At 46.5% G+C, this 113,936-nt stretch overlaps 3 protein-coding genes and 1 pseudogene across 11 annotated transcripts; 2 read left to right on the top strand and 2 right to left on the bottom strand.

Moving 5' to 3' along the window:
- Nucleotides 1-4,205: 4,205 nt before the first annotated feature.
- RIIAD1 (regulatory subunit of type II PKA R-subunit domain containing 1) lies at nt 4,206-12,061 on the bottom strand. Of its 2 annotated transcripts, XR_013959437.1 has the most exons (5): nt 11,938-12,061; nt 11,388-11,464; nt 6,183-6,229; nt 4,915-5,042; nt 4,206-4,338 (listed from the first exon to the last, which is right to left on the bottom strand). XR_013959437.1 is itself a non-coding variant. In XM_080648295.1 (4 exons), exons 1-4 carry the CDS (start codon nt 12,019-12,021, stop codon nt 4,972-4,974), a joined length of 279 nt encoding a protein of 92 aa, XP_080504421.1. In that variant the 5' UTR covers nt 12,022-12,061; the 3' UTR covers nt 4,906-4,971. The 2 variants fall into 2 exon arrangements, 1 of the variants encoding a protein (XP_080504421.1); XM_080648295.1 differs by lacking the exon at nt 4,206-4,338 and having other exon boundaries at nt 4,906-5,042.
- A 5,546-nt stretch (nt 12,062-17,607) lies between these two features.
- CELF3 (CUGBP Elav-like family member 3) lies at nt 17,608-31,481 on the top strand. 6 transcript variants are annotated; one of them, XM_080647997.1, is made up of 14 exons: nt 17,608-17,666; nt 18,430-18,832; nt 19,685-19,767; nt 24,661-24,709; nt 25,135-25,263; nt 25,401-25,480; nt 26,464-26,607; nt 26,743-26,884; nt 27,065-27,214; nt 27,507-27,572; nt 27,774-27,935; nt 28,173-28,316; nt 28,948-29,084; nt 30,538-31,471. In XM_080647997.1, the coding sequence occupies exons 4-13, from the start codon at nt 24,661-24,663 to the stop codon at nt 29,073-29,075; spliced, it is 1,194 nt and encodes a 397-aa protein (XP_080504123.1). In that variant the 5' UTR covers nt 17,608-17,666; nt 18,430-18,832; nt 19,685-19,767; the 3' UTR covers nt 29,076-29,084; nt 30,538-31,471. The 6 variants fall into 6 exon arrangements, with proteins under 6 accessions (XP_080504123.1, XP_080504122.1, XP_080504120.1 ...); XM_080647996.1 differs by having other exon boundaries at nt 17,618-17,666; nt 18,430-18,535; nt 30,538-31,481; XM_080647994.1 differs by lacking the exon at nt 17,608-17,666 and having other exon boundaries at nt 18,259-18,535; nt 25,138-25,263.
- A 3,609-nt stretch (nt 31,482-35,090) lies between these two features.
- SNX27 (sorting nexin 27) lies at nt 35,091-91,809 on the bottom strand. Of its 2 annotated transcripts, none has more exons than XM_080647563.1 (12): nt 91,316-91,809; nt 68,975-69,206; nt 61,236-61,428; nt 59,644-59,708; nt 58,044-58,148; nt 56,383-56,461; nt 53,882-54,045; nt 48,624-48,713; nt 40,773-40,922; nt 40,343-40,471; nt 39,892-39,951; nt 35,091-38,817 (listed from the first exon to the last, which is right to left on the bottom strand). In XM_080647563.1, the coding sequence occupies exons 1-12, from the start codon at nt 91,618-91,620 to the stop codon at nt 38,770-38,772; spliced, it is 1,620 nt and encodes a 539-aa protein (XP_080503689.1). In that variant the 5' UTR covers nt 91,621-91,809; the 3' UTR covers nt 35,091-38,769. The 2 variants fall into 2 exon arrangements, with proteins under 2 accessions (XP_080503689.1, XP_080503690.1); XM_080647564.1 differs by having other exon boundaries at nt 91,387-91,629.
- Nucleotides 87,435-88,242, top strand: LOC308237202 (cytochrome c oxidase subunit 6B1-like; annotated as a pseudogene). Its single transcript has 2 exons — nt 87,435-87,501; nt 87,990-88,242. The product of its transcript is annotated as a cytochrome c oxidase subunit 6B1-like (transcript).
- Nucleotides 91,810-113,936: the final 22,127 nt, after the last annotated feature.

Here is a 113,936-nt window from a genome sequence, read left to right as displayed (position 1 = left end):
CAACACTGACCAGGCCTGCTTTCGCTGGAGCCACAGACAATAATGAGAAAATAAGCAAACCAGACAATATGAGACAAGGGTAGGTGCTGTGTAAAACAAAGCAGTGACATGATAGAGAATGGTGGGGGGAGTTTAATTAAGTGTTTTTTAAGTGCCTGGGGAGGCTCTTCAGCTAGATCCAGGACTCTCAGAGAACGTGACAAGAAGCTACATGGGATACTGTTGGCTGCTAAATACTCAGCCTCCCTTAAACAGTCCTGGCCAATGACATGTTAGTGGAAGTGGGCGGAGGGAAGCCTTTGCTTTCCAGAAAAGAAAGACAAGTCTCTCTGCAGAGTCCCTGCCTGGTCCTCCAGCTCCTCCCTGACCATAAGGAGAAGAGGAAACTGCTGAGAGGCAGGCGCTGAACCAACAGCAGCAGCCACCACCTCCACACTTGCCATGTGAGAAAAGCAAGCCCTATTTGCTTAGCAGGGTTACTCTTAGCAGAGTTCTCTCTGCCTTTCCCTGTAGAGCACCCCAACTTGGACCACCAGCCCCGTGAAGATCTGGGCAAGAGAAATGCAGGCAGAGTCCAAAGACCCTAAAGTGGGGACGACCTTGGCATGTTTGGAGGAAGAAGAGGAAAGGGGGGGCGTGACGGGAGCGAGGCGAGGGGAGTAAAGTCGGAGAGGTGCAGGTCTGGCAAAGCTTTGTAGCCCCTGGGTTTTATTCTAAGTGCATGGAAGACTGCCAAAGGGCTTTAGGCAGAAGAATGACACACTCTGACTTAGGTTTCTTAAAAGAGCATTCTGGCTGTGACATGGAAATGAGTCAGGGATGCAGGTGGGCCGACACTGCTCTGCAGCTGACTTAGCCGCTCCCACTCTTCTCTTGCCACCTTTTGCTCTAAAAAGCTAGAGGAGTTAAAGTTCCCTTTCCAAGTCTCTGTTGCATTTGGGATGAACCACAGGACCCCATGAGACGGTGGGGGAGGATTTTCAGAAACTTTTTCTTTCCTGATTTAAAGGGATGGACTCAGCTGGTCTGGCTCTCCTCCCTTCTCGCCTCTTGGAGCACAGGAATGGCCGCTGGGAGTGCAGGGCCCTCTCAAACTGGACGGTCACAGGCCAAGGCCAGCAGCGGAAAGTTGGAAGCCTGGCCTGGGTGCCTGTCAGCATCATTAAACCTTACTGCCAGCTGCCAGCCTTAGTAGGTGAGAAAAATAACCCCTTATCTGCATAAGACAATCTCCACCTGATTCTGACATGCAGCCTGCGTGGAAAATTATGGCTAGACTGTCAAGGATCTCCTGGGAAAATGTGGGGGTGGGTGAGGGTGGACCCCACCAACACACTGCTCTTCACCTACATCACTCCCACCCCCAGGGACCAGGTCCTTCCCTGACCTCAGTCCCCTGTTGTTCTCAGTGACCACAGGTGGGCAAGAGAGCAGAGGAAAGGGGGCAGCATGGGCAATAATGGCATCAGGGCCTAAAAGGGACCAGGTGTGATGTCAGCCCAAACTCTCATATTTTTTACCTCCTCTTAAGCCAGCCTTACTGCCAGCCTCCGTAGGTGAGAAAAATAACCCCCTATCTGCATAAGACACTATGACTTGGGCTTTCTGCTACATTAAACTAAATACATTCTCAGCTTACTTAGTGGACATGCGAGTCAGCAAAGAGACGGCTAAGCCTGGGTGCAGGTGAGAGACGACGGTGACTGGACTACGGCGCTTGTCTCCCTACCGGTCTTTCCAGCTAGTCTCAGCTTCCTCTCATTTGTCTTCCACAGTATGACACTTTCTAAATACAAATCTCGTCATGGACTCCTCTTGGCTTAAAATTCTCTGCTGGCTCTCCATCGCCTACGGGATAGAAAACGAACCTCCTTTTCTAATGCACGGTGTCCTTTGCGATTTGTCCCCCCTTTCACACTGCTCCACCCTTGCATTTTACACTCTTCCAACAGGACACACCCCTAGTGAACACCTCCCACATGCCAGGCACCATCCATTCTTTATCCTTAATCCGACAGCCGAGAGGTGGGTATTCACAGTCGAGGTTTACAGATGGGAAACTCAATGCTCAAACAAGTGGCACGGCCAAGGCCACACATCTAGTAAGTGGTGTGTCAGGATTTAAACCCTGGTCTTCACTTCGTAACGAATTAGATGTTTATTTTCCTCACTTACCCAGTCTGGAGGCAGGCGAGTGCTGGGCTGTCCGGGTGCTCCCCGATGCTGTCGGGGTCTCAGAGTCTTCTGCAGAGACTGGCTCTCACCCTCCTGCTTGTTGTTTCAAGGCCTTACGATGCCTGCTCAGCTCGACATCACATTCAGGTTCGAATCGGAGAAAAGGGCAGGCTACACCAGCTTAATCTGTCACACCCCCTCCTGTATTTTTGTTATGAAAGCAAAAGCTTTCCTAGAAACCCCCAGCACACACATGTACCTGGAGCTAGCTCATGGACACGTGGCTGCCCCTAGCTGCAAGGGAGCCTGGGAAATTGGGGAATATAATTACTGTGGTTGGCTGAGATAAATACAGTCCACCGCTTGGGGTCCAGCCCCCTGCTGCCCTCAACAAAACTGGTGTTCTGTTAGCAAGGAAGAAAGGGGTGATGAGGAGCAGGTGACAAACGGGGTCTGCCACCACCATCTGCTCAGCAGAATGGAAGCACCTGTGGGACTCTGGCTGCCCCACGCCTCTCCCCACATCTGCAAATCCTTTCTTACCCATCACAGGCCAGTTCCTGTGAGCCCTGATGTTCTCTCTTTTATCTTTTACTATATTATTTTTTTAAATGTGTTTTATTGATTTTCTACAGAGAGGAAGGGAGAGGGACAGAGAGTTAGAAACACCGATGAGAGAGAAACATGAATCAGCTGCCTCCTGCACATCTCCTACTGGGGATGTGCCCGCAACCAAGGTACATGCCCTTGACTGGAATCGAACCTGGGACCCTTGAGTCACAGGCCGACACTCTATCCACTGAGCCAAACCGGTTAGGGTTCTTTTCCTATATTATTGCTGGGTCACTTCTCCCAAGAAGGGTTCCAAGAGTGTCTAATACAACACTTCACATCAGAGGCCCTCAGTGGATGTGTTTTTTTGCTGAAGACTTCATTAGGATTGTCTAAACAGAGCCATAGGTGTGTGATTCTGAGAGCACTTAAGATAATACATCCGGCCCTAACTGGTTTGGCTTAGTGGATAGAGTGTCGGCCTGTGAACTGAAAGGTCCCAGGTTCGATTCCAGTCAAGGGCATGTACCTTGGTTGCGGGCACATCCCCAGTAGGAGGTGTGCAGGAGGCAGCTGATGAATGTTTCTCTCTCATCGATGTTTCTAACTCTCTATCTCTCTCCCTTCCTCTCTGTAAAAAATCAATAAAATATATTTTTTTTAAAAAAAGATAATGCATCAGGTTCCTATTCCATAGCTCACTATGCGTGGTTTTTAAAAGTTATCTAAATGCTGTGTTTTGTTGCCCTTTCTACTACTGCAGCTGAGAACAAGACAGGCAGGGACAGAGAAATGCAGTCTCTGCTTTGGGCTGTGCTTCTGTTGCCATGGTGATGTTGACAAGTGACACTCAGGTGACAGGTGCTTCATACAGTGGAGCCAGTTGGGTGATGGAGGCCAGGCAAGACATAAACAGGCAACACCCAGGCCTCCCGGCCTGGAACGGACTTCCTAACACCAACAGGTCCATGCCCCCGGCCCCTGCCTTTTTAGCCGAAAACCAAATGGACGGAGGTCTCGTTTCTAAAAATCCTCAAGAACAAGGTCTACCACCCCTGAGTCACCTGGTAGGCTCACACTTACCAGTATTCACTGACCCTGAATGGGTTTGCTATGTCTAGCCTCATTCTCCCTTGCTGTCCTTCCAGCCCACTTCCTCTCATGGTCTCTCTGGAGATAAAAGTTAACCACCTGCCCACTCCGGACAGTAACCCAGGCGGTAAGGTCAAGAGAAAACAAAAGCCGCCTCAGAAGGGTGGCCTGGTTCAGCACCACCAGCCGTGGAGCTCAGGGCCCCAGCCCTGCTCTTGCATCCACTCTTGGCTCTGGGAGTGGGTGGCCTGGAGGGGTGGGGGGCCCACCTAGTGGGGCACATATGGAAACAGCTGGCTGACCCGAGAGGCCCAGGGGCTGCCCCCAAAAGAGAGACCGGCCCACTGCCTACCAGGTCAAAGCAGGGGCAGCGCAGCCCTCCTCCTGAGTGCAATGCAGCAGAGACAGCAGGAAGGTCTGTTTTTAATGAGTATCTTTAAAAGCCTTTGCAAAGTAGACAGAGCCCACGGCAGCTTGGAAACCCACACTGATGACAACAGACTCTCACTTCCAGATGCCCTGCAAGACAGAAATGGCTCTGCTAAATCAGGACTGTGGCTTTCTCCCACCTCCCATTAAAAAAAGAAAAAACCCCAACCTTGAAAATCACTTCAGATCATCCTGCCTGGGAAATGTGTGGGGCCCTAATGGCCTCGCCTGGTGTGAAGGGGAGGGGAGTAGGAAAGCGCCCGATCCCAGATGCAGAGGGCAAGTGCCCCCACCTTTCCCAGGGCCCCTTGGCCCCCACCACCAAGGACTTGGGGAGAAGACCTCTGCAGAGCACACTGCCATTCTGCAATCAGGGAGCAAGAACTGGATACCAGCAGGTCCCACCCCCACCCCCTGTCACTCTCTTTACCCCTCACTACTCCCACTTCCTCTCTCTCCATCTCACCACAGTCCGTAAGAAGACATGCTAGACACACCCTGCGCCTCTCTTCAGTCCCTAATCCCCAAAATAGTGCCAAGAAAACGAAACACTTGCATGAAACTTCTGCTTCTCCGTTTGCTTTCTCTCACACTCTGGGCCCAGAAGCCAGTGCTTCTGTTCACAAGAGGGAGGGAGCCTCTGTCTACAAGGAGGTTGACACCCACCCCCGGGCTGGATCCTTCCTGGTGGCTCTCAGCAGCTGAGCATCGTGATTCTGCTAATTAAGCCCCTTTCTTCTCCTTAATTAGCTGCGTGTGAATCTTGTTGGGAAGTCTTGGATCCGTGAAATAGTCTGGGATAAGAATCAAAGAGAAGAAATCATCTAAGCCCAAGAGACAAAGGCTGGGGGGCAGCTTACTCTGCTGAAAAGTTAGGCTGGCTCGGTCCTAGCAGGCTGTGACTAGTGGCCCCGCTTTGCCACTATGAGATGTCACAGCAAATCCTGAAATCACTGCCCCCTTTACCACCACCCCACCCCCCGCAGTCCTGCCTCCCACCCCCCGCAGTCCTGGGCCCCCAGCGCCAGCCAGTGTTCCCCAGAGGAGCTTCCACAGGGCGGCCCCCTCCCTCCACACCGCCCTCCTAGGCTTGCTGACGCACAGGGGGCCATCAGAGGGCTGAGCTCTGGCTTTTCTGTCCCCCCCTCCCCGCCCATCTTGGGGCCCAAATAAATGCCAAGTGTTATTCTTGTCGCCACTGGGCCTGCCAGCCCCTGTCTGCGCGATCGCGCCCTCTCTGGGAAGATGCTCTCAGAGGAGACAGGCTCTGGGAGAATGACGACAGAAGAGGGTTTTAGACTCATGGCATAACGTGAACCAGAGGCAGCATCTGCGGTGGCAGCCAAGACGTACTTCGGTTCAGTTGGAAACGGTTGGAGGATGTAACCAACTCTCAGGGCTCACGGCCCAAGAACCCGCCGGCCCAGCCCCTCCCCTCCAAATACCACTGACCGTAAGCCATCTGGGGCAGCGGAGCCCATTAGAGTCACCTGGGGAGCCTTTACAACTGTGGAGGCCAAGCCCCACCCCAGACTAATTAAATCCAAACCTCCGGGTGGGCCCGGCCTCCGTGTGATATTTAAAAGCTCCCAGGTGGTTCTCATGCGCAGGCAGGCAGGCAGCCGGGGGGGGGGGGGGGGGGGGGGGGGGGGAGGGGGGGAGTGGAGGGAGCCCTGCTTCCAGATTCCCAGGGAAGGAGCTGCCACTAGGCTCCTTAGGGAATCTCCAAGTCCTCAACTCTCCCCGCAAGCAAGTTCTGCTCATTTCCTACCTGTCCCCATTTTGAGGAAACGACCAAGCTCCCTTGGGGGGCATCGGGTGAAGACATAGCCCAGACTTACAGGGAGAGCCCTGGGCTTGTCCGAGTCTAAATTCACAAGAATGTTCCTTGGGCTGGTTTATCGAACACTCGCAATGGGCCCCGCCTCACTCACCTGCAGCAAATTCTCGGATGTTTTCTGGCCTTTTCAGAAACATTTCTCTGGAAAACACGAAGGGACGGGTGGGGAGGGAAAGCAGGCTTTATGGCAGGCGGCCATGGCCGGGTGAGGTTGTGCTGCAGCCAGAGGGAGCTTGTCACATGTTCAGCAACCGTGTTCACAGAACCAGAGACCGAGGCAGGGCGGGCAGCAAAGACGAAGGGCATGCTGCCCGTCCGGAGGGGCGCAGCCAGCGGGGCAGACTGCAACCCCACCACCTCCTGAGTAGGTTTCACCATGAAGTCCCAAGCCTTCCAAAGGTTAATCATTTGCCCGAGTTCAGAAAGCCAGTAACGAAAGGGAGAGAGGGCCCGGGTTTTGTGGTTCCCAGCCGGCGCTCTCGCCGGTCCTCATGGCTGTGGCTGCCCAGCCTCCCCGGCCTGGAGGGCCTGGGCCTCAAGCACTAAGGATTTTGCTTCCCTTCTCTTCCAGTTCAGCTTGCGAACTGGTGAGCACAGACTACGGGTAAATAACTGTACTAGATGAGAGAGGTTGGGATATTTTTAAAGATAAAATGTAGCTGTAACCAGTTTGGCTCAGTGGAGAGTGTCGGCCTGCGATTCCGGTCAAGGGCGTGTACCTTGGTTGCGGGCACATCCCCAGTAGGGAGTGTGCAGGAGGCAGCTGATCGATATTTCTCTCTCATCGATGTTTCTAACTCTCTATCCCTCTCCCTTCCTCTCTGTAAAAAATCAATAAAATATATTTTAAAATAAATAAAAATAAAATGTAGCCCCACCTGAAAGAAATTACGGTCAAGTAAAAGGCAATGGGTAAGTTCCCGAGTGTCCAAAAGGCCACCTCCAGGCAGTGCTAAGAGGGTATCAGTGTGCTGGGAGTCAGACAGAGGAGGCTACTGAGAGCAGGACCCCGAGATCTCCACAGAGCTGGCACTTGCGAAGACCCTTGAGGTGCACATGGGGTTTCAGAGCAGGACAAGGGCTGAGAGACAAGGGCATTCCAGACCCAGGCAAGCCCCAAGCACAGGGACTGGGAAATGAAAACCCTGTGCTCTATAGATGGTGAACTCCTTGAGGGCAGGTCTGGGTTGTATCCCCCGTTGTACCCCCAGGATCCAGAAGAGCACTCAAGGCGTGTCAGTGCCCCTCCATGAGGTCAGTGGGATGACCGGGGAGGTGCGGTCTGGCCGGAGTTAGGGGGGCACAAGAAGGGAGTAGTGGAAAGCTAAGGAGGCTCTATTATGGGGTTCATGAAGGTCCGGGAGAGACGTTTACACTCAACTGAAAAGACAGCGGCAATGTGTGGCCTAGTCCCACGGTGGAATACGAGACAGAAAAGGGAACGGGGGTCTACGAGACACTGTTGGGCAGAAGCAGCCAGGCATGAGTACAGATCACGGAAACCGTTTAGGTACAGGCAGACCAGACCTGTGCTCTCAGGTCAGGGTGCTAGCGACCTTTGGGGAAGTGACTGGAAGGGCCTGAGGTGCCAGCCGGGTTCTGGTCCTTCATGTGGATGCTGGTGCCTTGTGCGCCTCCGCTTGTGAGATTTACCAGGTTAGGATATGCCACTTTTCTGTACTCTGTATTTCAATAAAACGTTTTTGTTTTTTTTAAAAAGCAGTGGTATGGCCGAAACCGGTTTGGCTCAGTAGATAGAGCGTCGGCCTGCGGACTGAAGGGTCCCGGGTTCGGTTCCGGTCAGGGGCATGTACCTTGGTTGCGGGCACATCCTCAGTAGGGGGTGTGCAGGAGGCAGCTGATCGATGTTTCTCTCTCATCGATGTTTCTAACTCTCTATCCCTCTCCCTTCCTCTCTGTAAAAAATCAATAAAATATATTTTTTTAAAAAAAGCAGTGGTATGGATCCATGGACAGTTTTTCCAGCCAAGGAATGATATGATCAGTGCTGTATTGGGGAAGAGTCGTCTGCCTGGGTATTTACAAAAACATTTAATAAAGCCTTTCTCAAGTTTCACTCTTTGCTATCCTGTCTCCAGCCTAAAACCTGAACTCTCTGGGTGCCTAAATCCCTACTCTTTCCATTTTTTCAGGTTCAAAATTCAAGGTCAAAATGTAAGCGTTCTGGCCTAGCCCATGTGGCCCAGCGGTCGACCCAGGAACCAAGAGGTCACGGGTGCCATTCCTGGTCAGGGCACATGCCCAGGCTGCAGGCTCAACCCCCAGCAGGGGGAGTGCAGGAGGCAGCCCATCGATGATGCTCCTTTCTCATCAATGTTTCTATCTCTCTACCCCTCTCCCTTCCTCTCTCTCTAAAAATCAATTTTTAAAAACCATACTTTTTAAAAAAAGAGTTCTTACACTGTGTGTATCCGTATAGACTAGAGAGCTGTGGCTGAATGGCCATGAGTCACTAGGATCAGAAAACCCACGTGGGGAGCTTGCTTCCCAACAAAAACAGCTCAGAGCTTCTATGGCTTGGCGTGCGCCCAGAGCAGAGGCCTGCACCACAGGTGAAGACAGGTGTGCCGCCCAGGGTTCTGCCCCCTCTCCTCCCTTCCTCTCTTTCACTGGAAGGACCGTCTGAAGCATCCAGTACAGATGAGGGCCTGGTTCTGGTTCATCCTGGCACCACCCAAAGGAAATAACAAGAGCATCAACAGCAGCCCAAACTTCAAACACTTCCTCTCCCCTCCCGCCTCCACCCCAGAAAGAGCAAGGCCTAAAAGGAGCTGAGAGGGTTGCCGGTAGGGGAGTTCGGGAACAGCAAATGGGAAAGCCTGGTGGCCCTCCCTGGCCTGGGGAAGGGGATGAGGAGGAAGGAAAGGGAAGGTGCCTGGGGCTGCCCTAAGCAGCTAGGCACGGCGCTCCAGCTCCTGGAAGCTTCCTGGAAGAGAAGCAGGGCCATCCCTGACAGGTGACTAAATCAACGCCCACTTCATTCACCCCCCAAGGATTCTAATCCTTTCATTTGTGAACAACACAGACAGACGGTGATTTGATTCAAGCTTTTATCATCTACCTCCTGATGGAATTACTCCTAACTTGGATTCCACACTCCCCACGATAGGAAGGCTATGATTCTTATTTCCCTTTAGAAAAAAAGGTACAGCCCCGCCAGCATGGCTCAGTGGTTGAGTATCCACCTGTGACAAGAGGTCAAGGTTCGATTCCCAGTCAGGACACATGCCGGGGTGGTGGGCTCGATCCTACTGTGGGGCATGCAGGAGGCGGCCCATCCATGATTCATCGTTGATGTTTCTCTCTCTCCCTCTCCCTTCCTCTCTGAAATCAATAAAAATATATTTAAGAAAAAAAAAGATACAAAAAGTGATGGCCTGACCCCCAGGGCTGACATTGACAGAGGACTCCCTAAACCCGTGGTCGGCAAACTGCGGCTCGCGAGCCACACGCGGCTCTTTGGCCCCTTGAGTGTGGCTCTTCCACAAAATACCACGGCCTGGGCGAGTCTATTTTGAAGAAGTGGCGTTAGAAGAAGTTTAAGTTAAAAAAATTTGGCTCTCAAAAGAAATTTCAATCGTTGTACTGTTGATATTTGGCTCTGTGGACTAATGAGTTTGCCGACCACTGCCCTACACCATCTTTTGCCCAGGCCTTACCCCAGACCCAACGAAAACCAGCCTTCACAGACAGGTTTCCGTTTTCCCTTGCTCTTTCCCTTCCTGCCCTCTGAGAATCTGCCACCCCTGGGAGAAACGGCTAAAATGTGAAGAACAGTGGAATCCAGGAGAGACAGGGGCCTGGGAAGGAAAGGGCACGCTCTCCAGGTCTTTTGAAAAGTGAGGGGGAGCCCCACCAGCTTCCCAGCTCCCACGTGCAAGGCAACGAAGTGGGAATTGGGAAAACCCGGGGTTTGGGTCCTAGTCCAGCAGCTTGGAGGCGGCACTTCACCTCTCAGAACTTAGGCTGAAAACCTGTAAAATGGAAGTGATGATAAGCTATCTGCTGTAGAGTCGCTGGGCGGATCCGCAAGCGTGTACCAATGCCGTCACAGTGTGGGCACTGGGAACACCAAACATGGCTCCACCAGCTTAGAGCTTAGGTCCAGGGACAGAAACCGAAGATCGACAATGCAGTTACAATACAGTGTGATAACTGCTAATGTCGGACACCAACACAGTGCCTGCAAACGGAAGCCATTATTTGTAGGGAGCGGCTATAGGGTTAAGCCTCGGACTGACCTGCTGGCAAAGCCGCAAACAAGTCCCAGCTTAGAGGGCACAGCCCTCTTAGCATAATTAAGCTTGATCTTGTGACTGCTCCCTAGATCCTTCCTGGGTAGCTAATGGGCTGTGGGAGGTGCAGCAAGTGCTGCCAAAATAAGTGAAACTCACAAGAACATTGTAACTATGGTGACCACTACCTTGTTTACCTCTGACTATAAAATAAAGCATCAGCTTGCAGTCTGGATCTGTTCTGTGGCCTCAGCCAACCACAGGAGATCCACTAAGCCCCAGCTTATTCTCTGTCTTTTCTTCATCCTTCGTGGGCCCTCCCTCAGGCTCCCCGAGCCCTTGGCTGTGCTGGCCCGGCACAATTATTATTATTATTTAAACCTTGCCTATGTGTCTATAGCTGAACAGTAGTTGAGATCGTTCTATTATTTTCACCCCTTGCTGCTCCCCCTCGGTTCTTTGTTTTTCATCCCATTAGGAGACTTTTCTATTCAAAAAGTGGCATGCTGAACGGCAGTGTGGGGGAAGAAGAGAGCATGCCCCAGGATACAAAGGAAAATGGCCTTTCCCCCAAGACTTACAAGGAGTGACTCAACTCTCAGTCTTTCTGCAACTATGCTCTCAGGTAGGGCAGGGCCAGACACCTGAGTGTTTTCAAGTTCTAATGATTTCATTAAGAGTCTCTGAGGAGAATGATGTTCTAGGCCCAGTGGCTGCCCGTTGAGTTTCACCATGCCCGTTCCTTCTTCCAAGTGTCACAAGGTACAGTATATAGTTACCCTGACAGTTACAGTGCATGAATATTAATATTTTTGAGACTTTAGAGGTAACTGAAGGAAACCTCTAGAGATAACTCAAGAAAACCCTGATGCCACAAATCCCAGAGTTGGGAAAAATTAAACCTTATGATATTTTGTAACGTTCAGGCCCTACAGGAAGCAATAGGGGGTGCTTAAAGAAGAGAGTCACTCACGCTCATCGATCCCCAGGTCGGATACAATTTCGCCACTCGTTGCTCCATGCCAGCCTGGAATATCACCTACCTGAAGAAACCACTTAGCAGCAACTCCACTTCTTTGTGGGATCTTAGGTACTTTTCGTTAGCAATCCGCGTCTGAATCTGGGGACAAGAGCAAAGTGTCACCCGCTCCGTGAGGAGGCAGATGCCGGGGTTCAAGCCCTGGTGGTGTGAAGGGCTGGGGAGCAAGGCGCGCTTTTACCCGGTCCTTTCGCAGGACAGCTGAACCGGTCAGCCCTGTTGTCTGGCAGATCAGCAGCTCCCTGCTGCCTCCTACTCGGCCTTAAGCGCCTGAACTACAGTCGCGTCTCCATTGCCGGGAACACCTGGTTTGTATCTAAGGTAACGTATCGGTCAGTCATTTCGGTCCATTTCTTGGTCCAGGTCCCTATTTTAGTTCTTCCTGCACTTGGAGGCGCACGCCAGAGCTCCGTCCAGGGATCCGCCGGGGTTCTCCCGGGCCTTCCCCCCTTTATCGGGAACAGGCTCCCCTCTCTCGGGGTTCTCCTCCCTGTCTGGGCCCTCATCCTGGGGGAGCCGCGCTTGGGTGGAGGCGAAGGCGGAAGCGCACCCACCTTGTAGTCGCGCAGCTTCTCCAGCTGCTCGGGGCTCAGCGCCCCGGGGTCAGGCCCCAGCTGCCCGTCCTCCAGCGTCTGCATCTTGTCGTGGTCGTCAAGGCGACGGGCGCGCGGAGGAGGCCCCGCCCCTACAGGCCCCGCCCCCAAGCCCGCCCCTCTCCGGCCGCGGGGAGGAGGCTGAGCGAAGCAATTTGGAGCGGCTATGGAGCTGGGGCCTGAGCTCAGGAGGGTCTCTAAAGGACTTCCTGCCCTGACCGGTTTGGCTCAGTGGATAGAGCGTCGGCCTGCGGACTGAAGGGTCCCGGGTTCGATTCCGGTCAAGGGCATGTACCTGGGTTGCGGGCACATCCCCAGTGGGGGGCGTGCAGGAGGCAGCTGATCGATGTCTCTCTCATCGATGTTTCTAACTTTCCCTCTCTCTTCCTCTCTATAAAAAATCAATAAAATATATTTAAAAAAAAATAAAATAAAATAAAAAAAGGACTTCCTTCCCCAGATTGGGGGACTTATTTCCCGACTTGATTGTATATGCAATGAGCCCTTCTTCTCGGCATCCCCCAAATTCAAATAGTTTATTTCCTATTTCTAGAGCAAAACTGGAAAGGCAGTCTCCCAGAATCTGGTTCCTGGCCCTCTCTTGGGCAGAAGCTGGATGAAGCCTGGTAGCAGGGGAAGAGGATCCAGGCTTTTTCCCTTTCCGCCCGCCGGGAAGCCGAACCCTTCCTTCTGTCCTGTACACCCTCGACATTGAACTATTGGATTCTCAACACGAAAGCACCCCGCAGGATGGAGTGAGATGAGCCGAGTTCTGCAAAGGAAGAAACAGTCTCAGACTAAAGATGCTGGGAAGGACCTGGGGGAACATCCTGCCCAAAGTTTCCCCTCCTGGACTCACTTTCTTGTGTAGGTTAACCTGATCCTCATAAATTCTAAATTATTTCTTCCATTCCAATCGAGTAGAAGCGGGGAAAGGCAGTGGGCCTTCCGGATGCGTCCTTCTAGTATCTAATGAAGAAGGGAAGTGACACATAAAGCCGGAGAGCTGCGAATAGCAGCCTGGGAAGGGCAGGGGCCTGGCTCTCGGGGCGCACTTTTCTACGCCCCAGGGAGCTGCCCAGCAGCGGTCTTCTGGGAGCCAGAGCAGAGAGCCCCACAGGGGCATCTGTGAGCAGCTGCCCAATGAGCAAGGACAGAGCCCGGAAAACAAGCCCTGCATTAGGCCTTGGCCTTGGGGTCTCTCGGTGGTCTGCCCCTATCCTCTGGGCAAAGACTGAGGAAGAGTGAAAACGTTGCCCTGGCGGATATGGCTCTGTTGGTTGAGCATCATTCCATGCACCAAGAGGTTGCGGGTTTGATTCCAGGTCAGGGCGCAGGCCTGGGTTTGGGGGCTCCATCCTCAGTGGGGAGCCTGCAGGAGGCAGCCTTTCATCCACCTCTCCCTCTCCCCCTCTCCCTCCCCCTCTCCCTCCCCCTCTCCCTCCCCCTCTCCCTCTCCCTCTCCCTCTCCCCCTCTCCCCCTCCCCCCTTCCCCTCCCCTCCCCCTCCCTCTCTCTCTCCCTCTCTCCCCCTCCCCCTCTCTCCCTCCCCCTCTCCCTCCCCCTCTCCCTCTCCCTCTCCCTCTCTCCCTCTCCCCCTCTCCCCCTCCCCCCTTTCCCTCCCCTCCCCCTCCCCCTCTCGCTCCCTCCCTCTCTAAAATCAATAAAAACATATTTTAAAAGGAGAAGTGAAAATGTTGGCAGTTCCCAAGCCAAGAAAAACCTGGAAGAAGCAGATTAGGTCGTGGCTACAGGCCTCTTCCCAAGAACCCCGTCCAGGTGAGCAGTCCTTTTGGTTGGTTGAGTTCTTAGGGAGAGAGAGTCAATAGAGTGAGAGGCAGATAAGCTGCCATCTGTCAGAAGTGATTTTTTTCAGGCAGGAGCAGAGATTAATCAGACGTGATGGTTCCTGTTGGCCACGACCTGCCTCTCTCCACCCTCTGCCCCCCAGAGTAGTTAATGGTGGAACCTCTAGAGCTGCACCATTCAGTGTGGTCACCACAAGCCACCTGTGCCCACTGAGCATGTGCAATGTTGCTGTAAGTGTCAGATGTGCTGTAAGTGTAAAATACACACTAGATTTGAAGACTTAATAAAAAAAATGTATCTCATTAATAATCTTTATATTGATTACATGTTGAATAATATTTTGGATATACATCAATTAAATATATTATTAAAAGTAATTTCTGGGGGACTTTCAGCAATAAATATTTTTCTAAAAAAATAAAAAATTTAATTTCCTCTCGAGGTCCCTCTGTCCTTTTCTTCCCCCAGGCTTGTTTCTTTCTATTTTTTTTTTTTTTAATGTGGATCCTAGAAATTTTTAAATTATATAGATTCGCTGGTCTAGACTGGCAAATCTACCCCCACACACCTGCATATGCACGCACTATTCTCTTCATCCCTGACCCCCAAAACCAAAGTAATTCATCTCCTCCTCTGCTGGTCTATGATTTTCTTGTGCTTTGAGAATCAATCAAGCCGTTCTTGACTGAGCGCTTCTCATGGCCCAAATCCCAAGTCCCCACGTGTGTAAGTGGGAGAGCCCACTTTTATTTTCTTAACGGCATCTCAGTCCTCACTGCTGCACGCTGTGTTGGCCCCGTCCGCCTCTCCCTCTGAGGTAGGAACCACTGGAGGGAAGGAAGGTTATAGTATCAATTTTTTGTACTTTCTGCTGCAGATGTCTTCACTTTGTTTTTAATTAGTGAGGCCAGCAAGCATTTTGGTGGCTAGCCACTCTGCCCACACACAACACTACTACCTTTTGCCCTTTCTGAAAATTAGCCCAATTATTCAGCATTTCTCCCTTCCTACGTCTAAAACCAGGAGTGAGTTCTCCCTTTAGAAAGTAAATAATCTTCTTTGTGAACCAATGTCACCCCAATAAATTCAATTAAAAATCATCTTTTTATGTAGGGCAATTTAGCATTGAGTGCAGTGGAACAAGAAAGAGTGAGGAGAGGAGGGGGGCTTGGGGACAGTGGGCAGAGAAAGCACCCTGGGGGACCCCGGGCTTTGAAGCCTCATTTCCTCCTGGAATGGGCCTCTGAGTCATTGGGGCTTTCCCCCAGTCTTCACCGCCCAGGGCTTCCTCCCTGGTGGCTTAAAGGCAAACAAGGATGTGCCCACAGTCACCCAGCAAAGAGGGCCTGTGAGAGGCCCCGCCTCTTCTCCCCTAAACCCTGCCTCTCCCCTAAGACTAAAGCCTTCCATCTGGGGACCACAAACTAAGAGAGGGATTATGCTGCGGGCAGCTGACTTCCCAATGGCTGACTGGAAGAGGAGTGAGAGGAGTTCATTATAATTCATTTTTGTGAATGTTTAATATTTCAATTAATATGATTAGCCCCAAGCCTAAATGAGCAGCAGGGCGGCAGATCTGCTGACAAGACACGGGGTAATGAGATCAACGGGGCAGTGGGGTCTTCCTGCAGTCCATCCTCAGAGGGCGTGATCTGTTTATCGTCTCCATAAATACCAAGATCAGATTAGAAGCAAGGAAAGACCTGGGGGTGAGGGAGGTGAGTGGAAAGTTACTTCCCAGATGTGTTTGCACTCTCAGTTCCCCGGCGCTGGCATCACATACTCTGACCACACAGCACTGGGTCCTCTACCATCTCCCCCACACACCCACCTTAGGGGACCCTACTAGGAGGACCTCCTTGTCATATGATGAGGTGTAATCATGTCTACACACACACACACACACACACACACACACACTCAAACATACGCACCCACCAAATATGGCTTCAGGCCACAGACACCCACACTAAAGAAGGATGGAAGGTAGTCACAGTGAATCAAGCAGCAGAAAGAAGTACCTCTCTCACTCAGGGCTCAAATGAAGACACAGGACGAAGACAGGCCAGGCTTGACCGCTCTCCCATTCCCACGAGGAGCTTCTTAAATTTTAATCCTCACTGGAGGATCCGTTGTTATTCATTTCAGAGAGAGAGAAGCGGGGAGAGAGAAACATCCCTCCATTGCCTTGGACCAGGAATCAAACCTGCGACCTTCTGGTGTCCAGAAAGATGCTCCAACCAAATGAGCCACCTGGCCAGGGCCCCGGGCAGCCGGCCCCATCTCAGCTAGATCTCTGTCTAGCTGCATGAGCTCGGGCAAGTCATTAACCCTCTGGGCCTAGGTCCCCGTCTTTATTTGGAGATAGTCATTGAACCTCCGTCAGAGGGTGGTGCTGAGGCTTACACAAGTTAGTCAATACAGAGCACTTGGAACCAGGCCTGGGACACAGTAGGTGCCATCTAAGTGCTGTCACCATTACTTCCCTTCTAGAAGAGACGCCTGCTCGCTGTGACAGCTGAGCAGGGGGCTGCTGGGATTCCGTGGGGGCCTTTTTCAGACACGCCAGCACCCCTGTGCTTGCCCCACTCCGGGTGAAGAAGGGAATGACAGGAGGCAGGGTGTTCTACAAAAGCGTTGGAGCCCCTGTCGGGGAGCCGGGCGGACAAGAGCTGCTCGGTCCAGGAGGCTGGGTGTCAGCAGACGCTCCCTGCGTTGAGGGGGAGCTGTGAGTGGGCCCAGAGCATGGGGCGGGGGGCAAGCTCCCTCGAGATCATGAAGCAAACGGGTCATCCATACTATAGTTGTTTAGGGGAGTAAGGGCCCCCAAATGTGCTTCCCCCACCTCTCTTCGCTCCCTGATTCAATTCCAGTCCCACTCAAGGAACCTGAGGGGGGGCGGGGGGAACAGGGAGAAGCGGGAGGGGTGATGGCGTTTCTGCCCTATAGGGGAGCTTGACTGTGTGGTTCTGAATGAATCGAGAGCTACTCTTGCCGGAGGTTCTTGGCATCAGTGTTCATCTGAAGAGTATCCGTCAAGCACCTTCTATGTATGAGCAAGACACTGTGCTAGACACTGTGAACAGCGAGATGCTGAATTAAACGGGCCCGGTCTTCAAGGAGCTGACACGTGAGAGCTGGCGCCTCCCTGCCCACCCTCCCTGCCCACGCACTCATACACACAGCCCCCCAGAGGGAGGGAAGGGGGCGTCGGCAAATGCCAGCGAGACATAGTTTTCCTGGTTCCTCTTCTGGAAGATACACTCCTCTCTGCGTTCATCCCACCCGCTCTCCCCTTCTCCGCCCCCCCGTGCATCTTTCCTCTCGGGGTCCCTCTGCCCTTTCCCCCAGGCTGTGACCTGCTTCCCTCCCCGTTACACCTCCCTCCATCCCACCCCAACCTGCCCAGCTGTTCCTATGCCATTTTCTTCTCCCCCGTTTCTTTCCTAACTCCCCGCTCCCGGTCTCCCCTGATGCCGGCTCCCCTCCTCCCTGGGCTCCCCTCTCCTGGGTCTGCTCCTCCAGCACCGGGGACAGCTCCAGCCCCCCGGAACAATGGACCCCACCTTAGGGCTCCTCTATAAATTCTCCATCTTAGTGCCTTGCCCAACTCGTGACTGGGGAGTAGAGTGGGGGAAGGGTTGTTATCCACAGGACCAGCTGCTCTTCTGGGGCGGCAGGGAGTCCGGGAGGAAGGAGGGGGGAAGAGGGCGTGGCTCCCGCCTGGATTGTGCGTCCCTCTCCAGGGTAGGGAATTTGTATTCCACCCCTGAGACTGACATCACTGCGATCAGGGAAAGGAGGTGGGAGTGGGAGGGGGTGTGGAGGGGGGAGGTTTTTGTTGAGGAGAACGCGGCTGGAGAGCGCAGCTCCGGGACCCAGGTGACCGGGAAGGCAGGCACCCCAGCCACGGGAGCAGCCAGCGCAGCCCAGGCCCGGGCAGGGGTGGGGTGGGAGGGGGGCTGAGGGGAGGACCTGAAGGGGGGTGGCAGGGCAGAAGGGACCCCCGAGCCCTGCCGCCATCAGAGATCAAGCGTCGGGCATCGGGGATCTTCGGACCCAGCAGAAGGATCAGCCACAGGGGAGGTGTCCTCTCAGGGAAGCCAACAAGAGCCCCACCTGCCCCACATCAGGAGTCCCCCTGTCTCCCTCACCCCCCCCCCCCCGGCCGTGCTGGTGACCACATCAGGCCCCTAACCCCCCAGCCTCCATCCCCTTGCCCTCCTCCGACCCTTTCCCCACCTCCAACTCTCATTTCAGCCCCCAGTTCCCAGGGCCCCTGAGACCACCCTACCCTCCAGGTCTTGGCCATCCTGACCCCCATCCTGGGATTTTTGCCAAATCTCTGGGAGGAGACCATTTGTTTGGGCTATGCCCCCTGGTGGCATGACAGTGCCTGCCTAGACCCTTGACCCCGAGCCCTCAACTCCCCAGCCTCCTTTGTGTGAAGAGCTGCCCTCTGCTCAGCACCTTGGTTAGGGGCCCAGGGAAAGCCGGCGCCCACCACTTGCCCCCTGGCCCCTACTGCTTGCCTTCCTGCTGGGCAGCTCCCCTGGCCTCCAGGCCTCTCCCTGCTCCCCTTCGCCCCTCCTCCCGGGCCGCCCCAATGAAGGAGCCGGATGCCATCAAGCTGTTTGTGGGGCAGATCCCAAGGCATCTGGAGGAAAAGGACCTGAAGCCCATCTTCGAACAGTTTGGTCGGATCTTCGAGCTGACTGTCATCAAGGACAAGTACACGGGGCTGCACAAGGGTGAGGGGTCGGGCCAGGAGGAGAGGCTTCAGGGAGTGGGCTGGGAGGCTGGGAGGAGGGTGGACGGAGGCTGAGGGATGGAGTGGCTGGGAAGGGCCGATCTGGAACGAAAAGAGTTTCGAGGCTGGGGCGTGTGATGAAAGAGTTAAAAGAGGACTCAGCTAGGGCGGCCAGGGGGCCCGGATGGAGGACTAGGGAGGACCTCCTTAGAGAAAGAGTTGTCGAGGGGGCTGCAGAGATGTGGATCCCAGGGACGAGGAGGTGATGTCGTGGATGAACGCGAGGAGCGATGGAGGGGTAAGAGCTGGGTTGGGAGATACGGAGCTGGGCAGCTGTGTGTGTGCGTGCGTGTGTGTACTGAGAGTCGTAGCAGCCACAGCTACTATTGGGATGGAGGTCAGGACACAGGGTCAGGTGCCCAACCGTGGACTAGGCAGGACTGAGGAGCGGGACCTGGGAAGCCGGGTATGAAGGACAGAGGTTGGTGAAGATCTGGGAAGTGTGTGGGACTCAAAAGTTAAGAGCTGGAGGCCGAGAGGATGCGCCTCAGGCCTGTGCAAGTGCTGTGTGGCTGAGCAGGGTCGGGCCCAGGGTCAGCACTTGGAGAGCTCCGGCCACTGGGGTCCTAAGGGCCACACTGCCTCCCCCTCCACAGGGACTCCCGCTGATGCTCTTCCTTTCCCTTCTCCTCTAGTCCACTCTCACTTCCCATCTGCCTCCCAGAGAGATGGAGGGAGATGAGGAAATAGGGAAAATGGGAGAGGAAAGGGGTGATGATGACCAAGATGGAGGGAGGTAGAGGCGAAGGAGAAAGAGGAAAGGAGATCAGCTGAGGGAGAGAGGAAACCACACTACACGCACTTGTCTGGCAATCACATGCCACTTCTCCTCCCCCCACATAAAGCCCCTCCTCCCAGCAGCCCCCCCACCCCACCCTGTGCTCTCCTGCTCCCATCACCTCCACCACTTAAGCCTCCTGGCCTCTGGGTCTCAGATCCCCCGGGCAGAATGCCCCCCCACCCCAGCAGGTAGAAAGTGGCAAGAAGGGACCAGCTTCCCAGACCTCCTTCTCCTGGGGGGGGTGCCTTTTAGGGAGAGGAGACCCGGGACGCACCCCCACCCGGTCTCTCTGCCCCTGCCCCTCCTCAGGATGTGCCTTCCTGACATACTGTGCCCGCGATTCAGCCCTGAAGGCCCAGAGCGCCCTGCACGAACAGAAGACGCTTCCAGGGGTGAGTCGCGGCCTTCCCAGGGGCCTTAGCAGGGGCAGGGGGCCCAACACCTTCCCAAGACACTGAGTGTATTTCCCGCCTCCTCTCGCCATCAGGAAGTCCCCTCTCCTTGAGCTTCTCTCTTTCTTGCTCTAGATGCATTTCTTCTCGCCTGGACGGAAGCGGTTAGCGGAGTAAATGTGGCCTTTGCAAGGCCCAGATGCAGCCCTTTCTCAACCTCCCAACCTATCCATAGATGGCACTTAGAGAGAGGACCAGCTGGTGGGGAGGTGTGGGGAGAAGACTTTGGACACCAGGTGTGGGCAGAGTGAGAGGAGGCACCCAGGCTCTGGGGAGGAAGTCTGGCTGTGAGCTGGGGAGGGGTACCGGCTGCTGAGATGGGCACCTGGGCCCTGCTGGCCTGGCATCATTGTACTGGCTTCTGAAGTCGGACAGGCTCACCTCATGTCTTCCAAGGAGAGGAGAGCGAAGGAACAGGGTCACGGGGCACCAGGGTGGAGCCGGGCCGGGGCGGGTCCAGGCTGGGAGGAAGCCCAGAGGGCGAGCGCGAGTGGGCAGCCACCACAGTGGAGGATCAGGCCCGGCCCCACCAAGTGTGGCCTCGCTCCTGCAAGAGCAGGACTCTCTGTCCCTTCCTCTCAGCCAGCGTGCAGATTGTCCCCGGCCTGGGTGGGCTGGGGCAGGAGTGAAGCGTCTCAGACCCGCGCCCCCCCCCCCCCCCCACACACACACACACTGCAGGGAAGGACGCTGAGCCGTTCACTTTTGCTCTCTAGCTGCTTCTGTTGTCACTGGCGCAGTGAACCCCAGAAACACTTCCTGAAAGCTCCCTCCCTCCATCCTCACAGCAAACACTTGCTAAGCACCATCTGGGTGCTGGGGACACGCCTGTCCCTGCCTCTACTCCCCCTCAGGTAGGACATGGAGTGGGGCTGATTCTCCATCTCTTCCTAGGAAGGAAATGGACAAAACAGATGGGGGAAGAGGGTGGGGGGCTTCTAGGAAAATGAGAACTGCTTCAGCCACTTCCAACTTCCAACCCTCCAGGGTCTGTGACCAGGCCTCTGTGGCCCTCAACCCTGAGTATCGCTAGGACAGCCAGCTCCCTGCTGTCACCCACTATCTAATCTCTGGGTGGTGAGGCAGCCCAGAACAGCCATTGCTCACAGAGTTCAGGTCTGTGCATGTGTGTGAGCAGGCTTGGAATCCCAGGAGCACGTGTGTGCACACATGAACGCGTGTGTGGCAGCCAACAGGCCAGGTGTGTGGGATGGGCCCACGCACCCCTGGGAAGCCGGGTGCCTACACGCTACATGGCAACTTTCCTTCCTCTCCCTTCCCTCTCTGGAGGCCCCTGACAAATCCACAGTTTTCACTCTACTGCTGTTCGTCTCTTTTCCTGTCATCTCCCTGTCTCTCAGAGCCCCTGCAGAAACGGAGGGCCAAGGGAGAGGGGGGAGGAAGGGAGACTGGAGCTGGGGTGTGAGCCCAGGCCCCGGGGCCAGCTGGGTGCTGTCCCCTCCAGCTGCCTGCGTGGCTCAGGCAAGGCTCCATCCCGGGTGTGGAGAGGCGCTGCGTCCCCTTCCAGAGGAAACAGGCCCAGGGTGGGAGGTGAGGGAGAAGCGCACCCCAGTTAATGATTGTCTAGCCTGCCCCCAGCTCCCAGGAGACGCCGACTTCTCCACGTTGGCCCTTGCCCCGGAGGGCAGGATGCAGAGGGACCTGGCAGAGCCTCTAGCAGGAAATGAGGGGTTCTATCCTCCAACGGGGCCCCCACGCTGAGGCTCGGGGGAGCAGACCAGGCCGGTCTAGGGAGCAGATGTCCTGACCCTTCATTCATGTCGCCAGGTCTTTTCTCTGCCCCGGCCATCCTGGCAGCATTGACAGCGTGTGTGTGTGTGTGTGTGTGTGTGTGTGTGTGTGTGTGTGTGCGCGCGCGCGCGCGCGCGCCAGCTCTTGCACAATTGTGCTGGGAAGTTCTTCCCGCTGTCCCATCTGCATGCCCTCCTAGTGCAGGTTCTCTTCTAACGGGCTCATGGCCATCTCTCCTTTCTCCCCACCTTTGTCACTCCAGAATCAGGGAGCTGCCACCATATTAGGTGATGCTTCGGGCTGCCCAGAGAAAGACTGGGGGCTGGGCCTCTGACTGCCGAGCCCCATTTCCTTTCTCTCCCCTAAGATTACCCCGGAGTGGCTCTGCCACAGGTGCCTGGATTCCTCCTGGGAGCGGGGTGTGGCCTCCTGGAGGTGGGTGTGAGGGGTGGCCTGCCTTTCCCCCTCTACGTGGGCCAAAATCCCACTCTGGGGACATGGCCCGCTCGGCTTCTGCCAGGCAGTGGGCTCAGGTCCCATGGAAGGACCTGCGTGTGGTCTGGGGCGCCAGGCACAGGTCTGCAGCCAGGAGTGGCGGGCTGGGCCCTCGGGAGAGAGGAGCTCTCCTTGGAAGTGGGGTCTTACAAGTGACCACGCTGGTGAGGGGTCCTCCGTCCTCTTGGTTGGAGTCTAAATAGCCCCCTTCTTCTTCGGGAGGCCTCGTCACCTGGCGGTGGTAGCCAGGGGACAGAGGCACAGGGCTGGGTTGCTAGGTAAACAGAGCCCAGCTGGACTCAGGGGAGGGGGCAGGTGTGCCTGAGCTGAGCTAACAAAGACTCGCTTTCCCACAGGAAGTGCCAGGCCGAGAGGAGGAGGCCGCGACAGGGCGCTGGGGGCCACCAGGGAGGTTGCTGGGAGGGAGAGTGGGAGCTTCTGGCGGTGCGGTCTGAGCTGCGGGCTGCACACTCGTGTGCGCCTTTGTGCGGATCCTCATCAGCCGGGATGTGTATTGATGTGCTATTTTTGTGCCTGTGCAGGGAGGGGCATCCTCTCTCTCTGGCCCCAGGTTCCCCATCCCCAACTAGAACAGCAAATCCCCAGGGGCCTGTTGGGAAGGGGTCAGTGGCAACCATGAGAATTCCTGGACACTGCCACCCTGGTTCGTGTGTGTGTGTGTGTGTGTGTGTGTGTGTGTGGTCTGCCTACTGAGCGGCCTGTGAGGGACTTCCTGATTGCTTGGGTGACAGTACAGGACAAGGAGGGTGCCAGACCAGGAGCCTGAGCATCCGACCCCCAGCCCTTCCTATACACACACTCCCCCTCTCCTGAGGAGATGGGACCGCAGACGGGATAATCCCAGATTGGTGGAGGATAAAGCTGGAGGAGATTGGCCTGAGGATTTGTGTGACCCCCTCCCCAACCAGCTGCTCTCAGACCCAGGGGTGGGGGTGGGGTGGGGGTGGGGCGGGGCAGGACTGCCAGTCGAGGTGGGGCTTAGATTTGATCCGGGCAGGAGTCCCTGTCCAGCAGAGCCCAGCTAGACTGACGGGGATGCCCGGGAAGAAGGTCCAGTGGGGGGCGGGGGAACTATGGTTTCCGCCCTCTCTGTGTTGAGTGAGGATTAAGTTCTCCAGGCTGGAATACAAAGCTGAGGGGAGCCTGGCCCAAGACGCCCGATCCAGCTGTTCCACAGATGAGTAAACTTCGGCCCAGAGGAGAGAAATGACTTGTCCAAGGTCACCCAGCTATTGGGCGCAGGGCCAGGCCTCCAAGCCCAGTGCCTCCCCGGAGGGTCACTTCAGCCCCACCCTCGGAATGTAGACGAATCGTTTTGTTGTTACCTTATTTTTGGTCATTGGAACTAGGCCTGCCCTGCCGTCAGATGAGTGGAGTGACCAGGTGTGTCCCCATTGGTCAAAGTCCTTATTAGCAAAATACGTTCAGACAGGGAAGACTGAGCCTCGCCCCTTCCTCTCTGGTCCCCAAGATGCTCCCCCCCCATCCCCCCGGCTAAGGAAACCAACCTGCAGGAGTCATTCCCAAGGCCTCTCCCCGCAAGAACCCGGGAGTGGAACTGGGATGTCTGCATTTCCGCTGACGGCTGAACAAAAGGGAGATGGTGCGGGAGAGGGAGAGGGGGGCGCTGGGGGACTCCGGGCACAGGGAAAATAGGGAGAATCTCCAAAGGGCACGGGACAGCAACCTCCTCCAGAGCTGCCTGACTGTGAGACACTAAGGATTTGACCAGGGGGAGGGAGGGAGGAGGGACAGCACCCCCCCCTGCAGGGCCAGCTCAGCATGCCGCCCTCCAGGAACCTTCTGGGCCCCCTCCCCCACCGCTCAGCCCCCACCCAATCCTTCACCCTCAGCATACCCTGTTCCCACCCCACTCCCCACTCCTTCTACGGTGTGCGAGCAGCAGAAGTGATGACGTCACCATGGTCGCCAGGGCGACGGGGACGGATAAATCAGGCTGAGTGGGCGGTTGCCATGGCGCACATTCTCCCGTTGCCACGGAGACTGGGCATCTGCTCCCTTTGTGCTGCCCGAATGCCTTCCCCCTGGGGTCAAGAGGTGTAGGGGGGGCAGAAAGAGAGGCAGACACTCCTCTAGGGGTCAGAAGGAAGTTGGGGCATCTGTGGCGTCTCCCTCAGTGTAGAGTCTTCTTTGGGGCTTCTGAGGGTGGCCTCTGTGGCTCCTGTTAGAAGTGCGACAGCTCTGGTGGGCCAGCCCATTGGCTGGGCTCTGTCTCAGGACCAGGTCCTGTGGGCAGCCCCCTTCGTCCCCTGAGGAGAGCAGCATCTATCCCCGGCCAAGTCGTCTGGGGCCTTACCTGAGCCTGGTGCTGTGCCCATGAGCATCCTTCTCGACATCCGCTCCTTCCACGGCCTCTAATCCCTCTGGTCCTCATCCTGAATAAGAGCAGGCCCCGTCCCTTCCTTCCCACCAGCAAGTTAGGGGGCTGGGAAGCCTCCTGGGCCTGGGTTCCCGCCCTCTTGCCTCTCTGCAGGTCCTAGCCTGGGGAGGGCTCTTGGGTGTCCGAGGAGGTCCCCAGTACTTGCCTTCTCTTCTCTCCTTCAGATGAACAGACCAATCCAGGTGAAGCCAGCCGACAGCGAGAGCCGAGGAGGTAGGTTCTGTACCTTTGGACTCAGTCCCTTTCCCTCAACCCGCAGGCCAGGGCTTGGAGTAGCTGTGGGACAGCCTTTCTTGAGGAAGAAAGCCGGAAGTGTGAAGGGTTCCCAGCCAAGGGTGGCACAGGAGTCAGTGTGGCCCGAGGGGAGGTGATTCAGCCCATCAGAGAGATGGCAAAACGGAGGCCCTGAGTGGAATGCAAGTCCTTCAGAAATGGGATAGGCCCTCTATGTAACGGTGCCCATCCCACAACCATCACCCCTTTCACACCCAAAGCCATTGGTCCCCAGGGTGAGTGTCTGGAGCTGCAGGGAAGAGCTGAAGGTAAAGGGTGGGGTCCCTGCCTGTCCCAAGCCGGGGCAGTGGAAAATCAGCCCGGAGGCCCTGAACATGCCCCTCCTCCTGTCCCCTGTCCCCCAGAAGACCGGAAGCTCTTTGTGGGGATGCTAGGGAAGCAGCAGACAGATGAGGACGTCCGGAAGATGTTCGAGCCTTTTGGGACCATAGACGAGTGCACTGTGCTGCGGGGGCCAGATGGCACCAGCAAAGGTAGCCACGCCAACCTCCTCCTCATGCCCGGGCCCTCCGGCCCGCCTGCCCGACCCGCTGGTTGCTTGGGCAATGGGGACAGTGTGGGCCTCAAAAGTGGGCACTCACCCTTTCCTCCTCGCCCCGGAATTCTCTAGGCTGCGCCTTCGTGAAGTTCCAGACCCACGCCGAGGCCCAGGCAGCTATCAACACCCTTCACAGCAGCCGGACCCTGCCGGTGAGCCCCACACGCCCCCGCCCCTCACCCCCACCCTCAGGCCTCTCCAGCCCGCCTGGCCCACGGCCAGCCCTGGCTCAGAGGGGCCAGTCCATTCCCGGCAGGGTCTTTGAATTTGTTGGGAAAGAATTTTCTGGCAGAAGAATCGAACTTGTTAGGGACACCTTCACGTTTCAAATGGCATCTCCCTACCTTTTGTCTCTCGTCCCTGTCCCTCATCTTCAGTCCAAATGCCCTCCCTCTCCTCTCCTACCTCCACCATCCCTCAGCCTCTTCTCATCTCCCACCTCTTCTCCACCTTCCCCCCCACCCTCGCCTCACTGGCTGGGCCTCAGGACACTTACTTAGAGGCCCCACATGCCCCGGCCCATGAGCAGTGGGTCAGGGACTGCACTCACGGGGTGCAGAGCCAACACCTATGCCTCAACTAGCTGCCTCCCAAGGAGGTGCCGAGGCCTCCAGCAGAGGATCAGCAGGCACTTAGCAAGGACTTGCTGCAGCGCTGGGCAGAGAAGTGCATTCCAGGTTCAGGGTCTACAACAATCCTTGCCCATGTTCCAGTTTGGTTTCTATTTGGTGCAAACTGGTATTCGGTTTTGAGGCTGCATCCCCTAAGCCTGAGGACTGGGGTGTGGGGGCTGGGAATTGAGGTAAGGGGGTGGGGCAGCAGCAAGGCCTGGCCAGCCTGAGATTAACCTGACCCACCCCCGGGGAGGATTTCCGGCTCCAAATCCAGCGATGCCCCTGCATTCCCGGGGCCCTTCCTTTCCAGCACGTGCCTTCGCCTTCCTCACGTTTTCTGGCCTCTTGCACTTCCCGGCACGGGGGGTGGGGGGGTGGGGATAAACCTGCCCATTGGACAGAGGCGCTCTGATGGCTGCTTTCCCAGAGGCCACGCCAGGTGTGGGCCTGAGCCAGGTCCCGAGGGCTCCGGGGGAGAGACCGCCTCTGTCCCCCTGACCGCATGTGGGGCCCGTGCCCAGGGCGCCTCGTCCAGCCTGGTGGTGAAGTTTGCTGACACAGAGAAGGAGCGAGGTCTCCGCCGAATGCAGCAGGTGGCCACCCAGCTGGGCATGTTCAGCCCCATCGCCCTCCAGTTTGGAGCCTACAGCGCCTACACCCAGGCCGTGAGCACAGCCCCTGGCGCTGGCCCGTGCCCTCTCCTCCTGTGCCCTGCCCCCACCCTCCCAATGCCCAGGCCCGGGGTTGGGCAGGGAGCCAGGCAGGGCGCGGGCCCACGCTCCTCTCCTCCCCGCCCCCAGCTGATGCAGCAGCAGGCGGCCCTGGTGGCGGCTCACAGTGCCTACCTCAGCCCCATGGCCACCATGGCTGCCGTGCAGATGCAACACATGGCCGCCATCAATGCCAATGGCCTCATCGCCACCCCCATCACCCCGTCCTCAGGTAAGGTCCGGGCAGGGCTGGGCTGGCGGAAACGGGGCAGGGCAGGGGAGCGTGGGGCCCAGGGGTGGCTCGGTCAGAGAGCAGCCTGCGCCCTCCCTCTGCCCGCGGACTTGCTGACTGGCTGTCTGCATCTGTGTGTGTCGGCTCCTCTGCTCTGTCTTTGTCACTGTCTCCTCCCAGGAACCAGCACCCCTCCTGCCATCGCTGCCACGCCCGTCTCGGCGATCCCTGCCGCCCTGGGCGTCAACGGCTACAGCCCGGTGCCCACCCAGCCCGCCGGGCAGCCTGCTCCTGATGCTCTGTATCCCAACGGGGTTCACCCCTACCCAGGTGGGGGTCTCTGCTGCCCATCCCTCTCCCAGCTGCCCTCCAGCCACCACTCCAGGCCTGGGGTCAGAAGGCCTCCTGCTCTGTCACCCTGGGCAGGGACCTTCCTTCCCGTCCTCAGCCAGGGCAGCCGAGGCGCAGAGAGGCAAAGGGACTTGTCCAGGGTTGCACAGCCAGTCAGACTCAAGTCTTGCCAATGTCAGGGGAGCCCGTGCATGCCCACCCTCTCCTTTCGTACCCGAGCCCAGGCGAGGCTCGGGTCCCCACCTGCCGGCCTCTGCTCTGCTCCCCCCAGCCCAGAGCCCCGCGGCCCCCGTGGATCCCCTGCAGCAGGCCTACGCGGGGATGCAGCACTACACAGGTGAGCCCGCCAGGCCTGGCCCAGGTGGGAGGGATGAAAGGCGAAAGAGGCCCAGGGCTGGGTCTGGGGCAGCTCCTTCTCTGACACCTCTCAGCCCTGCCAACTCCATTGCGTGGGCCAGGGGCGGGGAGACAGGGCTGGCGGGAGGCTGGGGCCAGGGCATCTCAGGAGCCCCAGGAGCTCTCTGTCTCCCCACCCCAGCAGCCTACCCAGCAGCCTACAGCCTGGTTGCGCCTGCGTTCCCGCAGCCTCCTGCCCTGGTCGCCCAACAGCCCCCGCCTCCACCCCAGCAGCAGCAGCAGCAGCAGCAACAGCAACAACAACAGCAGCAGCAACAGCAGCAGCAGCAGCAGCAGCGGGAAGGTGTGGCCTGGGTGGCCCAGCTGACAGCCTTGGGATAGGGGTGCCCTTGTCGAGGGCTTGGACTCCCTCATGCCAGGGCCAAGCCCAGCTCTGGCCCCGTGGGCGGGGAGAGGTGGCTGGCACCCTGGCCCGTGTTGCCGCCCAGGACTGCGGGTCCTCCCAGGACCCGCTCTCCCAGGCCTTTGCTCCCAAGTCTGTCCCCCCGGCACCAAGCTCTTCCTGTCTGTTGCCACCCAGGCCCTGATGGCTGCAACATCTTCATCTACCACTTGCCCCAGGAGTTCACGGACTCAGAGATCCTCCAGATGTTCGTCCCTTTTGGCCACGTCATCTCAGCCAAAGTCTTTGTTGATCGGGCCACCAATCAGAGCAAGTGTTTTGGTAAGAATATGATGACCCAGATCCTAGAAGATAAATTATGGCACATTTTTGCCAAATTCCAAATGAGGACAAGGCCTGATACACTTGATGCACTGATGGTTGCAGTGGGCCCGGTATTGGGAATCCAGATTGTCCAAGAGTCAGAAAACCCCACCATTTTTGCTCACCGGACACCCTCTCCCAGCTGCTGCCCAGGCCTGTCTCTTCTCCAGAAAGCCAGGGTCCTTTTCCCTTGCGACCCGGTAAACCCACGCTCCATGGGGTCTGGGGGCTCTGCAGGGGGATGTCTGGTTTCCGAAAGGAAGGCTTCAGGAGTGGGTCAGTTGCCTTCAGGCCTCTGCCTGCAAGGCTCAGGGGAGAGAGCCAACGTTCGTGTCCTCCTGCCTCAGTCATTTAGGGTCTGGAGGCGGTGTTTTCAGCGGGGGGGTCACAACCACCGGGCCGAGGAAGGGGCTCCCCCTCAGCGAACGCTGGGAAGAAGGTCCCGTGTGGGAGTGGCTGGGCTGCTGCACTCTCAGCCATCCATCGAGGATCCTGCCTGCCTGCCGTGTGCTGGGCCCTTTTCCAGGCATTTAAGGACCTGCAGGCAGCAGGGTGGTGCTGGGCCGGCCTTATGCCCCTCTTATCGCAGGCTTTGTGAGTTTCGACAATCCGGCCAGCGCCCAGGCTGCCATCCAGGCCATGAACGGTTTCCAGATTGGCATGAAGCGCCTCAAAGTCCAGCTAAAGCGGCCTAAGGATGCCAACCGGCCCTACTGAGGGCCCCAGGTGGGTCCTGTTCCTGTCCTGTGACTTCTCCACAGCTGGTGACTGTGGTCTGTGTTCTGGGCACACACTGCAGCCAGGCCCTCCCTCAGACTGCTCCCCTGCTCTTCCCCACGGCCTCAGGGATGCCCTGCCTCTGGCTGGTTTTCAATCATCCAAGTCTCACCCCCCAACACACACACACACACACACACACACACGCACGCACAGTGACCTGAGAGAGAGCAAAGTCTGTATATCTGTGTGCACTCCCAGGTCTTCCCTGATATCTGGTCTCGTTCGTCTGCTGTGTCCATGTGTCTGTGTGTGTCTCTCGCTGGTTTTCCTTTGGGTTGGAGTGGAATTGTGGGAGTAGGTTTGAGGAGGGTCGTCGACCCACGGGCTGCTGGGATATCAGGTCCCGGTGCCCTGGACTCCAGGGGATTTTTTATGTGGCCGTGGACCCATGGGACAGTGGAGAGTGCACAGAACAGACTGGGGGGAGTCCCAGCCTCAGGCCTCCCGGGAGCAGCTTTGGTTCAGGTGACGGAGGCTGCAGTGCTGGACTCCTGTGAATTTCACTGAAGGGGCCCCTCCACCCCACTGCCCTCCACCCCAACCTCACAGCCTAGAGCTGTGAGCTTTGGTTACTTTTATGTTGTTTAACCTCCTTTGGACCAAACCCCCGAAAAAATACAACCCAAGAACAATACCCACATTTTCTGTTTCTCCCCCTTTCCCCCCAATCCTGGCTGCTTAACTCCCCCCACCCTGGGGGCCCCCAGCCCAGGGCCCGTGTCCATTGTCGGCCGAAGCCCCCATCCCCGGACCCCTGCTCCGGGCCCCTGTAAGTTGCATGGAACGAGCGTGTTGTCTTTGGAGCCGATTGTTTGTTATCTGGGGAGGGGGCCGCGGAGGGAAGCGCCCCCAGCCCAGGGTCAGGGCCGGGGCAGCTCGCGGGACGTGCTTGGTTGACGGTGGTTGGTGACTGTGGTCTGTGTTCTGTGCATTTCTCCCTGGCTTTCTTCGTTCCTTCCCGAAAGGAATGAGAGCACTCCTGGGGGCCCTGGGCTCCCCCCGCCTGCTCTGCCCTCCCCTCTCTCCTCAGGTGTCTGTCCCAACACCGCACCTGCTCCTCCTCCTCCGAGTTCTCTCTGCCTGCCTGTCTGCTGTCTGTCTCCTTGCCTCTCTCCCCCTCTGGTCCCTGTCTGTATCTTCTGATCTTTCTGTTCTCACGGGCTGTTTGAGTATTTCCTTCCTAATACCTTTGGTTTCTTGTATCATCCGCCCTCCCTCCCTGCCCCTTGTCCAAAGGCTGGGGCCGGATGGTTCAGTTTGGACTGAGGCCTTTCGGTGACATGCCTTCCTCAGCCACTCCAGCCGCCTCCCCCTCCCCCCAGCCGCCTCCTCCTCCCCCCAGCCAGGACCTGCGTGGGCCTCCTTCCCCATGGCGTCACCGTGTCTCCTTCCTTCACAGGTCTGGATCCACGGGAAGGGGCTCAGCCCGGCCCAGCCCTCTCCGCACATCTCTGGGCCTCCACTGGGCTCTGGGGGCACAGGACACACCCACTCCTGCCACCGCCTCTCCGCAAGGGCCCGTTTCCTCCCAGGTGCCCTTCTGGCCTTTGTGAGGGAGCGAGGGACAGGCCTGAAGGCTCGGGTACCTGCCTTCTGCGGGGGCTCCTGTACCGGGCCTCCTGCGCCCAGCTTTCGCACCCGCGTCCCCACCAGGGGCCTGTTCTAGCTGAGCAGTGGGAGGGCCACGGGGCTCCCACACGCTCCCCACCCGCCCACCCCAGCCTCTTCCCCACATCAGGGGTCTCTCAGAAGCTGGTTCTTGCTCCGTGCCACCCTCAGCTAGAGGTAGGACACCCCTAAACCCTGGGCTCCCAGCCCTAAAACTCACTGCCTCCCTAAGGGCCCCCTCTAAGGAGGGTGTGGGGGAGCCCTGAGGGCTGCCTCTCTGCCAGTCAGCCACAGAGACCCTCCTCCTTTCATGAGGAAAAGACCTCCCCGAACCCCTAAAAATGTTTACAGTCTCTGCTGGTCCCCTCCATGTAAATACCACTACCAGCCGTGCGTGCGTTATCCAGCCCGGCCCGGCCCGGCCCGGCCGCTGCCATCTCTCTTCGGGGAGTTTAGACAATGTTTCCCTTGGATTTCTTCTCTCTTGATTCCTCCCTTTGCTTTGGGGGTAATCGGGCTTTAGGGAGGAGGGCTGTGGGGAGGGATAAAGGGGTTTTTCTTTAGGAAAAGGTTTTAGGGGAAAGAAGTGGGTGGGGGTGGGAGTGGTACGGGGAGACGGGGGAGTCAGTTTCAGACATTTCTCTATGCTTAACTTATTTATTTATTGCATTTTACTTTTAAAGAGTTCGTCTTTTCTGTCTAAATAAAGAAAAAGTATTAAAAGCATCGAAAGAGTCCCCGAAGGCTGAGGGTGGGGGCTTGTGCACATTGGGAGGAGGGAAGTGAGGAGAGTGCGGTTTGGGGGGGAACTCTCCGGAAGGGCCCGCCCATGCCTTTGTGTGGTGCCCAGGCCTCCATCCCACGATCCCACGCTCTCGCCCTTCTGTGGGACTTAATTCGGCAGCGCTCTGTGGAGGCCCCTCCTGTACCCCGCCCCATCCCTCCGAAGGCCAAGGACTTCCGACCTGCCCTGCACCGGCCAGCGGGGACCCCGGGAGCTAGGTGTGCCACCACCATTACAAAGCTTTTCCTCTACATGTGTATTTCCTCATTTAACCCCCCATCACCCCTGTGAGGCAGGAAGTAATGTCACACTCAGGGAAAGGGAGGCTTTGAGGGGTAATCACCTGCCCAGAGCCATGGCGCTGCGGGGGTTGAACCCAGGTTGTCAGACCCCCAAGCCCATGATGCTCTCCTCTCACAGGTCAACCACCTGTGCCTTCGGGGCGGCCATGGCATCCTCAGCCCCAGGGCGCCTTATGTGACGCGCCAGCTCAGCCAGGTTCGGTGACCCTGAGAGGGGGCGGTGAAGGACTGAGAAAAGACAGACAAGAGAATGAAAGCTGGGTCTGGGTGGGACGCTGTCCTCTCTGATGGAGAGCTAGCGACAGCGCCACGGACTACAAGCCGTGTCTTTATTTTATAGCCAGATTCCACGAGGCAAAGTAAGGGCGTGGTTACAGTTCTCCTGGGTTTCAATCCTACTCAATTACATGCACCTGAACTCTATCAAGCCCACGTCACTCAGACACGTGGGACCACGTGCTCAGACCATGGGTTCAAGCTTACCACTACAGCTGTTGTCTGAAATTGTGCTGGGAGGGCTCTGCCCTCCAAGCTGGGACTTGCACGTGGCCCTGAGAGGACTGTGCCCTCTCAGCAGTCCAAGGCTTGGACCTGTCCAAACACTAGCCGCTCTCCACAGCTTTGACTCCAGGCAGACCCCAGGGAGCAGACGGTGGACTGTCTGAGCCGGAAGTCTCTTGGCTTCTGGACTCCCTGTGACTGCTGTGGGGCTGGGGCTGGGGCTCACACGGGTGGTCTTTCTGACTTTATGGCACAGGGGCCATTTGCTTCTAGCCATCTTCTTACTACCCACCCTCCTTCTGTTCCTGCTTCTAAACTTGCTCACCTTCCCGCCACCACCTGGCCTCGGGCCACAGCTGTTCTGTGAGAGTAACTCCCCACCATCCACTGCACCTCAGCCCATACTTTGGCCTTCTCTTAGGCCAGTGGTCGGCAAACTGTGGCTCGCGAGCCGCGGTTTGACGCTCTGTTGACTGAGTTTGCCGACCACTGTCTTAGGAAACTGCCCCGCGCTAAGAAGAGTTCAAAAGAGCAGCACCGTGCGAAGTGCTACAGAGACGTATCTGTGGGCTCCGTTTCAGGAGGAAAGGTCTCCTGGCTCGGGAGAGATCAGGGATGGGACCTTACTCAGAAGGAAGAGAACCCAGTCGGGATTCTTAGCCATGCACCCGGCACTGACATCTTAATTAAATAGAGGGGGTGTGTGTGTGTGTGTGTGTGTGTGTTCGTTCAGAGTCGGGAAGAGGTGTGTGTGTGAGGACAGCAGGAGCTGCTATCAACATTATGAATTTCCCCCTCAGCTGTCTCGGTGGCTTGGCAACAGTTTCTGGGTCAGGACAAAAAGACGGACGGGGTTTCAGCCCAAAGGGCTTCTCCCAGAGTGACTGACTGGCTGGGGTTGTGGGCGGGCCACGGGGGCTGGCATATAACAGGGCGGGGAAGCGTCCTCCCTCCTGGCAGCCTCGGGGTCTCAGGGCTCCACACAAACACTGAGGAATGCCTCACTGACTGCTGTCCCTGCTACGAGCTGTGCCCCTCCTGTCAAGGCTGCAGCCAGACTTTCTCCAGAGAAGCAGTGGATAATCAAGGTCGAACGATGGGGAGGAAGGAAACACAGAGCAGTCTTTTGGAGGAAACAACATGACTTTGGGCAGGGATTCTCTAGGTCCGTTGACAGCAAAACTGAGGAGGCACCTGAGACAGAAAAGAGGCTCCTGACTTGTTCCCTGTTCCAACAGATTTTCCAGGCATACTGGTCTCAAATAGAGCAGGAAGGGTGTACAGGAAGGATGGTTCTGTTAGCTTCAGTAATAAAATGGGACAGAGAACAAATAGGGTGACAATAGCATCACCTCACTTCAGACCAAGCAAAATGAAACTTAGCACCAGTTTCTTCTAAAATAATCGAGGTGCTGCTCTAACGTTAATGGCAACATAAAGAGAAGAGGGAAGGAAAAGAACTTCTCGAGGCAGAAGAGTGGAGCTGACAGGTTAATAGCAGGAATCAGGAGATGCCTTCCAGTTATAGAAACGAAAAGGCATCAAGAAAAACATCCTCAGTCAGGGGGACTACGGGTGATGGGGTGGTGGGGGAGTCTGGATAATACCTTCGCAAACTCCCTTTTCCCCACCTACAGTTTTAGAGCTTTGGCTCAGTGGTTGAGCATCCATGAACTCATGAACCAAGAGGTCACAGTTCAATTCCCAGTCAGGGCACATGCCCAAGTTGCGAGTTCGATCCCCAATAGGTGTGCAGGAGGTGGCCGGTCAATGTTTCTCTCTCATAGATGTTTCTACCTCTCTCCCTTTCCTTCCCCCTCTCTTTAAAAAAAAAATCAATTAAAAAAATACATATATATATATATATATATATATATATATATATATGCCTAAGCGACCAAACGACTGGTCGCTGTAATGTGCACTGACCACCAGGGGGCAGATGCTCAACACAGGAGCTGCCCCCTGGTGGTCAGTGCACTCCCACAGCGGGAGCGCCGCTCAGCTGACCGACGGACACCAGATGCCGGGCTCATGGCTGGCAAGTGCAGCTGCCGAGGCATGAGCCCCTGCTGCCTCCACTGCAGCGCTACCGAGGGCGGTGGCGGTAGGCGCAGTGGGGCTGGGGATGAGCGGGAGTGGCATGGCGCCTGGCCCGGGCTCCTCCCCAGCCACCTGCCACTTCATGCACTACTATGTCCCTCGGGGGATGGCGGACTGCCAGTTTTGAACCAATCCCTGCAGGCCTGCGGGGATCGGGCCAAAGCAGGCAGTCCGACATCTCCTGCGGGGGTCCCAGATTGCGAGAGGGCAGGCACAGACTAGGGCTAGGCTGAGGGACCCCACTGGTGCACGAATCCGTGCACCGGGCCTCTAGTATATACATAAAGTAGAAAAATGACAAAGTCTATACATGTTGCTGGGGGTTGAGGCCTAAGATGTGTCCCAAGGATTCTGCCAGGATCTATCTGTGTAAGGTCGAGAGAGGAGCCCTGTGAGAGGCTGGCACAATCAACTGAAGTCTGAGGGAGAAGGAATCTTCAAAGGAGTCACTGAACACACGTTAGACCAGAGGCCTCCCAGCTTCTCCCTTCCTCCCCTCCCCATCGCCTGCCTTCAGAAGGTCACTTGTTACTTGGGGTAACTGGTTAAATGTTCCTTCCCATTTCCAGGCTGACCATTCTAACTCAAACCTCAAAGGTCCCTCTACACTGCTTCCCACACAACCCAAAGGACTTGTAACCTAGGAAAACAAAGAATAGTTTCATCAATAAATCAATTTATTTAAAAGAATATGTTACAATTAATTACACTAAGTGACATTACCAAACAATTTTAGAGTGGTTAGCTCTAGAACCAGGAATGAAAGAAACACTGCTAGCCATTATGTGTCTGTGTATTTTCTCTTCACATTTCTTAAATCACAAATAAAAAATACAAGATACTGCAGTGAAAATACAATTAGAGTTTCTCTCAAATAAATTAAAAGTGTGCATGGCCTGGGGAAAACTGAAGCCCAGCTCACTGGCTTAAAAAGGGAGCCTGACATAAATAAAACTGGTGTCAACTTTAGCAGCTGGCCGCGTGCCTCACCCCGTATCACTCCCCTCTTCGACGCCGATCTCCCCCAGAGCCCTAAGCTTCCCACCCACCTGAGATTATTGCTGAGGAGTGAGCTGCTGTTGTCCTGGTGTGAGTGAGGCCTGGCATGATGTGCGTGGGTTTAGGAGAAGAGGAAGGTAGGAGGTGGGACTGGAAGGTGAGGTGCTAAAGCACACCCATCGCCTCTACACTCTCAGTATTCACATCATCCTCCCTCCAAAAGGAAGCGAATGTGACACATGAATCTGGTGACTGTTGGGAGTCCAACAGCCCAAACGGTTCCTCCTGCTGCATCAATCCACCAGCGCACACTGCAGAGAAGGGAGGGCACAGCAGTCCCTCCAGGTCTGGGGGCTTCAGACCAACCAGGATGCAGTCCCTTTTAAGAAAACTGCCTCCTAGGAGCCAGACCCATAAGTTGGAAAATTCTGAGATGAGAGAGAGGTTCCACCTCCTGCCACTGCCCTATACTGTTGCTCCAAGCACTGGGTTAGGAGCTACAAGAGGGGATAACCCAAAGCTGCTGGCCTGGGTAACTAAAGGATGCAGCCAGATGGGCCAGGCATGGGGCTATTGACCGTTTATCTCATTCCTCCCTGAGAACTCCCTCCAGGCCTGAGTTGCTCTGAGCACTCACCTGTGCTGAGCTTAGGCCTCGGGCAAGGGGAGGGCAGAGAAATGGAGAGCAGAATATAAATATAAAGAGCAGAGCCCCAAGCTTGGCCCAAGGAAACCTTTCTGTGGGGACAGGCTTCTCAGGGCCTGCATTTTCTCCGGATCAGGAAAAAAGCGGAGCTTTTACCAAAGAAGATAGAAACTGAGTGTGGAGGGGAGGACGCAGGAGACCAGGAACATCCTGCTGGCTCCGCTGGGGCAAGGCAGGGGGAGGGGAGCCCTTCCATTTCCCAGAGACAAACTGGAAGCCTCCCTGGGCAGAGCCCAGGACCAAGAAGGGGCAGGGGTTCGAGAAAGGAAACGCAGAGCAGGGGAAGGAGTGTCACACTAACACTGCTTCATGCAAAGAAGAGCTGGATCCTCGGAGCTCCACGGCCAGGGCTGCGGCCTCTGCAGGCACCTGCTGTGGGCGAAGGCGCTGTCCCCGGGGCCTCCCCTACCGTGCTGCAGCCGGGTGCTGTCAGTGCTACAGCCTCAAGCAAGGGCTGTTCCTCCAGAGTCTGCCAACAGACGCCAACCTGTGGGTCTTCACCCACTCTCCAAAGCACCAAGTGAATATGCCAGAAAGGGGACAGAGCAGCACCTGTCCACTCCAAGGGGCTTCCATCCTGAGGGCATCTCACATGCGGAGGTCAGCACGTGGGCTGCACAGGGCCTCCTAGCCCACGATGAGGGGACAGGGGCAAACTGCTACGATTTTTTATAGTTTGAACAAAGCTGGCCTCAAAAGCCTCTTTAGCATCTAGGAGTGGGAAATCAACGGATCTTCTTTCTAGGGTCCTCTGGCTCATTATTAAATTCATTGCAGCCAAAAGAAGTTAATCCCGTGACAAAGCCTTCAAATCAGGGATCACCCTCTGCAACTTTCAACACTCGGCATTCACATGTTTTGCGCTCTGATTCCACCTGGGTGTGGAGTAGGGGAGAGAAGATAGGATATCTTGTAAGATCCTACACTCCCCTGGGGCAAACAGCTACTAGGATAACAGAGTGAAAGAGGATTCACAATGATTTGCAAAAACAAGATATAAAAAAAGAAACTTCAAAGCACCCCAACACTGCTCAGTGGAGTTGACTACAACCAACCATGGTTGCCTCCCAGTTAGACAAAGCAAAAGATGCCACCCTATGGAGGTTTTTGTTCAGAAGGTGGAGAAGGGAAAAGAAAAGAAGGTTCGAAGATGTGTTTCCGTTGCACCGGAGCCTGACTTAGAGCTCCCAGAGCAATCATCTAACGACAGAGCCCGAGGGCCGACAATGTTGCCCAGCTCTAGTCAACCCTGAACCCCAGCCCTGGGGTGTAGCTCTTAGATCTCAAAAGGTCTACCTGCAAGGTCAGATGAGATCTTTAAGGGACAAAAAGGTTCTCCTTCAGTCTCCTTTTAATTAAACCATATTCCCACTGCTCCTTCCTGGGTCCTCAGCTGGCTGGGATGGATGCAGTTTGGTTCACAGACCACTGACCCATTCCAAGTTTCCCCAAGGCCTGGGGATGCTGTCAGCTGTTTAAGGAAGTCACAGAGAATGTAATAGTTATGGGTGGTTACTGGTCACAGATCGAGTAGGGAAAAGCTTATATGTACATAGGGCATTTCTTCCTTCCTTTCCCCTACCTACATCCCATCTTTGTGCCTAAAGGTATCAATGTTAACTCTGGGCCCTAGTCCTACCTCTGCTTCAGAAAAGCAGGGAAATTATGACCAGGAAGTGTTTCAGGTTCCTGTGGCATTGCCCTCCTGAGCTCCCCCTCCCATTGTAGACCAGTGCAGGGAGAGCATACAGGGGCCCTGGGGAAGCAGGAAGATGTGGAATGTGGCTAGAAAGCCATGGGTGGAGAGTCAGAGACAGACCAGGAAAGATGTCTTGGAATTAAGAGACCACACCGAGTCTGCAGACGCCCCTGCAGACCGCAGCCTGGCGGCCCTTTAGGAACACACCCCTCACTTCTCCCCAACAGCTTCTTGGAAGAAAAAGAAACTATGCTCCTTGCTCCTCAGACTCTACAGTCACACATGAGCCAGAATCATCACTCCGTACAAAAAAGGGGGGGAAATCCAAGCAGGTTGTAAACTTTTCGAGTCCTTCACGAGGAGAGGTATTTTCCCTGTAAATTTTTTTTTTCCTTTTTAAAGTTTGTTTCAAAAGAAAGAGAGCAAGAAAGAAGTCATGAATTCTAGTGAAAGGTGTGTAAAAACACAAGCTAAAAAAGGTACTGCCATCAATATGAAATTTAAAAAGAAATATATATATGTATATACGTGCAGCTAATTTGTGTATATATAATTTTTACATACATACATATATATGTATGAACAGTGCAAATGGATGGAGTTCATAGTTCCAGTCTTAAAAATATAGTACAAGGAGAGTCTGTTGGTGCGAGGCCCAGTGCAAGGACAAAGAGACCTTCGGCGAGTTGGTTGGGTTCATTCCTGTTCCTATCTTAACTCAGGTGACTCCCGGTGCTGACCAATCTGTTGTTTTCTACCGGCTCAATTCCAGAGACATGAAATTCAGAAGGATTATTATTATTTAGTTTAGGGCTTTGAATATAATGACTTTTCCTTTTCCTCTTCCTTTGTGTTAATGGTTACTCTGTCTGACATGGGAGACGAAGGGGCAAGAGGATGGAGGTGAAGAGAAGGGGGGTAAGGGAAGGCTAGGTGGCCACATCCCTCTGCTGTGACCGCGCCATCTGGAAAATGTTCTGAAAGAAAAAAAGGAGAGTTATTGGGAAGCCTTAGATGTCTACATCTCCTCCCATCTGGAGACAACCATTCAAACGTAATCAGAAAATGCACGACTGAATGACTCAATTGGATGGGCCTCTTCCCACTGTAACTTCCCATCTAGAATCACAGCCTTTAGAGCTGGAAGGGACCTGGCTATTAATTATCTGGCTCAGCCTTCCCGTTTTACACGTGAGAGAAAATGAGAAAACTGGACTCTAGGGAGACTGCTTTGTCCAAAATCATAGAGAAAAAAAAGCCAGGAGAGAATCCAGATCCTGTGCCCAAAGACCAGTGTGCTTTCTACGATACCAAGAATATACATTTTTGTGTTCCTGACGCTACTGCTGAACCTCGGGAACCTTTTCTTTGAGACTAAGTGGCTAATATTCAGACGCTCCTAATTCTGCTCCAGCACTGGCACACAGACAGCAGTAAAGCAGGGCAAAGACCTGCCCACACACACGCATTCGTGGTTAGCCCGGACAGAGCGGCTGAAATTGAGGACAGTGCCCTCTGGGTCAGGAACAGCATGGAGGGTACTTTGATAAAATCAGGCGGGGGGGGGGGGGGGTCCATGAAGTCATGAGAGACGGGGTAGCCTGCAGCCAATGTCCATCCTCTAGACCAGGGGTGGGAACCTTTTTCCTGCTAAGGGCCTTTTGGATATTTATAACATCATTCACGGGCCATACAAAATTATCAACTTAAAAATTAGCCTGCTACATTTGGTCAAACATTTAATTAACTCACCCCTTAATGACTTGGCAGGGCCAGACCAAATCATTTTCTGGGCCGTATACAGCCCGTGGGCCGCACGTTCCCACCCCTGCTCTAGACAAAGGAAGAAGCAGGGCTTTTTACACAGGCTGTTTAGCATCCAAAAGTTAACCCTCTCTGTAAGAGTATCCTGGCTCACATGGGGTCATCAGCCTAACCAACAGTCCCAGAAAGATGTAGATGGAGGAAGGGCCCCAGGTTATGTGGCCGTGAGCCTATACATTTTAAACAAACAAAGATGAAATAATCAATTCAAGTTTGTTTAGAATTACCTCTTTTCTCCACTTGAGCTCACAGAACACCCTCTCGAAGCATTCGTGCATGTAATTGAACTGAAAAAAGAACATAGCAACACTCACTGACTTCGCAGGACCAGGTACCCAAGGGCCATCCATGCCTTTGAACTTCTGCCCTGAGCTATCCCACCTTCCAAACTTTCTCAGCCTAGAGAAAAACCCTGACAAGCCCCACAAAATCCAGGCCTGGCTCATCTACGATTCTCTGGCTCCTTCTAGTGGTAACTGTGAGTCATGCGGGATGTGAAATTGCCAATCCTAGTGGGGCCCCAAGGAAAGACAGGAAGAACCCGGGGCCCTAGAATTCAAACAGGTTCAGATCTCACGCCCACTGCTCTCTCTGCAGCTCTCTCCACGTAAGCATTTAGTTTAAGAACGTTAAGCCCAATCTATCCTCCCCAAGCATGCTTCCCCGTCCACCACTCACATATGGTGTGAAGATTTTAACCCATCGAGGCTTCTTTTCTCCTCGTGCATATTCAAAACAAAAGGCCATTCCTTCTTCATCTGTATCCCATCGCTGCATCTCATCCCATTCAAATGCTATTACCTGGTTCTAAACAACCAAGAACAAGAGAGCAAGTTTGAGAATGGTGGGAAACTTAGTAAGACGGTTCTGAGCCAGGCAGCAGAAGAGAAATGAGTGCAGATGTCTGCATCACTTCAGGGAAAAGGTGACGGAAGAATAAGAGTCAGGGTAACACGTGAAGGTGAGGATCAGCGTGAATCTAGTGCGTATTTATCCACCCCAGTCAGACAGTTTTGACATCATTCCACGACCAGAACTAAAACACAACGAGAGTGAGTATCAAAGTAACGCCAGGGTTCCTAGCCCCAGCCCCACGCTGAACTCTTACCTCCAGCTGGCCTTCCTCAGTGCAAGCATGAAGTTTAAAGTGCGTAATGCTGATGGCTGTGATCACGTGCCCCTTCCTCCTGGAGTCACAGGCACAGTGGGGAAAGATGATTTCATTGTAGCCTTCACAAGTTCTTAGCATGTTGAGGTACTAGGGGAAAAAAGGAAGGGAAAGCATGTTGCTATGGAACTGAACCACCATGAAGAGCTGCTGAGATGGCACAAGAACACAGCAACTTCTCCCCAACAACCCAAAGACCTTGCCTCTGGTCTCACGCCCATGCCCAAGTTGGGACAGGACTCCAAGATGATCCTTTATCCCACGTCCAACCTCCAACCTTTCTCTACTTAAAAAAAGAGATGCAAATGAAGCCAGAAGAGACACTAGCAACCCAAACTGCTAGGACTAGAAGGGAACTCACAATGCCACTCGGACCCTCTGTTTTCACTGGACCTAGGGGATGGGAATCGAATCTCTCCTTATAATTAAGGAAAGGGGCTAATGTTTCTCCCCAGCTCTCCTCCGATCAAAAGTTACAATGAACTCAGTGATGATGATTAAGCTGCCTGAGACTTTAATGCCACAGGTAATAATAAGTGGTAAGCCAGATTTAATTTCTTGGTTACTGGTCTTTTCTCTTCTAGTCCTCAAATCAGCCCCACCAGCCCCTCGGTCTCCTTAAAAAGCATCTGGACCAAAATCAAGTGGCAGGTATAATGCATAAGCCTAATCTAGAGGTCTCTCGACTACCGACCCTAACTCAACTCTTTGTCCTTTCTCCTCTACAATTAAGGCTGGCTGGCCTCTTTCACTCAACTCACTATTTTGAGGTAAGAGAGGAGAGAGTAAAAGAAGACAAGTGGGAAGGAAAATAGAAGAGAAATAGGGAAAAGATTTAAAAAAAAAAAAAAAGACTCATGGACTCTGACCTGGTTTCCTCTCAGGGACTGCCCGAGAAACAAGCTAATAGCCTTGCATATCACACAGGAAGAACAGGGAACACTGGTGATGCGTGTGGCGTGTTGGAGAGAAGACAAAGGCATAACACCCTATGAACTTCAGTTACCGTAGACGGGCGGGGAGATCAGAAAACACCGAGAGAGGCCTTGTGCCTTACGAGGGGAGGAGAGACACAGGCACAAAAAGGACCCTAGGCAACCTATGACTCTGGTACCAATGACTGGCACCTAAAGGAGTTGCTACCGACACCAGGGACTGGGAAGACCAGCGCACCCAGGGAAAAAGCACACCATGCTTCCTTCCCTACTTTCTATTTATTTCTGCTTAGGTAAATAATTGCAACTTTGAAGGGGAAAAATGATTTTATTTATTATTTTTAATCCTCACCTGAGGATAAAGTTTTTAGGGCTGAACCCACAACCTAGGTGTGTGCCCTGACCAGGAATCGACCCGAGACCTGTTGGTTTATGGTGGTGCTCCAACTGAGCCACACCAACCAGCGTGCAAGGGGAAAAATTACTAAAGGGTAGCAAGAACACAGGGTTAGGGTCAATTCAGAAGTGCCACAGTACTTCATTTGCATAATTTTTCATCTCCCACTCCTCTTCCACAACCTTATTCCATCCCCTTTTATCACAACCTTCCTGTATGTGTGATAAATATGGATACTGCTTAGCCTTGCTATTGGCACTATGAGCAGAAAGAAATCCAGGCCATTATACTTTGGAAATATGACAGGCAGTATCACAGAAGAGAACTTTTCTGGGGTTATAAGAAGCAAAGACTGGGACAGGAAGCAGCACAGAGGGGGTGGTCAAAAGCCTTGGGTTGAATCCTGGCCCCATTACTTCCTAACTGTTGGGCAACTACCGAACTTAAGCAAATTATTAAACTCCAAGAAGCCTTGGTTTCATCTTCTTAATAATGGCCTATATATCACAGTTAATTGCAAGCATTACAATATTTAGTGCATAATTAGGTATTCAATAAATGATACCTTAAAAAATAATTTTAAAGGCTCTGTTATCCTTAGCCAGAGAATTCAACTATTTTCTCTCTCAAGAATGCCCTGTGGGAATTACTATCTTTTCCTTTTGTCACCGTTAAAATCAAGTGTTGGGAATTATAATTTGAGACGAAAATATTACCTAATAAGAATGAATGTAGATGGCTCAACGATTCTTACTCAGTGTGATGTATAATGCAACAGGGACTCTTGTAAATTGTCATATGCCAATAAAAATGTCGTAAGTGGTAAAAAAAAAAAAAAAAAAAAAATGCCCTGTGGCCCTAGCCCTTTTGGCTCAGTGGACAGAGCGTCGGCCTGTGGACCAGAGGGTCCCAGGTTTGATTCCAGTCAAGGGCACATACCTTGGTTGCAGGCTCCTTCCCTGCCCAGGTCCTGGTCTGGGCTCGTTCAGGAAGCAACCAATTGATGTGTTTCTCTCACACTGATGTTTCTCTCTCTCTTCCACTCTCTGTAAAAATCAATGGCAAGCCCTAGCTGGTTTGGCTCAGTGGACAGAGCATCAGTCTGTGGACTGAAGGGTCCCAGGTTCGATTCCAGTCAAGGGCACATGCCCGGGTTGCAGGCTTGATCCCTAGTAGGGGGCGTGCGGGAGGTAGCCAATCAATGATTCTCTCTCATCATTAATGTTTCTCTCTCCCCCTCTCCCTTCCTCTCTGAGATCAATAAAGAAATATTAAAAAATAAATATCAATGGAAAAATGTCCTCTAGTGAGGATTAACAACAACAACGAAGGAATGCCCTGCGACCCCAAGCAGAGGAACCTAGGGCGGGGCTCCCTCTTGCGCTTTGCACAGCTCGCTTCCAGGCCTGTTTGCTGTGTTGGTAAGCAACTTGACCCTGGGCTTAGTGGGGAGGGAGTTCTGTCTTCATACCACCACCCAAACCAAAGCCAGGGATCCGTTTGTAGTTTTTGACTACTAAGCATTTCTCTTCGGTACAGAATCCAATAAAAACTTCCTATGTCTTGCACCTTTAAAAAAAAAGCCCTGAGAAATGATATACATGGAAATTACTTTTAAAAACTCCAGGGGGAAAAGCACATGAGTGAGACAGATGAAACATGAATGGCAGAAAGCTGAAGGCTCTTAAGTTGGGAGGTTAAATGTACTATTTTTTCAACTTCTTTATATATCTGAAAATTTCTACAATAAAATGTTAGAAGAAAAAAGAAAACTGCCCTGCAACCAGGCCTGCAGCTCTCACTTCAAGCCATCCTCCTAACACAGTCAATCAGAAATTTTCTGTTTGCTCAGTAAGCAGCAAATTCTGCTCAAAGATGCTTAAGAACTCTGCAAATGCCAGGAGGTGGCACAGCCTTGAGACTAGTTCTGTTCGTGTACTTCAACAAAAATGGCTTTACATGTAACACATTTGCTGAGAGTGCTCTTCTTTGAGAGGCAACACTCCTATTTAAAAAATATTTCTGCCATGTTTGGATTACCATACAGACTTTTTCAAAGAGGGGGAACCTGCAAAGGGAGAAATCAGGAACAGACACAGAAGAGATGTGGAGCTCTGCTTATCTTGAACTCTCTCTTTGTGACCTTGCGTAAGTCACTCCAGCAGGGCTTCCCCTCCACCATCTGGAAATAAAGGACAGTGCCGCCACCCTCTTTTCTCTGATGGAGGGAAAAAACATGTGCTTTGGAGCCAGACAGAAAAACACGCGCTTTGGATTCGAGTCCTGCTCTACTTCTGACAAGCTTTATGATCCTGGGTAAGAACCTTCCTTCCTCAGGCTCCACACCTCCTCTGCAAACCGGGGTAACACCTGCATGGTTGTTTTGAGGGGGAGATGAGAATGTACACAGTGTCCAGAACAGAACCAGACACGTAATATATGTCCTCTCTCTACCCCCTTTGAATGAAAAAGCAGATGTACCCCTCCATATTCAGAAATGCAGTCCTTGAACACAAAGGACCCTCAGGGGAATTCCTAATGGCAGTTATAAAATAACCTGAGAGAAAACTAAGGGCACCTGTGGCCTTAATGAGACGACGGAGTTTAGTAAAGTTTCACTGGGGAAACGCAAGGTTTTCAAGATTCTCGGGTCAGGCAGCATTTCTCAGCTGTAGGTGGGCAATCTCTACATTCCTGGACTTGCAAAAGCATAAAGGGAAGAAACATTTAAAGTTTATATACACCCAAAGTTTCCAAAAGAAAAGTGAGTTTTTGTTTTCAAACAGATTTATTTTAAACACAAAATTTTCCTGTCCTTTCTCTTCTCAGATTAAATTTGGAGTACATATGTATCCTAAATAACCTTCCTTGATTCACATACCACTCAGATGGTGGCCCACATGAGAACAGAGAAAAAGAAAGGTATGGCATGGGATATTTTGTGAATGTTCAATATTTAGCAAGGCAGGTCAATACAGGAATAGGACACATTAAAGCAGGGACTCAGTACTTAACAGAGCAGAACACTTTAGGTGAGTGGGTTAAGGTCCATTCCGGAGAACTCTCTGTCTCCCAAACCACCTGCCAAGGGTCAAAACAGGTCTGAGACTGAAATAAGTGCTTGAGAGGAACCTTAGGAGCCAACTCTTTCAAACCCCCGAAGCAGCTTAAGTTTCAGAATCACCAGGGTGCTTCTGTAAAAATCTTAACAAAATGCCTAGGTCCTGGCCACAGAGATTCTGGCTTAGGAAACGTGAGACGGGTCAGACACCGGCACTGTGAGCAGGCTTCACAAGTGAGTCCCATGAAACAGAGCTGGGACCACACTCTGAGCAACACTGACTGTCACATTTACTGCCATGTGTGAAATCACTAAAGATTATGTTGAGAAACTGTTGGAAGCTGCCCACTGCCTTCACTAGCAGAGAGGTGTGGACAAGGAACCCGGAAGGCTGGTCAACCTTGAGGCTCCAGCAAGGGTCAGAGCCATACACCCACAGTTCAGTCCAGACAAAGGGAGCTGAAGCAACTTCCACCTTTTAGTCTCATGTAAATCCTTACTGATAAGGTAGTTTGCCTGTTACTGGAAATTGCCTGCCTAAGGGCTATAGGTGGATCCCAAACCTGAGTAAAAGGGATAGCAAGGCCAGAGCAAAGGTAGTCCTCTCTTGGGCTTCCGCCTGGCCGTCCCCCCTCCCAATTCCCAAATTAATATTTTCTTGTCTAGTCTCTTTCATTTGCGTGCGGCCTCCTCCAGAGCCTGAATCCTGAACCTGAACCCTGAACCACGCAGAACGGGGGGGTGGGGGGGGTGGATACACTCGCAACTGGCAGCCCAACAAGAAACACTAACGGAGATTTCTTATTTGTCAGGTCAACAATGGCAAAATCAGGCTATTCCAACATAAGAAAATCTTAAGTTCCATATGTTTGCTGTTTGTGTAAGAGTAAAAAAAAAGATAAAATCTCTCTTGCACATCACATTCTCAACCATCCAAATCTAACTCTGTAAGTAGAAAAAAAAATTATTTTTAAATCACACTGGATCTTACAAACTATGGCAAAGATATGAGCTCTCCTCTGTATTTGGAAAACAAGGAAACTTACACAAAACTTATTTATCTACTTATTTATCTAAGAATTCTGGAGTATTTCTTAAGATTCTATGTGATAGCTGGCAATCTGAACATCCCATTTTATAGAAAAGAAACTAGAACTGAGAAGTCTGTTGAATTGTTGAGGTTCTCAGTGATCTGACCTACTCTTAGGCCTATCAAGCATCCTAAGTTGCTATAGATAATGGTATCAAGCAAGACTTATGGGCTCTGAAGGGTCCATCTGAATTGAAGTTTCAATGTACTGACCATGACCACTAACTAAGTTAATGTCTTTGAACATTACTACTTGAACAAATGAAGTTATCCTATATAATAAAAGTGTAGTATGCAAATTGTCCCCTCAACCGGAGGTTGTCCAGGAGTTCAACCAGGGGGTAGGGCCAGCCGGGGGAAGGGAGGGAGGCCCTGGCAGGCAGCCACTAGGGACCCTACCAGTGCACAAATTTTGTGCACTGGGCCTCTAATACTTAAATAAAATTCAAACTTTGGTGGGATTTTCTTTAAAATCTGACTATGGTATTATGGGGCTAGTATACACTCGTATGTTGGCACTAGGTTTTCAAGACAATAGAATTCCATAAATGTTTAAGCATATTTTATACTCGATTCCAATGACCCATGGAAAACACCTCAGTGGTCCAACTGCACTCGAGTTCTTAACAGGTGATTCATAATAGATTACTATACTTGTTAAATTCAGATTTTCTATATTTTGCCATAGAATGGATTGAGAGGTATAATCTTCCAAGTCAGAGTTTAAGATACAGTTCTCTCAGAACTGTATCTGACTTGGAATAGCACATCCAGGACTATCTAGCACCTCATACTGTGCCTGGCACACATTCGGTGCTCAACAAGTACTTCTGGTAAAATGCATAAATGGATGATAGCGTGTTTGGAGTGGTACTACATGTGCAAAAAAACAATATGTATTACCAAATACCAATACTGGTATTACCAAAGGCCCTTATGAAGTTAATTTAATTCCACTGGCTTTGGAAAAGGCAAAGAACTACTGCAGAGGTTGATGGTCCTTTAGTATTTGGCCCTTTTCACCAAAAAGATGCAGATGTACTGGTCAGAATCATGCATTAATATGTAAAAGACAATGCCATTATTTTAAAGAACAGGAAGTTGAGTTTTAAGATCCTATCTCCCACATTTTAAAATTCCCTTAAACAAAATTCTACAAATAGACTTGATTCTATTTAAAATACTTTTTGTTGCCTATTTTAGTCTATTGATATGTAGAACATTTATAGATAGTTTCTGGATCTTTGGCAATTTATTTTTCATCATATAAGTGAGAAAATAACTATTCCTGCTAGACATAAGATTATGGGCTAAGGCTCATGGCTAATTTGTATATTCTTATTCCAACCCAATTAATTTAGGTAGATGAAGATCCCTTCATAAAAAGTGCACAGAAGGTACAAAGAAATTCTAGTGATTTATAAGAATCATAACCAAAGCAATTACTGCCTTGTGTGAAATCATGAAAAATTATAATTGGAAAAATTTCAACTATATGTGAATTTGCCAAGAAAAAAATTTTAAAATTCTATGAGTGGAAGTTTTATAAGTGTTCATTACAAATTTTATTTGTGACAATTTCCATCCTTGTATATATGGCAGATACAAATTAAAAACTAATTTTAAAACATTTAAGGCGTATTCTAGGCAGCCCGCTGAACAGAACTTCCTGTGATAATAAAAGTGTTCTATATCTGAGCTGTCTTATACAGTAGCTACTAGCCACATGTGCTACTCTACACTTGAAGTGTGGCTAATGCATCTGAGGAACTGAATTTTAAATTTTATTTAATTTAAATAAAGCTAAATTTAAATAGCCACATGAAGATGGTAGCCATCGAATTGACCAGTACAGCTCTAGCATATGATACTAACCAAAAGCACTACTGTGCATAAATGTTTAAGCAACTGCAGAGATTGAAGTTATAAAAACAAATGATTTTGCCACCGCTAAATCACAACGAAAATAATTTCTAATGTAAAAAACCTAGTATCAATTCTTACGGAATCTTATTTTTATCATATTAAATATTTTGCACATCTTTATTTTAGATTTTTTTCTATCAAAAAGAATTCCATTTGGTTATTATTTATAATAAAGTTACATATTTATATATAACAAAATAAGCTCTTTATGTGCTAAATAGAGGAACAGAATGGACTTTATGTCAAGGCCTATATCCCCCTCCTTTTTAAAAATTAGCTAAGCCACTGACCAGGTTGCAACATCTTTCAAAGAAGATTGGAACAACAAGTTTAAAAGATAAGAGGAGTTATTTTCTAAAGAGAGTATGGGGACATAACCTACCATGACCATTTTCCTTTGTTCATACAGCTTCTGTAATTGGTACGACTTTTCCTCTGCTTTGATGTAGCCTTTTTTCACATCATCGACAGCCTGTCACCAAAACAAAGGCAGGAAAGAAAGAAAAACCATTATCAAGTACATTCTTAATAGAAACAGACAGATTTATTTTCAGAATAACTTTTATGCATATGGACCATCGCATCACTGGTGCACTCTGCCACCTGGATGTATTTACTGGAATAAGCAGCATATACCGAGTGACTGGTATGTATTCAAGGATTGTTCCAGGCACATGAGGAATCTGGTTTCTCATGTTAGGAGATTTAAACTCTGGTTAATTTATATATGTGGAACAAGTAGAGAACATTAAAAGATAGAATATAACACTGTATTAAAGGTAACAATGAAGTAACAAAAATGTGTGGTATAGATAATAAGATACATGCAGTCAGAACAAGAGATCTTATTGCTAATTGTAGTTATCAAGGAAGTCTTGGTTGGGCCCACGTTGAACAGAAGAATCTACTAGCTATAGTCAGGAAACAGGAATGGGTTTGAGGTTAAATACATTCAGGAGACAGATTTGCCTAATCTGAATAAAGGGTACATGGTTAAGGGACAATGAAAGATAATGCGCTGGAGGGATAGGTTAACAGATTAGGAAGGACCCTAAAAAGCAGGCACAGGAATTTAGACTTAAAGACAGTAGGGAGCTAAAATAAGCAATTAAAAAAAATTTTTTTAAAGGAAGATTGATTTGTATATGAGTGTCAAACGAATTAAGCTAAGGAGAGAATAAAATGAGAGACAGACGATGTTGTCATACTTTAAGCACGAAATGAAACAAGACCTTAAACTAGGTGAGCAGCAACTGGCAGAGAAAGTGATAAATCTGAGACCATGAACCAAAAAAATCCCCAATAGGACCCGACACAAGCATGAAGATACTTATTCTAAACAATTCCTGGTTCAGCTAAATGAAATATGCATCCCCTTCCAAACCTCATTCCACCCCAATAAATATTTTTAAATCTAATAGGAGGAAAAACTGATCATTGGGAGAAAAAAAGAATAAATAGAATCATTTGTCCAGGGCATTCAGAATCTAACCTCAGTGCGTTACTGCAAGGACAACTCTATGCTGGCACCCACTTGAACTCTTTTTTTTTTTTTTTTTAATATATTTTATTGATATTTTACAGAGAGGAAGGGAGAGGGATAGAGAGCTAGAAACATCGATGAGAGAGAAACATCGATCAGCTGCCTCCTGCACACCCCCCACTGGGGACGTGCCCGCAACCAAGGTACATGCCCTTGACCGGAATCGAACCCGGGACCCTTCAGTCCCCAGGCCGACGCTCTAACCACTGAGCCAAACCGGTTTCGGCCCCACTTGAACTCTTATCAGAAGACTGCCAACTTCCTTATGGTAGAAATCATTCCCGTAGTCTTTTTTTTTTTTTTTTTAAATATATTTTATTGATATTTCACAGAGAGGAAGGGAGAGGGATAGAGAGCTAGAAACATCGATGAGAGAGAAACATCGATCAGCTGCCTCCTGCACACCCCCCACTGGGGATGTGCCCGCAACCAAGGTACATGCCCTTGACCGGAATCGAACCTGGGACCCTTCAGTCCCCAGGCCGACGCTCTATCCACTGAGCCAAACCGGTTTCGGCTCCCATAGTCTTTTAAGGGGAAAAAACTTGTATAACAGAGTGAGTTCATTATTGAAGTCAAAAGAATAGTTCAACTTCTAGGTATATCACTTGAGGAAGTCACTAAAACCCTCTCAGTCTTTAACAAAGGAATAATACTTATCTCATAGGTAGACAACAAAATGAGATAACAAAGGTTAAGAGTTTTATAAAGTGTAGATAGTTACTATTATCATTGTTACCACCATCATTTAGCTGATAAGTTCTAAGAACCACACATGGATATTAATGTCCTGCCTGGGACTGCCTTTTGGAAAGATTATGCCCATTCCTCCCCAATCCTAGCCATTCAAATGAGGGCTCACTTAGGCACAGAGAATCTAGTCACAGAGATCAGGATGCTCAGTAAGGATGGCCACACAATGTCCTGAAGAACCTGACCACTTGTGTGTGTGTTATTTAACCACCAAAAGACGTGACTGCTCCAGGCCAAATTAAACCAATTACTACAGGAAAGCTGGGAGAGAAGTAAAGGATAAACAAATACTGGTCTATCTATTTCATTTCCCATGTAACAAAGTGTTATTTAGCTAAGAGAAAAGACTTTTCTGATGAACAAATGAAAATATTGCATTTGTTATTTGTATCCCTAATACCTAGAACTGTATCTGACTTGGAATAGCACTTTAATATTTGAACATTACCCTAGGACAGAAGTGGGTCAGTGAACATCTACTCCAACAACTCTAAGGGAACTATTTTATTTTCTTTAAAAATATATATTTTTTTTATTGTTGATAATATTACAGAAATCTCCCATTTTCTCCCCCTTTACCTCCCTCCTCCCAGCCAACTATTTTCATAAGGGGCAGTAAAAATGTTCTCTCCTCTCCTCTTTCACTTCTAATCAAGATTATACTGCTTGAGGACATAGAAGGGATAAATAGGTGATGGGGAAAAAAAGAGATTATATTGCTTGACTACCCATGTGACTCACCAATTCTTCTTCCACAATAACCAAACACCAACTCCTCTCAATTCATGCAAACATTCATTTTGTAAAAACTGCTGACAGTTCTCATCTGCTACTATCTCCTTTCCTGTTCTTTGTCCTTGCAGGTTTATGCCTTTAAAATGCCATTACTATTATTTTAGCAAGCCTTCAGGAAGGAGTAGCTTAAATGTGTGTACAACCTGCTAGATTTAGCCAGAATTTAAATACATTCTACCATGAATTTCAATATTACTAATTTTTTTAAGGAAAAGGCTCATTATCATCACTATTATCTCATCAACTTTAAGATGCTCATTTTTCATAGTTTATCTCTAAAATTGGGATGTATCTTACAACCAATGTGTCAGTTTAATTGGTAGCTCTTTTCTCTTTCTTAGCAGCACATAAAATAACAGCACATCTTATAATTGATGGCATCTTGGAATTGATGAAATACCCACCATCAAAATATGATATAAAAAATAATTAAAAACTAAGAGGAAGCCCTGACCGGTTTGGCTCAGTGGATAGAGCGTCAGACTGCGGACTGAAAGGTCCCGGGTTCGATTCCAGTCATGGGCATGTACCTTGGTTGCGGGTACATCCCCAGTAGGGGGTGTTCAGGAGGCAGCTGATCAATGTTTCTCTCTCATCGATGTTTCTAACTCTCTATCCCTCTCCCTTCCTCTCTGTAAAAAAAATCAATAAATTAAAAAAAAAAAAACTAAGAGGAAAAAGTTAATATTACTTTCTAAATGGCACAAATGTTTACCTAGTTAAGCAAAAAATCATTTGAATCCTTGTGCCGTGTTGGGAATGTAAAGTAGTGTACATAGCTGCTATGGAAAACAGTATGGCAGTTCCTCAAAAATTATAAATAGAATTACCATATAATCCAGTAATCTCAATCTGGTTATATTAAAAGCAGGATTTTGAAAAGATTTACACACTATTGCAAGGCTAATATGCAAATAGACCAAACAGCGGAACAACTGAACAACCAGTCGCTATGATGTGTGCTGACCACCAGGGGGCACATGCGGAACATGGTGGGCGTTGGCTGCGGTGGGATGGTGGCGGTGAGTGGGGGCACCAGACCAAGGCAGGGCACCAGTCGCTGTCATCGGGGCGGGCCTCGGGTGGTTACTGAAAATTCTTTGCTCCCGTGCACCGCAGTCCAGCCGGGTGCTCGCACCCGCTGCCAGCACCAGAGCCACTGCTCACACACATTGCTGGCCCCCAGCGCCGGCTCCGAACGCTCAGCACTGTCAGCGGGTGGGAGCTGCAGCTACTGGCCCTGATTGCCCCTGAGGGCTTCTCTACCTCCTCCTGCTCCTGAGCGGCGATTGGGGCAGCAGTCAACTGCTCGCACAGGCTAACAGCGCCGGCCCCAATTGCTCCGTGCTGTCAGGGGTGAGAGCGGGGCTGGTGCAGTCAGCATGTGGGAAACGGCAGTGGCGGGAGCAGGGTTGCCAGCAGACAGGGGACTGGGGGCCGCGGCAGGAGGGGCCAGGCGGGGGCCCAGAGGATGGGCCGAGACCCGCCCCTGTGCCCACCGCAGCCTCGCGGCCCACAGTTCCTTTCAAGGTGTGAATTCGTGCACTGGGCCCCTAGTAGTATTCATAATAGCCAAGTGATGGGGAAAAGAACCAATGTCCATCCACAGATGACTAGATAAGTAAAATGAGACATACACATACAATGAAACATTTTGCCTTAAAAAGGAAGGAAATCCGGTCCATTGCTATAACATGAATGAGACATTATGCTAAGTGAATAAGCCAGTCACAAAAAGACAAATACTGTATGATTCCACTTACATGATCAGGAAACAGATCTCAGCAAAGCTATGCTAAGATTATGCCCTATGTAGAGCCTATACTTGAACCAGATTTCTGACTCCCAGCTAATGTTCTCATTGCAACAATACAGGGCTCTGCTATAAATTCGTTATTTGTAGAGTCGTAATAATATAAACACTGAATACTGATTTAATAAATATTGTAATATGCCTATATTAGGAAGATAGGAGATGAAAAGGTACAGGTATTAGTAAAAATGGAGAATAAAATGGAGCTAGAGTCTCATTTTTCAGTGGGAAATGAAGAGATACTGTCTGAATTTGAAAAATCAAGTAGGAGCAATATAACCAAGTTATAACAGAGACATGGATGCAAATATGAAAGAAAAAAACAAAGCTAAAGGAGATGAAAGTGATTGCCTTTGTGGGGCGATGAAGATAAGTGGGACCAACTAATATTTTTCATAATAACTTATGTAGAACTACATGATGCTTTAAACTCTATGAATATGATGCTTTAAACTCTGTGAATGTTTAGTTTTGGTAGAAATTATTTTAAAAGGTATATAGCCATAATGCTCATTTTCTGTTGTTTAAATAAATATATTTTAAATTCCAGCATATCTTCACTTCTTAAGCTTATTTGTATTTTGTGAAATGGGATAGCACATTTTACAAATTTAACTAAGATTCAGGAGGCAAAGCAGGTTACCCAAGGATTGACACTGAATTGGCAAATTATCCACTACATACAAACGGATAAAAAAAAAAAATCAGGCTTTTCTAGGAAGATCAATTCACCTACCTGATGAAAGAAGTAGGTAACAGCAAGGTCATTGTCATTTAAGAGGATTTCTTCTTCTGTTGTAAAAAGCCACTTTCGAATGGTCAGGCAGGTGCCTGGCACAGCTGATGTGTAATTCTGGACATAGAGTTTATGAGGAAATTCATTAGGTGCCAGCTTACGTACTAAAGAGAAGACAAAACAAAGAAAGCTAGAGTGAAAAGATATATAAGGAATTTATTTCCCCAGTGTAAACTGCAGATAAAGAATGGCAGATTATCATTAACTAGAACCCTGGCTTAGATCTGTCAAGGAGCACTTCCTCAGGATTAACCATTTGTCTAGCCAAATCTATCCCTTGGAACTATGACTATGGCCAGTCGGGCTCAAACTGACTGGATTCTATCACCTGAATGACACACTATTCAGTTAACATGCCGACTCTGCAGACAGCATCTACTACAAAGTCTATTAAAATATCTGATCCAGCCCTGACCGGTTTGGCTCCGTGGATGGAGCGTTGGCCTGCGGACTGAAGGGTCCCAGGTTCGATTCCGGTCAAGGGCATGTACCTTGGTTGCGGGCACATCCCCGGTAGGGGGTGTGCAGGAGGCAGCTGATCGATGTTTCTCTCTCATCGATGTTTCTAACTCTCTATCCCTCTCCCTTCCTCTCTGTAAAAAATCAATAAAATATATATTTAAAAAAAAATAAATCTGATCCATTATCTAGTAAGTTAAAGGTGTCCACGCAACATCTTTAAAGCAAGCCTCTCCTCTTACCCAGCTATGGTGCTTTCAGAGTCTCTCATGTGATAATTCTCAATGAACTGCTTTTATTGTTAAGAGTTGAAAGGCTCTCCCCACCCCACCCCCAACTCTAAGACATTCATCCAGTGAAATGTGTCTTCTGAATAAAGTTACTTCCTCTTTTTAATAATGCACAAGCAGGATAAAACTCTACCACTTTTAATTTCTATATTGATTTTCTTTGAAAAGGCTGTTTTCTTCTTTTGATTGATGGCTACTTGGCTTTCTAACATTGCAAAAGACAGATTTAATATATCCTATTTTATTTATTAACTAAAGTTTAGAAAAGAAGAATAACATTAGAATCCAAGTGTCCTGGTTCCCTGGCAATCCTTTGTTTTGTTTTTAAAAAGCAAGCAAGAATTTACTGACCGCAGCAAAAACATACTTAGGACAGTGAAACAAGGACCACTGCTCCCCTGGCTGCAAGTCTCGTAGGTCCTTTAGAGGTAAGGGGATATGTGCGGGGGGGGGGGGGGGGGGGGGAGGGAGGAGTGGGCAAAGTGGAATGGCATGGGTGTGCTCCCTGGAGGGGAGAGTGCCCCTAGCAATCCTTCAATCCTTTGTAACATTTCTATCTGCCTAGTTAGACTGTAGGGAGTTGGCAAGATCAAGAATAGGAACATGGCCACTTCAGGGAGAATCAAAATTATTCTACATTGACCTGGGACAGTAGGCCAACCCAAGCCTACCAACTCCCCCTTTTGCTGAGATGAGGAAGATCTGATTAATTAATATTATGTCATTTCTGGCCTTAGCTGTGTGTGTGTGTGTGTGTGTGTGTGTGTGTGTGTGTGTGTGTATGTGTTCGGTGTGAAAAAGACCCATACACTGTAGGAAATAATTAGGAAATCTGTGTCATTCAGGGCAAGCACTCAGACTTCCTCCCCGTTGTGGTTTCAATGCAACCAGTGTGACCAACATCCCTAGCTTTTATAAAATAATATATAAGGCAAGCTTCTTGTCATGATGTAACAAAATTTCCTAGGAAGAGGACATCTATTTACAAAGAAACTTAAAAGATATGCATTAAAGCAATGTCTTTTAAGCAATTTATCTAACTCCTGAAAACAAAAAACTAATCTTAAAAATCTACAAAAAACACAAAGCACACTAAAACAAATAGTTGCTAAATAGAACCACCCCTTTTTGTAAGGCTGTTTCATTGGAATGTATTACTTTTGAACCTCTGATTTAAAGAACCTCATGAAAGTATCCCACTTCAACCCTGGGCGCAAGTAACTTATACTTACAAAAGAGGGAAGGATCAACAGTGACCAGATATCCTTTGACTTGGACTTAATGGGATTTGCCTGGTCTGCTTGTTGGAATCCATCCTAATAAACAGCATCTCCCCTGGTCTGCAAGTTCTTCTCTAGGCCAGTGGTCAGCAAACTGCGGCTCACGAGCCACATGCGACTCATGAGCCACGGTTTGCCGCTCTGTTGACTAATGAGTTTGCCGACCACTGACCTAGACTCTCGATTCCAGTAATTACAGGCTGTTGTTGTTCCTTGTGATTAAGCCCCTATCTCAGTGGTCGGCAAACTCATTAGTCAACAGAGTGGCAAACCGCGGCTCGTGAGTCGCCGCAGTTTGCCGACCACTGCTCTAGGAAAATAGTTTCAGCCTGACAGCTTCTGGGAGCTTCAGTCGACAGTATTAGAATAAAATACCCTCAAACAGAGCTTCATATCAGCCACAGGCACTTACCAAAGGAGTGGTTGATCACTTCAAATAAGGCAAAGTAATTCACGGTTGTACTGTCCATGCCAACCTTTGCTGCAATAGCCTGAAGTATAAATAGGACAGATTAGTTTCAAGAAAACTGAATCAGCCAGGCTGGCGTGGCTCAGTGGATGAGCGCTGACCTATGAGCCAGAAGTCACAGTTCGATTCCCAGTCAGGGCACATGCCTGGGGTTGTGGGCTTGATCCCCAATGGAGGGCATGCAGGAGGCAGCCAATCAATGATTCTGTCTCATCGTTGATGTTTCTATCTCCCTCCCTCTCCCTTCCTCTCTGAAATTAATAAAAATATATTTAAATTTTAAAAAGAAGACTTGAGCAGACATGAAGGAGCTTCCACTGGTCAAAGATGAAACAATTTGAATATCACAAAGGTAGTACATGCTACTGATTAAATCATGCTGTGTACCTAAAAACCCACACAATACTAAAAAATAAAATACCTCCTTGGACATCATTGGAATCAACTAAGGCACCATTCTGTACTCTGAAAATTGGCAATAAAAGGAAAGAAATATTTACCCCTCCCTTATCAAAAACTGTACTTCAGGATAACTAAATATCCATAGCTGATAAGAAAAAGTTCTTTACAGAATAAGTCTTGTTAATAAATGTGAAGATATGAGAGAATTAGAAAATCAACACTTTACAACCCTTAATGAAACAACAGATTAAGGGAGCAATCATCGGTGATACACTCATTTGAGAAAAGATCAATGGAGAACTTTACAAAGGAGAAGCAATATGAAGAATACAGCACCGATTATGAAGTGTTCTTATCAAAATAGCTGAACCTGAATCTAATCAAGCCTCCAGAGAAAACTTCCATCTATAAAAAATATAAGGCGAGAGAGAGCAAGACATACTAAATGACACAAATACATACAAGAAACAAACAAACAGATAAACTCAGAAAGTGGGACATTCCACAGGACACAGACCCAATTTCTGAAATTACACAATGACATGGAAAAAAAGTTGGAGAAGGGAAGACAGAATGCTCTTTTTAAAACAAACATAAAAATCAAATGTGATATAAAGACCTTATTTAGATTCAGATTTTAACCAACCAACTATAAAAAATCATTTTTTCGATAATTGGGAAAATTTGATTGTCGATTTGTTATTAGTTAATATCAAGGAAATACTGTTAATTTTTTAGGTTTGATAATGGCTTTGTGGTTATGTAGGAAGAATGTCTATATTTTATAGAGATGTATACTAAAATACACACAGGTCCAATAACATGGAATTTGGTTTAAAATATTCCAACAAAGGTGGGGAAAGGATATATAGTGCAAATGTGGAAGAATCTTGATGACGATTAAGTGAGTGATGAACAGATAGAGGTTCATTGTCCTATTCTGTTTTCATGTGCGTTATAAAGTTTTCTTACAATTAAAAGGGGCAAGGGGACTAATCAGAATCACTACTACCTGGGATACCTTTCTTTCAAGGAGGACAAAGTAATTTCACATTAACATAACAACATCAACAACAGTAGCTAACATTTAATAAACTTATGTGCTAGATACTCAATCACTTTATATGTATTAACTAATTTAATCCATCTTCCTTAGCTTTGAAACATGCAATGTCAAGTCTACTGTCTCAAGTTTACTTTACCTGATATACTTGGTCTGTAGTACTGTTCTTTTTAACCCTGACTGTAACTGTTGTTCCATCTGGTAAAGCTACTCGCAGCTCTACGTCAGACACACCATTGTAGTTCTGGGGAGAAAGACACAAAAAAAGAATGTATGACCCAGTATATCCTCATTCTCCTTGTAACATGCAAGCTAAACAACAACTTAACGTGTGATAGAGAGTAAGTGAGTTTCAATGAAAAGGGGAGAAAAGACACCTTATAAGTCAATACATTTATAAGCCATTAAGCTGACTTTAGAGTGTAGCAGCAGTTAACCTTTAAGATGAACAGGGAGAAAAGAAATATGTTGAAGTCATGTTCACATTTTAATACAGAAAACTCATGTGAAACAGACTAGGTCAAACACAGATGAGATTTTTCGCTTATTTTCAAACATTCAGAACTCACAAATAAGAAGACAACTGAAAGCTGTAGTTTCAACCAATATTCTCTGATTTTATATGGTTAGGCATGTTAGAGTGGCTCAGGAAGTACCATAAATTCCTTTCTGAATCCTGAAATAATGACACCTTTGAAAGGAAATTGATGAAACTCAGGAATATGAGTTAGTCTGATGCCCAATCTTCTTCTAGCCAAGAGCAAACAATACTTATTCTCCTTAATTTCAAAGAAATCATTCACTCTCACTGGTTTTGATGATTAACACATTCCTTAACAGATTTCTGACCTTGTCATTTTTATTAGAGAAACAACTATGTAAGAACAAGTTCATCTTCATTTACCATTAAAAAAAAAAAGTACTATTTATTGCCTAAACCATCCTAAACATTACTTTGTTATAAGCCCTTGTCTGTAATAAACTTAAAATCTAATTGGGAAAATAAAATATAAACATATAAAATAATCAGTGGATACCACACTACTTAATACAGTAATATTACATATTCATTCTTTTATCAGTTAATATTTATGAAGCACCTACAATATGCCTGACACTGTGATAAGACACTGGTAATATAAAGATGATCAAGATTTAGCTCTTGTTCTGGAGAACTCATGTATAGCATGGTGACCACAGTTAACAATACTGTATTGTATACTGAAATTTGCTAAAATTTGTACATAAGTGCTCGCACCACAAAAGGAAGAAATAAAGGAGCAACCAGGTGATAAATACGTTAATTACTTTGATTATGGTGATCATCACAATGTACACATACATCAAAACATCAAGTTGTATACCTCAAATATATACAATTCCTATTTGTCAATTACACCTCAATAAAGCTAAAAAACGATTTAACTCTTACCTACAGGTGGCTCACACTAAAAAATATAAACAGTCTGAACATATATATAAAAATTAGAGAATGAGAGATTCCAACAACGTGTTAATATGTACTGACTGCAAAAGTTCTTGGTGGAATGAAAAATCGATGACTTCAATAACAGGGAAAGCTTCCAAGAGAAGGTGGACCTAGCACTAGGTCTTGAAGGATAAGCAGGACACGTAGAAAAAGATTGAAAAATAGGCATTCTCCATAGTCGATATCTTTAATTTGTTTCTCCCACAATGAGCCAAGAGGGTAAACAGTCACTGTAGAAGTAGTCATTTACCTCGTCCGATTCGGACAGGAATTCCTGCATGATGTCACTCTCACCAATGACTCGTATTGAGCACACTGCAGAGAACAAAGATAGAATCTGCCATGAGGCTCTAAAATCAAGAATATGAAGTCAAGTACATATCAAGGTTTAAGTGCAAATCATTAGTACCAGGCAATGCTGAGGTAGTATGTCATCCCTAACATATGATATTTTAAGACACAAGAAGCATTCATATCAATATGAACTAGGACAGAGGAGTAATAGAATGTACAAAAATGTAGCTTGCTAAAAATATTCAACAGCCAAAGGAAGTCACCCCAAAAAAGGGAAATAAAAGTTCAGCAAATCTAACTTCGTAGTCTTGTGTGAACTATCAACAAGCTAGACAACAGAGCAAGAGGAAGGTCAGTTAGAAATAAAAACGGACATACAAAAGGAAAGATACCTACTTGGCCTAGGAACAGGCTAGCTAGAGAATCATAAACATTTAAAGCCATTTTGGGGGAAATGAGTAGGAAATTAAGTATTAAGCTGAGCACATCCTGTCACCTCACTAATTTGAGCTTCAAAACAACAACAACAAAAAAGGAGGGAAGGAAAAAGGAAAGCAGGCAGGTGGATAGCTAATCGTCTAAATCTAAGAAAGTTAATTTCCTGACACTCTCATGAGGATGGCAAATTACACTGATGATTTTACTTCATTTTATTTAAAAAAATTGTACCATTTCTCATTTCCCCAAGGGCTGTGTTTAGAGGCCATTCCATGCCAGAAAAAAAGCTAAAAACAACTGAGGAGGTTTCACTACGTCTACAGGGAAAGTAATTTTTCTTCAGGGATAAAGCTCTCTCCCAAAGTTAAAAAAAAATTTCAACTAGGTCAGTTAGTTCTTACTCAAGGACACAAGGACACAGAATTACAAAATGCCACGTAAGACCATTATTCTATTAAATTCGTATTTTCAAGAAAAGCCTGTTGCTCAGCTAGCAAAGTATGTTAACTCTATAATGTAGTGAAGCAAAAAAATGAACTATTTTAGGGGGAGATCTGTGTCCTTTCCCCCAACTTTCTAGATAAGCAAATGCTTCAGTATCTACATCCACAAACTCCTTATGTACTGCTTGGAAGTCCTAAGACAACAAATAAGTTTCAATACTTCTACCTATAACCTGCTTAGGACAAGGGGACTTTAGGTTATCTACAACTCAGCCAACCTATCTCTGGACACATGTCAGAGGAATGTGGAATTTTCAAGGAGGATATGCCAGTGATACTGCCCACTTAGCTCCCAAATCAATTCAGCATGCTGTTGAGTCAGTTTGTGTGTGTTTGCTGGCAAATAATATAACCCTATAAATAGAGGTCCTAATCAAAACTAATTATGCATTTTTTCTGTTATGTGTTCATTGAGTCAATAAAATAGGCTATTAATCGCTGTACTGGACATTCAGTCTAAGCTCAGATCATCCAACACCTATAGTCAGAAACTTGACTTACTTTCACTACTGTGTTTCATGAAACTTAGCTATGCAGTTTAAGAGTTGCAACATATACCTAGACCCTATATCTACTCAAGACAGTAGAGTTTAACAGGCTGGCTTACCTTTTTCTAGATATTCTTCCAACCCTCGTCGTCGGGCATCTAATTGCTGTTCTGATAAAGAGAATGGCCACTTCCCCGGAAGTCGAGGAAATGTAAAGTTGGCAAACTCTCGCTTCAGGTTTTGGTGTAGGATGGCAAACTCCCGGTACCGCTTAGAACACAGCTGCCTCCCTGCCATGTAAACATTGTATACCTGGTGAGGAGAAGAACAAAAAAAAGCCTATTTAATACAAATTAAATCACAGAATCATCAACAGTCAGGCTCAGATTGATATTGGTGAGGTATGCATCTAACAGAGAATATGTTCAAGGTCACTGTAAAATTAAGACTTATTTTTAATAAACATGCCAGAAATTATATGTATAAAAGAGGACTACTCCCTTCAAAGGGACCATGATTTTATTTTTGCTATTAAAATGACCTCCAACACACTGTTTTAAATATCTTCAAAGGTAATTATCAGCTTTAAGGGTAGATTTTATTTTCAAAAAGTTAAAAGTCATTTGAAGTGACACAAACACAAACACTCCCCATCAAACACTATGAATGAACAAGCATGCAAACTGTTCCTGTTAATTGTAAAGTATGCCACTGATATTTGTGTGTGGCCCAAACTTCCAAAGAAAAGGGCTAGCCCTAGCTGGTTTGGCTCAGTGGATAGAGCATTGGCCTGTGGACTGAAGGGTCCCAGGTTCAATTCCGGTCAAGGGAACATGCCCAGGTCGTGGGCTCGATCCCCAGTGGGGGGCATACAGGACACAACCGATCAATGATTATCACTGATGTTTCTCTCTCTCTCTGAAATCAGTAAAAATATAAAAAAGGAAAGGGCTAACAATGATGTAAGCAATAGTGGCTTTTTTGTTATCAAATATATTTTTTTTCAAAAATTTCTTTCCTGAAGTCAGATATACCTGGTTTTGATCCTCTGCCTTCCATCATTAAAACAGGGTTAATGAGAAATTAAAGAATAAGTGTACTCTAAGGACCCCCTTGTAATAATAAAGTTATAATCCTCATAAAGAAATTTTTGTCTATTGCTCACATGCCAAGTTTCTAGAACAGGACATCTGGCACATAGCAGGCACTCAGCAAATATTTGATAAAGAAATGAATGCATGCATGTGCAATTATTGAATATGTGTCCTTATAAAGGAAAGTGATGGGACATGTAATCAAAAATCATCAAATAATCCAAGTTACTTTGTATTCTTAGAACTTATAAATAATGCAGAGATAGGAATTTTAGTCCCAAATCACATTATAGCTTAGCAAAAGTCATTCAGAATTTTGAATGTATACAAAACAGGTCATCTATTCATGTAATCAAGAGTTAATCACTGGGCCCTGACCGATGCTGCTCAGTGATTAGTGTCGCCCTGTGCACCGAAGGGTCGCTGGTTCAAATCCCAATCAAGAGCACGTACCTGGGTTACAGGTTATATCCATGGTTCTAATCAGGGGCACATGTGGGAGGCAACCAATTGATATGTCTCTTTCACATGGATGTTTCTCTCTCTCCACACCCCCCCTTTTCCTCTCCCTCCCTCCCACCTACTCTCTCTAAAAACTCAATGGAAAAGGTATCCTCTGATGAGGATTAACAAAACAAACAAAAAAAGAGTTAATCACTGAGAATGTATAGCCTAAGCCTTTCCTTCAAGTTCAAGAACCTTCTCCATGTTTCTGTGATTTAGAAAGCATGAATTAAATGCAAAAATAAAATAATTTATTCATTCAACCCCCCCCCAACTCTCCCCTTATGATACCTCCCCAATTAAAAGTGAAGCCTCTAATCCAGGGGTGGGCAAACTTTTTGACTTGAGGGCCACAATGGGTTCTTAAACTGGACCAGAGGGCCGGAACAAAAGCATGGATGGAGTGTTTGTGTGAACTAATATAAATTCAAAGTAAAGGAGCGGAGGGGAGAGCAAGAGAACGGATAGAACAGCTGGATCCGGCCCTTGGGCCGTAGTTTGCCCATGGCTGCGTCTAATCACTGTCAAATAGCATGCAGGAATGTGTATGATCCTAATCAATGTGTTTTCTTCCTGTGATTATCACTCAAATTGGTAACTGATTGAAATGAATCCTACATATTACCAAGTATTGTCATCACAGCTCTCTAAAGCACAATAGCATTCCGCTTGTGCAGCCCTCTTGGAATCCTCCTCAGTTCACCCTGCATTTTAAGTGCTGCTGAGGAGTGAGTGGCATAGGTCTGGACTAAGGCTGGGCAGTCTCAGGGCTTCTCAGTGAGTTGCTTTGGGATAGGGCTATGCCCCCACACTTTCCAGGGAACCTCACGGGAGAGCCAATAGAAATACTGCCTTTACCCCAATCTCCAGCAGACCCAATCTCTGAGCTTCATAGGCTCCACCTGCCCGAGTACTAGGGGCTACTGAGGTCACAGAAAATCTGGAACAGACTCAGACCTGTGGCTCCAGGGCAAGGAAAAGGACCATCTTCCCATATGTCTGATCATCACTCCCCATCATGTGAAATCAGTAACCCCATCCTCCTGATTATTCCAGAGGCTCTTTCCAGGACTAGCCTTTTCAGTGTCTAAGCCTGGCAGCTGGCCAGCAGGGAGAGGCAAGCAGAGACAGAACCTTGGGACATTTGCTGACCTGCCCCTGGCCCTCTGCTGGTGAAAACCAGCCGTGGCACAGCGTAGTTTTTCCCAGGTGCAGCCAAGCCCAGCAGAGGCATTCACATACGGTGGATCCCTTATAGCTGAGGACAAGTTGCCGGGAGGCCAGGAACCTGCAGACCAAACGGCTGACTTTGGATAGCATCAGAGCAGGATCCAACACACTTCACTTTTTTATTTTTATTTTATTTTTTTGCTATTTGTCTTCTCTTTTCTTCTTTTTTTCCTTAATATTTCATATTTCTCTCTTTCCTTTTCTAATTCTGTTTTCTTCCCTTTTTGTTTTTTAGAATATTCCCCCTGGTTTTCTTTTCCTAATCTTTTCTTTTCTTTTTTTTTTTCTTCTTTCCCTTCATATATTTCCTCATTCTTTTTCCTTTTGACTTTTATTTTTTTTTCTTTTCTTACTCTTTTTGTTGCTGCTGTTGTTTTATTGTGGTTTTTTTGTTTTGTCTTGTTTTTGCTTTGTCTTGTTTTATTCTGTCAGTACCAGTACAACAAACTGCATGATGTGGTCAGAGTTGAGACTCACAGTCAGTAAGTCTTAGGGTTGATCCCACACAAAAATGTGCCAACAGCAATCAAGACCCAATTACAACAAGAGGGCCCACATAATCCACACAAAGGACATACCTAGAGCATCCAGCTCAGATCAAGAAGACTGCACCACTGGGTCCTATAGGACAACACTTACTACATAAGGACACCCCACAAAGACTAGGAGTCACAGCATTTCTATGTAATACATAGAAACAAACACAAAGAGACAGCAAAAATTGTGAGACAAAGAAACAACCCCCAAATGAAAGAAAAGGAGGAATCTACATAAAAAGAACTAAATGAAATGGAGGGCAAGCAATTTATCAGATATAGAGTTCAAAGTAATGGTTAGAAGGATGTTCAAAAAACTTAGTAAGAACTATAAGGAAACTTAGTGAGAACCACAGCAGTATGAAAAGGGAAATAGAAACCATGAATAAGAACCAGTTGGAAATGAAAAATACCATATCTGACATCAAAAATACACTGGAAGGAATTAACAGTAGATTGAATGAAGCACAGGATCGAATCAGTGGGTGTTTAAGTTTACCTTGGGATACAAGGTAAACTTAAACACCCAATGAAAGCAACAAAAAAACAAAAAAGAAACGAAAAGCAGGAGGACAGTTTAAGGGAACTTTGGGATACCATGAAACGTAATAACATCCACATCATAGGTGTACAAGAAGGAGAAGAAAGTGAGCAAAGAATAGAGAATACCTCAGTTGTAGGCTTGATACCTGGTCCTGGTCAGGACATGTGTGGAAGGCAACCAACTGATGTCTCTCTCTCTCTCACATTGATGTTTCTTTATTTCTCTCTATCTCTCCCCCTCCCTTCCATTGTCTCTAAAAAAAAAAAAAAAAAAAAATCAATGGGAAAAGTATCCTCAGGTGAAGATTAACCCAAAAAAAGAATCATAGATCTAAACATAAGAATAAAAACTATGGCCCTAACCGGTTTGGCTCAGTGGATGGAGCGTCAGCCTGCAGACTGAAGGGTCCCAGGTTCGATTCCGGTCAAGGGCATGTACCTGGGTTGCGGGCACATCCCCAGTAGGGGGCGTGCAGGAGGCAGCTGATCGATGTTTCTCTCTCATCGATGTTTCTAACTCTCTATTCCTCTCCCTTCCTCTCTGTAAAAAAATCAATAAAATATATTAAAAAAAAAAAAAGAATAAAAACTATGATGCAGCCACTTTGGAAAACCATCTGGCATTTCCTCGAAAGGTTAAATGTAAGACTTACCATATGACCCAGCAATTCTATTCCTAAATATATATCTAAGAGAAATAAAAACAGATATCCACACAAAAATATGTACATCATCTGACAAACAGATAAATCAAATGTGGTATATCCATACAATGGGAGTTTATTTGGCTGATACAAGCAACAACATGGATAAACCTTGAAAACACATATGATTTCATCTATATGAAATGTCTAGAACAGGCAAATCTATACAGACAAAAAGTAGATTAACAGTTACCTAGGGCTGGTGGGAATGGGAGGTATAGAGAATGATGGCTAAATGGTATGGAGTTTCTTTTTTAGGTGATAAAAATTTTCTAAAATTGACTGTGGTTATGGTTGCACAACTCTGTGAACATACTAAGAACTACTGAACTGTACAATAAAAATGGGTGAATTTATGGTATGTGAATCATACCTCAATAAAGTTATTACAAAAACAGAGAGCTAAAACTATAAAACCTTTACAAAAAGAACAAAAGATTTGTGCCCCTGGGTTAAGCAGACTTCTTAGAATACAAAAAGCATTATCCATAAATGAAAATAACTTATCAACTGGACAAACTGACAAAATTTAAAATCTATGTTCTTTGAAAGATACTATTAAAGATAAAATAAAAAGGCAAGCCACAGACTGGGTGAAATATTTCACAAAACCTCTACCTGCCTGATAAAAGACTTATATCCAAAATACATAAAAAACTCTTACAACGAAAAATAAGACAACCCAATTTTTCTAATTTCCGGTCAGAGCACATGCCCAGGTTACAGGCTTAATCCCCAGTGGGGAACATGCAGGAGGCAGCAATTAGTATTTCTTTCTCTCTCCCCCTCTGCCTTCTTCTCTTTCTAAAATCAATAAAAACATATTTAAAATAAATCTGGATAAAGGACCTGACTAGACACTTCTCCAAAGAGGACATAGAGCCAATATACATATGAAAAAATGCTTAACATCATTAATCATAAGAGAGATGCAAATTAATACAATGAGATATCACTGCACACCTGCCAGAATGACTACCATCAATAAATCAAAAACAACAAGTGCTAGAGAAGATATGGAGTAAAGGGAACCCAGTGTACTACTGGTGGCAATGCAGACTGGTACAGCTACTATGGAAAACAGTATGGAATTTCCTCAAAAAATTAAAAATGGAACTGCCTTTTGACCCAGTGATCCCATTTCTGGAAATATATCCTAAGAATCCCAAAACACCAATCAGGAAGAATGTCTGCACCTCTATGTTCATAGCAGTGTTTTTTACAACAGCCAAGATCTGGAAACAGCCCAAGTGCCCATCAGTAGATGAGTGGATAAAAAAGCTGTGGAATACTACACAGCTGTAAAAGGAAGGAACTCACCTTTTGTGACAGATGTGGGGATTATAATGCTAAGTAAAATAAGCCAGTCAGAGAAAGACAAATACTGTATCTCACTTATATGTGGAATCTAATGAACAAAATAAAATGATGAACAAAATAGTACCAGAATCATGGATACATGGTATAATCTGACAGATGTCAGAAGGGAGGTAGGTGGAGCAGACGTGATGAAAGAAGGTGAAGAGAATAGCCAAAAAACATATATGCATAGCCATGAACACAGACAACAGTGTGGTTAGGGCCAGAGAGAGGGAAGGGTGGGGTCTGGGTGGAGGAGGCAAAGAAGGATAATGGGAGACATATGTAATAGTGTCAACAATAAAAATTTTAAAAATAAAACAATTAGTAATATCCATCTTTCTCTGAAATCTACAGAGTTTCCCAAAGTCTTAGTTAATTCCCAAAAGGGTCTCAACATCCAAACTGCTCCACCTTAGGAACTGACCTTGATTTCTACTTCTTATAGCACTTGTAAGACACAAAACTCTAAATTTTGTGTGTATGCTTCTGAGAATACATAGACCAGGCTGGCATAAAATCTATGTGCTATCATCGAGCTAAATTGCAGATTAGTCAAACATTTGATCCTTCTGAAATTTTTTAGCTTCCTTGTTTTTCTCATCTCCCCACTAAAGAGAATGTACCATAAATATCTAGTGGCCCATTCCTATACAGGGGACAAATCTCAGTGTCAGAGATTGCAACTTCAGTTAGCAGGTCAGCTTTAAATACATGTAGATGTAGTCTGTATATATCTAACTGTACTCACTGCCTTTTTTTTTTTTTAATCCTCACCTGAAGATATGTTTTTATTGATTTTTAGAGAGGAAGGGAGAGAGGAAGAGAGAAACATCAATGTGAGAAACATCTATCGGTTGCCTCCCCATAAGCCTCGACAGGGGATTGAACCCACAACCTAGGCATGTGCCCAGACAGGAATCGGACCTGAACTTCTTTATGTATTGGATGACGTTCCAACCAACTGAGCCACTCAGCCAGGGCATTTTTTACAAAGGCAAATAAAGCATACTGCAACCACGGGAAAATTAGGTAGACTGGGCAATCAGCGGCAATTAGGTTTTGAAGAACAAACAAAGGCATTCAGGAAAGGGACTGGAATACATCACCCAGAATTCAAGATGGGCTTCCTGCATATCTACAACTGCAACAGAATGGAAATGGGTAAAATAACGCGCATGAATTGCATTCAGAATATAATTGGGACCTTGGGAAAAACCAGAGTTAATCATTCACACAGCTATCTCCAAAGAAAATGAAAAAGAACAAGGTCTGAAGAGAAATATAGCGCATTTGTAGGTTCTGAAGTGGACAAACTGAATTACCCAAATATTCTGGAGCACACCACTTTTTAAAATCAATCTTACTCTATAGCTCTACAGAGTCAACAGTGAGAGATATGGCAACCAAAAAAAAACTCAAACAAATAAAACTTAAAATTGAAGGGAATAAAATTCAATTATGCTTATGCAGAAATAGGACTCACCCTGGTCGGGTAGTTCAGTTAGTTAGGGCGCTGTCTCAATACACCAAGATTGTGGGTTCAATCCCCAGTCAGGGAACATACAAGAAGCAACCAATAAATGCATAAAAAGTGGAACAAATTGATATTTCTCTCCCTATCACCCTTCCCCTTTCTCTAAAAATCAATAAATTTTTAAAGAAGTATAAAAACAAAAAGAACTATAGGACTCTTCATTACCATAGCTCACCCCCTGCACAATAAATCAAGTTTAGTGTCTTTGATTTATGTGTAAACCCACCTTCCTGGTAGGCAAACGGACCTGTTGTAGTCACTTATTCTAGTGCTCTAATATATGTTCATATATGATAAGATTAGGGGAAACAAAAGCTACATGTTTGAGGGTCAAACTGGGCTGACACTCACCACAAACTTTTCACCATTCTGCTCCACATGTTTGTATGTGGGGACCGATATGGGCACTGCTTGCTTTTCTGTGTAATCATAAAATGATTGTCCCAACGAGTCGTCACTGGGATCTAGGTTATCTGCCTCATGAGGAGGTACGGACAACACTGTCAAGATCAATTCCTTCTCGCCTGCTCGGATCAGGTCCACCACCTGCTTGTGTGTTGCCCCCTCAACATTCACGCCGTTCCTAAGGGGAAAAAGGGAAAAAGACAATCCCATAAACCAGAAGGGTCCAAACACTTTGTAACTCCACCCTCCTGCCCCCACTCCAGTGTCACACAGAATGAACCATAAATTCAAAAGATTAATTTGGTTCCACAAAAGCTGTTTATGTTTTTATAGATCACTAGAGGCCTTGTGCACAAAATTCGTGCACTCGGCAGGGGGAGGGGGTCCCTCAGCCCAGCCTGTGCCCTCTTGCAGTCCGGGAGCCCTTAGGGGATGTCCTACTGACAACATCCAAGGGGAGCGGGCCTAAGCCGTAAGTGGAACATCCTTAGCGCTGCCGCGGAGGCGGGAGAGGCTCCCACCACCGCCGCTGCGCTTGCTAGCCAGGAGCCCGGCTTCTGGCTGAGTGGTGCTCCCCCTGTGGGAGCGCACTGACCACCAGAGGGCAGCTACTGCGTTGAGCATCTGCCCCCTGGTGGTCAGTGCACATCACAGCAACTGGTCGTTCTGCCGTTCGGTCAATTTGCATATTAGCCTTTTCGTATATAGGCTAATGTACTTATGGCAGGGGGTGGGGGATTGGAAACAGGTGAGAGAACCTACCCTTCCTCTATGCCAGAATCCCACACACAGCTTCAGGAAAACAAATGGAAAAGGGTGAAGCTGAGGAGAAAACAAAGCTTTTAAAGCTTGAGAGTCCAATACCCTATCATATATATGATACAAAGTGGCTTTTAATAATTCTGCCCTTTGAACTGTATTTTGTCCTTTTTAAACATCCTAGAAATTATGTTGAAAGGAATTTTCCACCAAATGCATTCTCTTAATTTGTAAAGACTCAAAAAGTATGGCTTAAGATAATACTTTTACATTTATATCTGACTTCCCCCCATATCTTCAGATTAGTCAACTTAATTTTCCTTTATGACAAGTTTCATTACCTTGGGACTTAAATGGTTTATGTCTTCATACACATTAGTTTTTTAAAAGGCATTGTGATAATCCCTCTAAAGTTAAATTATCTGATCTAACTTCTTTTGTTCTCCCAATCACTTCTATTAATCTCAGAGTTCTATCTACTAATTTTCTGCTCTGTGCTAGCTCACTTAAAGCCCTGTGTTCTTAGGTCACACTAAAAAATATACATCTAAGGCTACATAGTAAATCAACCTACTCATTCTCCTTCCTATTTCACTGTTTAAAATGGCTGAAACTAGGAAAAGTATGAGGTTTGGAAGAACAATAATTTCGTCAAGAAAGATGCTGAGTCTCACAAAACTCACTCAGCAAACCGAACTACCTTCCCAGAATGCTGACCCAGCCTGCTGTCTCAGCAAAAACCATTAGGCAGCTGGCTGGCCCAGAAGTTCCCTCCATGGCTATCCCAAGAGAGTTCAGAAATACATACCTGGCCTTTAGTCAATTTGATAAAATCTTACTACCCTTTAAACTTTTTCAGTCCTGTTCCAAACCATTACAATTTTACCTTCCTGAAAATGATGCTAAGTTTAGTAATAAGTGTTCTACAAACTTTTCAATCACTGGAATTGTCTCTGTCAGAATCTTGTATCCGAAACATCCATTTATATAAACAGAACAGACAGATCACCCAGCTAGCCTCCTTCCTTATTTTGGGTATAACAATTTAGCTAGTAAAATTCAGCACTCTTGACATTGCACAACCTAAATAACTTACACACACACACACACACACACACACACACACACACACAAACACACACAGTAATTTTACAACTAGCTAGCTCTCCAAGAAAATAAAGAGCCCCTTCCACTGATGGAAATTTGTACTTTTAAAATTCAGGTCAGATCAGACTGATGACCAGGTAAAAATGGTCAACTCTGACTAGAGGGAGGGATAAAATAAAAAGAAAATGGGCTTTGGAGCTAGATCTACAAATCCCAACTCTGCCTTTTAGTATCAGAATTGGTCTTGATAAAGTTATTTAACCGTTTTTAGTGTTGCTTTCCGCATCTGTAAAATGGGAACAATAATAAGTCCATAACAGCGTCGTTGTGAGGATTAACACGTAATAAAGTATAACTTGCCTGAACACTCATATCAGAAGGTAAAAAAAGGAAAGAAGTACTATGTACCTGTTGGTTATGAAGAGATTTTGGTTAAAGAAGAAATGGAAACCTAAGTAAAGTTAGGGATTGGCAAAAGATTTCATCTATATCTTTGGCCTTAGTAGAGGTTCTGAGAAAATGTTTTGCTGGTAGAATAAAATTGAAAAAACAAAAGTTGGAAATCAATATAGAGAACTTCATCTATCCCTAGGAATCTTATCTAGTGCATAATACCCTTGTTAGTTTGAAAAAAAAAAAAAAAAAAAAAGGTGAGGAACACTAATACTTTGAGATGGAACAAAATACCATGGATACTAAAACAAGACTTTTATATTGCCCTAACCGGTTTGGCTCAATGGATAGAGCATCAGCCTGCGGACTGAAGGGTCCCAGGTTCGAATCCAGTCAAGGGCATGTACCCTGGTTGCGGGCATATCCCCAGTAGGGGGTGTGCAGGAGGCAGCTGATCAATGTTTCTCTCTCAACGATGTTTCTAATTCTCGATCCTTCTCCTTTTCTCTCTGTAAAAAATCAATAAAATATATATATATAAAAGACTTTTATATTAATGCAATTTTATGAGCTGCATATTTGTGTGTGTGGGGGGGAAGTTTAAGAATTGATGCTCAGCCGAAACCGGTTTGGCTCAGTGGATAGAGCGTCAGCCTGCGGACTGAAGGGTCCCGGGTTCGATTCCGGTCAAGGACATGTACCTTGGTTGCGGGCACATCCCCAGTGGGAGGTGTGCAGGAGGCAGCTGATCGATGTTTCTCTCTCATCGATGTTTCTAGCTCTCTATCCCTCTCCCTTCCTCTCTGTAAAATATCAATAAAATATATTTAAAAAAAAAAAAAAAAAAAGAATTGATGCTCAAATCTTACTTTTCAGCTAATTTTTTCTGTTAAAGAATTTTTAATTTGGGGGACTCTGTTGATAGGCTTGGAGGGGTCAGTGAACACCTACAAAATTTATATGTAAAATTGTATTTCTGTGCATATACATGTTTTTCCCCTGGGGAGAGGGCCCACAGCTTTCATCAGCTTCAAAAGGGAGAAACGTTGAAAACTATTGCTTCCAATGCACCTCCACCCATTCAGTTTACAAGTTAGAATACATTCCTCCTTGGGTCACTCACAGAAACAAGCCCCCAAAATCATCACAGAATCTTAAGTGAAGCTTACTTCAAGAGCAGCCACGGGAAGAAAATCCAAGATGGCGGCATAGGTAAGCACCTAAACTGCTGCCTCGCACAACAATTTCAAAACTACAACTAAAAGACAGAACGGACACCATCCAGAACCACAGGAAAGCTGGCTGAGTGAAAATTCTACAACTAGAAGGAAAGAGAAAAGCTCACAGAGAATTGGAGGTACGGCAAAGGGTCTTTGTGCACGCAGAGAGGAAGGGCGGCTGAGAGCCTGGCTGACTTTCTCTGGCGGAAGGGGGAAGGAAGCCCCTGACCGCACTGAACCCCAGTTCTGACTGCACTGAACCCCAGTTCCAGGCGAGCCCCTGGGGACCCACGCTCTTGTGGGGGGAATCTGGACTCAAGGGCGGAGACTCAGGAGCCGGGGAAGGCAGAGGTCTGAAGGCGCGCGCGTGCGCGCAAGGGCAAGGCTGACTGGAAGCCAAGACTGTCTGCTCCGCCCTGAGACTCCACCCCACCCAAGCTGAGCACAGAGGCTATTGCAATTTGGCAAGTCTAATCCTATAAGGCTGTCTCCAGCACCGAACTTCTCCCAGCGTAGACACAGCTGATCCTTACAGCCAACTGGCCTGGAGGTCAATTCCTCCCAGTGATACCAACAACAATCAAGACTTAATTACAACAAGGCTGTACACACAGTCCACAAAGGGGTGCACCAAGAGTGTCCACCTCAGGTTAACTGGGGAGGCCGACCCACTGGGCCATATAGGAAACCTAGCACACAAATCTACCCTACCAACTCAGGGAAGCAGTGAAAATGGGACGTCAAAGAAACAGATCACAAACGAAAGAAATGGAGGAAAACAAACGACTGGATATAGAATTCAAAACCACGGTTATAAGGCTTTTCAAGAATATCCTAGAAAAGGCCGATAAATATAATGAGACCCTTGAAGATATGAAAAAGGACCAACTAGAAATTAAACATACACTGACTGAAATAAAAAATATTATACAGAGACCCAAAAACAGACTAGAGGAACACAAGAATCAAGTCAAAGAATTGAAATACAAAGAAGCAAAAAACACTCAACTGAAAAAGCAAAAAGCAAAAAAAAAAAATCCAAAAAGTTGAAGATAGTGTAAGAAGACTCTGGGACAACTTCAAGCATACCAACATCCGAATTATGGGGGTGCCAGAAGAAGAGAGAGAGCAAGATACTGAAAACCTATTGGAAGAAATAATGACCGAAAACTTCCCCCACCTGGTGAAAGAAATAGACTTACAAGTCCAGGAAGCGCAGAGAACCCCAAACCAAAAGAACCCAAAGAGGACCACACCAAGACACATCATAATTAAAATGCCAAGAGCAAAAGACAAAGAGAGAATCTTAAAAGCAGCAAGAGAAAAACAGTTAATTACCTACAAGGGAGCACCCATACGACTGTCAGCTGATTTCTCAACAGAAACTATGCAGGCCAGACGGGAGTGGCAAGAAATTTTCAATGTGATGAATAGCAAGAACCTACAACCAAGATTACTCTACCCAGCAAAGCTATCATTCAGAATTGAAGGGCAGATAAAGAGCTTCACAGATAAGAAAAAGCTAAAGGAGTTCATCACCACCAAACCAGTATTATATGAAATGCTGAAAGGTATTCTTAAAGAAGAGGAAGAAGAAAAAAGTAAAGATAAAAATCATGAACAACAAATACATATCTATCAACAAGTGAACCTAAAAATCAAGTGAATTAAAAACCTGAGGAACAGAATAACCTGGTAAATATAATAGAATCAGGGGCATAGAAAGGGAGTGGACTGATAATTCTCAGGGGGAAAGGGGTATGGGGGGTTCAGGAAGGGACTGGACAAATATCATACACCTATGGATGAGGACAGTGGGGGGGAGGTAAGGGCAGAAGGTGGGGTGGGAACCGGGTGGAGGGGAGCTATGGAGGGAAAAAGGAGAAACAATTGTAATAATCTGAATAAAGATTTTTTTTTTTAAAAAAGAGCAGCCATGGGAGTAAGGGAGCTTGCTTACATTTCACTTCTTAGTAAGACCACGCTTCAAATTAGCTATAATCCAAAAAACCTCTTTTAAAAAGAAGGGAAAAGCCGAAACCGGATTGGCTCAGTGGATAGAGCGTCGGCCTGCGGACTAAAGGGTCCCGGGTTCGATTCTGGTCAAGGGCATGTACCTTGGTTGCAGGCACATCCCCAGTGGGGGTTGTGCAGGAGGCAGCTGATTGATGTTTCTCTCTCATCGATGTTTCTAGCTCTCTATCCCTCTTCTTTCCTCTCTGTAAAATATCAATAAAATATATAAAAAATAAATGAATAAAAAGAAGGGGAAAAAGATGAAAGAAAAGACTACCACTGTCACATTCTAAACACACTTGCTAGTATTTATTTGGTGCAACTAAAGAAGGAAAGCTGTATATTCCATGATTTAATATAAAAATCTGGAAATCATTTCATTCTTCAGAGAATGAAATGAAGTCAGTAAAAACCCCAGGATGTCTGATTTCATAAAGGGCCCTCCCTCCTCAAGAATCAAGAGGCCTTCAGTCATAAAAATGTTTATATGACATCCTCTTTTTCCACAGGAATGCTACTGCACCAGGCTCAAACTAGGTGGGGCCCAATGAACAATTCCGAAGGCATAAATGAATGTAAGCTAGAAAGTCTGCAGTAAAGGGAATTTTCAGCAACACAGACTTCTGGTTCAAAGCATAGGTTTTTGGAGTCAGACTGGCTAGTTTACCATTTAACAGATAAGACATTATTCAATCTCACTAATCCTTGATTTCCTAGTCCATAAAATGGGGTTAATAATACCTAGAGCTATCAGAGTTGTTGTGAGAACTAAAATGCGATGAAGCTAGAACATGGTAAACACTTCATAAATAATAGCTACTCATGTGATGGCATTTGTATCACTTGTGCAAGCAAGTTAGGTAGTATTTTGGCCTCCTAGTAACACAAGCCACTATTTTCCCTTGCTTTTCTTCTGTCTTTGCAACATAATCTAGTTGAAATTCATTTGAAAATAAAGGATTGAGCTGTCAACCAATGATAACAGGTTCACAATATTGTCACCTTCATATGACAACTCCATCAAAGAACCACTAAGTCCTACACCACACAAAAGTAGCTACTGGCCAGTAGGAACAATCCAACAAAATTTTATTTCCTTAGGCAACTAGATGATGCTCAATTTACTCTGTGTCTTCAGCACTATAAAGATACAATTTTAATAAAATTCTCCTCTTTGTTTTTTATCCTCACCTGAGGATATGTTTTTATTGATTTGAGAAAGAGAGAGAGAGAGAGAGAGAGAGAGAGAGAGAGACATCAATCAGCTGCTTCTGGCACATGCCCTGACTGGGGATTGAACCTGCAACCTTTTTTTTTTTTTTTTTTTGCATACGGTATGATGCTCCAACCAACCTAGCCACCTGGGCAGGACAACATCCTCCTCATTTTTTACATAAGACCAAATTTGGCCCCATTAGAAAAGCTTTCAGCTAGCTAATGGGAGTGGCTCTAAATACGACTTTTATTCAACTAAAGTTAGCCAGCTGAGGAAATTGCAAAACTAATATAAACACTCCCAGAAACAGGAAAAAGCTCTAAATAGTCAGGATTTGTTTTTGTACAGTGCTTGTACAGGAAACTGTATATAATGAAACTAGATATGGATGGAATATGACAGAGCCAATCATTATATGTACCATAAGAAGAAGCCATGCTAAGTGGTAAGCAAAATATTATTTTGACCCCTTGTGACATTCAAGAAATTAATTAAAGGATAATTAGTCCTTCAGAGGCAGCCTATAAAAAATATGACAATGAATTCTTATAACTGCAAATAATTAAGATGTACTTTTCAATTTTGTAGATTAAAACATAATGACTGCATATCCATAAGAACAGTTAAAATAAAAAAGAATGACAAAGCCAAGTTTTGCTAAGGGTGTGGAAGAACTGGAATTCTCATACATTGCTGATGGGAGCATAAAGCAAAACAACCTAGCAGTTTCTTATAATGCTAAACATACATTTACTATATGACCCAACAATTCCACTCCTAAGTATTTACCCCAGAGAAATGAAAACATGTCCACACAAACAATTGTAGTTGAATGTTCAGTGAAGCTTTAGTCATAATAGTCCAAAACTGAAAACAGTCAAATGTCTACCAAGAGGTGAACACATAAACGGTGGCATAGTCATGCAATAAAAAGAACCAAACTACCAATATCGACAACAACATGGATGAATCTCAAAAACACACTGAGCGCCCTAGCTGGTTTGGCTCAGTGGATAGAGCGTCAGCCTGTGGACTGAGGGGTCCCAGGTTCAATTCCGGTCAAGGGCACATGCCCAGGTTGTGGGCTCAATCCCCAGTGTGGGACGTGCAGGAGGCAGCCAATCAATGATTCTCTCTCATCATTGATGTTTCTATCTCTCTCTCCCTCTCCCTTCCTCTCTGATGTCAATAAAAATATATATATTTTTAAAAAACACACACACTGAGCAAAAGTAGTGAGACAGAAAATAGTCTGATTGATATAGAAAACAGTAGAGAGGTTCCTCAAAAAATTTAAGAGAGAACCAACTGCCTTATGATCCAGCAATTCCACTTCTCAGTATACAGTATATATATCCAAAGAAACCCAAAACACTAATTTGAAAGAAAATGTTCACCACAGCATTATTTACAATAGCCAAGATAAGGAAGCAACCCAAGTGCCTCAATAGACGAGTGGATAAAAAAGTTGTGGTACATATATACAATGGAATATTACTCAGCCATTAAAAAAAGGGAAATCTTACCATTTGCGACAGCACGTATAGACCTAGACAGTATTATGTGAAGAGAAATGTTAGACAGAGAAAGACAAATACCACATGATTTTACTTATATGTAGAATCTAAAGAACAAAATAAATGAACAAACAAAACTAAAATAGATTCATAAATACAGTAAACAGACAATGGTTGCCACTCAGTGAAAAAGGTGAAGGGATTAAGAAGTATAAACTGGTAGTTACAAAATAATCACAAAGATGTAAAGGACAGCATAGAGAATATAGTCAATATTATAATAACTAGTATGATGCCGGGTGGGTAGTAGAAATATAGGGGGAACACTTCTATCCACTATGCTGTACACCTGAAACTAATAAAAAATAATACTGAGTGTAATTGAAAAATAAAATTTAAATTTAAAAAAACTTTTGGAATTTTGTTTCAGAACAACGTTTTGCACTTTACATTTTTAGAACAGCTCATTTATTGATAGGACAAGAGAAATACAACTAGAGAAAGTAACTGGCCAAAGGGTTCTAAAATATTTCAACTTTTTCTAATAAATAGCAAATCTCGTCAACAATTTAAAAAGCACAAATTATCTAAATTACTTTTAATGTAAACTTATACAGAAAATGAGATGATGACGATATATAAACTAGAGGCCCAGTGCACAAATTCGTGCACGGTGGGGTCCAGCAGGCCTGCACTGATGGAGGGGGGGGTCGATTAGGGGTGGGGCCGTCTGGAGGGAGGCGCTGCGGGCAGTTGGCTAGCCGTCCCTGCCCCCTGGTTGAACACCTGGTTGAGGGGACAATTTGCATATTAGCCCTTTATTATATAGGATAAGACAAATCCTTCCTTTTGGAAAGTAATTTCACTGGTAATGTGCATCTAAAGTCATAAAAATGTTCATATTCTTTCAACTCAAATGGCATTACAAGAAATTTATCCTAAGGAAATCATCAAAATGTGAGCTCCATGAGGGCAAGAACTTTACAGTGGTGTATAGACCACTCTTAAGTATCTTTAAGAACAAATGAAATAATCCTGAACTCATAAAAAGTAGGCACAAAAGTATTAATCATTATTTAGGTTGTTTCCAAATTTCTGTTCTTATAAAAAAAAAGTCAACAATAGGGAATAAATGGTCAAGAAAATTACAGCACAACAATCCAATTAACTATAAAGCAATCATTTTAAATTGTAAATATGATGAACAAAATAATCTAGAAATATGTGTCAGCCAATGTTATGTGATAAAGTGAACTATACCCCCGGCTGGTTTGGCTCAGTGGATAGAGCGTTGGCCTGCATACTGAAGGGTCCCAGGTTTGGTTAGGGGCACATGCCCGAGTTTCGGGCTCGATCCCCAGTAGGGGGCATGCGGGAGACAGCTGATCAATGACCCTCTCTCATCATTGACGTTTCTATCTCTCCCTCTTCCTTCCTCTCTGAAATACAAAAATAAAATAAAAAGCAGAACATCCTATTAATGATGAAATAAGGACATTGTTCTGTCTTTTTAAAAAATGGTTTATAAAAATGCTACATCTAAAAGATAACATAGGAGAAAATCTGATGTTGGGTTCAATAATAAGATTGTAGATACAACAAAAACACAATCCATGAAAGAAAAATTCTAAGTTGAATTTTATTAAAATTAAAAACTTCCTCTCGCTGAAACCGGTTTGGCTCAGTGGATAGAGCGTCGGCCTGCGGACTGAAAGGTCCCAGGTTCGATTCTGGTCAAGGGCATGTACCTTGGTTGCGAGCACATCCCCAGTAGCGGGTGTGCAGGAGGCAGCTGATGGATGTTTCTTTCTCATTGATGTTTCTAACTCTCTATCCCTCTCCCTTCCTCTCTCTGTAAAAAAATCAATAAAATATATATTTTTTAAAATAATAAAAAAATAAAAACTTCCTCTCTGTGAAAGACACTGTTAAGAGAATGAAAAAGCCAGCCACAGACTGGGAGAAAACATATATCTGATAAAGGATTTGTATCCAAAATATACAAAGAACTCTTAAAACTCAACAACATGAAAATAAGCAACCCAATTAAAAAATGGATGGAAAATCTGAACACACCTCACCAAAGAAGATACAAGATGGCAAATAAGCATATGAAAAGTTACTAAACATTATTCATCATTAAATAATTACAAATCAAAACAAGATACCACTACATACCTATTTGAATGATTTAAAAAAATTTTTAATATCAAATATGCTGTGAGATGTGGAGCGACTTTATTCATTCTGTGTTGGTAGGAATGCAAAATAGTATAGCCACTTTGGAAGACAGTTTGACAGTTTCTTAAAAAACTAAACATAGTCTTACAATAAGACCCAGCAATCACATTCCTAAGTATTTACCCTATAGAGTTAAAAATTTATATTCACACAAAGACCTACACACAGATGTTTATATCAGCTTTATTCATAATTACCAAAAACTGAAAGCAACCAAGATGTCCTTTAATGTGAATGGATAAACAAACTGTGGTACATCAGACAATGGAATATTATTCAGCTATAAAAATAAATGAGCTATCAAGACATGGGGAAACTGTAAATACATATTGCTAAGGGAAAGAAGCCAGTCTGTATGATTCCAATTATGTAACACTACAGAAAACACAAAGATCAGTGTGTTGCCAGGGGCTTGAAGGGAAGGATGAATACGTGAAGCACAGGGGGTTTGGGGCAGAGTGAAACTACTCTGTGATACTGTTATGGTACATACGCGTTTGTCAAAACCTACAGAACTTTACAACACAAAGAACAAACCTTAATGTATACAAATTTAAAACAAAAATCAGTTAGTAGGTGGGGGAATCTTATTATCACTGTAATAAGAGAATCTAACTATATTTCAAACAACCTCACTGAAGGTGGTGGGAAGAAAAGGCACAAGGCCTAACTGGAAATGAATGAATTCCGTAAGGCCAAAGGCAACAGGGACTGCACGTAAGTGCTACACTCGTCGATAAAGTTATTTCCCACAGGGGTAAAAATTCTGATATTGCTGTACATGTATACTGGAATTGGACAACTAAGTAAATGAACGGTGGATGTGGGAAGCCAAGTTTCTCACTGTTAGTGTGGAAATGTACAGATCTACAAGGGGAGGGGATCAAAATGATCCATATGTTCATGGAGTAAAGCCAGACATCAGTAAGAACCCATATTTAACTTAATACAGATACAGATGGTTACACACAGAAATACATATATACGGGGGTTAATACACACATATATTTCTTTGTTAGCTGAGAGGGCCGGAAAGAAGCTATACCCTAGCAGCAATGACCACACCTAGCACCGAGGTCTTGGTTTCTAATACCATTCTCCAATAAAAAGAAACAGGACACTTTGGAGAAAGGGCTGATTCTAGGACTGGGACGGGAAATACACAGATGAGCCTGGATCATTTTGTAGTGCCAGAAAGTAAGGAAGTACTCAAAAACAAAACAAAACAAAACAAAAACACACACCGATGGGGATGTGGCAAAGGGCACAGGAGCCAACTGTAAGAACTACCAATGAATGGCAAAAGCTAGAAATGGAGCAACAAAATAAAGCATCAGCATCAGATTATGTATCCCAAAGTGTAAAGTAAATATCCATGAGCCCATACTGATACAAATAAATGACTGAATAAATGAATTACATGGGCAGTAGAGACATTCTTCTCCTATGTAGAAGAATTCCAAAACAATTATATAGATACTACACTTTAAAGGAGGGGAGCATAACTCCCCACTCCGTAAGTGTGGGCTGCACATCGTGATGCCTACACAAAGGGTATAGTATGAGGAGTGGGAGGGGAAAAGGAATATAACTTGACAGTGGAGAAACCTGACAAACACTGCTTCAGCCAGATGATCACGGTTAATAAGTCATAATGATGACAGTGTGTGCCCTTGATATGAACTGGTGAAAGTGGTACCTCTGTGATCTTCCTCAAAAAACAAACAAACAAACAAAAACCCAAGTCCAATCATGAAAAAAATCAGACAAATTCCAATCATCAGGTATCCTATAATATACCTAACCAGCATTCCTCAAAACTGTCAAGGTCATAAAAATCATGGAAAGACTGAGAAGTTGTCACAGCCAAGATGAGCCTAAGGAGAGGTGACAACTAAATGTAATGTTATCCTGGATGGGATCCTAGAACAGAAAGACATTAGGTAAAAACTAAGGAAATTCTAATAAACTAAGGGATTCAGTTAATAACAAAGTATCAACATTGGTTCATTAATTTAAACAAATCTACCATACTAATGTAGTATGTTCATAATAGGAGAAACTATATACGATGGGAGTAGGAAAGAGATATATGGGAACTCTCTATACTATCTGTTCAATTTTTCTGTAAATCTAAAACCGTCCTAGAAAATAAAGTCTATTAATTTAAAAAAAATAGATTATAAGTTGTATACAAAAGTATGATTTCAACTTCATAAGTAACGTTGTGGATGGGTGATAATATAGGTGATTTTTCCTCCCATTTTCTTTGGTCTCCAAATTTTCTCCAACATATTTATATTATTTTTATAATTTAAAAAATGAATTTTATACCACTACACTCTAAGAATGGCCAAAATCCAGAACACTGACACCAAATGCTGACAAGGATATGGATTAACAGGAATTCTCATTCATTGCTGATGGGAATGCAAAATGGTACAGCCACTTGGGTAGACAGTTTGGCAGTTTCTTACAAAATTAACAAACTCTTGCCACATGATCCAGCAAGTGTGCTCCTTGGTATTTACCCAAATAAGTTGAAAACAGCCCTAACCGGTTTGGCTCAGTGGATAAAGCCTCGGCCTGCAGACTGAAGGGTCCCGGGTTCGATTCCAGTCAAAGGCATGTACCTTGGTTGCGGGCACATCCCCAGTAGGGGGTGTGCAGGAGGCAGCTGATCGATGTTTCTAACTCTATCCCTCTCCCTTCCTCTCTGTTAAAAAAAATCAATAAAATATCTTAAAAAAAAGAAAACATATCCACACAAAAACCTACACAGAGATGTTTATAGCAGCTTTATTCAAAGTGCTGAACCTTGGATAAATGAACTGTGGTAAGTCCAGATAATGGAATACTATTCAGCACCGGAAAGAAATAAAATATCAAGCCACGAAAATAAATGAAGGAAACTTAAATGTATATTACCAAGTTATAGAAGACAATCTGCAAAGGCTACATACTTTATGATTTCAACTATATGACAACTGAAAGAGGCAAAACTAGGAAGATGATAAAAAGATCAGTGGTTACCAGGGCTTGGGGGGAGAGAGGACTAAATAAGCAGAACACTGGGAATTTTTAGGACAGTAAAACTATTCTGTGTACTAGAATGGTGGATACATGTCATTATAAATTTGTGCAAACTCACAAAATGTACAACACCAAGAGCAAACCCTAAAATAAGCTGCAGACTCTGTATGACAATGATGTGTCAATGAAGGTTCATTAACAATAACAAATGTACCCCTCTGGTAGAGGATGTTTATAATGGTGGAGTCAATGTCTGTGGGTGGGGGTGAAGGGCAGGAGGTATATGGGAAACCTCTGTACCTTCTGCTCAATTTTGCTGTGAACCTAAAACTATTCTAAAAAAAAAAAAAAGCCTATTAAATTTTTAAATGATTTTAAAATTAAGAATTAAATATATATATATATATATATATATATATATCAAAGTGGATCTACCTCTGTTGTCAAACACTAAAATTCACGATTCCTTAGTGAATAATTCAAAACAAGACAAAGTGAGCTATTTCATTTCTGCCATGAAAATCAAACCAAGTTCTGAAATATTCAAATCAGAAAAATGCCATAGCTTTAAACAGTTAAATAGTATTTTATTTTCACTTAGGAATCTAGATCCACAAAATAATTTCACTAATTGCCACTTATCCCTATTTCTTTCCGTGCCCACCAATAAAAAAAAAAAAATCTGGCTTCTCTTCAGTTATGATTTAATATAACCATTTTCTAGCCTGAACAACTGCTAAATATAATTAAGCAGAAAACTCTGTATCATAGTTATAAGGTCTCAAAATTACCATGAGTTTGCTTTCTCTTACTGATTTCCTAAGACCACTGTCATATAATGCAATTAGAGGCCCAGTGCATGAAATTCATGCACAGATAGGGTCCCTAGTGGCTGCCGGCTACCAGCCAGGGTCTTCCTTCATTCCATGCCACCCCCTGTTGGTCAGTACACATCATAGCAAGTGATCAAACTCCCAGTTGGTTGAACTCCCAAGGGGACACTTTGCACATTAGGCTTTTATATATATAAATACCTATGATAGACTATTCTTTACTAGGAAAAGAGAATATAAAAAGTGTCTTGACTCAAACTATAGCCAAAAAAACACACAAACAAAAACAAACAAAAAACTCATCTTATTCTAAGCCTCATCTTTAGCAAGTGAAGGGAAATAACAAATGTCAACTGTATTTAGACCAAATTAAATGCTTTCCAGCCCTAGTTCACAAATCCTTTGGTTCTTTTAAGTGTCAAAAGCAAAATCAATACTTATACCAATGTTTTAAACACCTACATCCAGAAGTTTAACACTGAGCAAAAGAGAGTATTCATGACGATAAAGTATGGCCCTGACAGGGTTGAGACACTGCGAACTGTGTCAATCAGCATCTAGTCTTCCCAAAGAGGAAAAAAGGAATAAGTAACCTGTCAAATAAGCTGCTTACCATTCCTTGAACTTTTTACCCTTGGCTGGGTGTTCTAACTGATAAAAAATGCTGCCTGAGGCAGAAAAATACAAATAAGGATCATCTCTCTTTCAACCTTAATACCTCCAACCAGAAGTAACAAGGGTTTATTACTTGGGAAGGAGTACGCGATTCCTCAAACCTTCTAATTCCAAGGCAATGTTTACGAATATAATCTACACAGGAAACTCATTTCTAAATAAAGGAATCATATTTGTCATTCGGGGGAAAGTATAATAAGCCTTAAGACTTTAAGATATTTTAAAAATAAATATGAAATTATAATCAAGCTATTCAGAAGAAAAGCTCATTGCTTATCTGATAATCTGTAAAGCCAATGTAACCATTGGTCACCAAGAACAAAAACTTGTTCATTTCCCTCCTGATAGAATACAAAATTCCAGTCTTGCTATAAACCTGTGTTCCAGGTTGCCAGGACACACCTAATTTACACTTGTTGTCCTGGCATAATTAATGGGCCCATTTCATTTTCAAAAGTGTCAATAAACTATACAGTCCTCCCAATTTAAGTACATTTTGTGTCTGGATGCACACAGTCCCTGGGCACTTGCATTTCCTAGTTTAGATAACTAAGGGCGAAGAAGTATTTATGGGGATTTGGAGGAACTGCTCTAAGTTTGTTTATCCAATGGGGAAAGGGAGAGCTGGGTGCCATCTTTGTTAACTAACCCTCCCTGGGTTTACTCCAGTATTGAAATTGTCAGTTAATTTGCTGGATTCCCCACCCAACCATAAATTTCCTAAGGGGGAGGATTACATATCATTCAGCTTTCCATCCCCAGTATCTAATCCTGTGTTTGTCATGTCGTAAGCACTTATTAAAGATTTTCCCTGGATGAATGAAAAAATATTAAGGCTAGTACATAAACACAATAAAGGTTTTCCTTCTAGGGGGCTGCAGCACTTAAGGATCAAACTCACCAACTGTAAACACAATAGTAAGTTCAGCCATTTAAAACGTAAGAGAAAGAGAAAAAGATACTTGAGAAGCTGGATTGGACTGTGAAGTAAAACACATACAAATTAAAGGCAACCAGCTCCTCACCAGCTGTTCCTAGCTCTGGGTGTTGTCCTTCGTTCTCTTCTTTATATAGTACAGGACAGCCCAAGAGACTAGATGCTCTGAAATTCTTCTAATTCTAACAGTAATTTTCCTCTTTGACCTTGGAAAAGTTATTCAACCTCTTTGGGTAAATAATTAAATAAAAACTAAATTTTTCACAGGGAGTCCTGGGTGTTAATACACATACAACTGTACTCTGATCTCAAAAACAGAATAAAACCCAAACTTATGAGCACTGCATTCAAAGCCCTTTTTTATCTAACCTCAAGCACAACTGTCTATGAACAGCAATTTTACTTTATTTATTTATTTATTTTAATCCTCACCCAAGGACATTCCAGGAGAGAGAAAATACACTGAATTTAGAACCCAAAGACACAGGTTTAATTCTAATTAACACTCATTAGTGCAACACCCTCCTCTCTTATGAAACAGTGATAATACTAATACATTCATTCAACAAGTATATACTGAATAATACCTTGTGTGTCACTAGACATTTGGTGTGGGGGAGAGAGGGCATATGGATGTAGTCGCTGCCCTCGAGGAGCTTATATTTTCCCTATCTCACAAGGCTGCTGTAAAGATCAAATGTAAAAACACTGCAAACTGTAACACACACTTCAAGTAACAAAGTGGTATAATGATTATTCTACCTTTTAATCACAATCTTTATTACAACAACTTAGCAATACTCAATAAAGTATAGATGATCAGATGTAATAGTCCACTACCTACTGAACTCATTTTCCTAAGAACTGGAATTCAGGAGCCTAAAAAAATCAGTTTGTTACACAATCTTAGCTCATGACTCTCAATATAACCATAAAGATAAAATGAACTGACAATTTAAGCCTACAGTGTTACTCCAAGTAGAGTTGGGTGTGGGTTACATTACCCACCCCTGGCAAGGAAGTATAAAATAAAAATTTTGAGGCCCCATGCAAGACCTACTGAATCATAACCCTTAATGACTGAGCCTGAGACTCTATACCTTGGACAAGCACACCCAGTCATTCTTATGTTCACTAAAGCTTGAAAATCATTGCCATAATTCCTTGATCAAAAGCCATAATTTTAAACCATTTTCAAAAAATACCTGGAAAATCTGAGCCAAATAGAATTCAGCTACAACTGAGAAAGCTCTTGAGAGGTACTTAGCAGTCAATGTTACATGACTCACACTTAACTCGTAAAAATACTTTTTGTGGCACTAACCTCTTTTTGTTCAATCATTTTTGAACTTTCACATAAAGGAAGAAAACAAAAGAAAGGAATGTCCATAAGATATTTGTAAGTTATTAAAATTAACTCTCAATAGTCCAATACATGGTGACGGAAGCAGGCTAGACGTTGGGTGGTAAGCACAGAATGCAACATACAGATGATCCTATATAATAAAACCCTAATATGCAAATTGACCGAATGGCAGAACAACCAGTTGCTATGACGCGCACTGACTACCAGGGGGCAGATGCTCAATGCAGGAGCTGCCCCCTGGTGGTCAGTGCGCTCCCACAGGGGGAGCGCTGCTCAGCCAGAAGCTGGGCTCACGGCTGGCAGGAGCCTCTCCCACCTCCGCTGCAGGCGGGCAGATAAGGAGCAAGGGGTTCCAGACTGCGAGAGGGTGCAGGCCGGGCTGAGGAACTCCCCCCTCCAGTGCACGAATTTCGTGCACCGGGCCTCTAGGGTATTATAAAATTGTACATCTAAAACTTACATAATGTCATTACTCAGTATCACCCCAATAAATTTAATTTTTTAAAAATCTCAATAAACAACTTATTTCAATATATATGGCTTCTAATTTTTCTTACGGTTTAACTTTAACAAGGAAAAGTTGATGGTATATTATCCTACAGCTATCTAGGAGGAAGGCATATACTCTTTGCCTAGCATAAATATAATTTTGAATGGTTGCAAGACAACCTTAGGAGTCCATGCTTATTAAAGACCACGCTACCCAAATACCAAAGAGACAAAACTAGCCAACAGATAAACCTAATCCCTAAAAAATATAGACAATGCATATCCATATCCACTACACACTTAAACCCTCCTAAGGGATCTCTCAAGAAATCAATCAAGAGCCCTTGGAACTCACTTGTTAAATGTTACTTCACATACTATATAATTAGTGCAAAGATATATTTATTTTGGTTCTATCTGTTGAAAGCATTCTTCAGTCATTAGCCTCCAGGTGTATACACATCAAAGGGGAGACACTCAATATATGTTACACTGGGGAAAATTACAAGGTGGAAACGAACATTGCTAGTCAAGAAAACATTCCATCCACAGTAAAATTTAGAGCCAGAGGGCTTGTTCTTACTCCAGTACCAAGCCCTGCAACATGACTCTTTCCCAAACCAGTCAGGATCTAGTCAGTTTTAAAGGGAAAAAGGACAAACTGAACCATAGTGAGTTTAGTTTAACAACTATTCCAAGATTCAATGAGGACAGGGCTCTGATAAAGACTTTAAAATAAAAAGAAATTGATACTCTTCCTTTTGTTCAAGCTTGTATTCCCATAAATCTCTAAGCTACTCTCTTTCACACCTCTAACAATTGTCCATACAACTGAAATATATGAAAATTGGAATAAAATTAGGAGGAAAGCATCTAAAATATGGGAAAGTCTTGGTTAAAAAGCAATTATCAAAGTCCATACATTCATCTATGACTTCATACAATTTACATCTACATGTAGTTATTCTACCTATGCCTAACCTTCACCCCCAGGGGCACTTAACTTAGAAAGCTTTCCTGAGACAAGAGAGGTTAACTTAAGGAACTTGGTGAGAGACAGAGAAAACAGCTCTAAGGCATGCTGCCTAAAGAATGTTTTAGGACTCTGCTGAGGTCACACTGAGCTGTGAGCGGCTTCAGGGGCGTCTTTAGGCGGCAGAAGACATCAAGACCAAAATCAAGAACTGCCGGACTGCTCCTTTTGACAGCCGCTTCCCCAACCAGAACCAGACCAGGAACTGCTGGCAGAACTACCTGGACTTCCACGGCTGTGAGAAGACAATGACTGCTAAAGGGTTGATGTCTCTGTGTGTGAATGGTACCGGCGTGTGTACAAGTCCCTGTGCCCCATATCCTGGGTTTCGGCCTGGGATGACCACCGGGCAGAAGGCACGTTTCCTGGGAAGCTCTGAACTGGGCGTCCTCCATCCTTCTCCCAGGGAGGTGAAGGGGGCCTGGGTACATCCCACCCTAGAATCCTGAGTCATGGCTTAGCTAATAATAAGTACTTGCTGGAAAAATATTTTTAAAAAAAGGAATGCTTTAGGAAGATTAGTATCAACCCAACCAAGATCAAAACAAGTGGCAGACACAGATATCCCTCAAGAACCATGTCTGTTTGTTCACTGATTTCCTCCTCTCACTTAAAAACCTAAGGAAAAGATGCAGATTTTGGAAAAAGGGAAGGAAAGAAACTGTATCCAGTTGACCCCTGAAGTTGGGGGTTAGGGAAATGACCTCCACGCAGTCAAAAATCCACATATAACTTTTGACTTCCCAAAAAGTTTTCCCTTAACATCCTTTGGGGGACTGGTTATTAAAATCTGAGGATGCTCAAGCCCCTCTATAAAATTGTGTAGATCAATGCATGAAGTTGGTTTTCCACATCTGCGAATCCTAACCGCGGAATGAAACAGTACAGGTATTTACTGCATATAAATGGACCCATGCAGTTCAAACCCATGATGTTCAGGGTCAACAGTAGTTGAGGTTTCAGAGAATTTAACAACTAGCTCAGTTCTGTGTTGCAACGATCGCTATTTCCACTACAATAGCAAAGAAGCTTCAAAGAATTTGGAAATCAAAATACAGTTAAGAAAGTGAAAAACTAATGTCAGGAAGATGTCTAATCATCACACCCTTCCAGAGAAAGGTTCTCTAAAAGCAGAGTGTTCTTTTGCCGCCCTGCCCAATAAAAGAGACAGTTCTCTACTCACCAAGAATGTGCCAAATGCGATGTTTTTTCCTCGGAAGAGGAACAGACCTAGACTAGAACTTGGGTCTGAAGCAAGTCCTGTCCTAGGGGACCATCTGAGGTCTCCTTACGGCATATCTAGTTTATATCTGGACTCTGCTACAAAAACCACAATAAAGGCAAGAGGCCAGAGCTATGTGAGTAGGCACATATATGAATGAAGCGGTGGATCTTGTTAGCTGCAGCCTTCTACAAAATTAGTTTAGTTCCTTTAACTTCAATAATGAGTAAATGATTTAGAACTTTAAGATTTTATAATTTTAAATAAACATTTTAGTGTTAAACTTAAAAACGAACAGCTGGATCCAAAGTTAACTTACAAAGGGAAAGGGAAATAATAATTCCAAAAACTTCCATTGGAAGGAAACATCAGCCACAGACTTTGAGTTATTTAGAAAGGAAAGAATCAGGTGCCCCAGTACAAAGCAAAAGGTCACTACTGCATTCTCTATCTGAATGCCCTTACTCTCAAAAAAATTAAGGATATATTGCCAGGGAATACTAGAAACTAGTATGTAGGACATTAACAGAGAAGGACATTAAAGCACCTATCTACAGGAAGGTCAGAGGAAAGTTATAGTAATAGCTCCAACCACCTGCTTTGGTGAGCTGCTCTTTCTTGAGATGGAAAGCAGGAGGAAACAGAATGAGAGGATACCAGAGTAAAAACATCAAAGACAAGGGCAGGGGGCATAAGGTGAATAAGAAAGGATGGGCTCTCTCTATGCCACACCTTGGAGATCCTATCGTCTCTGAAACCTTGAGCAAACGTGCTGTTTTACTAGAGGAAAGCCTCAAGGTTGTGGAAATTATAATTACATCCATAAAAAATGAGGACAACTTCATGAGAGCAAATCCAAGCACCGAGGGAGAAGGCAGAAGGGTGAAGAAAACATACAAGACAGATTCCGTAAGAAGAGAAAAGATACAGCGTTGAAGACTGCTGAGGAGAACGGAGATAATGAGAGCAAATACCACCTACCAGTCAACCAGCAACCGCTATATAAATTTTAATACAACGTACAAAAAACACACAAATGTAGCTCCTGGAGCAGAGTAGTGGAGGAGGTCTGCACAGAAATCAGAGAGGAGGCAACATCCTGCTGGAGCATTGAGGATGCAATGGGCAAGTAAGGATGGAATGGGGGGGGGGGACTGCAGCAGGGAAGAGGATGGTTGCAGCAGCAGAAGGGCCCTAAAAGAGCAGGGAGGGAAAGCAACCTGGGGGCGAGAAAGATCAGGATAAAGTCAAGCGTGGGATCACAGGAAGACAGAGTAGGAGAGCGAATGGAAACCGCCTGCCCTGAAAAATCGGGGGGGGGGCAAAGACCCAAAATGGGACTGTAACTGTAGACTAAAACAAAAGCATGAGGAGGGTGCAGGAGTGAACACAGGGGACAGAAGAGGGAGGCACTCAGAGGGAGGCGGCGGTGATGGAGACACCAGATTCAATACCATGGTGCAATACAGAGACTACCGTGAAGAGAAACTACAGTGTCAAAGACCCCACCCCCACCCCCACACCAAACCAAACGCATGCAAGGGTCAGAAAAGAAGGTATTCTAGGAGAATGAATACGAAAAAGGAAGGGAGGAAGGGGACACACAGAAGGACAGGAGAGTATGTAGGGGTGCTTGACCCTAAGGAGAGGGTACCGAAGGAAAGAAACAGGAGTCGAGGGTGGAGGGATGAGGATTCCGGAGGAAAAGTAGGAGAAGACAGAGGTTCTTCCTACTTGGGCCAGAGGGCAGAAGGGACGCACACCGGGGCCGAAGGGAGTGTGGAGAGCAACAAACTATGATGCCACAGATGAGAACTTGGGGAGGACACACAGTGGCGGGGTCAGAGGAGGAGCTGCTGTCGGTGAGCGGCCGAAGAGGTTCATTAAGAGCAAAGCGAGGGGCGGCGAGGGGCAGCAAGCAACACGCCCCAGGGGAAGGCAGAGGGGTAGACAAGAAGCCAAAGGAATGGGGGCGGGGGTAACAGCGGTGAGGGCGCAGGGACTTAGACTGAAGACTGAAGGGAGCGAGGTGGGGGGTCGCAAAAAGCAGGGGTGTGGTTAAGAGCCAACCCCCAGGAGGTGCGAGGCCTGGGGAGGGCGGGCGGGGGTCCCGGGGGCGGTTCAGGGTAGGGGGGAGGTTCGGCCTGAGGGTGACAGGGGTCGAGGGGAGATGCACGGACTAGCGGAGGGTACGGGGCGGGGTGGGGCGGCGGGCAGCCCGGATACTCACACCTCCAGAATGCGGTCCCCCTTGCGCACCCCGGCGCGATCGGCCGCCCCCCCGGGCAGCACGGCGCTCACATGCTGCAGCGGCGCGTACAGCTCCCCGTTGATGCTCCGCAGCTGCCCGCCCTCGCTCACTTGGCCCCGCACGTTGAAGCCGTAGCCGGACTCGGACTTGACGATGCGCACGACCCGCGGGCCGCTGCCTCCGCCGTTCCCGGCGCAGTGGAGCCCTGAACCCCCACCGCCGCCGCCACCTCCGTTCCTGTGAGCGGCTGCGGGGTGAATCCCTTCCCCGTCCTCGTCCGCCATCTTGCGAGCAAGCGAGCCGTATCCCCGCCCCCCTACGCCTCTACTCCCTCCCGCGCGCGCTCGCTCCGCTCCGCAGCCGCGCGACCCCCGCGCGCTCGCTGCCGACCGCGGGACCCCAGTGGGCCCAGAGCTGCAGGCTGGGGTAAGGGAAGACACGAGGCGAGGGAAGAAGGACGTTGTGCACTGTGGAGCCTCCTGGGAGATGTAGTTTATGGGCCGTGGGGGCTGAGAGGGTGCTGGGCCCTGCGGGAGTTGAGGTTATATGACGCAGGTCGGGAGCAATGCCTGCTGGGAGTTGTAGTTTTCCTCTTATGCTCTTAAGCGTTTAATCTGTTGGACAGTGAGTGTGTGGCAGCCTGATTCAACTGTTGATGTCTTTTTTTTGTTCCTTATTTCATAGCCTCTAAACCAATAATATTAGGGCAAATTAACGTTTGTAATTCAATACAGTCTTAAGTTATAACAACTCATTTGCACAGGTGGTCACATACATCATTTTATTCCATGGCTCCAACAACCTCTTGACACTGGATCATGAATTAGTTTCTGTATTTCACATGTTAGGAAACTGAACTTTAGAGTGCTCAAAGTCATCCAGCTATTAAGTAACAGGAACTAAGGCCCAGTTACATTTATGCAACTTTTCCTGTATTGCAACTACATAAAAAGTAGGCCCCAGCCCAGCCTGTGTGGCTCAGTGGTTGAGCGTGGACCCATGCATCAAGAGGCGGCAAGTTGGATTCAGGTCATGGCACATGTCCGGTTTGCAGGCTCCATCCCCAGCAGGGGGGCATACAGGAGGCAGCCAATTGATGTTGATGTTTCTCTCTCATCCATGTTTCTCTCTCTCTCTTTTATTAACAATTAACAAAAACATATTTTTGCCCTAACTGGTTTGGCTCAATGGATAGAGTGTTGGCCCGCGGACTGAAGGGTTCCAGGTTCGATTCCGGTCAAGGGCATGTACCTTGGTTGCTGGCACATCCCCAGTCGGGAGTTGTGCAGGAGGCAGCTGATCGATGTTTCTCTATTCCTCTCCCTTCTCTCTGTAAAAAATTAATAAAATGTATTTTTTTAAAAAACATATTTTTTTAAAAGTAGGACCCCAACTATACAGAAATATATAGAGAGGAAACTATGGCCTTACTGATTTAAAACTGAATATTAGTGTAGCTAAGTAATTTCAATTGAGCAATGATTTCAAAGTTACCTTTATTTCTAATTCATTTTGTTCCCCCCAACAGTACAGTAGAATTACTTGCAAATGGCAGCAATTGATGTGTTCTGGCTACCTTCCCAAACACAAACTTACAGATATTGTGCAGAATACCTGGGAAAAGCAAGTAAGAAGAGCAAGAGCAAAAGTCATGTAAGTATCTTAAGTATTTAATACTCAAGTCTGGTGTTTGATTTTATCTATTGGAAGGCTCATAGGTTAGTCTGTTACTGTTGCATGGATGTTGATAAAAGACACAAGATCTGCCCTAACCGGTTTGGCTCAGTGGATAGAGCGTCGGCCTGCGGACTCAAGGGCCCCAGGTTCGATTCCGGTCAAGGGCATGTACCTTGGTTGCGGGCACATCCCCAGTGGGGGTGTGTGCAGGAGGCAGCTGAATGATGTTTCTCATCGATATTTCTAACTCTCTATCCCTCTCGCTTCCTCTCTGTAAGAAACCAATAAAATATATTTTTTAAAAAAAAAAAGACACAAGATCCTTGCATCAGAGACAAAGGACTTAAAACAAGAAGCAGCATGAGCTTCAGCGTGTTCGTGTCAATTCCTCTTGTCCCCCAAGTCTCACGGGGTCAGATGAAAGCTTTGCTCTTGGTGGATTTACATGGTGGCTGAGGAACACTGGGCATGGGGAGCCCACCATTTAGTAGGAAGCAGTAAGCAGACCTGTTTCTTGTCCTGGAGGAAGACATTATTTCATCCCTCAGAGTTACTCCCTATAAACACAACCCTAGGGAAGGGGAGCCTTGCATTCTTGGCATTCCCAGGAAGATGCGTAGAAGCATTAAAAACCCACCAAGGACCTTCTCTCCCAACATTACTATGTGCCAAACACTAGGCTAAGCACTTGATAGCTATAATCTCATTTCATCCTCACAAACCAATAATGTCCCTATTTTATAGATGAATAGCCAGGAATAGAGAGGTCCCACAGCTAATAAGCAATGGATCCAGAAGCAACAGGGAAACGTAGTTAAAAGACAGTCAAAGTTAACTTACAGAGGTCTGATGACTTACAAAAGCAACAAGCAGCCCCCTGAAATAATTTATGAACTATGTAAGGGTTTCCAGGAATTGCTCAGGAGAAGAAAGATAAAAATTAAGCAAAAATAATTAAGATATCTCACAAAATATTGGGTGAGGATTCAAATTTATTCTATTAGAACATAAAAATTGTGACCTTATTTTATAACCAAGCTAATTAAGAAGGGTCTTGATTAGTTACACAATATGGAAATTAATAAAAGTTGGAATAAGAATTTTGCTCCAAAGTAATAATGGCATTTGGGTTGATCATGTATCATTTGGTTTGGCCTGAGTGCTGGATGGGGAGAAACATCTCCACTGAAGCACAGCATCAGAAAAAGAAAAAGGGAGCCTCCACGAAAAGAACTATTCTTTTTTCATTTGTTTATTTGACAAAAATGTACTGAATGCCTGCTCTGTTCTAGGCTCTGTAATAGTGACTAGGGATACAAAGATCAATAAGATGATATCCACTAACTCCGTGAAAGAGCGATATGGCATGGTCACACTTATGTGAAGGCATGTACTCCTTGATCTAGGGACCCCTTCTAGGAGTTCATTCTACTCTCACACTTGCACATGTGTGAAATGATATTTTGTGACGTTAGTAATTGCAGTATTGTTTGTGTTCACACAAGATTGGAAATAACCTAACGTTCATTGATTACATTATGATACATCCACAATAAAAACCTGAGTAACTACATAAAGAATAAGGAAGTCGTGCCGAAACCGGTTTGGCTCAGTGGATAGAGCGTCGGCCTTCGGACTGAAGGGTCCCAGGTTCGATTCCGGTCAAGGGCATGTACCTTGGTTGCGGGCACATCCCCAGTAGGGGGTGTGGAGGAGGCAGCTGATAGATGTTTCTCTCTCATCGATGTTTCTAACTCTCTATCCCTCTCTCTTCCTCTCTGTAAAAAAATCAATAAAATATATTTTAAAAAATAAAAATAAAAAATCAATAAAAAAAAAGAAATAAAAAAAACTAAAAAAAAAAAAAAAAGAATAAGGAAGTCGTTTATGTACTGAAATGGAATGGCCACAAGGATACTGTACATAAGTAAGTGGAAAAGAGATGCAGCACCATCTGGGGAACATATACCATCTTGGTATGAAAGGGGGACCATAGATATGTGTGTATCTCCGGAAGTATTCACACGAAACTGATAACTTTGCCTCTGGGGATGAGAACTGGACAGCAGAGATGGGGCCAGGGGTAGGAGGGAGACTTTTCCTTTCTGTAATTTCTGAATTTTTGGACAGATGAATGTGTTTCTTGTTCAAAAAAGATAAAAATACTTAGAAAGGATCAGATTGGAGGAAAAGGTGATCAGAGCATCAGCATCAGAAAATAAAATAAGCCATCATTACTGGTCTTGAGAACTCGCAATCTAGCAAGACAGCAGAAAAGAAAGGGCAATTATAATAGAGACCTTGGCACTCCTGAGTAATGAGAGCTGAGCTAGAGGCCTGCGTAAGTGGCTAAGAGTGAACAAGAGCAGGGGCCTTCAAAGTGAAGCAGCGAAACCGAGTAATCACGGATGAGAAGAGTTAGGAAGGCAGAGAAGGAGGGTGGTGGGAGGCCGTTTCTGAGGAGGGGAACAGTGTGTTCACACAGAGATTTGGAAGAATGTGGTATAGTGTGAAAACAGTAAGCAGTTCAGTGGGAATGGAGCGTCGTGGGTGGGAGGAAGCGGGCAGGAGAGCGGACAGGGGAGGAGGTGGGCAAGAATCAGATCTGGAGCCCTAACCGGTTTGGCTCAGTGGCTAGAGCATCGGCCTGCGGACTCAAGGGTCCCAGGTTTGATTCCGGTCAAGAGCATGTACCTTGGTTGCCAGCACATCCCTAGTAAGGGGTGTGTAGGAGGCAGCTGATGGATGTTTCTCTCTCATCGATGTTTCTAACTCTCTATCCCTCTCCCTTCCTCTCTGTAAAAAAAAAAAAGAATCAAATCTGGGAAGGCTTCAGTATTGAATATCATGCCTAGGAGTTTGAATTTCATCCATAAGTATTTAGGCGCCTCTGAATGCTTTTAAGCAGAGCAGCAGTATTATCTAATCTGTGCTTCAGAAGGTTCATTCTGCAGTAAGTTTGGAGAATGAAATGCGATAGAAAGATCAGTTAAGAAGCAATCGCAGTGATTCAGGTGAGAACTGATGAAATTCAAAGTGGTGCAGTGGTGATGGAAGGGGGTTTCCCTGGAGAGAAAGGACTTAGCCACTTAGATCTCAGGCATGAGGGTGGGGAGGAAAGAATGTCATAAAATTCCTGACTTGGTGTGATTTCCCCAAGACCAGGCATGAAAAGGAAGAGGAAGAGGAAGAGGTTTGCCGGGAAGATAATGAGTTCAGTTTGGGGTATGTTGGAGTTGAGGCCTGCAGGAGACCCAAGAGGAATTGATCAGCAATTGGTTGGACACATGGCGGAAAAGGGTCTGGCCCAGAGCATAGATTTGAGAGCCATGGGCTCTGGGTTATAGGTGGTGGTGAATAAAAGTCCCAAGGCAGAGCCGGTAGTGAAATGAGATGCGTGCCAAGGCCAGAACCCAGAGAATGTGCCTCTTCCCTCATCCAGGAGACTTTATGAGGAAGAGGGCCAGGTGAAAGAGAGAAGTCAGAGAGCTGGAGACCCAGAGAGACGGGGGTCTTGGAAGGTGATCAAGCTGCTTTTGGAAATAGGACCTGGACAGCATGCAGAGTACTTCCCATCCAAGAGCTTGTTTCGTCCTCACAATGACATGGAAGTAGAAGCATCCACAAGAAGCTAGGCTCAGATAACCCGCAGGCCCCAAGCACACTGCCGGTTAACAGCAGAGCTAAACCTTGGACCCAAATCTTCTGATATCAAGGCCAGGACTCTCTTCACGATACAGCTTCCTTTTAGTTAAAAAAAAAAAAAAAAAAAAAAAAAGTTTACTCCTACCCTTTGTGATGGAAGAAGTCAGCAGGTTTCAATTAGCTTTTTGTGTAGGAAGTATTTAGGCGCGAGTCCCACCTACTCATATGTCCTTTGGTTCTTGTCCTGCCTCTTCTTGTTCACCCCTTGCTGGTCTAAATGCTACTCATTCTTCCAACTCCAGCTTAAAAAGTCTCTCTAGAAAGCCTCCCCTGAAGATTCCAGTTTACTCTGACATTTCTCCTTTCTAAATTCCTTCGGCGGCGAATACACCTTCCTGTGACGCCCTCCAGCCCCCAGGCAAGTCATGTGTAATCCCTTCCCCTTGAGTTTGGGCAAGACCTGTGACTTGCTTTCTTGGCAATAGAATAAGGCAAAGGTGATGATGTGTCACTCACATGATTACAGTTGCATTGCATTACAATCCTTAGGAGATTGGAGCAGGAGAGTCCCCAGTTGACCTTGAGGAAGAAAGCTGCATTGCCGTGATCCGTCTACAGAGAAGGCCCACGGTAGGGAACTGCAGGACCCTCCGGGAACTGAGACTTGCCCCCACCTGACAGCAAGGAAGTTGGACCCTCAGTCCTATACCTGCAGGAAATTCTGCCAAAAACTACATGAGCTTGAAGGAGGATACTGGGCTCCACTAGGAACACAGCCCAGTCAACACCTTGTTGCAGGATGGTGTTGAGACCCTGCAGATGGCCCAGCTAAACTGAGCCCAGACTCCTGACCCACAGACACTGTGAGAAAATCACTGTGTGTTGTTAAGCTAACAAATCTGTGGTCGTTTGGTACATGGCAACAGATAACGAATGTAACTCCTATCGCATTTATGGTCAGTGCCTCTCAGTTTAGAACATAACAGTCGAGTAGTTTTACTTGTGCAATCTGATCATAAGCCCCTTGAAAACAAGGAATTTGCCACATGTGACTTGTGCCCTCGGTGTGTATGCAGGCACAAGAGAAGGAGCTCAGCCCTGACCGGTTTGGCTCAGTGGATAGAGCCTTGGCCTGCGGACTCAAGGATCCCAGGTTCGATTCCAGTCAAGGGCATATACCTTGGCTGCGGGCACATCCCCAGTGGGGGGTGTGCAGGAGGCAGCTGATGGATGTTTCTCTCTCATGGATGTTTCTAACTCTCCCTCTCCCTTCCTCTCTGTAAAAAATCAATAAAAAAATATATTTTTTTAAAAAAAGAGAAGAAGCTCAACAAGTGTCAATAGAATGTTAGTCCCGAAAAGGACCATAAAGTGGCTAATGTCACCTGCTGCATAGGGACATGGTGGGGATCAAATGAGTAATATGTGGACAACACCTAACAGAATGCTAAGCACACAGCTTTTATTAATCATATTTATTAAATAAACATCACATCGAGCCCTATTCCCTCATTGTGCTGATAAAGAAATAGCTCCTTCCACACACCTGCAAGAAAAGAAATAGAACCCAGCGAGGAACAATGACTTGTCAAAGGTCACTCTGCAGATCATTTGCCTGAACGCAACCCTATAAGAACAATTAAATGGCTTATGTGAGGCAATCAGGCATGCCATTGCCTGTGGATTCAGGGATTGAAGAAAACAAAAAAAAGGGGGGCCCTTTTTTAGGCTGTTGCCCTAATTCTGACTCCTCTTTCCTCTTCATTACCTTTCTGCACTTCTCCCATGAAAAATTACTCTTTTAGTAAATTGAGTAACTGATTTGCAAGAGTGGATAGTACCTAGAGACTAGAGAGGATTTATTAGTCAAGATTCCTTTAGTTGCAAGTGACAGAAACTAGCTTAAGCAAAACAGAGAATTCTTTCGTATCTGCTTCATGTGTGATTATAAATATGTTAGTTCTCTGTCAGCCTTCGGTAGTTGTAGAATTTCAAAGCCCTTTATCTGGTCACCATGTCATGCCCTTGTCTTCTATTTGGCCACACATACCTCTCTGAGATTGGCTGGGTTTCCCACTGGGGAGAAAGTTCTTACAGCTACACTGGCTGACTTATTTTTTTCTGTCATTCCCTTTCACCACACCTGACTGTCATGTTTCAGAGGGCCATTCCCAACTGACATTTTTCACCACCCTTCCATCGGTGACTCCCTAGGCAATTGTCCCTCTGTGAGCCATGTCTCTCTTCATTTTCTCCATGCCTCCTGCCTTTCCGTCAAAATCAACCACAGTTTTCTTGTCCTAGACATCAACTCCCAGAGTCAACAGTTGAGAAATAATGCTGTGGTTTGGGCGATCTCATAACAAAGTAATGTCTTCTGCATCATTAGCATTACCCAGTGGGAAAAGGTGTGAGACTTGGGTCCCCTGCATTAGTTCCTGTTTAGTTTTAATTCTTTTTTTTTTTAATGTATTTTATTGATTTTTTACCAAGAGGAAGAGAGAGAGGGAGGGAGAGGGAGAGAGAGCTAGAAACATCGATCAGCTGCCTCCTGCACACTCCGTACTGGGGATGTGCCCGCAACCAAGGTACATGCCCTTGACGGGAATCGAACCTGGGACCCTTCAGTCCGTAGGCTGACGCTCTATCCACTGAGCCAAACAGGTTAGGGCTAGTTTTAATTCTTAATGTGTGTTTAGTGTGCTTTTGGCTGCAAGTGCAAAAAAATCAAAAGTGTTTTAAACAATAAGGAAATTTGCCCTATCTGGTTTGGTTTAGTGGATAGAGCATCGGCCTTTTGGACTGAAGGGTCCCAGGCTCAATTCCAGTCAAGGGCACATGCCTGGGTTGCGGGCTCAATCCCCATTAGGGGGCATGCAGGAGACAGCCGAACAATGATTCTCTCTCATCATTGATCTCTCTCTCTCTCTCTCTGAAATCAATAAAAATATATATTTTAAAAATTAAATAAATAAAAAATAAGGAAATTTATGATTTCACATAAATAGCAAGATTCACAGTGGGTATTCCAGAGTTGGTTAATTCATCTGCTCATTCATATCATAAAGGATCCAGATTCCTTCCATCTCTCTCCTCTGCCATCTTCAGTGTATTGTTTGGCTAATTCCTCCCGTGGTGGCAAAGTGGCTGCTGAGCTCCAGGCATCACCTACACACGTGGCCACCACATTGGAAAGCAGCAGATAGCAAGCTGCTTCTTGTGTCTACGCGTCAAAGGAAAGAAACCCTCCTTAGAAGACTTGCATCAGCTTTCATGCCTTGTGGGCCAAAAGTTTATCACCCGCTGATCTTCTAAACCAGTCATTGGCAAAGGAACTGAAATGGCTATGGTTGATTCAAACTAATCGAGGTATATCCTGGGGCTAAGAGTAGCCACTTCCCTGTGTGCATAGCTAGCCAGTGAATCAAGAGCAAAACTGGGGCTCTGCCAAAAGAAAGGATGGGAGGAAGGGCGTACGAGGAGGATAAATTTGGATTGAGCAGCCAATTGTATCTGATGCACTTATCTTCTCTTCAACTTGGTTTCTCCAACTGCAACCTAGAGATGGTGACACCTACTTCATCTATCTATGGAGATACTTGAAGAAATAATATTTCTGCAGGGCACACTTATGAAAATAGTTTAGTTGAACAACAGTGAGGCAATGCTACAACATAGATGAACCTTGAAGAGACATCATGTTAAGTGAAATAAGCCAGCCACAGAAGGACAAATATTGTATGCTTATTCTTACATGAGATTCCTAGAGTCGTCAAATTCATACAGAAAGTAGAATGGTGGTTGCCAGGAGCTGGGGAGAGGAGGAAATGGGTAGCTGTTGTTTAATGGGTGTGGGGTTTCAGTTGGGGAAGATGAAAAACTTCTGGAGATGGAGGATGGTGGTGGTCACACAACAATATGAATGTACGTAATGCCACGGAATTGTACAATTAAAACTGGTTAAAATGGCTTTATGTTATATGTACATTTTACCACCCCCCCAAAAAATTTTTTTACATGAAACGGAAGCTATTTAAGAGATAGAGAAGAGGAATTGTTCCAAACTTGAAAATGACCGATATAAATTCCTGGTTCTCACTACTAACGGTAATGTTGAACTTTTGTCCGTTTTAATTAGTGGGCGGTAACCCTTTCCCAGCCTCAGCGATCACTTCTCTCCCAGTCATGTACCATCTCTCCCTTTCTCCTTAAACCATGATTGTTGTCCTAACCGGTTTGGCTCAGTGGATAGAGCGTCGGCCTGCGGACTGAAGGGTCCCGGGTTTGATTCCAGTCAAGGGCATGTATCTTGGTTGCGGGCACATCCCCACTGGGAGGTGTGCAGGAGGCAGCTGATCGATGTTTCTCTCCCATCGATGTTTCTTACTCTCTATCCTTCTCCCTTCCTCTCTGTAAAAAATCAATAAAATATATTTAAAAACAAAAACAAAAAAACAACCATGATTGTTTTCACTGAATCGCAGAGCACGACATTCCACCCTCAAAAATGCCCTGCAAGGAAACCCCCTGAGCAGAATAGAATCAACTGCCACCCCACTGCCTGTCCCCTGGCAGGTTACCTGCAGCTGTCTTCCTTCGGCTCCTAGTCCTCCTACGGCTGGCTCTCCCCGCGTCCACACCAAGAGCCGTGGGGACAAGGAGGCAGAGAGGAGAGTCGGGTCCAGAGAGAAGCACGAGCACCAGCGGGTGTGGGCAGCTCTGGCGGAATCTGTTTACTGCCAGCACACATGCACCAATATCTACCGATCCCTCGGGGGTTTGCACGTGAGGCGGAGCTGTGAGGAGCTGGTCAGAGAAGTGACTCTGTATCCAGCCCCTGCACCCCTGCATGGCTGGGCCAGGGAATTCCACCTGAATCGACCAAAGTCCTCATCCCCACCCCACGCCTGTTGCCCAAAGCTGAGTTCTATCCCGTAAACTTGAAACCAAAGGTCTCTATTCAGATTTAATGGACTCACTCCAGTCTCTTCCCCCAAATATCCTCGATTATGAAGATCTTTTAACAGGGAGCACCCACCACTCCCTTAAATTCACATCCCAGAGCTAATCACACTATCAGAAAGTTCCTCCTTACCTGTGATGTGTAATTAAAATAGATTCCAGGCAGCTGGCGTCCAGCGAGAATGATGTGTGGCCTCCAATGCGCAAACACTGAACCTTAGCAACCAGGCGTCCGCACTGAGCTCCTGGTACCAGGCAAGAGCCCCGGGGCTCCCTCCAGAAATGATTTGCATTTGTTCCGTGACCCTGGTCAGTCACCCTGCAAACCTCCTGCTGGTTCCAGAAAAGGGAATCCATTGCTGTTCAGCTGCCATTGACTGAGTACCCACCATATGCCAGGCACTGGGCCAGGGCTGGGGACACAGAGATAAATCATCAGCCCCTGCCCTTTAGGAATTCTTGGGTCCGGGTGGTGGGAGAGGCAGATATGAAAAAAACAACAACAATGATTCTACAGTGTGATCAGTTTTGTACCAGCTGCTATGGGAACACTGAGGAAGGATGATTAATTTTCTGGGGAGTCTCTGGGGAACCAGGGAAGACTTCACCAGTGTTGTTTGAACGGGGTTTGGAAGGATGAGTAAAAACTTGCTAGGGCCCTAACGGGTTTGGCTCAGTGGATAGGGCGTCGGCCTGCGGACTGAAGGGTCCCAGGTTCGATTCCGATCAAGGGCATGTACCTTGGTTGCGGGCACATCCCCAGTAGGGGGCGTGCAGGAGGCAGCTGATCGATGTTTCTCTCTTATCGATGTTTCTGACTATCTATCCCTCTCCCTTCCTCTCTATAAAAAATCAATAAAATATATTTTTTTAAAAAAAACTTGCTAGAAGGATAGGCAGGGGGGAGAATTCCAGGCAGAGGGAACAGCATATGCAAAGGCAGAGAGGGAAGGAAGGACAGGGTGTGTTTGGGAAACAACTGGCCACGTGGCAGCGGTCCAGGAATGAGGCTGGAGGAGGAGTAAGGCCTTGAGCAGCTTAAGTCCCATTATCATCCCTCCGTGGCCCCGGGGAAGGGGAAACCAAGGGCAGCTCCAGCTCTCTGGCTGGTGAGTGACTAACGCGTGTTTCTATGTGAAGATCGTATCTTTAAGTTCTTGTTCTGTGGATGTTCTACATCTTTCGCAAGATTGTAACCTCCTAATGGGAACTGTCTTCTCAAGGAATCAAGGTTGATTGTATCTGAAAAGGCCCTTGGACAGGTCACCTGGAATCTTGGGGCCATTGGATGATCTGAAATGTGATATTGCTGATTAGAACTCTGAGGAGCCTGATATTTGATAGAGGAGGGAATGGGGCTCATCATGGTAGGATAAGCCAGGCCAGCACCCAGCCCTCCTTACCACCCTCACTGACCTTCCTCTCCTTCCTTTCATACCCTTAAGGTGCCCAGGCTGGTGCTCTTCGTTCAGTAGACACATGACAATTCTGGTTATTTCGTCCTCTCCAGAAAAAAAAAATAAAAAATAAAAAAAATTAGTGTATGGCTTGGCTGAGCTTTCTGGAAACTTCCACAACCAATTCTCTCCTGAGTAAGGGCTTCTTAAACAGGAACAAAACGAACTGAAACTTTGCAAGAACTCTAGGAAATGCTGGTCTAACACAGGAGCCTTACAAATGAGTTTTTAAAAATCATCTTACAGCTTGCCTGGAGGCAACTTAAACTAGGACAGGGATATATTTTCAGTTTTTCATAAAATATTTACTTTCTTAGAATCCAATTTCGTTTTAGTCCCGGTCTTTTATCTTTCTGATACTAGACTTAATTTGCAGGACTGCTCCCCGGTCTCACCCCAACCTGGCGGGCTGGCCTTTGCCAAAGAAGTGAGTTTGTGATTTACAACAGGAAAACTCCAGGGATCCTAGGAACGTCTGAAGAGAGAGCCTGCTGGTCTTTTTTCCGGGGCCAAGTGGAAAGGAGGACCTGCTGCCCTCTTGTGGCTGAAACCTGGAGTGCAATAATGCCTCCACTCAGCAATTGTTAAAAACCCTCACGTTTTCGGGTTCACTGGCTGATTAGATGTGGTCTGGTTACGAGAATCCAGTCCCAGAGCCCTTATTCTCAAGGCTGTGATTCATAACCTCACAGGTGTGGCTGGCAGTGGTTAACACAAAGCTATGTGTAAGGATCCTGTGTAGCGTGACTGGCACACAGCAGACACTGGAAATGCTAATTATTAAATCACAGCATTGAGAATAAGGGACTGGATTGCCTATGACCAGGTCCTGGTTCTACACGTCCTACCTATGCATCCTTCCTCTCCCCATGTGTCCATTTCCTCTTCGGTAAAATGGGAATTAGATGACAGTGCCTGGCACATTGTAAGCACTTGGTAAACGTTGTTATTAAGTAGACATTATTGCCTTCATTTTATGGATGTGGAAACTAAAGAGGAGAGAGATTAAATAACTTTTCCAAACCAGCATGGCCAGTAAATGACAGATCTAAGATTATAAACAAGATCCAAAGCCCATGCTGTCTCCTTAAGGTCTATGCTTCGCTATTCCCCTATTGTTGAATGACTGACTAAATACGAGAACAAATGAATAAATGAACTATTGCTGAAGGCAATGCTAAAAGTTGGAGTTGACCCTTACATGGGGAGGATATTCGTACTCGGGATCTGCCTCTTCCTCACTTTCTGAAACAAACTGAGTAGATGAAAACAATTTAAAAAAAAAAAGAAAGAAAGAAAGAGGTGAGCACCCTCTTCAGCAGAGGAGAATACAGGTTTCTTCTAGATCAGTGAGGACTTATAAGCATCTACTTTGTGGCAGTACTAGGGCCAGGCACTCTGGGGATCAGCGATGTCCCTGACATTTCAAAGCTTACAGTCTAGTTAGGGAAACAAACATATGCAAAGCCTGGATTATCGTGTTATAATTATTACATCCTAAAACCGGGTGAAACAGATTATTTGTATTAATTGAGTTCAGAAAGGAAACACACAGCAGGGCTTGAGAATTCTGGGAAGGCTTCCTGGAAGAGGAATTCAGGCTGAGTCTTGAAGCATGAGTAACTTCCTTGGATGTTATCTTTCATTCTTTTCTCTCCTTCTCCTACCTCCACTGGGCAGTCACAAAGGCCTCTCAGTTCTTTCCAAATGACTTGCACACCAGTGCCTTACTTTCCAGACCAGCAGCCATTACCCCAGCTCAGTTCCTCAGTACTTCTTACCTAAGGTGTCTTCATAGTCTATCACCTTGTCTCTTCGCCCCCATCCACACTATCCACCTCTTTTGGATTAGCCTTCTTAGTTTGCCAAGTCATTCCTATGATTCATTCATTCCAACTTCCCTTCACTAATACTTATTGAGCATCTACTGTGTGCCAGGCATCACTCTTCACTCTCCTATACACTAGGGACACACCACTCTTCTATGTACTAGGGATTCAGTGTTGAACAAGACAAGCAAGGAAGATCCCTGCCCGCTCTGGAACTTACATACTAATTAAAAACAAAAAAACAAAAACTCCCATGGAGACCTGTTGCTTTCAAGATTAGAGTCCAGACTCCCCTGGCAAGGCCCACCTTATTTGTCTCCCAGTCCCCTTAGCCTCCCCCCACTTTCCAGTAGGATTCTTCAGCGGGACTCGCTGTCCCCCACACATTCCACATTTATCTCCAGTTCCTTGCACCTACCTGCCCAAATCCTCAGAGCCAGTTGGAACTCCACATCCTCCCCACCTTCCTCGGACAGCGCTATTTGCTTCTCTCATATTAGCATTTCACCTGTTACATTATCACCTTATCGTTCACCTACTCCACCGGGGGCGTTTTTTCTCCCACCCACCTGACAAGATTGCAAGCTGCTGGAGGGCCACAACCCTGTTCTCTGTTTTTCCATCCTGACCTCCCCAGCACCTGGCACAAGATTGTGCAAATACTAGTAATGGTGGGGTTTTTTCCCCTTTCCTCCTCTTCTTTGTTCCTTCCTAACAATAACACTAACATATGTGAAGCACTTTACAAACTGTTTTCATATACATTATCTTCCATAAGCCGCACAATACCCTTATATCAATTATCAATAAATATTTAATGGGTGATGCCCTGACCGGTTTGGCTCAGTGGATAGAGCGTCGGCCTGCGGACTGAAGGATCCCAGGTTCGATTCCGGTCAAGGGCATGTACTTTGGTTGCGAGCACATCCCCAGTAGGAGGTGTGCAGGAGGCAGCTGATGGATGTTTCTCTCTCATCATTGTTTCTAACTCTCTATTCCTCTCTCTTCCTCTCTGTAAAAAATCAATAAAATATATTTAAAAAAATATTTAATGGGTGAATAGGTCAAAAGAGGAAGACATTCCAGGTGAAGTAAATAACACCAGCAAACGCACAAAGACAGGAATGATCGGCATGGGCAGCAGGCAGTGCAGATAAGAGGGAATTTGGAAAATGAAGACTAAAGGTAACAAGAAAACAAACAGAAAAACAAATTCCACCTCACGAACATGGTTAGCAGGTAGCTGTATTTATTTATTTTTAAAATAAAATATAATATTATCGACACATAAATGCAGTCATTGGCTTTGTATCCCAGCAGTTTATGGTATATTTGAAAATTGAATATATTCTTTTTATTAAAGTACTAGTGGCCCAAATCAGTGCACGAATTTGTGCACCTTGAAAGGAATGGTGGGCCGAGAGGCTGCGGTGGGCACAGGGGCGGGTCTCGGCCCATCCTCCACACCTCCGCCTGGCCCCTCCCACCATGGCCCCTGATCCCCTGTCTGCCTGCAGCCCCTCTCCCACCGCTGCTACCAAGCGCTGACAGTGCTGGTCCAGCTTGCATCCACTGACAGCGTGGAGCAATTGGGGCAGGCCCTGTCAGCAGGTGCGAGCAGGGGCGGCTGCTGCCCCGATCGCCCCTCAGGAGCAGGGGAGGTGGAGAAGCCCTCAGGGGCAATCGGGGCCAGCAGCCGCCACTTGGGATCGGGACTGGCGCCAGGCTCCAGAGCTGGCTGCGGGTGCAAGCGAGGCCATCACCGGCAGTGGGTGGGAGAGGCAGCTGCCAGCCCTGATCGCCCCTCAGGAGCAAGGGGAGGTGGAGAAGCCCTGAGGGGCGATCAGGGCCAGCAGCTGCCACTTGCACCCGCTGATGGTGCTGAGCGATTGGGGCTGGCACCAGGTGCCAGCAGTGGGTGCGAGGGGGGTCGGTGCCAGCAGCAGGTGTGAGCGCCGGGCAGGACCACAGCACACAGGAGCAAAGAATTTTCAGTAACCACCAGAGGCTTGCTCCAATCTGGCGCTCCTGCTCACCTGCTCCACCATCCTGCTGCGGCCGACGCCTGCCAGGTTCTGTGTGTGCCCCCTGGTGGTCATCGCACATCATAGCAACCAGTTGTTCAGTTATTCCACTGTTTGGTCTATTTGCATATTAGGGTTTTATATAGATAGATAGTTGACAATATTATATTAGTTTCAGGTATACAACATAGTATGTCTACACTTATATACCTTATGATGTGGTAAGTTTAGTAACCATCTGTCACTGTACAAAATTATTACATTATTGACTAAATTACATCCCCGTGACTTCTTTTATAACTGGGAGTTTGTACCTATTAATCCCCTTCACCTTTTTCACCCATCCCCCAATCCCTTCCCTAGTGGCAAACATCAATTTGTTCTCTGTATCTAGGAGTCTGTTTCTGTTTTGTTTGTCCTTTTTGGTTTTTGTGGGTTTTTTTTTAGATTCCACATATAAGTAAAATCATACAGTATTTGTCTTTTTATGTCTGATTTATTTCATTTAGCATAATATCATCTAGGTCCATCCACGTTGTTGCAAATGGCAAGATTTTGCTTTTTTATTGATGAATAATATTCCATCGTATATATGTACCACATCTTCTTTATCCAATCACCCATCGATGGACTCCTAGGTTGCTTCCATATCTTGGCTATTGTGAGTAACGCTGCAATGATGATAGGGCTGCATATGTCTTTGTAAATGAGCGTTTTCATTTTCTTTGGATAAATACCCAGAAGTGGAACAGCTCTAATTTTAATTTTTTGAGGAACTCTTTCCCACAGTGGCTGCACCAATTTACATTCCCACCAACAGTTCCCTTTTCTCCACATCTTCGCCACTTGTCATTTGTTGATTTTTTGATAATAGCCATTCTGACAAGTGTGAGAGATGTAGTTCTTTCTAGCCTTTTTAGACACAGCTTTTCTTTCGCAAAGCTGTAATAAGTGTCCATAAAGTTGTGTGTCCTACTTTTTTTCACTTAACATTCTAAGCACCGTCCCCTGATGCGACATAGTCTTCATAAAGGCCATTTGCAGCGAATGCGTAATGTTCCAGAACGGCTGCATCTGAAATGTGCTTACCGCTCTAGCTGGTTTGGCTCAGTGGATAGAGCGTCAGACTGTGGACTGAAGGGTCCCAGGTTCGATTCCGGCCAAGGGCACATGCCTGGGTTGCGGGCTGGATCCCCAGTAGGGGGTGTGCACGAGGCAGCCAATCAATGATTCTCTCTCATCATTGATGTTTCTATCTCTCTCTCCTTCTCCCTTCCTCTCTGAAATCAATAAAGAAATATATTAAAAAAAAATAAAATAAAATGTGCTTACCCATTGCTCTACTGTAGGACACCTGTTTCCCATTTTACACCATGCTCAGCACTGCAACAAAACTCTTGTGCAGGGAGAAGAAATGGAACAAAACCGGGTCTTAGGTAAGACCTCAAAGTGCTCTACAAAGGCTCACCTGAGCCCAGAGCGTCTCTGGACTTTTCTGTCAACTGAGCCAGTAAAATTGATCCTCTGTTGCTGAAGCCAATTGGAGTTGTATTCTCTCTGACTTGTAACCCACATTATCCCACCTAACGAAAGGGCTACGAAGGCAGGATCACACTTGTCTTGCTTACTGCTGCACAGAGTAGGCACTTAATAAATACATGTAGGGCCCTAACCGGTTTGGCTCAGTGGATAGAGCGTCGGCCTGTGGACTGAAAGGTCCCAGGTTCGATTCCAGTCAAGGGCATGTACCTTGGTTGCGGGCACATCCCCAGTGGGAGGTGTGCAGGAGGCAGCTGATCGATGTTTCTCTCTCATCGATGTTTCTAACTCTCTATCCCTCCCCCTTCCTCTCTGTAAAAAATCAATAATATATATATATATATATATATTAAAAATAAATAAATACATGTAGGTGAAAACATATGAACTAGTTTTTTAAACTGATTTTAGAGAGAGAAAGAGGGACAGGGAGAGAGAGAGAAATATCAATCTGTTGCCTCCTGCACGGGCCCTAACCAGGGATTGAACCCGCAACCCAGGAATGTGCCCTGACCAGAAATCAAACTGGCAACCTTCCCAACTGAACCACACCAGCCAAAGCAAGAATATAAACTCTTATCCTGATAGTGATCTAGAAGGAATTTAGTGTTTTTATCAATTTGTTTGATTTTTATCAATAAAAATGTTGCCTCTTCCTCATATTTACCACTAATAATCCTTATTCGCTTGACCTTCTTTCGTGTTTTAACCCAGAAGTTTTACATTTTTAGGAACTAAAATATTTTCCTTCATGACCTTTATCTTTTGAGATATAGTTGACATATATCTTCATGACCTTTAATACTAAAATTCTAAATGGAGCTCCTCTCAGATATTCAACTGTATTTTCTTCTAGTTTCTCTACAGTTGAATTGTAATATTTACTTTACCTAGAATTTATTTAGTTGTAGTTTGAGGTTAGAGGTTCTTGTTTTTTGTTTTTAACATTTTGATCAACTGTTCTAATGCATTCCCCGCCCGCGCCCCCCACTAGTTGCAATGCTTCTTTTGTCCTTTTAAAATGCTCATATGAACTTGGGTCTATTTCTGCCTATCAGTCTGTTAAATTGGTGTATAAACTGGATCATGCTTTTGGTTTTGTTTTTTTCCTGTGGGCAAGGCTAACACTCCTCCCAATTAAGCCATCTTCAAAATGTTCTTTGCCATCTTCCCTGTTTATTCTTCCAGATGAATTTAAAAGTAATTATGTCCAATTCTAAAAACACTCTATTGGGATTTTTACTGTAATTACACGAAGCCTAAAAATAAATCAAGGAGGAATGGACATCCTTACAGTTTTAACTTTGCCACCCAGGGAAGTTTTCTTCTTGACGTTTTCCCATATTTCTCAACAAAATCCGGTCATTTTCTTCACATAGACCAGTGGTCGGCAAACTCATTAGTCAACAGAGCCAAATATCAACAGTACAACGATTGAAATTTCCTTTGAGAGCCAAATTTTTTAAACTTAAACTTCTTCTAATGCCACTTCTTCAAAATAGACTCGCCCAGGCCGTGGTATTTTGTGGAAGAGCCACACTCAAGGGGCCAAAGAGCCGCATGTGGCTCACGAGCTGCAGTTTGCTGACCACGGACATAGACCATTCACCTTCAAATAAAGGTTATTTCTGCGTATTTTCTATTTTAGGTTGATTTCTAATTGGGATATTACGGGGGTATATAGGGAAACTTGCTAACTTGCCAACAGTCCAATTGACACTAATTGTCAAGGCATTCTTGTTTTCTGAGCTGCCTCCCTACAGGTCTGAGTTATGACCTCTGGCGTTAGACAAGTAAAACTGCTCATCCCTCCTCATTTCCTTGCCGACTGCTGTCAAGTTTTCCATCAGCCTTCCTTTGTCCTGGCTAAACAGCCCCAAAGGATAGGATGACAACAGTATTTGAGGAAGATTCAAATGACAGTGGTGAGGAGGGTAGATTTGGGGCAGGTTAGACCAGAAGGTGAAGAACCAGTGGGGACTGGCTTCTGAGGTAATCCAAGCTTAAAGACCGTCTAAGACAAGGCTGTGAACATGGAAAGGGGCAAGTCTGAGAGAGATTTCAAAAGAAGAAACATTAGGACATGTTGACAAGCAGGATATGAGAGACAAAGGAATGAAGAGAACAGTCAAAGATGACTTTAAAAGCTCTAGCCTGAGCCCTGGCCAGTTGGCTCGGTTGGTTAGAGTGTTGTCCCGTACACCAGGAGGTTGTGGGTTTGATTCCTGGTCAGGGCAACTAATTCATGTTTCTCTCTCTCTCCTTTCTTCTCTCTTCAAAAAAAAAACAATAAAAACATATCCTTGGGTGAGGATTAAAAATAAAATAAAATAAAAAATTCTAGTCTTGTCAAAACTGGTTTGGCTCAGTGGATAGAGCGTCAGCCTGGGGACTCAAGGGTCCCGGGTTCGATTCCGGTCAAGGGCATGTACCTTGGTTGCGGGCACATCCCCAGTGGGAGGTGTGCGGGAGGCAGCTGATCAATGTTTCTCTCTCATCGATGTTTCTAGCTCTCTGTCCCTCTCCCTTCCTCTCTGTAAAATATCAATAAAATATATTTTAAAAAAAAATTCTAGTCTGAATCACAGAAGAGAGTGAGAGAGATTGAACAGGGGAGACCAGGAGTTAGTCAAGGTTTGTGCTAAAGGCCAGTTGTGAGATAATAGAAAAACTGCAGATCAGTCTCTGCCCGTGGTTCCTGACACAGGGCTCCTAAAACCCTCGTCACTTAAGTGATAAGGCACTAGGTAGGAGCATCTTTTGTTGAGGAGACTCTGGGTGGGATCTGGATGGGGGTTGGTCACCAAAAAAAACAAGCCATGATTAGAACCTTGGAATTTCCAGCCCTACTCCCTGTCCTTCAGAGAGGGGAGAGGGCCTGGAAACGGATTTACTCATTGATCACGCCTACATGAGAAAGCCTCCCTAAAATCCCAATAGCATGAGGGTTAGAGAGTTGGTGAACACATCCACATCAGGAAGGTGACACAGCCAGATCCCATGGGGACAGAAGCTCCTGGCACTCCGGACCCTCCCAGACCTCACTTATGTATCTCTTCATCCGGATGCTCACCTGTATCCTTTATCAGATCCTTTAAGAAGCTGGTAAATGTGTCGCCCTGAGCTCTGTGAGCCTCGCTAGCAAATTAATCAAAGTCGGAGGAAGGAGGGATCATGGGAACCTCTGATTTGTAGCCAAGTTGGACAGAAGTAGTGGGTAACCTGGTGACCTTCTACTTGCAATTGGGTCTGAAGTTGGTGGGGGGGCAGTCTTGTGGGACTGAGTCCTTAACCTGTGGGGTCTGACGCTATCTCCAGGTCAGAATTGAGTAAAACTGTAGGATGTCCAGCTGGTGTCCCAGAGAATTGCTTGGTGCGGGGAAAGAGGCTGCATATATTGGGGGACCAGAAGTGTCAGAAGTGTTTCTGTGTGAGTAGTAAGTATAGGAGACACACAGGTAGAAAACGGAGTTTTTCCTAAACACCAGTGTTTTTTGAAAATTTCCTCCCTCAATAATGTATTTTATACAGCTGGCCAGTTCACACACAAACACACATAGATAGACATCATACAGATATAAGGGCCCCCAAACTCCTGCAGACATATGCAAGTTTGGGCCCGGAACACTAGCAAGAGGGAGGCAAGGCCTGGGCGTGTAATTGGCCCTGAATTGATCAAGTCATGAGGACGGGTGACTTCCTTCCCCTCAGCTGTCTGAGATCCTGCGGTGTAAGACTTAGCCACCAGCACCCTGCCAGGAAATTAATTACCTTGCCACCATCTACCCTCAATCCCAGGTGCCGGAAGGTTCCAGGGGAAGATTCTGGCAGAAAGGCCACACACTTTTTAGAGTTCAAAGCAGGTCTCCCTGCCAACCCAGAGCACACGGAGCTGAAATGGCTCACCTTTCAAAAACATCTTCCGCCTCAGCCTGGATGAGAATTTTCCTTGGAGAAAGGAGGGGGCTACAGGATATTTACGTCTCCAACTTGGAGTTCCAAGGCCATGGTGCTTAGAATTGGGACAGGGATGATAGGAAACAGTCCCTCCTTGCAAAGCTCGAATCCTAAATTGAAGCGTGGAAAAGAGGCCAGCGGCCCTAGGCTAACATCTGCTGTTGGGTCAGAGCCTGAACAGCTCAGGCCCAAGCTCCACAACGCTGGGCTCTGAGGAGTGGGGGAGGGAGGGGGGCTGAGGAGTGGGGGGGAAAGTGGGAGGGAAAGCGGGGCAGAACCCAAGGATTATGAGGACCCACAAATAGCAGCAACACAATTTGAAGAGCTGATTAAGGAGGGAAGGCAGCCTTTTCTTTCCCAGGGGGCATTACCCCATTACCCTCCCCGGTCAAATGATCATGTCAGAACATCTTTCCAGAGTAAATCTTGGAACATTTCATAGTGAAAGGTTTTCTAAATAGAGATGAACGGGAGCAAATCCACTTCTGGCTTTCGAAACTTAAGTTTTTAAAATGTCCCGATGCACCCTTTGGTTGAAGTACCACATTCCTATTGGGATCCTTCTGTTCGGGGGAGGGGACCAAAGGAGAGGTGGGAGGACGGGGCAGTTGTTCGGGAGGCGTGCTGCTTTCCCACGCGGAGCTGATGCTCCCGGTTCAGGTTTACGGGAGGCTGCTGATGGCTGCGTGTCTGGGCAGCGCTCAGCACCCAGCTCGGAGAGCCTGGCCTTCATGGCAAAGGTCCCAGGGAGTCAGGCTCAATCTCCCTCCACAGACTATTCAAGAGGCACAGAAGAGTTGGTTTACAAACGGCATAACAGGGGCCATAAACAGGCCGCTGAAGTCAGGAGCCACTTCCTCACTATCCGGTCTCTGGCTCTGTGGTCCCCATCCTTCCATCTCCAATTGAAAAGGTTGCAAGATGTAAATTACCTTTCCCTCGACTACTCACTCCTCCCAGGGGCCCTCCTTAGCCTCTGGCAAGCCCCTGCTCCTTTTGGTGATGATACAACTAAACTCTAGGAAATATACACCAGAGCCACTTTTTTTTTTTTTTTTTGTCCAAGGAAGCTCTCCGGAGTGTCTCCAGAATTTAATTATCTCCAACTGGGATCTCTGCTTATCCCACCAAGCCCTGAGGCCCAGGTCGAGAGCCGCCCCTTCCTGTGTGACAGTTACTCACTCCCCGCTCCCTCCAGCCTGACAAGTCTTCTTGGCACCTTAGGCCACCCCACCCTGATTCCACCCTCTTCATATTCTGAAAACAAACACAGCCTAGATATACCCACGCCAAGCCAGGCTACCAGAGAAGACAAATCCAGGTCTGGATCAGGTTTCTAGTACTTTCTGAAACCTGGGGTATGAATTACCTGGGAAGTAGAAAAAGGAAAAGAGGTTATAAGAAAAATTTACATTCTTTCCATTGAAGGAGAAAGGGGGCTAGAAAGGAAAGGGCCAGGGATGAAGAGGGTTGCATTTCTAGTTTCTTTGGTCCAGAGGTTCATGTAAAT

This window comes from Plecotus auritus (genome assembly GCF_963455305.1).
Source record: "Plecotus auritus genome assembly, chromosome: 12".
In the NCBI taxonomy this organism is placed as follows: Eukaryota; Metazoa; Chordata; class Mammalia; order Chiroptera; family Vespertilionidae; genus Plecotus; species Plecotus auritus.
Note: the sequence above shows the minus strand (reverse complement) of the source record. Positions and strands in the feature narration are given on the sequence as shown.

Excerpts from the sequence above, each read along its gene's own strand:
- SNX27 (XM_080647563.1), bottom strand. The coding sequence starts at position 91,620 with ATGGCGGACGAGGACGGGGAAGGGATTCACCCCGCAGCCGCTCACAGG. Across the intron at positions 48,714-53,881 it reads TTACCTACTTCTTTCATCAG|GCTGTCGATGATGTGAAAAA; the intron begins GTAGGTGAATTG and ends TTTTGGTGACAG. Across the intron at positions 38,818-39,891 it reads AGCTCAAGTGGAGAAAAGAG|AACATTTTCCAGATGGCGCG; the intron begins GTAATTCTAAAC and ends TTTTTCTTTCAG.
- CELF3 (XM_080647993.1), top strand. The coding sequence starts at position 18,391 with ATGAAGGAGCCGGATGCCATCAAGCTGTTTGTGGGGCAGATCCCAAGG. Across the intron at positions 26,608-26,742 it reads ACAGCGCCTACACCCAGGCC|CTGATGCAGCAGCAGGCGGC; the intron begins GTGAGCACAGCC and ends CCCCGCCCCCAG. Across the intron at positions 27,215-27,506 it reads CGGGGTTCACCCCTACCCAG|CCCAGAGCCCCGCGGCCCCC; the intron begins GTGGGGGTCTCT and ends TGCTCCCCCCAG.
- RIIAD1 (XM_080648295.1), bottom strand. The coding sequence starts at position 12,021 with ATGCAGACGCTGGAGGACGGGCAGCTGGGGCCTGACCCCGGGGCGCTG. Across the intron at positions 11,465-11,937 it reads AGAAGCTGCGCGACTACAAG|ATTCAGACGCGGATTGCTAA; the intron begins GTGGGTGCGCTT and ends TCTTGTCCCCAG. Across the intron at positions 5,043-6,182 it reads CATCCGAGAATTTGCTGCAG|ACTATTTCACGGATCCAAGA; the intron begins GTGAGTGAGGCG and ends TTCTTATCCCAG.